General features: G+C 39.4%; 2 protein-coding genes across 2 annotated transcripts; one reads left to right on the plus strand and one right to left on the minus strand.

Moving 5' to 3' along the window:
• Nucleotides 1-17,452: 17,452 nt before the first annotated feature.
• NCK2 (NCK adaptor protein 2) lies at nucleotides 17,453-103,411 on the minus strand. Its single transcript, XM_039714319.1, has 5 exons — nucleotides 103,092-103,411; nucleotides 71,212-71,283; nucleotides 49,917-50,158; nucleotides 29,300-30,021; nucleotides 17,453-20,063 (listed from the first exon to the last, which is right to left on the minus strand). Exons 3-5 carry the CDS (start codon nucleotides 50,140-50,142, stop codon nucleotides 19,869-19,871), a joined length of 1,143 nt encoding a protein of 380 aa, XP_039570253.1. The 5' UTR covers nucleotides 50,143-50,158; nucleotides 71,212-71,283; nucleotides 103,092-103,411; the 3' UTR covers nucleotides 17,453-19,868.
• On the plus strand, nucleotides 101,786-106,083 carry LOC120504681 (basic proline-rich protein-like). The gene is made up of 3 exons (XM_039714420.1): nucleotides 101,786-101,804; nucleotides 102,499-103,747; nucleotides 105,460-106,083. The coding sequence occupies exons 1-3, from the start codon at nucleotides 101,786-101,788 to the stop codon at nucleotides 105,524-105,526; spliced, it is 1,335 nt and encodes a 444-aa protein (XP_039570354.1). The 3' UTR covers nucleotides 105,527-106,083.
• The last annotated feature ends 38,096 nt before the right edge of the window (nucleotides 106,084-144,179 follow it).

The raw sequence follows: 144,179 nt of genomic DNA on the forward strand, positions 1-144,179 counted from the left end.
TTCCCAGGTGGCTGGCTACTACAACAGCAACAAACAACCCTGCATTTGTGAGGTCAGACCCCAGCTGTGCATGGAGCAGCCCCACTCACAGCTACAAGAAAGCCCCACACTTTCAGCAAATACCCTCTCAGAGGGGATGATGCTCTGCCTTGCCTCCCCTTCCTGAAGCTGTTCCAAGGCTCTCCAGAGTCATCACATACCAGCCTGTTAAGAGACACCAAACTGATTATACTTGCTCATAAAATGTGTTTACAGAACATCTTAATTCCTGTTATTAGCACTTGACACGATGGATGGTTTTCTAGACACGTCTGCAGCTCTGCACAGCACTCAGACAATCCCCCAAGAGCAATCCTGAGACATTCCTGCAGCTCACCACACGTGGGCAAGCTGGGTCTCACCTCCAGGCAGGCTGATACCAGAGCCTGAGACACATGCAGTGCTCTTAGCTGTACGTGTAGCATCCTTGGCACTTGCCAGCTCCCAAAAGTGTTAAGTGTTTATCTGCTCACCTGTCACTTGCATCAGCTTTCTTACTGCTGACCAGTGGGATGATCCACTTCTAAAAGGCTTCACTGCTGCACTGTACATCTTAAATTATATATACAGCACTGTGCCATGGGAGAAAAGCAATCAAAGTGATTTATTTCTGGGTGAACAGAAAGTGTCCCCTTTGCCTCAAAACAGTAATTACTGTGGGCCACATTCCAATGCTAGCCTTAGCCATGGCAGGAGCTACTAGAACAGAGATTATCTGTGGAGTAAGGTATTTCTCAGCAGGTATCAGGATGCTGGTTTTCAGCCCTAAAGCCTCTACATTAAATACCACACCTTTAATTATTTCAATTTACCTTTAATCAAAGGATGTGAAACTAGAGTGCCTCCCTTTCTCTTTGCTGATAGCTGCTCCCACAGATATTCAGAAAAACAATTAATTACTGCAAATTTTAGAACAGAAATAGCTATGCAGGTATCTGTGAAGATGTTAAAAATGTCATGAGAAAAGTGAGATAAATGTCAATGTTATTAAAAAGAAATATCTACTTAATGCAACATTTACCTAAATGTTTGCCAGAAAACAGCAAATAAGGAATTTAAATCCTGATACAGCACAATAACATACTGAGGGTAAACTCCACCTCTGCATTGAAAGGCAGAGCGAGATGAAAATCTCATTCCAAGCCCTGATATCATCTGTCCTAGCCCTCTGGACAAAAGTGGATTTTATCCAACGTACAGTGGCTTTGTAAACAACCCACTTCCTTTTTACCAATACCGAGTTTAGTTTTCTAATGTTTCCTTCCACATCTACAATGGTGCCTTATCAAACCCCACAACCTGGCAGGGTGCTGGGATTTATACTCCCATTTCCATCCACCAGGGCCTCTTGGTCACTGCTCTGCTGGACCAAAGCCTCAGGCACCTTCAAGACCCGCTGTCTTGAGTTTAAATAGAAGACCCTGTACCAGACAGAAAATACATGAGTGTTTCTTATGTTCTCACAGTTTATCACATAATGTAGGAGGCTCTTACAGTGAGCTGACTTAGTTATTCCCTCAGTCATGTCTGGTCTGCAAGCACCTCTACAAACCGTAGCAGCAATCATTTCATGTTTTCTAGCAAGCTACTGACAAAGTGTAAAATAGTAAAAAGCCAGCAAACAACCCCTGAGGAACCCTATTATATACACCAACAGCTCAGAGATGATTCTCTCCATCCATCTCCACCTGGAGATCATCAGGATCAAAACCACTTTCTGTTGGACACTGCTCATTTTCTCTCTGGATCAAGATGTGAAGAAGGCCCACTCAGGCAAATACCACAACTTTTATCAGACAAGCTTGTACTCTTGATAAAGTAAAATACATCGGGCCGATTTGATAAGATCCATTTTCCTTAGGCTCAGGTAAAGAGATGCTAACAAAGTGCTGTTCCCTATATTTGTTAATAAAGGACTCCAATTTCAGTAGTTCCATTGTTTTGCTTTGGATCAATGGATAGACCTATACCTAGCACCAGCACTCAATTTTCATAGCCTGTTAGCTGTACACTTTTTTCCACTCGCTGACTAAAAATCAACATACAGAGATCAACTGAGCTCCTATCTCCAGGTCTTTAAAATTTCATGGATACAAACTTTTTGGATTTAAGAATTCTGAAATGTTCAGAGTCAGAAGCTCCTATCTCCAGGTCTTTAAAATTTCATGGATACAAACTTTTTGGATTAAGAATTCTAAAATGTCCAGAGTTAGCAGTTGTCCACAGTAATCTTCTCTAGCTCCTCTCTCAATGGATAATACTTCAATTTCATTATCTGTGATAAAGCTACATCTTCTATTTGTTAGGCCATGCAAAATGTCATATTAACACTGTACTGAGAACTAATCTTAATAGAAACAATCAAAACTGAGCCAGCTTCTTGGCTGGACAGTCAAAGCTTCCACTTGCAAAGCTCCTGAAAGCTTTCAGCTCTGCACAAGCTTATCTTCTCAGTTCAGTGACAATAAGCTCTTTTCTAGAACATCTTTAAGTATTTCTAGCCAAGCTATAACAATTTCTTTGATGCTTGTGTGCTGGACTAGAAGAGAGTATAGAAGGCTTCATGCCAAAGATTTAAACCTCTTCTAAACCAGAATAAAATACAAGCTTTGTTTTACTTAATTTGGGTTATGAGCAAGATATTGGATCACTTCCTAATTTGAGTGGCATGATTTATTTCCCCCAAAAAGCTGTGCTGGAAGCAATCACTGTAACACCAGGGTAACACTCAACTTCATATACATGCAAGAACAGTGACAGAAAACAGCAAATGTCCTCACATGCACTGGCAGCTCCGAAACCTGCGGGGGTTGTACTGCCTGACAGGGAGAAAGCTGGAACCTTGACACTGTTCAAACTAATAAGCACATGCTTGACTAAGATTTGAACAGTGGTTGTAATTGCCATCTGCATTATTTGCCTCTGCTGTGTAGAAACACTGGCAGCCCCACATTTTTTGAATATTAATGGAGGAAATTCAAGATGTCAAGATGTGCCTTCACAGACTGCCAGGTCAGGGCATGCAACTCACATTGTCCATTTATTTTCACACACTACCTCCCCTCCTTTGGATCACTTCTGACAATGTAATGCCACAATTCTGAGCAAGCTTTAAAAACTTATCATTCTCATGGAAGGCAGAAGGAGATATCTGCAGACCATAAAAGATTGCATTTGCATAGCTTAGATATTATCAGCTAACATGGAAACATAATATTCTTCCTTGTATCCCAGTAATATCTAACCCATCCTAATTTCCTGTTCTTCACATCAGAACATCTGTGGTAGCAAATACAACCGTCAACAAGTTGGAGATGCTTGCACAGAGAGCTCCTGCACTCCAGTCATGGGCGTTCCCATGAGATGCCTCCCATTCGATACCTGTTAGCAATCCTTCCCTTCCCATTGCTTCAGCCTACTCCCACTGCTTGATGCACAGGAAAACCAATGCCCAATAGCCAGACAGACTTGAGTGAACAGCACAGTTCTTAAGAAGTCTGCATTGTCAGAGATACAGCTCTTCATGCCTCTTGGAGAAAAAAAACACTCCCTCCACAATTACATTTTAAAAATCCATTGTAGATTTTACTGGCACTGCTGCCAATGACAGAAACCACATTGTCAGTAAGAAAGATGAAACTGCAACGTAACATAAGAATGAATGCCCACTTTTGTGCAAAAATGCAATCCTAGAAAGCTACAAAAACATTCAGAAACAACAGCTCTTTTATTTGGCCCTGATACTGCCCTCGTGTACAATCCAGTTCACCAGAACAAGACAACCTCCTATCATTAGAGATGATCTCATGGAAAAGCAGCTCCTAGCAAGTTTTCTTGCATGGGAGGCTTTAGCTGCCAGCCCTGATGCAGCCTGACTGGGAGCGGTGTTTGCTCAGCACATTCTGGTGGTTTCAGAGACAAAGCCAGCATTCCCAAGGCTGGAGATAATCAAGCAGATGAAGTCATGCTCTCTGAATGCTCCAGAAAGAGAAATGGATGGGGGGGGGTATGGAGGGTGGGTGTTGGAGGCAGGAATGGGGGACCACATTTAACATTACCACACAGAAGACAGGAAAAATGTTCCTCATTTAATGATTCACTACATTAATAACATGCTGGCATTACCAATACGATATTTGATGTAAGAATGAACCATTTAACCCCAAGAGGAGTCAGACTTACAGGCAGCACATCTAAATGCAGGCACTATAATGCAGCTCCTACGTGTTCTCCCCAAGGACAGACCTTTGGTGGCTGCAGACAGAGCCTAAAGCAAATGAGGTCCTCTCAGGGACCACACTTAAGCACCACCTTGTTATCATCCTCATCTCCTTTGAGGAAGGTACTGCTAATACCAGTCAACAGCATGTAGAAGTAAAAGGTGAAGCACATGCCAACAACAAACCCTTTCATTCAGAGCCTGCTCAGGGAGTAGGCCAGGGCAGAGAAGAGCACAGAGCAGTTCTCAGTGGTGATACTTCAAAGGCAGCCCCAGGTTGGGTAACAGGCTAGAATTAGATACTGATAACCACCAGCATCTTGGAAAGCAACTGGTGTTTCAGGAGCCTTTGAGTTCAACTACAACTGCTTAAGGGAAATAAGATTTCCAGCCCTTTCTAGAAACCCTATACTAGCTGCTTAAAAACTGAAATCATTGTATTGACCTATCCCTGAACTCCTGTGACTTTTTTATATTCATCTCTGCCTGCAAGCCCTCCAGGGATGGATCTGGCCTCACACTGCAGCATATTTCTGGGGCTTACACTGCAATTATTGTAATGGACATCTTTCTCTTCAGATTTGGGGAGAGTGTGGTGAAAATCCTTCCCATTCTCATGTGTTTTCAATCATTTTTTCCTCCTTTTTACACACACGCATCTCTTCCCAATTCAAAAATATATCATTTCCCTGCAGATAGCACAGCTGGATGGGTACAGCTCATTAGTTTCTATGAAGCTTTTTTTCTTCCAAATTCCCTATTTTTATTTGAATCCTAGCTTTATGCTTTCTTCTGCCTGGGAAGGGATTATGGCTATGGTCTCTACTGCTGGATGGAAGTGTAATATATTCCAGTTATCTGCTGCATATTAGATACAGCCACCTCTGGATAAACTGGAAATCTCCCAAGGGAGCATTGCTGAAGCAAAGCCCATGCCAGGTACCATGCCAGAATTTCTCTCCTTGAGAGACAGGCAGCTGCAGTCAGGCTCAATTTTCCTATTGCCACTGAAATGGCAGCAAGAAACTCTACCAGAGAAAGCAGTTTACACTTCAGCATTCCAGCCAGAGATAAAACACAGCTAGCATCTCTGCTGTCAAACATCCTGCTGTCTCTTGCCACACTGATTTCACTCCATGCTGAGTCTAGTGGCAAAATCCCAGCACTAATGATGTTTTCACCAGTGGGAGTTTCACCAGTGGATTCAAGAGGGCAGAAATTTCACACTGACTCTTAAGTCATAAAATTCCCTCTGCTCACCTCTGAGCTTAACAACTGTGCCTGTTACACCCAGGACAGAGGATCTGGGGTTGATCCAATATCATTTTAAGTTAATGGAAAGGCTCCCACTAACTTTAATGAGGACTGAGATAGATGAGTTAGTGGATGAGGAGAGCATTTTATTTGAGAAAGGGAAGATTATGTTTCACAACCACTTACATTGTCTTTTTAACCCTCATGTACTATTTCTATGCTTCTCTAATCCTGTGTTGATGTCACTTGTTGTCAATACTGGTTTTGCAACAGTGAAGGAACATTATAAGCATTCAGGTTTTTACTCTTCCCTCCTCCTACCACTTAACATGAGCAATAACAATTGAGAAAGTCAGACTATCAACAGAAGCATTCAGTAGAGAAAAATAGAGATGTAAAAATGCACTATAAAAAAAATTGTCTGCATAACCATGCTTGAGAATATGCCATGGCCTCAGTTATGCCTGCAGCTCACAGCACCCTCTCTGTATCAAGGTAATGTCTTTTGTTGGGAGCACACATCAGTAACCAAAAAGCTGTGACAGCAGAGTTGTGCTTAAGAGAAAAGCATTACTTTTGTATCAGTGCCAATCAACAGACCCGATTTAATGCTCTTTCCTTTCTGTGTGAATATCAGTGGAAACTCATTCCTCATCCTGATTTTTCTTGCTCATCCCCCACCCCATGCTTGCTGCATGAAGAACTCACACTTGTGTACCTCTGCTTTCTCTTGTTCTTCCCCATGATCAGTTTTTTTTCAAATACCATTCCACATGGCACCTTTTTAAAAAGGACTTACTTTTAATATTTATTCTAAATGCTGCCCATTTGTTTTAAATCTCAGCCTAGAACTTGAAGCAGTTTCTTTTATTCTGGATGAAGCAAGATGGGAGAAAACAGGTTGCACTCATAATCCAGGCAAATTAGGTCAGATTCAAGTCTCAGAGATTGTTGGAGGACTGTGGATGTCAGTGATGGCACACATCTCATATGAACATCTTACAAACCTTCACCATGGTTCCCCTCAATCAGTGGCATGAAATTGGCATTTACTAGTATTTCACACCTTTATTTTCACTGCTCTTTTTAAACCTTACCCTCAGTATTACGGCATGCTTGAAAACTGAGCAGAAATTCTCAAAGCCACATGAATGGTGGAAATGACAATCACAGTTACCTGAAGCATCAGTCTGTGGGTTTTAATGCTGTGGCACTGAAGGGAAACACATTTGAGCCCCAGAGTTCCCACCTCCAAGGCCCCATGTCTCTATTTTTTAATTCTTTGGATTCCAAGAATATTCTCAGACCAATGTATTCAAAATGGAAATGAATAATCACCAGCTTAACAACAGTCATTAATCCCCTGTAAGCACACTTCTGCATGAATCTATTAATTCTCATTTCTAAGTTTTCAGAATTAGAGTGTTTGATATAGTACATGCTACTTATTCCCTTTAATTAAACAACCTCCCACTGCTAAAGCAGATGAAATATTTCATCAGTCAAGAGCACGCACAGCCCTCATGGAAGAAAGTTTCTGGGCTTGCCTGACACACAATAAAGTATGGAGCATCAGCTGAAGTTTCTTGGCTCACCTTAAATCCCACTTGTGGCAGAAGCAGCAGGGGAATTAATTCCCTGCCTTCTTTACAACATGTACCTTAAGAGAGAATTGCACAGTTCAGATTTATATTGAATGTGTGTACCCTCTGTACCCTTCCTCACAGCCTGAAGTGTGGCTCTGATCAACAGCAAAAAGAAATGACGAATAACATCGCTGAGCACCTGAATGACAGCAAATCAGTGACCTACAGGAAACTGTTTTGCATCACCAAAGCAATTCCACATGAACAAACATCCATTCATGTGATGAATCCATGTGATTTGCCACTTGGCAACTCTGGCAATAAATTCGAGTAGCAGAGGGATACACTGTCTAAGCAGTGCTGAAAAAGGAAGAGACTAGCTGTGTTTATACTTCTCAGTGCTGCAAAGCATGTGGAAGAACAGGAGCTCTAACAAGCCAATGGCAGAAAATGCACAGTACCATTTAGTTTTTCTAATTCCTTATTTAATTCTATTTTGGGGGGCATATACAAAGCATGTATAGAGTGTACAGAAGTAATCTTATGATATTTGTGATTCATTATCGTTGTCATAAATAGAAAATGGAAACGCATTACTCTATCAAGAAAGTGGATGGACCTTCACACATTCAAGACAAGCTGAAGTTTGTAGAGGCTTTTAAAATGGTGTTTCATAATTAGGGCCCAAGGTCGAGCTTTCAACTCAGTATGTGATTGAGGAATCTCACATCCTGAGCACACAGATACAAGAGGAGGGCACGACAGTGAAAGCTGTGGGGTTGTAGGGGTCATTTGACATGGGTGCCTCACATCAGGACTGTGACCCTGCTGCTCAGAGGAGCTTAGGACTAGAGGAAAGCAAAAAGGAGTTTGGCATGGAGCAAGCATACTTGTCCAAAAGAGCACAGGCATTTGAGGAAGTCATGTTTTTGAGCCCAGAACTGAAAAATGGTGATTCCTTTGAGACTTTAAAGATTTTAGGTCACTTTGAACAAGCTTCCTTTAAGTGTGTGCAATGCAAGTCATTCCTGAAAATCCCAGAGGCCTAACACCATCCCCTTGATGGAATCAGATTACAAGGAAAACTTGGGTCATTCAAGAAACATCAACTAATAACAAAGTCATCTCTGGCAGTCCCAGTGGACTGCAGTGTAGGAGGCTGTGAATCACTGAAGACATGGGAAAATGGCAGCAAGAGAAACAAAAAAAAAAAGACCAGCTTGCAGCAGATAAAAAGGTGTAACCTCACTAAATCCTTGTCTATTAAAATCCTCATCAAACTAAAGCAGTTGTCAGGATCTGATCCCTGCCTGGAAACTTGCTGCTCTTTTAAGTATTTAACCCCCAATACTAAACATCTTATAATTACTGCAATATGAAGCTTCTCACAAGGGCATGTAGTGACAGCACAAGGGGGAAATGGCTATAAACTGAAAGATGGTAGATTTTGATTAGATATTAGGAAGAAATTATTTACTTGTGAGGGTGGTGGGGCACTGCAACAGGTTGCCCCAGAGAAGCTGTGGATGCCCCATCCCTGCAAGGGACCAGGCTGGATGGGGTTTTGAGCAAGGAAGGCACCCTGCCCATGGCAGGGGGGTTGGAACTAGATGATCTTTAAGGTCCCTTCCAACCAAAACCATTATGTGATTCTTTGTGACATCCAGATTTTATTTTTAATATTGGCTTATTATAGATGAAGAAAATTTGCAAAATCTCTGTGGGATAGGAATGGAAGGTCCAAGTGCATAGGCACAGCAATATCACAGTGCTCCTTGAAGAGCTGGAACATTATTTGAAAGGTGAAATATGCTGAGAAAACAAATAACATTCTTTTTTTCTCCAATTTGAGGTTTATAAGTCCCAAAGCATAATATTCTTTAAATTCTTACTATTAAGGTTTTATCCATTAAAAATATCTAACACTTAAAACATATTCCCCATGGTAGGATCAAATAACATTAGACAAGGGAGCTCTGAAGTTGGAGGGCTGAATTTTAATAACCAGAAAATCTGAGAAAAGCCACAGTAATTCTACAGCAGAAAACTTAGGAAGTCAGATTTAAAGAACAGTGCAATAGTTCATACTGAAGTAAGCATGAAATCCCCTTTCATATAACATTCTCTTTGCAGATTTGGCATTATCTTCACTCTATATACTTTTTGCAAGATTGGTAAACTAAATATGCCTTGCCTAAGATATTTTAGAAAACATAGATATATAATTTAGTCAGCTGCTCTGGAATACAAGTTAACATTTGTGATCCCCTATATCTTCTAAAATTAGGCCTCTTAAAATCATAAGTGTAAGTGCCTTAATACCTTCTAATATCAAACAGAAGTCGGGGAGAAATGAATTGTATTAGAGTTTGAGCCAAAGCCAAGTCCAGTCATTTTGATCTTTCCATTAAATTTCAGCCTGCCTTGGTATAAGCCCTTAGAGAACATGTAAAATAATGTTGATGCTCTTTGTGGTTATTGCATAATGTTACGAGGTTCTTTGCAAATAATTTCCTTTTTCTCTATCTCAGTTTGTGGCCACTGTCCATTAAAAACAAAAGTATTCTCAAAATAACATTCAGGGTGCCAGATAATGTGTGCTTCTCAGTGTAGGCAGCATCACTGAGGAGCAGTGATTTTTGTCTCTGCTCACATAATGACAGACAAATCTTGCTGAAACATGCCTGTATGTTATGCTTGCTTAACAAATATATATATTCAAAACATGTGGTGAGTGTAAATTGTAATAATTTACCAGAAGACAGTACCAAGACTAGCCAGTTTCCTGAGTTCTAGAGGAAGAAATTCAGAGGATGGTGGAAAGTACTGTCAAACTTCTCTATTAGCTGGAAAGGATAAGTATTACAGGAAGGGTGAATGACATGCAGAGAAAAATAATGTCTTCAATAACTTTTCTTTTTTTTTCAGTATCGATCTGTCTATCATCTTAGATGAGCATAAAAATCTATAGCTCTCTAGATCACAATTTACCATGACTTAATTTCAAGACTGTTCTTCCTAATGTCTGCTGACAGAGATAAAACCTTCTGGAATAATCTCTCCGCTTTCTTTTTCAGGCCAGTAAAAGACAGCTTTCATGGCTGAGAAGCACAGCAGCTGAAAGCCCAGGGGAGGATTAGTTCAGAGCATCCTGTTAAGAGTTCATTAACTCACTTGCACCCATCCTGACTGGGAAGAGATGGGTCCTATTCAAATGTACAAGGCCTCACAAGGACTGATGAGGACCCAGCAAAGAGACCAGGTCAGCCAGTATCACTAACAAGTAAGGCGTATTTTAGCTCAGATTCACATGCTCTCTTGCTTTGAAAACAAGAATCACAATCAGTCAGTGTTCTTAAGGCCTTGCATCAACCTCATGTATGTGTACTGGTAAGTCTACTCTTACAACTGTATAAATAGAAGGGTCAGCACAGACATTAAGACCTCTTCATTGAAAAAGAGATGATTCAGAATTGATACACACCATATTTTACCTCTCCTCATCAAGTTTTATGCATCACCAGCTCCCAATCCAACTCATATCCATGCTGATGTCAAATGACTTAGTATTGACAGATAGCCTCACACTGCTCTTCCACCAGGGTTGGGGCAGTCCTGTATTTTCTGTGTACTGATGGCAAGCAACACATTGTTCTCATTCTTCTTATGGCAGTGGGCAAGGAGGTTCCCTGGCATGGGTAGGGCTGCTTCAGTGCAGATGTTTTCCATATTCAGTGGGAAAGGCTGGTGTGAGAAGAAAGCTCAAGGTGGGTTTTTTCCAAGTATCAGACTTAAACCAACTTGCTCAAGTATCAGGGCTGCAAAACATAGCACAGAAGCCAAATGGGTATGTGTCCCCAAGTCATTGGTATGGTGGGGAAGAAGAGCAAAGGAGTTTTAATGCAATTATGTACCCTAATAAAATTGTTGAAATATTGGTTCTCCCTTCCTGAGGTATTGGGCTCACCAAGGACTAAGACAACCATGTACAGTCTGGGACAATGTGGATTACACTCATGCTCAAGGGTAATCAAACCTCTCCCTGGTGACTAGTCTGCTATGGAAAGGCTTGCACTGATTGTGAATGGAGAACTGAGTTAGTTCTGAAACAAATAAAATCTGAAGCAGTCTTTTTAATGGAGGGAAAGTAAACATACACACACACACATCTATCTGGGACAAAGGGGATTTCTTAGATGTCTTCATTTCCTGCTGCAGAGGCCGACTGCTTATTCAAGCCCACTGCTATTTATATCCTGCCTCTGTATCTTGAGAGAAAAAGCACAAACTTCTTCAGAGTGAAACTGAAGTTACTCTGGCCTGGGCCTGCTGAGCCCAGTCCCTTAGCAAATGCCTTGTGCAATCATTTTGAGCTCCACTCCAGCTCACTGGTGCAAACACATACATCACTCCACTCGTGTGGGTGAGCACACTCCCAATGGTGCTGTCCTGTCACCAGTCCTTTCATGCTGCTTCATTTCCACGGCTCCTTGGTGTATGCTCTTTGTCTGCTCTCCATCAGCACTGTACAGTGCATAACAATTACTTTGGCTCCTCTTTTCTGTTTAAGCTGTTCCTTCCTTTTGTATGTGGGCTGGAGGCTATTTTTTGCTTTTCAATTAAAGGGCTTTGTTTATGATATCAAGTTTTGAATGAAGATTTTATAGCACACACCATAATTGTAACAGTCCCAATAAACAGCACAAACTGGCATTTACTGCTACAACACAGTGTTATAGTTATATGCCAGTGTAACAATTCCACTATATCAGCCTAAATATGGATTGATGCATTCAAGCAAATCACATCTCCAAAGCTGCTACTGCTGAATTGCAACTCTCTTGGAGGAATCCTTGCTATTCTCTCTGTTCAGCACTGGAAAATACCAGCAAGTAGGTCAAGAAGAAGCTTCAGCAAGGACGAAAGAAGGGATGGGCCAACACTCCCAAATACCAACATAAGAATTTCACTGCCCCTGTTTTGATGAGCATGCTGTGTGGCATTTGTGGTAAATATGCAGAAATACTGGCCATGTATTTTCCCACTCCCCATTTCAGAATTGCAGATGCTTAACCTGTTTGAGCACCTTCCACAGTGAGAACACATGCACTGAAGCTCCAAAGTCAAGCTGCTGATTCCAGTGGGCATTGCACCATCCAACAACACCCTCTGTGAGCAAGAACAGGTTTGCTCAGGCCATATAGTTATTTGCTTGATTATCTGTTCCCTGATGCTCCCACAGCAAAATACAGCTCCATGCAGGGAAGTGGGCCTGCTCCTCTGCAATCTGAGGGTGTAAGGGAGAAGTATGGAGCAAAGCAGTCATTCCTCTTCATTAGGCTCTGAATATTAAAGGTTGTAAATGAAAGGAGAGCAGAAATACCTGCAAACAAGAAGAAGGAGATGAAAAACTGAAGAAGCTCTAGGGCACAAGAGAAAACAGGTGAGAAAAGCAAAAAAGCAGAGTAGGAGACCAAGCACAAATGAGGCAGGAAGACAATGCAGATGAATAAGGCACAGGACAAGCAGGATTCCTGGAAGCTCAACCAGCTTCAATGAAAATTATGCTGGACCACATGCAACTGCACTAGGGAAAAACACAAGAAAAATTATTCACCTGAGTCATCATAAAAGTAAAATCATTGCAGTTAACAGTAAAATAATAAAAATTCAAGCTAGGTGACTGTGTGGTGCCCTACCCTCAAAGATTCAGATCTGTAATATGCACAGCTTGATCTCAGATATATTCCTGAGGTGGTTGGGTTTGTTCTTCAGAAATATTAAGACTATTGCAGAATTAACATCCTGCTACTGCTGAACAAAGTAATTTCCTCCTTCTATAAGTAACCAAAGTAGGTCCTGACATTGCATTATATAATGAACTCTTCCATTATTACAGTTTTAGAATGATTTGCAAGCTTTTGCAGAGCATTTAAGTTAAACCGGAAGGGTAACTTGCTCCCTCTTTTTCTTTGTTTCTTTTCTAAAGAATGGCCAGAGTTCATTCTATTGGGACAAAGTGCTTCCCAGAACTATCATGAAGGAGGAAAGCACCTTTGGATCTTATTTCCCCAACACAGGATAATGCAATTCATCATGAAGAGTATTATTTCCCAAGAAGCCAACACTGGCTGGAAAGGCCATTGTTCCAAACGATCCACAAAGTTCCAGAATGGCAGCCAAGGACCAGAAGACTTTCCAGGAACTAAAAAGACTGTAAAGACAGATGCACATGTATTTCTAAGGAAAAATATTGGCGAGGAAAACAAAAAAAAGACAAATCTGATGTTAATTTAAGGAGATAAGTCTCCAAGACCACTGTTAAACAATATGTAATGTTGCCATGGAGGGGCCCATGGCTACTAATCTAATGCTCACCACATGGCAAAGGACTGAGTTGAGAATGGTAACTTTTGAAACATGCTGAGACTTCTAATTTTTACAGAAAAAATAATACTAAAGAGCATCAGAATGCTGACAACATAGGTATGATTATATACAGCACCAGAAATGCCAGCTGAAATGAAGACATAATTTCTCTTAAACTACTCTGAACTTCATGGCAGAATGATTACACAGAGACAAGCCAGAGAAGTGGCACATCTGATCTGTTAGCACAAGAAACAACCCTGAGACATATTAACACAAAACATCTGACACTGACAATGTCAGCATTCACAGCTGAATTAGTAAGGGCAGAGGACAAACACAACTAGGTTTAATGAGTTCTCTGTGGCACCCACACATTCCTGGTGGGTTCTTCAGCACCTCGTTCTTCACTCTGCACTCTGTGCTTAGCCCAAGCCAGTTACACAAGAGCCTTGACACTATGGAAATCTCTTCTAACACACTCACAGTTGCCCTGTCTTTGGTGGAGACAGCTTGTGGCAGCACAAAGTGAGGCCAAAGCCAGTGCAAAACCAAGGAACATGAATTAACACCCATTTTTCACTGGGACATAAATCTACAAGGATTTTCATTAGGAAAGCTGTCATAAACACCAGAACACTTAATTTTCCTGGGGCCTCAACATTCACATTCTCTCCTGCAGTGCTAATTCCTGCGAATTTACTTATGCATAAACACACTGTATACCTAAAAAAGGGTTAAGTTTAACTTCTACAAATTAGCTATGTATATAAATGAAAATAAACATCCTAATTCTACAAAGAGAAACCATCAAGACACTTGGTTAATGATGCTAGAGCCTGTTCTCTCTAACTGTCTGCTGGTGCCCTTACCTGCAATTCTTTATGGCTGTATTATCATCACCATCATCTCTGGACTTAGTATTCCAAACATACCAGCTGCCCACAACTGAAGGGCTTCTTTGCATTACCAATTATAACTGCACTGAATGCACTACTGGTTCTGTGACATAAAAAGGAATTAAAAAAAAAAAACCTCATCAAGCTTATTTCAACTTGAGAGTTGAACCCCGGTGAAAAACTAAGTCAGTAACCCACAGAACCCACTAATTAATTTCCATATAGATGTATGTATCCAATCTAATGGAGATCAAAATTGAAAAAAAAAGAAAGTAGCCCATTATTCATCACCAGTTTCAATTACAGGTGGGAGAATAATTCCACTTAACACATTCCCTGTGGCCTGGCCCACACTCAAGAGATGCTTTTTGGGAAGGAATTTAGAAGCAAAATCTGGCTTAAAAACTGGAGCAAGGCACCTCTTTTGAAGTCTTCACTCAAAACACACCACCACCACCAAAGCAGTCCCCAAAATCCCAGTTCTCCCCTTCTTAAGATGACTATTTTCTATAAGACATGGAGATCAACAACTTTATCCATCAATTCCTTCAATAAAATGGACTAAATCAGCATTAATTTGTTAATCTTTGTATTTTTTCATGCACTCATGCCATATGATGTCAAGCTAAATTTCAAACAAAATCCATTTAAGAAAACAGAAAAGAATATTTCTTACCTTTACTCTTTCCTCAAAACTGTGGACTCCCACTGCTGAAGATAATCTGTCAAGTTAAGAGTCTTCTTTCTTCTTTCTTTTTGTCTAACCTCCCACTCTTAAACCATTTAATATTACCACATGGGAAAGAAAATGCAAGGAAAAACTTGTCTAATGTGTCAATGGCTACATGCCACTTCTATTAGTCAGCTTCTGTATCAGCCTGGGTGGTTAGTTCAAGTAACAACAGGAGAAACATTCTATTTTCTAACAAGAAAAGACACTCTAAGAATATACCAGAAAAATAAATACTTTTTAAAATAAAAAAGAGCATAGGGTTCCAGCAGCATGCAAAAGACCAGAAAATACTACAGTTTTAAGTATATATAAAGTATTTTTCACATTATGTCCATTTAGGTCAAAAAACATTATGTGTTGATTTCTCCAACAAATTATAACTATATCCAACAACACGAACACCCACCTAAAAAAAGAGAAAAAGACAGCAAGCTATTGCTTTTGCAAGACAATGGCACAAGAACATACATTAGGCCTTGTTATCACATACTAAGGCTGGTGCACATTTGGGTTGCAATTGCAGCATACTTTCTAGAAGAGTATTGCACAACTGATTTGCTTGTTAGCCAAAACAGTGAATGAATGGCAGCATTTACTTGCATCCTTTCATTCACGTGGTACAGGTAATGCTCTTCAGGACTGTGCATGCTGTACTCTTGCTGGCTTCCACTTTGCCAACTTCATAAAAAAGGCACTGAATTTTGAATGTACTGAAAATAAATTAAGTTCACTGTTCCTAGAGCTTTTTAAGAGATCAGTGTTACTTCAGCAATACAATTCTCACAGCTTATTATATGTTAACAAGTTTCCATTTAAAATTTAGTCACCCCATCCCACTGGAGTAAGAAAACAGAACCTGTCAGATTCAGATTGTAGCTGACCAAGTTTCATTTACCTCTGAAGCACTGAATCAAACTACCTTAAGACCAAGAAGAAATTAAAGCCCTTACAGTTATTTAGTAGCTTTTGCCAAGTAAATTGTCAGACCTAGTTCAAAGGACCTGTAATCCATTTCCTAGTTTTTTATTTATAATTTAAGCAAAAATCTGACTCATTTTTATAGGTCAAATTGTATGGTGGCATTTTGAAAGTACTTCAACTTTGTGACGCAACAGAAGTTACTGTTCTAAGTGTGGAAGATCTCTATTTCCCCATAGTGAAACCATTAAACTATACACCAAACTTTACAGTACAGAAAAGCTGCAATAAATATTTGGAGGAACAGCTGTAAACTTCAAGGATTTAATACACATTCATGAGACATGAAGATCTGAATGGAGAACACTAAGCAGAACCATTCAAGCGTGGGACTTCAAAGTTTGTTCACGCAAAGACATTAAATATCCAACTGCATGTCTTCACTGCCTCTTCTCTCCTCCAAAGCAAAGAGTAAGCAAAGGTTTTGCTTTTGTAACACAGTAGGTCCATGTGAGTTTACCTGGCATGTTCTCAGTGCACTTGTGTATTAATCCTTTACTAATTTGTCCCCACCTAATATGTGATATCACAAACAGTCAATATAACATCAAGTGGGAGCTTGTCATCAAGCTCCCAGAGGTGAAATTATAAACATGGATCTAAAATTTCTGTCACTGTGTGGAAAGTACAGCAACTGTTATGAATTCACAAGTCATTCACATTCCTCCAAAGACACCAGGAAGGCCAGAAAACATTAACAGCTGTACAGGAATAGTACTTAGAAGGACAACTTATGCACCTTTATGAATCAGGTAGGATGGCAAAAGCCAGACTAAACACCATAAAGAAAAATCACAAATTCTACTCCACCAGAAATTATTTGAGCCTTTAATGAATACTGTAAGCAAAGAAATTCAGGTCACCATGACTCCGCTCATATTTAAAAAAAAAAAAACCCAACCCCACAACAAGCTTTGACAAAGAGGCTCTAAGTAGTCAAAAAAAAAAGGTGAGATATTGTCAAATAATTGAAAGGTGAGTATAAAATAGGAAAATAATAATAAAATCCATGTCTACTGCCCCTTTATGAAGCATATCGTACTGAAGGTATTAATGCTTAAGCCATGTCCAACAAATGAGATCAAAAGGGCAGGAAAAGGTGGCAAAATTCATATGAACATATCTCAATAATGATGGGAACAACTGAAGAGCTATTAATGAGCTTTTTGAATGGAAAGCATACTGATAAAATACAGCATGGGAAAAACCAAGGTGAGACTTACTTGAAAAAAAAAGAAATTACTCGAGCTAGTAATTTACAGGTCATAAACTAACTAACTGCTTCCAAAACAAAGTACTTTACAATTTACACCTCAAGACACAGAAGCTGTTTACAGAAGATGAGGTAACAAAAAACAAGCAAAGAAAATTTGACAAATCCATTAAAATATAAAGCATATAGTAAAATCTTCATTCAGATGTCTATTTGATTTAGTTCGAAGCTACTAAGACTAGAAAGGAGTTAGGAACTAAGAGAGCTTGTAAAAATGCACTCTAGAAAAAAGGGAAAAAAGATTGCAAGAGGCATATGAAGGCTCCTGAAACAGGAAACATAGGGAATATTTCACGAAAAAATGAACACAGGGCATGAAACGGTAATTAATCTGTTTACTGAAAAGGTAAACCATTCCCATATATAATTTTTTTCAAATACTACCAAGAGACAATAAGACTGAAAAGCAATTCACTCAAACCTGAAAATGCTCATACAACATATAGCTGACTTTCTTAATATTATTGCCATACCCGGTACATGCTTCAATTCGCCTCAAGAAAAAACTAGGTATTAGAAGGCAAATCCCTACATTCTCTGCAGAATTCACTCATGAGGTTTAAGCAGCCCACTGTGGAGTCTTTCTGTAGGTAAGTTGTAAACAACTGGTATTTCTCACCAACTTCCTAAGGAAAACTTCTATCTTCTTAGAAGACAGTTGGGGGTAGATGCTCTTCAGGATAATGCATGATCATTTTGGATCGCTCTGTATCACTGCTTTCTTTCATTAAGCTTTACCAAGCACAAGTGTCACTGCCCAATTTTAAGTTAATGCACATGCAGAAAAATACATTTTTTAGTTCCAGGACAAGCTGTCAATTCACAAAATCTTACAGAAATAAGATTTCAAGAGTGGTGGAAAAATAGTACGTGCTTTGGGGTAAATCATGTGTACTTGCCTCTTGGAACTGAGCAAGACTGCAGTTCATTGGCAAAAGTGCCAGTGCAGTCTCCTGGCAGTGGCATGATTTACCCCAAAGCAAGTCAGACAGTGCTGGTATCTGCTTAACCTGCTCCAGAGTTATACACAGAGGTAGTTGCACTACTACTGGCTGAAATACATAATAGGCAAGAAATGTGTTTTAATAGCAAAGAGGTACCAGGAAATAGGTCCATCTTGCAGATTTCATTAAAGTTGTGAGTGGACTTAATTATCTCAGGAACAAGAAACACAGAGCTCATTAGACACTGCCTCATATCAAAACTGTCCTCTGCAGTCACAGATGATTTCTTTTTAGGCCACAAAAACTCCAAGACAAACAAATTCATTATTAATTCTATTTCACCTTGCTAAAATAACACCAGGACTACCACCCAAGGATAAATCCAGTACTCCATCATGACGTAATACCTTTTTTATTACAATATCCAAAAAAACTGAGTATGCAAGATTTTGAAATCTCATGATCCGTTCTCCAATCTCAGGAATGTGCCATCTAAAGACTGTATATTTAAACCATAAAGGAGTTTAAATGTAAAGAAAAGAGAAAAATGCATTTTCTTCATAAACATTCTGTGTGTCTCTTCCTACCAACCACACCATCCTCTGTAAAACCCGAAGATTTCTTTCTGTAAAGCAAATATATATATAGTGTTGGTAGCCCGCCCCACCCTGTCCCAAGATCAGTTTTTATTAATCTCCTGTATTAGTGTCAACAATCAGCTACAGATACATATAACTTTGAGAATTAAATACATAATCATTTAATTCAAACAAGCAGAAGGGCAAGAAGAAAAAGCATTATGTGGATGGCACATTTGGTTGTAGATTACCGAAACATTCAGCCTTTACAATTCAATTATTCTTTCTCTAGTAATCAACTTTCAAATAAAATTTCTCTTTGTTGCAATTACAGACCAAAATACACTAGTTTTCTTTTACTACAATCTTACCATAGTAGTTTAAGAAGTACTATTACAAAATGCTTTTAATTAGTGTACTCTTTACGAAGAGTCAGAGAGGCAATGTAACAGCAGAGTACAGTGTAAAGAGTGCTTCTAGGAACTAGGAGGTTTTGTATTATCCTACTCGGTAAGCGATATAGCTACAGAACTCACAGCCACACTGCTATGTCTACTCTCTCTCACTTAAGCAGCTGCAGCTTCAGTGCATTCAAACTGTGCCCGATGTCTCTGAACGGAGAGTTCTGCCTGCATGAGCAGTCTGAACAGATTAACACTGCTTTGAATTGAAAACGCCCCTCCTTGATCTGAGCTAACTATGTAAACGTACACAGGAGAGGGGCGTTTTGAACTCTGCTGGGAAGGTGAGTGCTCGCCATGGCCACCCAAGGGAAACTCTCAACCTGAAGAGAGGTGGTCAGAGGTTAACAAAACTGGAACACAAAGAGAGGCAAACAAATAAAGAAAGGACAAACAGCAACTGACAGAGCAAACACTTTAGAAAGAGCCTATTCCTTAAGCCTGCTTCAGATATTGCTCTGCTCTATAAAAGTGAATTTAGGACCTAAGGCTTGTAAGTTATAAGAGGCCCAGGTGGCCAAGTCCATCTTCAACGTCACTGAAGTGCTTTCACAAGATATAGCTTTTCCCCGTGTTCACTGGTGAAGATGGGAGCCTTTTTGTAGTGTTCCACCAACTCATCCATAGTATTAAATCGCCGCTGCCCAATACAATAGACATTGTCCACGAGCTGCACCTTGAAATGTTTGTTCTTCCCCGATGCCTTTAGAGATACTGAGAAGTCACTGGGCTGTTGAGAAGAATTGAGAAAGAAAGAAAAAATTACATAGAAGAGAACAAAATGACAGCATAATTTTGCAGTTTCAGGAACAAACTGTGTTATATAGTTGACAGTAATTTACATTAGCCACAGCTCGGTGCTTTAGCTACTTAAGAAACCCAACATCCTATTATTCAATAAATAATTACCATTGTTATTAACATGAGCAGTTAAGTCAGTTAAGTGAAAGCTCCCCAGATGCACAGTCTGAAGTTGCCAATTACATGACTAAATTGCAAATATTATCTTAGTTACTCAATCTAGAAGCACAAGAATGTCAAGGAGAAGGAGAAGAATTTTTATCATGCATGTCTTCCTCACTAGAGAGCCCTGGAGAAAACAATTACTGCAATATTGCTTGGGCAAGATGAAGAAAATTCCCCATTTCGCTTTTTTTAGAGCCGTGACCACTAGAGGGCCATTCTTGCTTTGCATTGCAAAAGACAAAAACACATGCACCTTTTATCTTCATTACCACATGTATGGGGAATAATTTCTCCCATTGAGTACACTTTCTTTGTAAAACAAGATAAAGCTACAGAAGAGAAACACCATACAAATCTCACCATCACACCACTACTCACAAAAGACAGAATTTATGCACTAATTAAGTTACTCAGGACATAACAATTTCTAATGATAAATCTCTTCATCCTAGCAATCAGTTGCTTTAACAAGGAGAGTGCTGTCATCCAAACAGCCAGAATGAGACCATTCCACATTCCACAAGCCACCATAGGAGGGTAGAAAGGACACAGTGTCCCTTGCTTCCAGCTGAACTCAAGTCTCCAGCCACCTACTGCTACTGGCTGGCCACAGAGATGGTGTAGAAGCCTGGGCAATAAGGACTTAATGTGCTGCTATCTATGCCTCAAACGACCATTCAAGCAGGCAAGTTAGAAAAGGATGTGGCTGGAAAGGGGGAGATGTGCAGAGGTAGGGCAGCAACCTTCTGCGGCCAATTTTTCTGTTCTGGTCCATGGAGACCATGCAACACAAAACAATGCAGGCATGGGAATGGGGTCAAGGAACAGGCAAGTCCAGTAGAGGGGGATCAAGACCACCGAAAGACCCTCAAAGCTCCCCCCATTTCCATAGAGGTCCAGAACAGTACCCGTGCTGATTAATTTATGTGAAAAGCAAGAAACCTAATCCCAGGGAGGGGAAAACTTACCTATGACCAGGTAGCCCCACAAAGCCTTGGTAATGTGCTGCCCATTGATCCTAGATCCAGGACTGCAGATCTCCTTTCCTCTGCAATCTGATCTCCCTTTCACTTTCTCCCCTCTTTTCTTTTATTATTGCTCTTACTATTAGAGAGTAGGGGCAAAACATGAATTTCTATGCAAACTGTGTAGTTTGCTAATAAAAAACTTCATGAGCTTCTTTTGAACCCTTGTGTTTTTTGCCATTCTTTGATGAATCTTGGGTGCTCCCTTCAATGTAGGACGGGGATATGACAGATGGAAGCACGTGTTTTCCCTGTGAGTGGTGTATGGAGCTAGGTGTCACCAGCCAGCAGGAAAATGAATAAAAAGAACACACTGGAGTTTGTAACAAGCACTTAATGGAGTTAAGTAATGCCTGGTGCTACTCTGGAGGTACTGCTGCAGTGTCTCTGCCCACTGAAGGCATGGCTTCAAGCACAAAGCACTGAAGGCATGTGCCAGGCTTTTGACACAACCTTACTGTGTCTCTTGGTCTCTCCCCACCATGCTGCTGCTTTGGCTGGGTCAGCACTGCAAACCTGTGCTTGCCCAGGTTAAACAAAACCCACCTGGTTCACAGCACTGACTTGGGAGCAATCCTGAGCGGAGCCGTGGCACAGCACAGGACCAAGTGGAGGGGTCAGGAGCCCTCACATGTTACTGCTGATACCAGACTTCACAAAATCACACCCTGAGTCCTCTACACTCATTTGTGAGGGGTCAAACACACACCGACCACATACCCAAATAAGCTGGAGGACTTTCTCAGATATGCTGTCTTTATTCCTGCAATAAAACAGGTCTCTGCCCACACGTCCCTCATGCTCTGCCTATCCCAAAATCTCATCTCTTGCATCTCCCCTCACCTGTCTTAGCACTAACGCTTTCTCTTTCTTCCCTGTGACTCCATGTGCCCTGCCCACAGCAAACAAAGCTCCTGCCATTGCCATGCCTGTAGATCTGGCTCTGGTCCAACTCAGGCTCGAGGCTCGGCTTTGGGCAGCAGCTCTTCTCCTTTTGTACTGCTAAAGGCAGAAGCAACACCCTTGGCCTAACCCTCTTCTACCTCAAGCCACTACATTCCAGGTCAACAGGCATCACTTCTTTAAAAATTATTTTAGGTAACACCCACAGGAGAATTACTTGTTCTATCTATAATCCAGGGTCACTGGGCCTTGACCGGGTCAGCACAGGCTCCATCAGGAAGGCTTCCTCTGGCATTGAGCAGCAACTGACTCAAAATACACGGAACACTCTCTGTGACTGCCAAGAGGGGACTGGGAAGGGTGGGAGAAAGTGATGGAAAGAAATGTGCATAAGAATGTATCTTTGGGATTTCCAGTGCTCCACCCAAGATACATTTTGTGCCCTGTCCTCCATCCCTAACTCCAAGTATGAAAACTGCTATTTTAAGCCAGCTATCTCTGACATTAAGCCCTTGCCTCAGCAGCATCATAAAGAAGGCTGCACAGAACTCACACCAAGACTGGCTTATTTTCAGCACCTACCCCACCGGGTTAAAGCTAACCTGGCTGTACAAACACTTTGCTATGGTTAAAGCCCTGAATGAAGTATGGACAAACTCTCCAGCAGCCATAGCCACACAGGCCTGGGACCTGGTTCCAGTGGAATCTCCACAGCTCCAAGCAGAAGCCATTAAAGAGTAACAAAGCACAGGCCTGCACAAAGCCCTCCAGAAGCTTTAGGACCCTGGGCTCATGGAGGAGAAATTCAGGGCATGGGCAGGGTGCTGATCGCTGTGCCCTGAACACAGGCAGATCTATAGGGTCTCACCAAGGACAGACTGAGGCAGCAAGTACAGATTACCCAGTTAGGATTCCAAAAACAATATCAAATCTTGCTAAGTTCTGCTGCTTCCATGATGTCTACACCAAACAAAAACCAGTAACCAAAAGGCCCTCAATTGAAATAGAAGAACTTACAAATGGGAAGTTCATAATCTGAACTAAACATTTTTCTTTGTTTGTTTTAGGAACAGGAAACAATGTTATGGCAAAAGTTTAAAAATAAGTTGAAATAATCACTTTGCTCTCAAAAAACTTTTAACATTTTCTGACAAAGCAGTTGTTTTTAACATGTCATAATTATGAGTTTCAAAGCTCCTTGTATCTGTTAAGTAACATTATTTCTAAGCCATAAAGGATGTGCTAATGACACACAGAGAGATGCTGGACCTCTGACCTACTGTCCTATGACCCAGGCACTGGCCAGACTTCTATCTTTGTGAGCTGTTCCACACAATATATTAAATACTCTTCCTGCCAGTTTAATTATAACCTTAGTGAATGACCGTTTCTCATGAACTATTGTCTATTCTCCACAGCCCTGGAGCCTGCTAGTTAGATTGATACATAAGTAGAAGACTTTATCATATTTTCTGCAGAATATGTTTTAAAGTTTATTTTTTCATTATCTGATTGAATTTAAAAAAATGTAAAAAGCGGAAAGGCTGATCTAACTCTTTTGAGAGTCATCATCCGGTGCAAAGAGATGGAAGAGCTCAAACAGCTGTTGCAAAAATCCTGAAACCCTTTATTGGTCTCAGAGCAGTAACTTCCATAGGACTCAACAATGAACAGCAAAAGCAACTGGAACCTGGTTTTGTTTTTATTTCGGTTCCTTCTTGCCCTAACAAATGCAAATTCATTAAAAATACTATTTTAAAAAAAATCTAAATAAACTATTGCTCTTAACACTTCCATTTCAAAGTATGCTGGTTCAATGCAGTTTGAATTGGTTCCCTGTTGTCCTCCTTGGATTTGCTCCAAGTCTGTTTATTTTATTTACTGTTTAAGCTATTCTGTTCTAACTGCTGGCCAATTTTTCTCTCTTCTGCCTCTTAAATTAATTGCTACATTTGGATGTTTACACACTAACTTTTCCAGGAATAAAAGACTCACGTACACCAAATAAAGGCACATCAGAAGTAAGCTTTAATCCCTTAAGTCTATAGAGCAGTTGATGATTCTGCAACAGAGTTACAGAGCATAGATTTGTGGCAGGGAAACTATGAATATTTCTGCACCACCATAACTGGAAAGACCTAAACTTGAAAAACCTAACCTGAAGTGAAATCAATTCCTAAACCAGAAAATTAAAGATTAGCTCGAATGCACCTACAGTCCAGGTGTCGTAGTACTTTGAATTGCTTTCAATTCCTTTAACACCTGCTTATATCTAGAGGTGAACATCAGCTAGCTGGTGCCTATGGCATGTGGAAAACAAATGGCAGGAAGTTGTTTCTTTATTTCTTTGGTGAGGAACTGAATGATCTTTAAAAAAAATTTTTGAAAACTATCACAAAAACTAGTGATAAAGCAATAAATGGAAAAACAAGTGAAACAGAAAAAACAGAGTTCCTTCTTCATATTGAGGAATTTGAGAATGAAATGATAATTTTATCCTTTATAAATGGCAAGGTTGTGAAAAATAGTTCACTCTGAAAATCTTTCACTGATCCTGTAACTTATTTCAAATTTTCCCTTTCAATCCAATTCTGTCTGCCAATGCCCTTTCCCCAAGAAAGATATTCTCACACACTCATTCTTCAAACTATTCTAGACCCTTTGAGCTCCCATCAGTGAGCCTGTCCAGGGGCTCCCCTACTCCTTCCACTTCCATATCCAAGTTTTCCCTCATTTCTCCTCTTACTCAATCACCCAGCCAAAAAAACTCAAAATCATGGCTCAAAGATCTAAGGTCAGGCTGGAAAGAGACATCTGGGAGAGTTAATTCCTTTTTCTACTCCTTCTGTTTCATTTGGATATAAGCAAATACCATTCTCCTCCCTATGTAATGGTCACGTTCCAAAATCAATATTCCACAGGTTGCAAATATGAATTGGTTTCATCGATCTTCAACTACAGCTGTAATAAGATTTCTGTTCTTTCATTTAAAATAAGCCACTAGGATATTTCCTTACACCTGTTTTCAAAGAAAAACTTTCTGCTCATGTCTGCTGTACTTACCAATCACTGCATGTCACAGAACATGACCAATGTTCACTTTTTAAACAGTTGCCACATTTCATTGCTTCTATCCAACAGCTGCAGGATTAAAACCCCAGGAAAGCATGGGACACTGAATGTTATAGAATTAGCACCTCAAACAACATACAAACTCTGAAGCCCTGCCTCCTCCTTCTGTTGTCATTATTGCTAGACAAAGAACGGAGACACTAAATATGATCTCAAAAACTGGCAAATCCAGTCGCACCTACAATCCTCAGTATCACTTTAATAGCCTAAAATCATAATCTTAAAACTCTACTCTGCAACTCTATTTATGATGGGCTACTGTAATTTGAATGCTGTGACACTACCAGCAGAAGGTAGCCATTACTTCCTAATGAATAACTGCTCCTGAAATCATCCAAAAACTTGCATAGCTCACTCATAGTCTGAGAAAAACAACACCTTCTCTGCTTCACGAGAAGACCTCATAGGACTACAAAGCACTGGTGTTTGCCTGATCACCACTTTCACACCCAGCTGCAGAGGACTGCAAGGGGCCCACAAGTTCTGACAGAACTCCCTTTGAAGTTTAAGGGAGTCTGCAGCAAAGGCTCTGCTCAAAAGCTGGAGGTGACACACTACTGCTTCCTCTTAGCTGCAGTACTAGTTAGCACACTTGTTTCCTAGTGTGAATCTGAAAAAAACAACCCTCTCCCATTTAAATTTGCTTCTCTACTCAGTGAAATCTGATATCTTCAAAGCATGACAATCACCCACCCAACCAAGACCACTAGTATCAGCCAAGACCTGTTTGTCTTGGGTTAGGAACTACACAAAGAGAACAAAAATCTGACTGCTGAAGAGCCTGCAATCCAAAAAGTGGCTCTATAGAGACTGCATAGGTTAAATCTGCTTTTTATTTTCATTGTTTTGTTACTTAAAGGAGACAAACCTGAGGTTTCATTAACCTAGCAGCCTGCAACAGGGAGAACAACTAATTAGCAGTATTTCTAACTAGGCATGTGCCCAGTTCTTTTAGATCTCCAAAACTAAGGTGACATTACCTAGGTATAACACAGTTGGCAAAAACATTATCAGTAGGGAACTGTGCCTGTTACATAAACTATGGGCTTAAATGGTTCAAACAAGTTTATGGTTCTAATAATAGTATTTCGTAATTAATGAAGATAATCAGCCTCCTAGCTACCTTAGAAAGTTCATCTCAGGTTATTCTCCTCTCTGGTAGTATCCTCTAGATCTAAGTGTTACTGAGGAAAATATTTTTTGGCTAAAGAAATCTAGCTGTGAGATAAACATCTGGCAAGTTAAACCTAGAGAAATATTGTAAAATCCTGCAACTACTAACACTTGAAACACGAAAACATGACAGTCTCATCAAGTAAATAGCAAATAATACAAACCTTCATCTATCCAAGGACAGCTTTTCATAGCTCAATAATGAGCATAACTGAAATCTAAGGAAAACTTTTATGCAGACCAATTTATGTAACTATGGTGATGGAAGGCTACAGAAAACTCTAAAAGAGGTCAAAAATCAGGCACAGGATTAGGAGCATGACTCACAGTTTTATCTATGGACCTTTCTAGAAAGGAATAACCCCTGCATTCCTAGTGTTAAAGGTGAGTTATCAACACAGTGCAGTGGGAAGTGCTGGTCTGGTGGTCAGATGAGCAAAATCAGAGAGCTGACAACTTGGCTCTGCTCAGTCTGTTCTCTCTAATCAAGACCATCTGCTCAGATTGTGAAGACACTCCTGGTGACTTTTAGCCACAGCATGAACAACCTCTGTAGTCACATGTGTGAAATACAGCAACTGTCAGAAATTCATGAGTCATTGCTAAACTCTCGCTTTATTCCATACATAATAAGTTTGAAATAGATTTTTATGATCCTTTTCTCAATGCTAGCAAGTATGCCCATTCACTTATTATATCACTTTGGGTACTCCAGGGAAAAAACTAGAATCCCCAGTGTTTTATAATTCACATACATAAACACACTTTATGATGGAATGATACATAAAGATTACGGCAGATGAAAGTTTGAGATGCAGTAACTTATTTATTTAAACCTAATAAAAACTAAAACCCACAAGCAGTACTAATGCACAGAGGGATTTATGTGCATAACTGCAGTTTTCTAATTGCTAAAAAAAGTCTCAAATACAGGGTTTGCAAGACCAGGTAAAGAGTACAAAAAGCAGGAAAAAAGCTAAGTTCCTCAATTCAGTGCTTTTTTCTTTTCCTGCAGGTGTGCAAAAAACTTGCTGTGATATGAACTGAATAAATTTTCTGTTATCTCACTAAGCGTTAGATGCTAGAAATAGTTTGAAGAGCACATTCTGAATGAATCTTTTTGTACTCCAAAGCAATGATTTCTCCAGCAACAATGCAGGCAAAAAATTTGAAACTGCTTTGAATGCAAGGATTTAGTGTTATGACATCACATTAAATACTGTGTTCTTTTAAGGTAGTTCATTTACTCCAGAGATAGAGGCAGAATCTTAAGAGCTAAAAAACCAAGCTGTAGCATATTGGTCACTGTAAGATATCATGTCCTGAGAAATGGGTAAACATTTTTGTATTCTAAGTAATGTAAAAATTTTCAAACTCTCCTTCTGGCACTTTCCCAAGAGATGAAAAGAAAATGATAGCTACAGTCTCAGGATAAATCACAATGCAGCCTCTAGAGAGCTTCTACCTGCTGCACTGACATGCCAAGAATCCACCACATTCAGTATGCCTCTATCTGACAGGACGTTGATAGAAAAATAATGTTGGAAAAAAAAGGAATTACTGTAATTTAATAATTACCATAATCCTCCAGTGGCTATCTACATTTTACAAGACTGTGTGTCCCAGGTCAGTTTTTTCTTCTGTTGACTAAACAAACTCTATTCCTCTCAGCCTCTGTAAATCAGTCATGATTTCTAAATTCCTATTTTTCTTCCTATCTTCCTCTAGTTTATTTTTATTTAATCTCTAACTTTTTTCCTGTTCTCCTGTGGTTTATTTGCATTTGTCTTTGTTTAGTGACTGCAATTAAGCAGAAATAGGAATTCAATAACACAGAGCTTCAAAGAAAGGATGGTTCGATAGCCATCATGTTTTTTGCAGAGCAAATTCATCAAGGAGAGGCGCCTGAAATTTAATCAGACAATATTGTCTTCAGATAAAAATATCTGGGACTGTTAAAAAGTTGTACTTCGTCAATTTTCTCAATGTTATGTATGATGTAAGATTAAAATCTGTCACCTTTTCTGAATCACAGTCAAAGGATAATTAAATTTTAGTGCTTTAACTGTGAATTCTCTGGCCTCAGCACACATGAAAGTCGTCTCAGCTGAATTCTAAATCTGAACTTTCAGAATGACATGAACCATAATCAGCATTACTCAGATCCCTCTGATGCCATCAAGGCTCAATTTACAAGGCATATGAGCTGCCAATTTGACCCTCTCTGTTGTATATAACAACTTTAAGGACTAGATATAATAATACATTTACCTTATTACAAACTACATTATCTAAGTAGATTAAAAATACATTAAAATGGAATTTTAACTAATAAAGAAACTATGTAATTATTAAATTAAAAGCAGAACAGAACTGACCAATGCAAAGATTCTATTTGAAAATAGCTTTAAGATCAAATCAACAACCAAGTTTTCAACCACCTAGAATTATTTTATCTTGTAGTGGTCTAAATTTGAGGATTGCATAAGAAACACATGAAAAGCTAAATGGAAGCCTGAAATATTTACTTGATTGTCCACAAACTTAAAAAACCCCTGGATAGTACAGACCACAGCTGTTAAATTTCAGTGTAAATGTCACTGCATTTCACTGACAGACCAATTCTCACAAGGAAGGAGGATATTGGTTGGTAATGCTGAAGCCCTGCTCGCTTCTTTAAGGGTGAAAAGACAGGGAAACTGCTAAGTGCCGTGCTTGCTAACCCGTGCATGGGGGGTGACAAACCTGCGGGCTGAGCACCACTTACCGAAGATTCACTGTCTCTAACAAGGAAATCTCCCTCCACTCCCCTTTCGTTCAGGGCACACTCTGCTTGGTGCCGGGTAACGTTCCCGTAATACCACTCTCTTCCAGCAAATCGTCCGGTGGAAGATGGTCCCGTGTAGCTTATCTGAGGCGGATGGGAAGTGTTCATGGAAGGACCATCACTAATGATTACTACATAGTTTTTAGGAACAAGACCGATTTGCCCTCTGGAATTTTTACATTTCCACCATTCTGGGTCGTTTTCTGGCTTTTCAATGACTTCCATCGTTTCCCCTTTTTCAAAATTGAGCTCTTCATCTGTGACTGAGCTGAATGGGTACAGTGTCTGAACGATGTGGAGTACTTTGGTGCCCTGGCCGTTACTCATGGAAGCGCCTTTCCTAAGGCTGAGAAAGCTGGGTGAATCTGCAGTCGCCTCCTCAACCTCCTCTACCACATAGTTCGATGGGAACCAGCCGATCTGTCCATTGTAGCTCCCTCTCCACCAGCCGTCGCTGCACTTCTCCATGACAATCACTCGGGACCCTTTAACGAGGGACAGCTCATCCTCCCTCTCGGCAACATAGGCAAATTTCACGTAGGCAGGAATGTTCAGGTCGTAAATCCGGTCGGCGCTGCTGCCGTTGGAAGGGTACTCTGCGTCTGTGCTGGGAGTGGGGGAGGCGTCTCTCGCACTCGTCTTTCTCTTGGTTTTTCCCAAGCCTGTTAAAGACAGAAATGTAAAGTGGTCACTTGGAATGCTTGTCCCCAGACTGCAAAAGCTGGATGTGGTGACATGCTGTACCAACACTGCTAAATGGAGATCTCTTCTCTAATACTACATAGTCAGGACATAGCATCACCTTTAAGAGATTCTTGTTAACATCCAGCTGATGCACCATTAGGTAAAGAGCAATTTGTGTTATAATGACTTCTATTTTCTTCTCAGAAGGAGTAGAATTCAAGCACACTTAAACACAGTGATTTCTTCACTGGGAGAACAGTGAATCACTGAAACTGATTCAGAGCTTGCTGTTATGTATCTTTAAATTCCAGCCAAATGACCATGCCTTTTAGTTCTGGAGATTACTTCAATTTGGCCCAAACAAAAAGTGAAAGAAAATTTACAGAAATTAACAAGCACAGAAATAAAAGCTTCTCTGCAGACAGAAATAAAGTTTCTCTGCAGACTGTATTGCTCTCTTTGCTCTGGCAGTACCCAGGCAGGCATCACTGCAATTCCTTCCAACTGCAACCTCTCTTCCAAAACCCACACCTCTTTCTCCTACATTTCATCACATACTGTAACAGCAGAAATCTGATGGTGAGGAGACCATTATCCATGTGTTTCCCTATAATCTGTAAATTCTGGTGTCCTGTCATGGCTTTAATTATAGTGTTAAATACAATACACAGAAGAAACAACAATAACATTGAACACTACTTGTTTTTAAGTTAGAGAAACCATACTAATGTCTGTTTAAATACAGAAAAACTGCACAACATACTTGGTGTACTTTTCAAAATTTTGCAGCAACCCCTGCTTAAGCTTATATATAAACAAAACAATAAATAAAGTGAACAAGTAGCCCTCTCTTGTGAAATTCACTTATAAAATTTCTGAAAAACAAAAGACTATGTCAGAGTATAGCACAACCAAGCAACACCCAAAATGTCATGCAAGGGACAGAAAGCAAAACCATCACAGAAATAGGAGCATTTGTACTTTTCTTCGTACTCATAGAGCCTGGGGGCAGGTGAGAGATGTAGTTAGACACAAGAGCACACATGTTGATTATAGAATACTTAATGGAGGGAAAATAAATAAGGTACTTGGTTTCTTCAAATAATCTGAATAAAGACATGCATGCTATTTCTTTTTTAACTATTCAGGCTCATTCAATCCAGACACTCCACTGCCAAGAAGTGTTTTAATATATTTAGATATATATGTACTTGCATATATAAAGGGCATCTTCAGCAAAGCTGTTTGTTCACCACAAAACTTCATGCTTAATTCACAGTTATCTGTACAGCACAGACTAACAGTGCACACACAGCCATGCAGGGATCGCTGTCTGGAAGGGTTAAAAATACATTAATGAATATGTGGTCTTATAGTCTCAGAAGGTGGCAGAAAATTCTGAGGATCCAAAAGTGTTTCCTGACCTTCCCCAGCAGGGCCTTGTTTCCTGCTGGAGCCTGCTACATCCTATTGTCATTCTGACTACATCACTCCAGCCAAGAGCCAGTGGCTGCACTTTGAGGCAAAATGAGGGAGGCAGCTTATTGTACTAGGGGAGACAATCACAGGAAAAGAGTGTACAAGTGAGTACTAATCAGAAGCTGGTCAGGCTCTGATCTCTGCCAAGAATGGAAATTTTCATTAGTTTAGAGATAATTTTTAACCAAAAAGACAAGGATGTTTCAGAACTAATGAGCATTAAATTACAGTGATATAAACAAACACAACTTAAAGGTCGTTCTCTTAAGAAAAGGGGGAAATTACTTTTATAAATTCATGGAAAACAAGCAACTGTATTTCAATAGATTCACTCTACATAAAGCCCTCCACTGAGACTAAACCTTCCAGATTAAAAACTTAGGCTTTTATTGGCTCACTAATGAAGATACACAGTCCACTTCTTGGAATTACAGCAAAAAAAACTAATGAAAAAAGCAGTAGATGGTGAGGCAGCTGGCCTAAATAGTTGAAACTCAGAGTACAGAGATAACTGTGAGAAATGGGATGCAGAGTGGCAAGAAAATGCCATAAACTTAAGTATCTAGAGAAAAAATTGTTGACAAATAGATAAAACCCCAACATTTCTCAAAAAATTCATCTGAAATCTGATAAAGGTATCTAAACATTTAGGAAAAAGTTATCATTCAAGCACTTTCATTTGGAGTTGCATAAATTCCCTCTGTTTTCACAGACCTTCCAATAGTATATCTGATATTTCAAATGTTGCTCCCTATCATGCCCATTGAACATAAATAAGTAAAAATTTGGGAAAATAAAAAGAAACATAGTACAGTTTCTAATTTTTGTCAATAAAGACAACTGGAGTTCTTCAGTTTAATCTTAACATTTCATGTGAACAAACTTTTTAAGGTTGACAGCATAGTAATGATTAACATTTTGCAATAGCAGCAATGTACACCAAAGGCTTTCCAGTTGGTTTGACCAAAGGAACAAACCATGCAGAGACCCATCTGCAGTCAGGCACAGCGAAGGGCATGCACATGATCTAAGAATGATTTTTAATGTGAGCTTGCAACATTCATAACTGTGTCCATGACTGAAGAGGAAACAAGTTGTTCCATGAGCAGAATGAAGAAAATCTGTTCCTGTTTTTCACTTTATACCTCCTGCTGAGCTATTCCTCTTTTTCCTCCCCCTTCTCCTGCAGGATTCACAGTAAGTACTCCTACTGTATGACTGCTTTCACATCCCCAGGTCCTTCTCATATCTCTAGGACCCCACTGCCACCTCCAAAATGCCCTCAAAGCATAATCCACCTCCCCTGGTGCTCCCTCCTCCCTACCTTTGTTGGGCTGGCCAGCCAGGCACAGCGCCTGGTGCCCCCCTGCCTCTCAGCCCTGCCTGGACTGAGCAAAGAGCTGGGGTTGCTCTGGCTTCTCCTCCAGTGAGGGACATCAGCAATGACTCTCCCAGGCACAGACTTGGAGAAAACTAGTTAGTTTGTCTCTGCCAGTCTGTCAAGTTTGCCTAAAATTGGCTGAGTTATCAAGGATGGACAGATGGACGGACTATGACAGCTGACTGTGACAGCATGACTCGTGTAAGCTTCATTTCCTTAGCAAAGTCTAAAAATACAGTTTAGTGGGATGGCTCGCCACAGCTAAGCAAGAATAAAGTTAGGTCAATTATAAACTTTGTATATGCATCTATAACAAAAAACTCAACTCCATTAAAAAAAGAAAAGTACAATCCACATGAGTCATCTCTAGAAGAGTAAACACTACCATTCGACTAACAGAAATGTTCACTTGCTACTATTCATAAGAGGATCCCTATTTTTATGTCCGAATGGAATGAAACACATATAAAGAATTTCATGGAAAACAAAACATTCAAGCACTTTGGGAGTCACGTGTAGAAAAGCTGAATATACTTGCAATTGCAGTCACAGTTTTGGTGTGTTTTATTGTCTTTGTTCAAATGAAAACCTATCTACTGATCTATCTACCTATATCTACTCTAACTGTGCTTTTCGTATTCTGACTCACTGGGTACAGTTCATCTGTAACCTGTAGAAGCCACAATCCTTTGTAACACAAATAGTTGTCGCAAGGAGTAATCTAAAGCAAGAGGTTGGCTTTCAAGGGAGAGGAAAAATGTGGAAGGAAAAGAAGCATTGCAAAGCAGCAGAAAGTCTGTTTTGCTACTGCAATTTGTAGGAAGTACAAATTTCACAATCTACAATAACCCACAGTAAATTACTTCATTTTCACTCTTATAAATACATTGCCAAGTGATGTGAACTGGTGTAATTCTTAGGATATATTACTGAGACAAAAAAAAAAAAAAAACCAAAACAAAAAAAAAGAATCAACTGGTTAGCAATATTTCCGGAGATGGACCCACTGCAAATCCTCCTCTCTGCAGTGAAAGAAATCCTCTGGCCCACAGTTAAGTCCTAGGGAAACTCAGAAACGTGCCTGTCGCATCACTATGTGCTGTCTTCCTAGCTCAGCTGTGGCTCTAAAGAATAGCTTGTTTTTTGAGCAGCAGGCTGAAGACCAGTTTCCTATGAAACTATTTGCTTCCTGTCACTTAAGTTTCCATTGTGCAAGCACCCCTTCATTACCAGCTTGTCCCTGAGACAGTCTTTCCATTGTACCTATAAGGTCCTTGAGCTCGCACCTCCAACTCCCTCTCCCCATAGCATTTCTAGTCTTCCCACCCCACCCTCCTTAGACTTCCCTAGGAAATGTCTTGAGCTCCTCCAAGCCCCAAGGCTCAAAGCGGTGGAATTTCCCTGTGGTTGATCCCCTCTGGCCCATGCTGGGCAGTGCCAGTTCCCCTACCCCTAAGTGTGTCTGCTGCCAGGCTGGCCACACTCCAGGGCCAAAGCTTGGCTGCCTGTCAGCACAGATAACCCAACTGCCCAGGTGCTCCTGCTAAAAACACAAGGATTTCTCTCTCTTTTCTGCCTTCAGTGATGGCACTGAAACAAGGCTGCAGAGCTATGGGAATTGGTTCAGAGGATAAACAATTTTAACTATATTTAAAACATGATCTTAAAACATACTTTATTAAACACATACATAACACTTGTATAGAAAGGGATTATTGCTACTTGTATAGATTTGTACTTCATTTGCTAATTATTTTTTAATATTCCATACTACCTTTACTAGGAAAAGCCTATTTACAAAACAGACAACTTCCCAATTTTACAAAGATTTATTTAACAAGCCTTTCCATATTCCTGCAAGCTGGTATCCTTGTCTGAAACTGATGAGCAACCACGTTTTGCATTTTAACTGCATTTGATCATCCCCAGAGATGAAAGAACATCTCCACAGGCTTATCCATACTCATGGTTATTAACTCCTGCTTAAGAATAACATGAACCAAACGTTAAAGGTATTTGCGGTCAAATTCTCTAGGATTCCCTTCCAAAGACTGCTCACTCAATTTGTAAAATCTTGTATGTAGCTTAACTCCAGACTAAATACAGTTGCATTTCTTTTTTGAAGGAATTTTAAGTTGATGTGATACCTGACTTTTTCTAAAGTTGATTTGCTACTGATGTCTTTTGATTTGATATTATTGCCTTTTATATTTCCCCCTCTTCTGTGTACAAAAAACATTATTCAGTACCAAGTGACAACTTCTGAGAAATTGTCTCTGATTTTGATACATAATTTTAATATACAAATGATGAGCAAAGATATTTTTTGCAGCTCACCTGCATATCAAATCAAAATCACAGGAAAAAAACCCCCAAAACCCTTTCAGAAAAACACTGCAATACAAGAAAACTACTGCTTTGAGTAATTGTGAGACACCAAATTTTCAAAACAGAATTCCTCAATCCAGAACTCAGTGAAAAAGACCAAATACTACTAAATACAACAGATACAACTCCTTAAGAATCCTCTAATAGCTTCTTATTCAAATATCAAGAACAATTAAGGAAGGACACTCTCCTCCAAAAGTGATCTTTAAACTACAGAATACACTGCAAAACCAACAAAAGTGTCTCAATACAGTTGAGTTTTGAAAACTACTTCCTCTTTAAGGGAGTAGAGTTCTATTAAATGGTGTTCTTCAAATATTCTCTATCAATGTTGGAGAAGCCAGTTTTAAGTCTAAATATGCTGGAAATATAAAAATGGAAGCTGCTGAGTAAAGCTGCTAGTTCTCCCCATGGCAATTACAAAGACAACTATTTGTGTATTTTAATCTATTGCCATATTTACATATCTTAATAGATTTTTTATCATAACAAGTCAAAACTAATTTTTCTATAATGTATTCAACCCTTTATGATTGAAATTAGTTTTTGATCAGTTAATATATATTACTATAAAGCTGTAAGCTGGCAAAAAAGTAACTTGAGCAAGAAAAGAGTCAAATAGACATCTGGAATTAATAGTGCATCAAATACCAACAGGTATTCTCTTTCATAGTCTATTTACAAACACAACAAGCTTTTTTCCCAATTAAAAACTAAAATATGCTGTATCACCTGACCAAAACACAGAAACTGATACTAGGGCTGAAGAGGATACATGTATGTGCACAAGTCTCACACATGCTGTTCAAAGCATGGGCTTTAAACTTCACATGAATATTTGAAAATTCATTTATGGGGAAAAAATAATTTAAAAAAATCTTACATGGGAAATATGAACTAACCAGTAACTCAAATTTTAAAAATATTACTGACCTTTACCATCTGAATTTTAAAAAAACCCAAAAAACCAAAACAAAACCAACAACAACGAAAAAGTAAATGCAACAAAATCCCCCCAAAACAACAAAGCAATTACTTGTAAAATTTTTCATACTGATTTGATTGCATTTTAATTTAGCCACCCTCACTCTAGAGTAAAATGCTTTTAACAGAACCACTTGCTTTATGGTTAGAAAACAACCCCAAAGAACCCCATAAAATGACAGAAGCCACACAAAGAACATGTGCACAGTACAATTTTAATGGAAATATTTTCATTTTAATAATTTTTATAGCAATGGGTTTTGCTCTTTAGAATTCAAACTGAAACAAAACACTCCAGAGTGCTGAAAATTTTAACCTTATTATAATATTTGAAAACAACGACTTCCATTAAAGAGATGAAAGATTCAAGATGAACAAGTTTGAGGCTGATAAATTTGAGGAAGTCAAAAAAATGAACTAGGAAAACTCCTAGTATAAATACCAAGAGCAAAAAAAAAATTAACATAATGGCTGCTAATTTTAGAGTTCTATAAAATGTTAAAAAATAAATTTCAGCTGAAATTGAGACATGTTTTAGTTCCCCTAAACATTAAATCAAATTTTACAGAACAGCTCTCCTGATTTTAAAGTCTTCAAAGGCAAGGCAAACAGAAATTTTCATTCAATTTACCAATCTAGTTTTTTTCTGTTAGATGCAACAGAAACAAGCAAATTTCTCAAAATTAATTTTTAATTTAAAAGTAATATTTCTTCAAAATTTTAGCCATTTTTAAGATACCTAAAATTATTTTTCTTGTGTATTCTAACAAAATTGAAATTCCATCTGACTTCATACAGATGCAGTTCAAAACAATGATCCTTTCTTGTTTAACAAATAAGTTATTCATCTCTGAATATTACAGCAATGAATTATATTGCATATTAATGCATACATTTAATAAGAGTGCAAAGTGTACAGTGTCTGTTTTGAAATAAACTAAAAATTGCATTAAGAAAGAAGCAATTAACTTTTCAGGAAAATTCTTCAGAAAAAACCCACAATGCAATGTAAATTAAGTAATTCATCCACTCAGTACAGAGCTAAACACAACTTCTTGTCAAGAGGAATATTCAAATCAGACATTCATGTAGTTTTTTTATTTATTATTACTTTTATAATTTCAAATTAACTTGTCTTTGCTTCTTTATTACTAAGGAATTCAGCAGACCAAAGTTTCTTCTGTTACACAGAAAGAAAAATGAAACATTTCTGCACATTTTCAGACTGCAACCTCCCACTTCTTCTCCCCCTCCACCTACATGTCCAGTTTCCAAGAAAACGTTCAAAGGCTAAGATCCATATGGGATAGTCAGTGTTTTTGAAGCAACATATCCATCAACAGCACTCTTTAAAGGACACTGCTATAAATTCCAGAAACCTTCAACTGCATTTGTAATACAGAAATAGGGCTTTACAGCTCAATTAATGACTTTCTGTAGCTTCTCCAAGAAGCTCAATATAAAAAAAAAAAGCCACACTAGAACAAATCAGAAAATGGAAACTCTTCTTTAAATGTCAAAGTGAAACTCTGACATTTCAACAACCAGGCTGCTTTATCACTGCTTTTCAAATACACAAAAAAGTTTTCCATGCATCAAACACTATTCAGTCAGTAGGCTTCTGCAAAGAAACAAACTCAACAACTACTGCATTAATTCTTGTAATGTACACTGTGCTACACATGCCTGTTTGTGATTAGGAAAGGTACACTCAAATTCCAGTATTCAGGTACTGAGTTTTCTGTACCTAAAGCATTTTAGAGCAAAAGGTTAAAATTATAAAGATGTAATACAGGGACATACATGAACAGAGACAAATGCATCATCTCCAGGCTTCATGTATGCTCCTGCCTCATGTATGTTCCTACCCCAGTAGCAAAGTAAAGTGGAAGACTGATTAGGCAAATGTAAATGGTCCTAGGGTTTTAAATCCTCTATATAACAAGAAAACAGCTGTCTTGGCCTCAAATAGAAGGCATATAAAATGAATGGGGTTTCTCAAGACCTACCATTCCAATTTCCCTCTACTTATTTAAATTTGGGCTTGCTTGCTTTAAATAGGCACTCTCTGCTTTCAAGCACAAATGAAAATATTTCCACCTAACTTTTAATCTTATAAATTATGCTAGATGTCTTGAAAGATGTCTAGATAAGGGAATATAACCAGAAATGCCTTAAATATAAGGCAGCCCTATAATTCTAAGAACATATCTATAAAGTGTTTAAAGAAGGCACAGTAGCCATGCAGGACTCCCCACTGCTTTCTGTTCCCTTAGGTAGAGAAGAAAAGCTACACTGTTTTGCCTCTCCTTCACAAACACTAACAGAGGATATTGACATAAGAAATCACTAATATGCATGAGATGCTCCAAACTGTCTACCTCAATGCATATTCCTGTCCCTCAGGAAGTATATAATAGCTTATGTTCCCTCTCCCAGCATTTGGTGGAAAGATGATTTATATTTAGCTATCTCACACTTATTTGAAGTGAAAGAGGTGCACATGATAGCTCAGGATACAAATTTGACTTCCTAACACTAACCCACTCAATTAAAAAGAAATTGGGGGGGGGGGAATAGAGCAACATACAAAGTAGATTATCCTGAACGCAAGATGACAACCCTCCAATTTAAAGACCCTTCCAAATAACCAAGATGGAATTATTCTATTTTAGATACACATAACTATAGTTCTAACCTAGTAATTTCACTTCTTGTATGCTCAAATTTACTCTCAATTCTGTATCTGAAAAGCAAAGATGTAACAGATATTACAGATAGAGACTGAAGTTTGGATCACCAAGCCTAAACCTGAACAGACAAACTACAAAGCAGCAATTATACAGCCCAACTCAAAGAAATACTTTAGAAGACAATGGTCCAAATACTGACTTATCTCAGCAACAAAAAGCTCAAGACAGTCCCTCCTTTCTGAAAGTACAACAGTCATCTACTCTTTGAGCTTACAGTGTCTTACTCCAGTCGGCCCATACCAACTCCAAGCAGGATGTAAAGCCTTACTAATTCTACCATAAGGCCAGAATGCCCACGTTATTCTATGCTAACATTTCCTAACATAAAAAAATTGTTACAAGAAAATACAAGATGTTTATTACATTTTCTCTTTAGAAACCTCAAAATTCCTCAGAAGCCTGTCATTGATACTGCAGTTTTCTTGAAAACTCGTTTTAGGAAGTGGAAAGCAAACTAAATATAATCTTTTCTGTACTAACCTCCTCTCTGAATTTCAATGTACATAGCGTCGTTAACCAAGGGCTCTCAGGTTGTTTGTAACTGCATAAACAAAATCAGGCCTCTCCAGCTCTGAAGGGGAATTAACAGGATGAAATGGCTCACTTAAGAAAACAGCCCACCTCCTCTGAGGTTTAGTCCTCACAGCCAAAACACAAACCCCCAGGACTCACACACAAGCCCAAATAATTTCTTCTGTACATTTAAACTCAGTAACTACAGAGTAATAAATAAGTAATACATTTATCTCCTGTTCTGGAGAACAATTTCCTGAATGAACAATTGAAAAAATATCTTACAGGAAACCAGTAGAGCCCATATATAAGAAGAATGACCTTTCCACCACATCAAAACACATTTTTCCTTTCTGTTTTCTTTCCCTTTCCATGTCCTTTAATTTACAAAATCCCAAAGACTGCAAACAGGCATTATGGCAATGACTGCATACAATTTAGACAGTCTACATCCTAATTCCCAAATCAATTTCTAGTGTAAAATACAGCTACAAATAGTCATCTTTTACAAAGAGCAACCTTAAATGTCCACCTGTCCAAGCAGACCATCCAGAGAGGTGTCTCTCCAAATGAACTCACTGAGACCACAAAGTCAGTAAACAATCACCACTGAAGCAACTCTCAAAAAAAGCCACCTGTGCCGGAACCTTTCCCCTTAAAACAACAGAGGTGGGCATTCTCTCCAGCACTGCAGCTTTGTGCTTCATGCCTACATACACTCCAAGTATATAAATTCCTGTTTTATGGACAGACTCTATAAAACAAAACACTTTTGAGACTCAGAAAATGGAAGGAAACATTTCCTTACATATTCTAAGAAAAAGCCAGTTTTCTTTTAGCATGAATACTAATTTACAAATTCTGTTTTTATGGACAGACTCTATAAAACAAAACACTTTTGAGACTCCGAAAATGGAAGGAAACCTTTCCTTACATATTCTAAGACAAAAGCCAGTTTTCTTTTAGCGTGAATACTAATTTACAAATTCTGTTTGCATGGTATGAGAACATGTCACTGAACCTATTGTTCAGGTCTTCAAAAAACCTGAGAAACAGAAAGCAATTGAACCCAAATGGAAACACGTAGAGAAAAAGAAACAAATTAATACTTAAAAATACCCTGAAATATTATACCTCAAGACAGCCCAAGGACACAAAAAAAAAAAAAAAAAAAGAGATCCACTAATACTGAAAGAATTACTTCAGGTTGCATATTGAAGGAAATAGCCACATCTGAAGGAAAAGAATTCCCCAATGATTCTAAGGTGGGAGAAAGAACAGCCACTGTCACCTATGTATTGAAAAATCTCTTCTCCTTTGAGTCACTGTAATTCCTTGGAAAATGGTGTCCCTCAGAGTACATGCAGAGGCTACTGATTTTTACCAGTTACCTTAGCCTGGTCTTTAGAACAGTGGCCCAGCTCCACACACCAGGCAAGGCACACTATACCTCTAATACCTCGGCTACTGTCATCTGTTTCTTCTCTCTGCTACCACCTTCATGTGCCAGGACGTGAAGCCAAAGGGGATGACAGTATGCAGAGGACACAAATACCCCTATAAACACGTGCTTGTGGAAAAACCCAGGCAGACAGGTACAGTGCAGTGACCCTCACTGCAGCCCCAGTTCTGCTGCCTCAGCCAACTTCAGTTCTCCCAGGAACCTGAAGGAAAGGAAGACAGAAGGGAACACTGTGCAATGAATTCAGTACAAAACAGTACTTGGGAAAAACCACACTCTATTTTCACTGGTTCAGAAGAAGAGACATAATTAGCAGAACGCTTTAAGTATTTTATTCTATATAAAATATGAAACATCAAAAGAGTTGAGGGTTCAGACACAAACTTTTAATGCTAAGTGAGTAAAGTAAAAGACTGCCCGCTGGAACAGGGCGTAGGAGGAGCTACTGGCAATGGAGTATCTCTCTTTAATAGTGAGCTGTGAAACTACCTTGGGAGCTAATTTTTGGGCTTGCTCTAAGGCCAGACATTACAGGTTTAAACATAACTGGCTCAGAGAGGGGCAAAACCAAGGGTCCTCCAAGGTGACAACTGAGAGAAATAATACCAAAGACATCAGTACACACAGCCACACTGAGTTAAGGGGATCCTTTTATCTTTTCACACATAATTATGAATAAAATAAAGGCTCATTCTTTGATCTGTAAACGCCAATGTACCTCCAAGCACATACAGACATTCTGCATGGGAAAGGGGGAAAAAGTATACCTATTAGATAAAACTTCTAATACAATGAACAAATTTATTTACTCAATATAGACTAAATAAGAGGACTTATTTATGCTTTCAGCCTTGCAACATTTTACTGCAACCGTCACAGTAGAAAAATCTGCTGAAAGGTACAACACATCATGGTTCCCATTATAATTTTCTTTTAAATTCCTGAAGCAGCACATCCTTTAAATTATCTACCCCAATAAAGGTAAAACTTCAACAGAATACAATATATACAATTGTAAACTGAAAAAAGCAAACTTCTGAACCATTACAAGCTAGCACTGCAACAAGCTTCAGGTTCTGCATTCACCGCTGCTTTTGGATTTTCACTTTGGAGCAGATAAAGGGCCTGGTGCATATATCCAGCAGAGAAACTCTTATCAAGCAATAAAAGAAGCATTACAATGTACCATAAGTTCTCCAGAATAGTCACCAAAATGCTTTGCTTTCAGCTCTTGAAAAGGCATTAAGTTTGTGTTTAATTTTCACTGGGGATTTTTGTTGTGGTTTTGTTTGTTTGTTTTGCATTAGTCTGCTCTGCAACTTCAGATTTTTTCCTTCTCAAGCAGATGTTTCTTTAGAAATTACAACACAGTATTTTTTAGAAAGTCTGATTTCAGTTCCACCAAACAGAGGCTTGGATTCCTTTAATGTTACTTGCAGTGGACATAGTTGATATGCATATCAAAATTATTTAAATATTTATGGGTGTACAACAGGTTCAAAACAATAAATTCCTGAGTCTGTTGCGCATTCTAAATAAATATTTAAATGTTTTATAAGTAACACTAATTCAAAATTAATGTAATTTTTGCGATTATGTATCTAATTTATAGTCAGAAGGCACACCCTACCTTGTCATCAGTGTTCTTACGTCATTTTCCATATGTAAAACTACTGCTATTGGGTAGGTCTCCATATCTTCAAAGTTAATCAATAAAGTGAAAATTACTACTTTAACCAAGTCTAGGTTTTAATGATGATTATGAGGCAGATATATTTCCAGAAAGCAGCAAAGTATTTAATTTACATATTATACAAATCACCTTCTACCACTCCAGTTACATCAGCTAACTCCACATGCTCTAGATGGGAATCTAGAAGAAATCTCTTCCCTGTGTTTGAAATCATTGTGAACATCTGACTGAAGTCCTTTCTCGGCAACCTATGTGGCAACCTATGTAACCATAATTATCTATTATTACTGTGAAGATGGAAGAAATGAAATTGTTCCAAATATTTTTCCCCCGAAACTAAGGACGCCACACCTAAAAGTAGTCCACATCACTTCTCTCACTACCACAAAACCTCCTCAATTTCATCATGGTGAAGAGTCACCACTGTTGCCACACTGTCTCACAAACAAACATGCTTCCTCTGAGCAACACAGCTACAAAGCAGGATGAAGCACAGCGGAGAAAGTGCTTCTGTTAAACAAAATCAACCATGAAATGAGCTATTCTAGGAAATTGAGCAAGAATTTGTGCTGTATATAAACACTTCCACTACTTCCTCTGAATTTGAACTTAAAAGTCCTGTGTGGCAACTCCTTTAAATGGAAATAGAGATGACTTACTCTCATCCCATCCTCCAAGAAGCAAAGCAGACATGCCACTACTGTCATGCCCACATCTTCTTGCAAGCTAGAAAGCTTCAAAGCAACAATAAGTGACACAGAAAAAGTTCTTTTACTGAATTGTTACAAGGAGATTGATTTTATCACTAATTTCAGCTAGAGATGTTTGGCTAAACAAAAACTTCATATAATTCCTTCTTAGGAATGTTTATACGTAATAAATAATTTGACAGGTAGCTATACACTTTAAGAAATTATTTATTTTTTAAAATCATCTTTATTAAATGCTGGTTTCTGAATGGAGAGACTAGCATTTCTTACAAGTCGGTGACAAGGAAGGCCAAAAACACTGGAAGCTTGGAGTTCTAGAGATTCAAGACTCTGTCTTGGAAGGTTGACCTTTTTTTATTAACATAGTTTGTATCTACAAGGCTTAAGAGGCTGTGCTATACAACAATACACTTCTTATACAGTGATACCATATTTATTTGTATTTCCACCATTCTTTCATTCTGTGGCAAATTTTATGCCCTTATGGTGTCCGGAGAAGACTATAATTGGAAATAACTAATTAAGAACTAAGAAATATTTTCAAACTGGTGCTTGGTTCTATTACAAATTTAATGTGTTTTCTGTGATCTTGTAGATGAGGCTCAGACAGGTCACTGACAAACAAATTTATCAAGCAAAGAGTACTGGAGACTCAATTTAGTGCTATGACTTTGCCAAAAATACTGTGCATACTCCTTATGATTACACACTTTTAAAAATTAGTGTGGAAGAACTGGAAAATATTCAGCTAAAACCTGCAATGTTAGAGTCATAAATAACTTTCACCAGTGAAAGACTTTGGTAATCAAATTTCAATACTTAAAACAAGATTTAGAAGCTATCTGATGAATGTCAAAATATTACCTTATACAGTTAAATCTGCCACACATATCACATCAGAGCTACCAAAATTGGATCACTAAGACATTTTTAAGAAGTCAAAATCAAACCAAACAAGAAAAAAAAAAATAAAATAAAGGCCAGTAACACACACACCAGAACTTAAAGGTTGGTAACTTAACTGGTGAATGAGATTTCATAACCATGTTATACATAACTATGATGGCCATTGTTTAAATCTGAGTTGAAATATTTATATGTAAAAAGGAAGTCCACCAAGCCTCTTAAGCAACAGTAATGAGGAACAGTTTTTCATTGCTAAAAAAAACCATTGCATTAAAGAGTGAGCAATTCCTCATTTCTGCTTCTTACTAGGCAGTGACTCTGCAAAGAAAAAAGGGTAACTTCCCTGTCAATTTCCAAATGAGCACCGAGAAAGCAGTACTAAGTAGCCCTCAAATGAGAAAATATGAAGTTATAAATTTGAAAAAACCCCAGCATTTCTATAAAAATAACTGGGGAGAGGAGAGAGATATAAAACTGCTGATTCCTGAAAGCACCAGTATATATGGCATTCAGGGACTCCTGCAGATCTACAGACTGATCCAGGTAGACACACACCACAGGGGTTGACAAACACAGGAAATACTCCTGGATGCTCGTAACACTTGTGAAATAACCTGCTAGGAACACTGATGCAAACAAGAACTGACTTCTCTACATTATATATCGCTTGGCAATCCTTACTTTCCAGATCTGGCATACTGAGTGAAAAGTTACTAAAAAGTTTTGCAGACTTCCAGAAGCTCAATAAAGAAGGCATTTAAAAAGCCTCCCATGCAACTCAAACATGTCTGTGAAATGCTATCAAGATTACTGTTATTTGCCATCACCACCAAAACTCATCTGTTTCTATTGTTCCTACAGATTTGCAAACACCTCTCCTGTATTCTTAGTGTCCAACATTCTATTAAACCATTTTCTTTTGCAGGGCACCTGTTCAAAAACCCATACCAAGAGCAGAGTAGAAGAGTCCTCAAGGTTTCTTATGTAGTTGCTCACTAAAGGGAACACAACCAGAAACTTGTAAGAAAAGCCTATATGCAGCGCTGGTTGTGAAGCAAAAGCAGCAAAAGCATTTAGAAAATCATGGATTCCCATGAAAATGGCACCCTGCTGTTGGATCACACGCTTCAGTCACTAATGGCACGCTGCTGCCTGGGGAGTTGTGCTGCTGCCAGGAAAATGACTTGCAAAGGGATGGAAAAAATGTAGAAGTTTTATTTTGAGTACACAAACAACTGACTTCTCAATTATTGTGGCTTCCTTCAGATAAGGTTTCTGTTTGGCATGACAGAGATGAGCCAGCAGGCATAGATCATCTTTGCTGCAGACGGGGAAACCCGTGGAGCTGCACTCAGAGGCAGCTCTGGGGGTGGTGCTGGCAAACACCCACTCCAACCAAATGGATTTGGGAATTCCTTTCCACCCCCCAGCACATGGGAAGAATTATGTTACAGAAAATTACAGTTTAAAAGATGCATGCTGGAGGTCTCTTGCTTAGTAAGACTTATTCAAAATGTATAGAAAATACCCTCCCCGCAAAAGAAATACTGTAAAAGGAAACTATTTTAAGCTTCATTATAATGAATAAAGATGAAATTTTAATCACAGGCATGGAAGCTGGCTTTTGCCTTAAGAATAGTAATAATTACCAGATTTCATTTAATATGAGCAAACAGAAGACAGCAATTTGAAATGGCCAAACTGTCATTAACATTTTACTTGCAGTATCACTCAGTTAAGACAAAAAAAGGAATGAGAAGATGAATCATTTAAAATACTCAATAGGTGGCCTACACTACATTTCCATAATTAAAAGTAGAACATTGTAGCTGGGTATTCATTAGATTCATTAGACCTCACTCAAGAAAGAGATTTAAGACACAAGTAGAAAAATGACAAAACCAAGACATTAATCAATCAAAGAATTACAAGACTCAAAGTTTCTCCAAGTAATTTAAGAAAAGTTAAAAGTTATGGAAAATTCCCTGGTGTCAGGACTAAAAGAAAATACAATGGAATAGAGAAGCCCTTAGAAAGGCAAGGACAAAATGAACAGTGTAGAAAAGGCTACTGTTTTGTGAAAAGGTATAGGATGATTCTAAAGTATCTCTTCAGAAAGTACTGGGGGTCATTTGAGATTTTGGGTGAGCTGTTTTTCAGTCCACAAGAAACTGATTTAATGAACATATGCCAAACAAGTGTTAATCAGCGTTTTAATAAGCACCCAACACATTTAGGAGAGCTGTCTCTGAACACATTTTGTTTAATTTTTTTTTTTTTTTCAAAAAATGCCAAAATAAAATTGAAGTTCAAGAAAGCCTTAAGATATTGCTAAAAATGGGCTGATATTTTAAAACATCAAGCTGCCTATTCTAGGTAGCCATATGTCCATCAACCTTCTACCAACCCTGAGCCAAAAAAACTGTAAAGCTGATAGGACTCTATTAATAAAATATTCAAGGGTTTAGATATAATTAATGACATTCAACAGTTCATGGAAAATTATTTTTTAGCATCAAAGAGGCATTAATTAATTCTCTGATGAGATTATACATTTTCCCAATAAAAACAATTTGGAAAAGATAGAAAAATTTCTTCGTGTACTTTGGTTTTTGTGTACAAGACACCAACATAACTGGTGGCATAAAGTTTCATTAGAACACAGATTGCCAGAGATGAACAACTATTCAGATGATGCATCTTCAACAGCAAATGAGGGGAACTATTAATTAAATAGTTATAGCTCCTATGGGGTCTGCCACAATTTGAGCTATGGCTGGCACTTTTCATATGTATTGAATATAGAAATATAAATCAAGCACCAGTAATTATGTGGATAAGCATAAGAGTGGCAGATATCTACAGGTAATCACATAGACAACACATGACATCATTAGCATGACAACGATGCTTTCAGATGAATTATTTTTTAACACAAGGAAATGTAATCTATTAAGAAAGAGGCAGGGAAAAGTGCATCTCCATGGGAACAACCATTCGCTTGAGTGACACAAGTATGAAAGGGGGGTGCAGGTACGTCACTGGAAGCAGCTATGAGTCTGCTGTTGCTCTCCTGAGATTTGACAGGATTCATGATTAATTACTGACTATTAAGTGACACTGTTTTGGGGTGGTTTTTTTGGTTGTTTTTTTTTTTTTTTTTTTTTTTTTTTTAAAGTTCAGTACCTGATATTTTGGTAATACCTTCAAGATCAAAGTTGTAAACAGATTTGGTTTAACAACTAACACTCATGACCACCATTCCCAACTGTGCTGGGTTAGGACGTATTTTAATGAGAATTTTCTTGTGATCTTTAGAGAGGCAGGTGTGATGATACATTAGACATATTTGTATAAAAAGAACTTAAGAACTTGCTTCACTGGGCAAAGCAAAACTTTCAAAAGCTGTTTCACTAGATGAAGCATCAGTCTTGCAATTTGCAAGCCTTTGTTTAAAAAGGAGTACATTTTTGATGGCCTCTCAAAACAATGGATCCTCTAAGGAAGGACACATGCTCTGCTTGTTCTGAATGGGAAATTATTGTACAGCAAGACAGGAAAGGCTTAAATACTACAGTTTAGTTGAGGACACTGATTCAGGAAAGGTAAAAAAGTTGTACAGATACATAGATCACAGCACATACATGTTTCATTATGGTAAGGAGTTCACAGCACTTTAACTTTTAAAAAAGAAATCTCTTAAGCACCAGCTCGTTTGGGTGGATAGTAAGAATATTCTGAATGCTTTTGTGAGTAAGGTATGCCTTAGGCAGTTTCTCACTGTCACAGGGTACGTGAGCATAAAAGCATGAGAGGTGCTTTACAGTCTGGATGCTCACCAGATAAGTGTGGCCACAGCACACAAAGTCCAGACTCCATCACAAGGCACTTTCTGCCTCAGCTGAACAAACACACAGACAAAACCATTAGAAAGGGAACAAGGAATGCATAACTTGTTGTAACTGTGCTTCAGAACTTAAAAACCCATGCAGGTGTGCACAAAGGGCTGAGGCTTAGGAGATGTGACACCTAGGGATGGCTCAGCCATGAAACCACCAAGCTTTTTTCTCACAGCTTTTCATCACTCACCACCAGAGTGAAGTACCCTGCACCATGCAGTTTTGCTAAGACTGAAAATAAACACACACATAGGCTAGGACACACCTCTATTCCTTCACTTAAATAGATTTCTCTTGGACATAAATAAAAATGTGTTTGCATCAAGCAAATATTGCCCACACTTTACATGAACACTTGATATATTATTACAACAGGACTACAATCCTTTCCTAAGGTACCTTTCAGACAAAAGACATACATTGTATTTATGTTTTAAACAATATAAATCTGTATAAAAGGAGCTTAATGTCACAACTGGGAGTTTAATCTTTGAAAAGGCATAATCACACTTCCTGGCACTATAATCAGTATGTTCCAAAAGTATCTGTAGAAAGGACTGTGGTACTAAATATTACCATGGTAAATTTTATTATGACCTTGTTTGCCTGCCACCCATCCTCTAGTCCCCAATTTCCATGTACTTTATGGCAACTCAGCAGTGGAAGACATGGTAATGAAGGAGTGACTAAGAAACAAAGCCTGTTAGAAACAACATTGGCACAGGATAATCCTGCATAAGCTACTGCCATGTTTTAAGTGAACCTTTTAACTTTCTAGGAAGTCCAATCCCTGAATCCTAATTTTTCTATTGAAGAGTCATTTTGTACAGCAGTCAGCAACAGAAAAAATTTTCTCTATGTAAGACTTCATAAAACACAGGCAAAAAAACCAAAACAAAAGCAAAACAAAACCCCTCAAAACACTTTTAATGTGCCTGTTCCTGTTTTATTCACAACATCCTAAAATACCACTAGTAGGCTTTCCTGGCATAAAACAACAACTTATCACAATGTTTATAACCTTTTCTAGCCGTATGCAAAACCCTTTTTAATCAGTCTTTAAAAATCAAAGAGGAAAAAAAAAAAAACATTTCACTTGACTTTCAAATAGATTTCTTTAAAATACACAAAAAATTTTTCAAAGCTAGATTATTTTATGTGTATGAGATACTGTTGTGAAGACTTTATGTGCAAGTTGAAAATAGAATACATATTGAAGGACTTGGAAGTCGACAGAACATCTCAGACCACAGAAACTTAACTGTATATAGCCACACTGTAAAATCCCATTCATAAAGTGATTTAGCTTTGGCTATGATACCTGTGCTGAACAATCCAGTTAACATCCTTCATCTTTCAAGTGAGAGGAGTTAGTATGAAAGGAGGGGATTCAGCAGTTGATATGTGTATGAAACTCAGTTTTTCAGCCACTGAAAACACAGAACCTTTGAAAACTGGAACAAAAGTAACATCTTTTTCTCCTGGATGCAATGCAAGGAAACATATTACAGATTTTTACACGTGATTCTCCACCCACACCCACTCTCTCTGTCTCTCCCTCAATCATCTACCCATCATGTCACCTCAAACTAAGCATAAAGACAATCCAAACACGCATGCTAAAGAATACTTATATTCACCTTACATTCCCAACCTGAAACTCATCAAGTCTACTATATTTATTCCAAAATACAAAAGGACTTACCCAATGTGTCTTTTAGATTTTTAACCAGAGAACCTTTCTTCAAGCTGTTTTTTCGCTCCACATAATTTGATGGCACATATCCCGTTTTGTTGGCCGCGTTTCTTACCCTCCACCATGTCTTAGAATCATCTAATAGCCAAAGACGCTCATTTTTCTTGATGTCAAGTTCTTGGTCCTGCTGTGCAGTGTAATCCCACTTTGCAATAACAATAACTTCTTCTGTCATCTTTCATGGAGTCCTTCTGCAACAAAATAATAAAACATCCTCAGTAAATGTTGTCATATAATTCTTACTCATTTTTTCCTTTGAATTCTTCCAAAATAAGTAGGAAAAAGGCTAGGGGAAAATGAGAATGTCATATAGGGAAAACCCTCTTAAAAATAAGGGAAGTCATAATGACTTTTCTTGGTTTTTCAGCCACTAAAATAAGGCAACATCTTGATAGTAAATTCTAGTCATTATGTATTATATTCACTTCCTCCAAATGTATATAAAATGTTATAAGGATATATACTAACAGAAGCTTATTTATAAAATCCATTTAATTTTTGCATATAGCATTATAAAAGTATTGCACATGTGGCATTCCAAGTTCTGATCTGAGAAAAAAAAAAAAAACAGCAGCATTGCAAAAATGTATTTTCCCTCTGCACTAGTTCTGCATCCTCATACTAATTTCACACGTATAAGTTTTCTGCATTTAAACAAAGTTGTTCACCTTTATTCAGTAGAAAGTTAAGAAATAATTGAAGAAGCAATGCAACCCAGCAGGGAAATCTGCCATCAATAAGAGGGTACTGTCTTCAGCAAGCCTTTGTTCACCGTTTAGTGCAGGCAGCACAAAACTGCCTTTAAGAGTCGTCACCCCTCCCTTTGTTCCCAGGAAGATCCCAGCTAATGTCCTGCACCGGGAATTAGTCAGCAGGGTGGAAAAGAGCACCCACTGGATTTCACTTCTTCCCTACTTGAAACATATCCAGAATTCCATTAAGACTGAATGAGCTGTCTTTCTCTCACTTACCTGTAAGAACAATGATATTTTTCAAAGCTATTTGTCAGTTGCACAAAGACAGCTGCATGCCTCCACGTTTTCCTACGCATCCCAGCAATTACCAGGAACAATGTGAGGCAGCACAATAGCATGCAAGAAAAAGTCCAATGCTCGTACCAGTGACATTCAAATATGTTATAATGCCAACAGAGACACGTTGATTTTACCTTCTAAATTCTGAGAAGTCACCTAAAATGTTCTAATTGCTGCTGTGGAGGCTGGGAGAGAGGGAAGTGGAGGAGGACAGAGAGAGTAGGAGGTGAGAACATATTTGAAAATCAATGTATCCGATTTTGGGTTTTTTTTAAATGAAATCTACACCTTTTATTTAACTACAGATTAGTAGAAAAAGGTGCAAAAGTACTTCAAACTATTAATGTCCAAAGATTTCTGTAATATTTGACTTTGTTGCTTAGGTCTCGGAAGTCCACAATCGTATATTCTCCAATACCTAGTAGTTTATGTGACAGAAAGGTAATTAAAAACCAAGCTTCATTCAGAAATTCTCTTTAGTATATAAATTATATCACCTATATGCCAAAAGGATTCCTTCTGCAGTCTGTACATACACACACAAGCACACACACACTTCCCCCTTTAGCTACAGTACAAACTGTGAAAACTGCATGCCAGACAACCCAGCTTATCTACTCTAGGAAAAATAAGTGCTTTACTTATTTACTCTATCATCAGAAAACATAATAGTGGACCCTATCACAAATTAATAGCCTCTTCTTATAATGAATTTTGTTTCCAGGAGAACATAATATAGGCCTGAGCTACAATTGCTAAACCATTTGACAGCAAAAAGCTATGCTTGCCATTTGCTGACAAACACCAGCAAAATAACCCTTCATAGCCAAGGCAGGACATGATTTTTGAAAATCTGAAGCTGAGTCGAACAGGCTTAAGTTCTAATTTTCCAATCAAAAACCAGAAAGAACATACAACAATTAAAACATTATTCAAATATTCATTTGCATGGCTGAGGTCCCCAAGACGAATTTAAAAAGGACTATGATGCTTTGAAGAGCTGAGAAGCACAGTCCTTACAGCTCAAATAGGCTGTGACTTATGCAGTGGAACTGATAGTTTTACAAGAAATAAGTCAGCAACCATTCAACCATTTTTCCCCCTAAAATAATAATCCATTCTGACAATGATAGAGAAGAGTCTGAACTTTGGACCTCAGTCTCCAATAAACTGCCCTGCTTTCTGACTGACATAAAATGGACAGAGAGCCTACAGGTCGATAAGCTGATGTAGCCACAGGGGACTGCAATCAAACATGTTCTGGAGGCTGATGTTGTCAATATAATCTATCTCTCCAATTTAGGTTGGTTTATTTTATCTCAGCAATTGTAAAATGGTCAATTCTTACTATTCCTGGGGACATGGAGAACATGAAGAAATGGGACATCATCAGTGCAGCTGGTTCATGATGTTGCCACTACATGGACTCCCCTTCTAAAAAAAGTTATTTTCACAATACAGGCAAGTCAAAATTATCAATATTACAGCATCTTATAACAAAAAACCCCACATTAAGAATAATATTTGAGTGACTAGTGGAAAACTATTATACTCTTCCTATACCTCTAAAGAAAAAAACAATTTGAATTGACCCCTATGGTAAGACTCATCAAGTATTTCCCCATGGTGTTGGGCAAGGACAGAAGCACAAGAAGAAACTATTTACCAGGGCTGACAATGTCAACTGTAGTCCTCTGAAACTACCCAGGACAGGGTGCTCAAACCTACTAAATTTCTTAAATTCCCATTAGTGTAGACGCGTAAAACTGTCACAATGCCTGAGAAATGCTGTCATTTCACAAGCAGACCCCTTGCATGATGCAATTTTGGCAGAAGCATTCTGGTATAGAGAAGTCAAGTTTCCTGAGCACCATGCTCACACATAACCCCTTTCAGTGATGTAGTCCAGGTTTTAGTAAATGTTTAGTGGCACAAACTTTCCTTCCCAAGTGGAGACAGGATTTAGAGTCAAAATGCATAATGTAATTGCAGCTAAATATTTGTCCATTTAAAGCTGTGTACATGTGTGTGCAATTCAGTTGTGTTGTGTTATTTTTTTAGTTTTAAGTTTGTTCTTTCTGGGGGAGCAAATTTTGTTTTGCATTTTGGGTTTATTTGCTTGTTTTGTTTTCTTTTGTTTTTGTTTTTTTTTAATGTGGGAAAATACATTAAAGTTCTTCAAATTATTTTCTTATGATTACATCATTAGACTGCCTCCATCAAGGCCAATGTGGCTCTTCCTGTGACATCAGCAGAGCTAAGATTTCCTAGTATACAAATAAGGACATATTTGTTTCCCAGAAGGAATGCTGTAGAGGTAATAGCTTTGAAACACTCCTGCAACACAGCCCTGTGCCAAATAAAAGATTATAAGCAGACAACATAACGAGATTTGGGAGAAAATGAAAAGAAAACACAATAACACACTCTCCCAAAGCATCTGAGAGTACCATAAAAACTTGACACTGACTGAATGCATGAAATTTCTTCAGTGTACTGCTTATGTACTGCAAAATAAAACATACTACAGTACCCAAAGATTTTAATAGCAACATAAGATTCCTTCACATCAAGAAAATGAAAATCCATTACTGCTAAAAGTGTACAACATTTTGGAAAGTTCCTTCTCAAAAAAGCTCAGAAGTCCTAGTGCTGAAATACTAAGTTGTCTTCTCCTACCTGACAGAACAACATTCCACACTAAAAGCACTAATGAAAAGCTTTGAAATATAGATATAATACAGTCCTGCAAGGAACTGTAACAGTCTTTCCTCCATACAATATTGTTTCACATGACGCTGGCTTTTACCTTACCACATCAAGTGGTCATTTGTTTTACTTCTATGGCAATCCAACTTCCAACCTCAAAAACCAAAAACAATCCAAAATGAAGACACCACACTAAATTAGAGCAAACACAACTCCACAACCCAGACCTTCAAAAATTAATTCTTGTAATAATAATGCACAACTCTAATTCCTTTTAATGCAGCAATTCCTTCACTGCTATCAGTCTCACAGAACTAATTTATTTTACCAACATTGTATTTTTGCTGAAATGTTAAAACTAATGTAACTTAGATTGAGCTGATGTATTTTCAGCCACTTAGTTACTTCCCTTCAGCCTAGGTTTTGTTAGGAAAGGAATCCTGTCTTCAATGGAAGCTGCCCTACTGCAGAAGCACACATGAAAATTTTTCTACAGAAAATTATCCTTGGGAGAGAGTGCAAAAACTGAAAAATTGCCCAGCCATGAAGGTAATGAACAAAAACTCAGCCAAAGTCAAGACAGTTATGGCTGTATTGAAAGTCTGCTCAGACAGGTGAGGAACATTAACTAAGCATATGGCAGAATAAATGCAGACATTGGTGGAGTACCTAGTACTGTAGCTTCTGTATGACTTTATGAGAAGGAAGTCCAGAAAGGAAAAGGTTATGTTCAATAAACTATCAACAATCCAATAACTTAGCAATGACAGGAAAAACAAGCTAAACAAAGAAATACCTATACCATTTTGAAGCCATCCTTAAAACTGAACCATACAAGTAATATTTGAGATTATGGAAATTTAAAGGTAGAGGAACTTAAGTGAACTTGCTCCAACAACCTCGTAAATCTACTAGTGATTCTTCATGTGAAAGATTTATTCAGTTGGTGTCATTTTAAATACCAAAATGCAAACAATTGTTATGCAGAACCCTTCTCTTTTTACCAGGCTGGGATTCCAATCCTCACTCTCTCCCCCTCCCCATATAAGACTAACATATTTCTCCCACAATGACCAAAAGGAAAGGACTCTTATCAGCATGCCAACCAAACTGCAATCTTCTCCTACAGACTGACACAAGTTAACACTACAACTAGTTTAATGCCTTAGTCCAGTGGGTACAAAAGCAGCATCTTTTCTTGGCCTCAAGAGGAAGGCTCATAGTTATGTCAGGGTTAGTTAGGACAGTATAAACAGAAGGCAAAGATGCAGTGAGAAAGGAAGCAGTTGCTCTCCTTGTTCACAATTTGTTTTGCATAAAGGAACATCACTGAAAAATGACTGACAGTAATGCTTGAAATGTAATCCCTCACCAAGGGAACAAGCAAAAATTCTAATAATAGATTGATATAACAGACTGTTCTGGAATTAGATGCCTTCTTAAGACACATAGGAAGAAAGGGACAGAATCGATACAGAGGTTTTTACATGTATAGCATCTAATTGCTATACAACATTAAGTAAAACATAAGTACTATATGATATTTAGTTAATTACATGGGAAGAATGGAAAATTAACTAATGATGTATCATGGTTTTCTATAAGATTTGAAGGCTGAACAACCTGTCCTCCTGTCCCCAAACTCTGAAAAATCAAAATGTGCTTTGAACATGCAGCATTTGTTGCTGACAGGCTGGCTACCTAGTGCCCAACTGTTTAATCTTTCATAAGCCATGGCAAATAGGCAATATTCAGTCCTCTAAGGTAATACAATTGCAGAAAACAGATTTTCAAAAGTCTGTGTTTATGCAGACTTGTTTCATAGTACCTGGATGTGCTTACTGTGTTCTGCAATTAATAACTTCTGTTAGATCACTTCATCTGAAGTACACTCCAAATCTGAAGCTTTCTTGTTTACGATGATGCAATCTCTGGTAAGCCTGCCTACATTTTCAGGAAATCTGAAGTTTTGTTTTCACCAACAATTTTTTCTTTGTTGCATGAGTGGGTGTGTGGTTAATTTTCTTAAATCAGCCTAGATGAAGTTTTGACATATAGAAAGATTTCAAAAAAGACATCTTTACATTTGAAATTGTTTTGTTCAGTTCTCAAGGACCAGTAAAACACTAACACAAATACAGAACTCAGAAGGCATTAAAAAGAACCAGTAATGTGAATTCAAATAAACACTTGTGAAAAGGAATACACCTTTTGGATATACTTTTAGCTATCTCCAGTAGAAACAGGAAAATATCACCTCCTTCATGAAAGGTCAAAGTTAACCCAAACCAAGGAAGACATATCTCTAATGATTTCTACAAGAAAATCTCAAAATGCAGTGGTTTAAAAAGAGTAAATAAACTGACCCAAATTATTACCAGTTGTTATAATTATAACCTTTGTTTTAACTAGTAAAACCCTTTCCATGCTTTGTTACTTGAGCTATTTGCTGGTACTTGGACAAATAGAGATGGAACACATAAAGGCCACTTTATCTAACTGCTTTTGCAGTTTAACACTTTAATACTTCATATAATGTGTGTCAACTCACCCCAAGAGACACATTTCTTTGGAAAGAGGTCACTGCATCAGACTACTCTCTCTCTTTTAAAGGAAGTTAACGAAATAATTGTAGTGAACAGGCATTCATCACCCAGCTATGTGGTTCTGAGGTGTCAAACCCATACCTGAGCAAAAACACACCCCACACCAAGGCAGCCTAAAATAGTTGACCATTTTAGCACAAGCTTTACAATTAATTTGGGGGATTCACTATTAGGTCTCATTAGGATGCATTGATTACAGAACTAAAAGTGATAGCTGAGTAAGTGCAAGTAATTATTATCTAATTTACTTTGATGTGCAAACTGAAGACACAGTCACAATCAATAGATGATGCTGTCTGTATTTTAGGGGGTCAGTTTTCCAACACTGAAAGCAAAGATGAGTGGAAGGCTGTGAAACAATAAATGTGAACAAAGATATAAATAAATTCATCCACTGCAAAGGAGGAACGTTTTATTACAATTTGCAACCTACTCTCACAATTTAGCACTTACAAAAGAATTGGTTAAAAAGTAATCTGTTAAAAAATGAAATAAAAACCTCTAGAGGTTTTCTGTGTTCCCTCTCCCTGGTCCTTTCCATGAAAAGGAACAACTGACAGCAATAAGCTCAAGTCCAGAAATGCAAACTGAAAGTACTGAAAATAAAATTCATCTCATCAAGAACTATAAAAAAGGTATTAAAACTGCCTTGGAATAATTTAAATATTAGCAAAAGTATAAGTACAGAATTAGATAGAATATTAAGTTGACTGCATATGATGCAGGAAAAAAAGGTTTAATACTTATTTCTACATATGGGATTATTTTTCAGAGACAACCATTTTCTTCTTTGTCATTAACTAGCATATAAAAGTAATAAGAAAAATTAAAACACTTTTAATGTTCAAATGCACCCCAAGATATCAGAAACATCCACAAAGCTATTACAGTTTTAGCTATTCCCTGAATTTGTTTTTTCCACTTCTTTTGAGATCCTGGTTTACATCTACCTATCCACCCAAGCTGGATAGATTTATCAATCAGCTGAGGGATAGCCCCAGCCATAATGCAGGAATAACTCAAAGGCAGGCTCAGTAGATGCCATAAGCTTTTCTGGCAGCACTGAGACATTTGTTCTGAAGCACAAAAAACACTTGGTTTCCTTTCAAGTCACTTAGGGAGAAAAAAATTAAAAAACAATCAGAAAGGCATAAATGAAAGGGTGAAGGTGATCAGGCTGGTGTAACACTTAATGGCACCAGAGGTGCTCCAGCCTGTGCACCAGGCAGGACAGCCCGGCCACAGTCTCATTCTACAGGCACAGAAAGCATGGGGCTTTTAGACGATAGTCTTTGTTAACATAATTGGGCGGTATATCTCCAAAAAAGGTGAAGGATCACTCATAATTAACCAGTAGTTTAGAGCAGTACTAACTTGACCTTGCTACCTACACACCTCCGACCCTGTCCCCTTGGTGTGGCCAGCCACCATTTACAGGCACAGTGATACGAGGGCTGGAGCTTGTTTCTGCAGCCAAATGCCTTTGACAGCTGCCAGGCAAGGTTGGCCTGTCCCAGCCCCACAAGAGATCTGATAACCCAATCTCTAATACAGCTGCAGCTACATGCCGGCACCTTGTATCTCTCCTTGCAGAACAACTGAAAACAGGAAACCTCAAGAATAGTTTAGTGGTAACGAATTTCTGCATAGCTCCAATAGAGCACAGAACTTAAGCACTTTTTTTTTGTCTTGTAAGTGGCTTAAAAGTCTTTTTAAAAGGCAAAAGAAGAAATAAAGGTGAATATATGTTAGAAACACCCAGAAATACATCTTTCCTGCTAAGCAGTCAGTGTAGCATTTCACATTCAACAAAAACAAAATCTTTGTGTGTTTATCTAAAAATGTATAAAAAGATGTTAGTAAGAGAATTTCTTATCCAATGTTTTCATGATGTCAATCACACAAATGAGTCTGCTCAGGTGAAATAAGCAAGCACGGACTGCTTCAAATGTAAACTCAACATTTAAGGAAAAGGAATAGTATTAAACAAAAAAGGCTGCATCTCCTAAGCAAGACCCACTTATGTTTTGCTTGCAGTCCAGATTCCTAGTGCTGTCAATATCTGATGGCTGTAGGTTTTTCCAGCTCTCTAAGCTCCACTTCAGCAGGTAGGTGTAGCACAAGTGCCTGTTGTACAAGACCGGGGGAGGATGCCCTAAAAGAAGAGGCTGCCAAGCACAATGAATGCAGCAAGGGCAATTTTCCAGCTCACATTTTCCTTCCTTTCTTGAAAGCCAAAGTCACCTCGCAGTCATAGCTGCCCATTTTTCAGGCTAATACAGAGTCATAATTTGAGGCATACAATGTCAAAAGCTGCAAGAAGAAGCACAACATAAGACTTGGAGAATACCAAATAGGAATAAAATTGCTAATGGTTTTGTGAGAAAGTGGCTTCAACAAATGCAAGCCCTACCTGACCAACTTAGTGGCCTTCTATGATGGAGTGACTACAACTGTGGATAAGGGAAAGGATACAGATGTTGTCTGTCTGGACTCCAGTAAGGCCTTTGACACAGTCCCCCACAACACCCTTCTCTCTGCATTGGAGAGATATGGATTTGATGCATAGATTACTCAGTGGATGAGGAATTGGCTGGACAGTCACATCCAGAGGGTATTTGGACATTGATCAATGGCTCAGTGTCTGGATAGAGATAAGAAGCAAGTGGAGTCCTTACCGTGATCAGCACTGTTCAATGTCTTCATCAGTGACACAGATGGGGGAATTGAGCACATCCTCAGCAAGTCCACATATAACACCAAACTACAGCTGACAAAACTGAAGGATGGGATTCCATCCAGAGGGACAAGGACAAGCTCAAGAACTGGGCCCATGCTCACCTGAGGAGGTTCAAAAGGGCCAAGTACAAGGTACTATGCCTGGGTCAGGGCAACTCCACACCAGTACAAGCTGGGGGATGCAGGGATTGACAGCAACTCTATAGAGAAGGACTGTGGAGCATTGGTAGATGAAAGCCTGGACATGACCCAACAAGGTCTACTTGCAGCCCAGAAATCCAACTGCATCTTGGGCTGTATCAAAAGCAGCAGGACCAGCAGGTCAAAGGTGACTCTGCCCCTTTACTCTGCTCTGGTGAGACTCCACCCAGAATACTACATCCAGATCTGGGGCCCTCGGCACAGAAAGACACAGACCTGTTGGAGCAGGTCCAAAGGAGGGCCACCGAGATCATCGGTGGGTACAAGCACCTTTTCCATGAAGACAGGCTCAGAGAGTTGGGGTTGCACAGCCTGGAGAAAAGATGACCTTATAGAATGTTCCAGTGCATAAAGGGGGCCTATAAGAAAGATGGGGACAGATTTTTAGCAGGGCCTATTGGGATAGGACAAGGGGAAATGGTTTTAAACTAAAAGACAGTAGATTTAGACCAGATATAAGAAAGAATTTTTTTTTTAATTTTTTTTTTACTATGAGAGTGGTGAAACACTGGAACAGATTGCCCAGAGGCGTGGAAGAGGCTCCATCCCTGGAAATATTCAAGATTAGAAAGGGCTCTGAGCAACCTGATCTACTTGAAGATGTCCCTCCTCACTGCAGGAGGGGTTGGACTCAATGACCTTTAGAGATCCCTTCCAATCCTAAATATTCTGTGATTCTAGGAAAAGTAGCAGATACTTTGGGCTGCTAACTTCCCTGGTGGTACAAAGAGAAAGCCATCCAGGCTGTTATAACATAGGCTGCTGCAACATCAGAACGCAAATCTGAGTTCTGGCCTACTAATCATGCAATACCACTCTAATTTTATGCGCTCCTGTTTTATGTCATTACTTTCACACAAGCTAACTCTCCCAGTTCAAAATTTTTTTAACATTTTTATTAGTAATACTGCTATACCATAAAATTTCCTCATCTGGTGCAGTTCAAGATACAAATGCTTAATCAACGTGGCAGACTTTAAAACACATAATACTAAGTACAATCTTTTCTATTTACGTGATTAGGGCTCTGCTGTCTCAGGATGCGGATTTTTTAAAAAGTCTTTTGATGTTTTACTTGAAAAGAATATTTCTGTAGCCTTTTTTGGAACAGTGTGACTGTTATAAAGTAGGCAGTGTTCGTTTTCAGCTTCTGAGAGATGATTTAAATTTAAAGTTCTATTTCAAAGTACAAAAAGCTGGTATTCTACAAGAACAAGTTGGTATTATAGCAGCTCATGTTACAGTTACACAATACTAGCTACAAGCCTTGTAACCTACCTATGCTTAGAAGATAAATAGGACTAGTAATAGAAATTACAGAGCAAACCCTTCATCAAGTCTTTAACTAAGTTTAGTATAGTCACCAACAGACATGTAAAGGGCTTGTGAGAAAAACCTAGCTCAAATTCTTTCCATAAACATGGGATGACAACCTTAAGGGATTAAGAAAACCAAACAAACATGTTTCAGTTTGTTTGGGAGGTGTGATGTTTTTAAGAAATGTGTATCTGTATGTCATTCAGAAAACAGGACAAAAATCAACAGACAGTACCAGCAATATTCTAGATATCAAGCAAAAAAAAAACCCAAAAAACAACAACAAGAGGATTTTGGCAGTTAGATTATTTTTACTGTTTCATCGCAGACTGTATTTTTGGAAGAAGGTATTTCCCTTCCCTTTGGAAGAAGCTATCTTGAAGACTTTCCATGCCCTTTTATTAGATACTTACCAGAAAACACAGGGAATGTGAACTGTCATCTTTGCTGATTTTAATTTGTTGACAGATGAGAAGAAAAAAAAAAAGTCTGAATATAAAGCAACTCCAACAAAGTTGGCTAAAATCCCTCTTCTTGGCCAGCCCTTCCTCCAGCCTTTGCCCTCGCTGTGCTTGTGCCATCTGCCCTCAAGCTCCTTTCCCGCACCTGCTGCTGCAATCCCCAGCAGCAGGCAGGGCTCAGGCAAGTACAGGCAGCAGATGCAAGGGTTTTTTCTGCCTCCATCAGCAGCTTAATGCAAATGCAGTGACTGTGAATAACCCAACCTGTGGTGATTTTTTCCACTACTAGTGCAAAAAGTCTTCTTGCTTTATTTTGAAGGCAACCAAGAGCAACGCTACATTCTAGACAGCACTGGGAATACCCAGACTGTGCAGAGAGAGTGTCTTCAGACCTTTTGACTACAAACAATATGAGACAAACAGAAAGGCGGCAGCTTTTTTGGCCCATTTTTCTTGGCTGCAGAGTAAACACAACAGAATCTCAAACTGCCTCATATTTAGATATAGCAAGAGGGCCAGGAAAGAGCATTGGCTCACCTTTTCCTGAACTCTTTAAAAGCAGTTCCAGAAAAAATGATGCAGTTAATAAACTCTGCAGCCCTAAAGAAAACTTTAGGAAAGGTGACCTCATCTCACCTCTAAAACAGCAGCAATGATTAATGACCATATCTCTGCATTGGTTTATGGGTGTTTCAGTGTTTCTACAAAGTCAGAGACACAGATAAGCTTAATGTTTGTTGCTGTTGCTCTGGATGGCTCTCTCCACTTCTCCCAGCAGACAGCATTTAAGTTTACCTCTCTATTCATAAACACATGAATCAAAAAACAAACAAGATAAAAGAGAAGGGAAAGTCCAGGAAGAATAAAACATACCTTAGGTGTCTACATAAGGCAAAATTACAAACCATTTCACACCTAACAACCTCTCCACAGCTCTTTACAAAAACAGAGTAGGAGGGAGCCAAGTACACAAGGTCAGAAAAAAACCCCAGATGCTCTACTGAGAGGACATTTAGGTAACCTTAGCTGTATGACAGACTGGTGATCCATGCTCTGAGAAAGAAAAAATTAAGTATACTCCTGTTCACAGACTTTCATCCTTACTATCAGTAAACGTTCCTTCTCAAAATTAAACCAGCCAGCCATTCAGGACATGGTGAACACCATGAGATTTTATAAAGGAGACATCCTTGAATTTCTTTAAGAATTCAAAAAAAAAAAAAAAAAAAAAAAAAAACACCACAAACCAAAAAACTGTTTGAAAGATTTTCTTCCACTGCTGCTTCTTTTCCCATAGCTCAAACATTCAATGGTCTGCAGGAGTTATACTTCACTGGCAGTATTAGTACATTTCTGTATTGTATAAACAAAGAACAGTCCTCAGACATAAGAAGTTTAACCTTGATCTCGCACAGAAGGACAAAGCTCAGAATCACTGTGGATTGCTATGTTTTACTGCTAATCCCTTGAAACACCGCTACCTACTTTTCAAGGGATTTCACTTTAAACTGTCTATAAAATGCTGAAAATAAAACTGAACTGCTGACCTTCTGTTCCCCAATGGAAAAATCATATATTCACTTTTTAACTAGAAAGAGGAAGAGATGTTTGCTCAGTTCAAAAACCCATTTATTTCCAAAGTTGTTAAATGGGAAAAAAAAGGAATATATTGGCCATTTCTAGACAACATTCACTCTATAGTCTGAAGCAATTTATCATTTGGTTTTCCAAAAATTGCCCCATCAATCTACCTCAGAAGGAAAGTGAGAAAACAATTTTAATTGTAATAATTTTAAACTTTCTAGTCCACGAAGTACTAATTAATTTAAAGGTCTTGTTCAGACTCTGCTCCTGCAAACTTCCCAGCTTACTGTCATTTTGAATGCCAAATAAATTCCTAGATTTCTGGATTTTCTTTACAAGTCACCTGGACCAGAATTTTTATCCAATATGAAAGGGTGCAGGTAGCAGTGGGGGGAGAAAAAAAGATACTCCCCAATTTAAATCTCAAAGCAAAATTCCAAAGCTGAATTGCAGTTAATGAACACCTATTTCTCATATCTAGGAGAGTTTCTCAGGCAAAAAGCTACTTTCTAGAAGCAGGGTCTTTGAACAATACAGGTAAAAATAATCACTGGACATAAGATACTGTTCTTGATTCTGTGCTTATGCATGTAACAACCAAAGAGGCAGCTTGAAAGATGCAGTGTTACATTTCATTAAGAGACAGCTAATAGTATTAAATTTATTCCTGTATAAATCTGTACATCTTCCTGAAAACGACTGGAACACGAGATAGTTAATCAGAAAGCTATGCTTTTAATTTCCTGACAGGACATGCACCCAGTGAAAGCACAATTTAAATAAAGAAACACTCTTGGATCTTTTATGAGATGCTGCAGCTTCACAAGTCTTTAGTCAGCCACACTGACTGCTGTGCTAACCAAGAAAGTATAAGCCTAGGCAAGAAATGGCAATCCCAGTCTCCCCTTAAAATTACTTATTCTTCCATCTAACGGCACTTCAGAGTCAATACAGGAATCCTTTCTTACTGCTCCCAAAACACAAATGTAGAGGAAACACTATCCCTCAAACTTTCCTAAACAAAACAGGTTTCAAACTGACTTGTCCTATAACTCTAAAAGAATGCTTTAAATTTAAAACCAAGACCACATTTTTGGTCTGGATTGTTGGTAGCATTCATTTATTTCAATCAAATTATTTCTTGCAGATCTTCCTCCAGTTTAAATGAGGACCTCTTCAAAAAAATTGTACTTGTGAGCGCTCTACTACACAATTACAGCAGCTAGTTATTGCTAATTCCTCAGTTGATGGAGAGGGACACAAAGCCAAGAGAGAAACACCTTTCAGAGAAGAGGGAAGGGGATGAAAGGGGATTTTCTAAAACCCTTCTTCTAAAACCCCAGGAGTGCTCCAGAGAACACATGCTTCTGTAAGTACGTTAGGAAGACGCTCCTTATTCTGAGCTCTTATGTTGCAGTTCAGGTGGCAGCTGCTCTAAGACGGCTTACACAGACAATCTCAAAAGTTCTTCCACTGCTATTAGTCCAACACAATTTTCCACTGCACCAGATCTGCTGCTCCAAAGGATAAGCTTTTGAAAGCAAATTTTCACTGTAGGAATATCTGACTTCTTCCATAGAAACAGTTACCCAAAACCAAAATTAAGCAATTAGAAAAGTCTACATTTCTAAGAGCAAAATATACATTCAGGAGAGACCAACACTGCCTTGTGATGCTGGACTCTCATCCTCCTTCATTCCTACTCTCACCTTCAGTGTTTGAACCAAATGCCTTTAAATCTCCTCCTATTATTTTTATCTTCTGTCAAATTTCTCCAAAGCTTGCTTTTCCTGAATAAAACCTCCCTGCAATAACTTGGTTCAAAATTAAGTATTTGGTTTTGGCTGCTACATCACATTCCCTTTCATCCAGAAATGTTATGTACTCTTGCACTGATGAGACATTCTACCCTCACACACTCATAGACACATTTTCTTCCTTACTCCTGCCAGATAACAATAAAATGCATCAACAAAAATGAAAGGGAAATAATAGCAGCCAAGTGATTTCCAAACATGGACCGAGATTGTGAGGATTAACATCTGTTCAAGAAAAAAGATTAAATAAAAGAAAAAACAGGTTCAAAACCAGAGGCCTGAAATATGGACCTTTAACCACAGAGTTCTTGTTCCTTCTAGATTAGTAAAATTAAAAAATTTATACTGCTACTGATTTTCAATAAAAATTACTATGCCATTGCTCTCAAACACCAGCTGGAAGCCATACAAAATACTACAGTACTACAAGATGCTGTCAAGTACTAAGCATTACTTGTAGTCAATATCCAAAAGCAACATACCACAACTCTGTTAAAAGTAACATTACAACATAAGTAGACAATTTCTTCATTATCTAACTCAGACTTTACTCAAAGGAGACAACATTGTTACCAAACCTGGATCAAGCCTCAAAGAAAGGCATTCTGATGGAAACCAACACACACATACTGGAAGCTGTAGTGCAGTGTATTAACGGAGAAGCAAGTTACAATCCCATGACTAAACAGAAACAGAAGCCAGTATGAAAAAATTCACAAATTACCTTGAGGTAACAGAGAATAAAATTGAATGTAGAGAAAATAGAGAAAAAAGAGAATAGGGACAAGTAGGAAGATATACTTATCCCCTTCTTCTCTGGACTCCAGGGAGAACTTACAGAAGAGACATCCCTTTTCCTTTCCTCTACCACAGAATCCCTGACTGTTTCAAGTGAATAATACCAAGCATTTTTACTTTATTTGTTCTTTAGTTTCTTGCAAAATAAACTCTGAGGAACAGGTCTTGGTCTGAATTGTTATTTGACTTCAATAAACTCCACCTTGAAACCAACAGTCTGCTATCATCTGTAAAGCTAAGCGGCACTATGTAATTTCATCAAATATTGCCCTCAGCTTTGTTTCTCTTATTTTCAAGAATTTTTCAGCATTAGTTAGGGTACAGACTCAGGATGTGGAAATGCCAAAATGCCCAGCCACCCACCTACAGGCCAGAATCTTTAGCTGACCAGTGATCTAGTTTGTGCTGTCATTTTTCTCCCCTTCTCCTAAACCGCAGACAGGAAGCAAGTCACAACAACCAGCAGGCTTAAGATCTCTCTGCCACCACTTTTTTTCCTGAAGAATACAAAGCAGCAGCTGCTCTTCACACAATGGACATAAGCCCAGCACACAAATGGGACACCCCCATTTTAGCCACATAATGATGTGTGAGCAGTCACATGGAAGAAGACTTACAGCTCACAGCTCAAGACTTCCTGAAGTTTCAGTAATTCACTGCAGTCAGAAAGAATGTTACAGCAGCCATGCATCCAAAGAGTGCCTGAAGTGCAAGTCAGCAGCTGAGAACGCTAGTTTCCATCATCCCTTCGACAGTAAATTCAAATTCTATGGAGCATAATTGTCAAAGTCTTGTTTATGAGGTAGTTTCAAAATCAATTTTATAAACATAAATACACAAGTTTTGTAGTTCTAGTCCAAACAGTCAAGTAACTCACTGATGTCAACACCCTTTCATTTTGAGATAAATATTTCACATCACCACGCATCCCAATCTTCACCATTATAAACCAGCCCTTTCTCCAGCAATAATGGAACAGATCTTTCCAGATCCCATGCAAATCTAAGGCTGGCAGAAAATACCATTCAGTAATCTTCAGGGAGAACTAAGCAAGGAAAACTAATACTCTGCTTAATCTTGAAAAACAAATTCAGAGATCAAATATAAAGAGAACTCTAACCCTCATTCAACAGCATTTTTGGGGCTGGTATGTGATAACCTGAGAACTAATGGTATGAGACAACTGAGCTTATCAGGGAATGTGCTAAGAGCTATGGATTGTGGTGCAAGATAGAGAATTCAAAATCAGCCTCTTGGGAAAATTTGGAACCCCCAACAACCAGCTGCTTCAGGGAAATAATCTCTCTGACATCACCTGCTGTAGCTGCTTGCATAAGACAGATTTCTAGCTTATATATATGAGCATGCCTGTTGGTATGAACATTAAAAAAAAAATCAGGCTACTGGTAAATTTTAAATATTAATAGGAAAAAGTGGAACAAGGAAAAAGTGTGCTACAAAAATTCAAGGACCCAAAGCAGTGAGGAAAAAAGTCTGAGTGGCAACAACAGTACCTGGAAGGATTACACATAAAGCTGCTGAATCAAAAATCAGGAGAAGGATCATGTAAAAGAAAGGTGGGGGGATAAAAGAGAGGATAGAGCAAGTAGAAAATAAGCTACACCAAGGCTCTACTGCCAGGAACAACTAAGAGCAGCTGAAACAAACGACAGCCTCCAAAATAAGTAGGGATGAGAGCTGCAGGCAACCCCTGAAAAAAAAGGGTCTGAAAAGACAGTACAAAGGAAAGTGGGGCTTCAATCCACAAGATGGCAAAGAACCTGTGATATCTTAAAATAAGGCTCTCAAACTTAAAATCAGGAAAAGGGAGAAAAAAGTGTAAAAGGTTTGCATCTGCATGCACGGTACTCTGTGCTTTGCACTGCTACTGGCTTAAAAAATAAACAACAGGACAAGCTCATTTTCTCAGTTCTCTCTGCTTAGTACAATTGAAGCTTTGTTACTACATTGCAAACAGTAATTGTAATCCAAGATTAATTAGCCAAATTATTAGAAACAGAATTCCACAAGAAATATACCACGCTAACTTTTAAATATTCCTCCCTTCTGTGAAATTCACCAACTTCAACATCCAGATGACACACCAAACCATTTGGCTCAGAAAAACTGACAAGCTGGATGACAAGACAGAGTCCACACTGGCTGTCATATGCCAAAACTACTTCCATCATGAAAGAAATGTACTCATTGTTATATTTTTACTGAAATTAATTTTCCTGCATTGATGAAAGCTTTACAGTGTTCTCTGATGAGGAATCCATAGGGACTGCAGTTAAAGCACACTGCAAAGGACATTTGTGGGCTGTAACAGGCACTGATGATACCTACAAACATGAGCTGCACATGAAACTATCAAAACTGAAAAAAATTAGACAACTGATTCTTACCTTTCATATTATTATTAATATTGTATTATTAAAACATGCCTATAGTTGAAGCAAAGAGCTACAATTACTAAAAAGAGAAACAGAAAAAAAATGTAGGAAAGAAAAATCTAAAAAAAAATACTAAAATAATGTAATTTAGGGAAGATCAATTTATTTGAGGTGCGTACCTGTGGTAATGAAAGTGTAAGAGTGGGCTGAAAGTGTTCTTCCCCACCATCCTCAATTATAGGTTAGAAAGTATTATGCCACTCGCATAATGTAACAGTATTCTTTAAATTCATTTATTGTACTAAATGTCTGTAAACATATTTAAGTAACACTGAAGTTGCATTTAAAGTCTTACAATCACTTTGGGCACCTGAGATAATTGGCATAATCACAGGAATATTTTTTTAAGAGAAAGGAATCCAGACATCCACTCAGCACATACCTTTCATTCCCTTCATAACTGTCAGAATCAAAGTTTCCCACAACTAACTCATAGGAAACACTGAGAATAGGTATCATTTTCCTTGGGTTAAAAAATCAACAACTACAAACATGCAGAATCCCAAAAAAATACTCATAGGAAACACTGAGAATAGGTATCATTTTCCTTGGGTTAAAAAATACCCAAAATCAACAACTACAAACATGCTGAATCCCAAAAAAATACCAAGAAATATTCTGATACAGTATCACAAACAGTTCCAACAAGTTGAAATGTCTATGGTGCTTTTTGCTCTTGCACAGAGGAGGAGGATCAATTGGTCAGAAGCTGTGTGCAGGTCTCAAAATGTGAGGAGCTCATCTCCTCATGGTTGCTCTGAGAATGTTTACAGACAAGGATTTCTGTTCTATGATGTGGTACTGTAGCCTTTGACAAATCTGCTGAGTATGAAGACATCGATAACTATGCTCATACTGGTTTGCTTCTGATCTCATCTAACAATCTCCCTCCCATGTACAGAGGCAACCCTAAAGAACCAATCATTCATACAAGTGCATCAAGTATCAAAAAAATCTCAGACCATTTCCCAAAAGATTTTAATCTAAAATACAAAATCCTCAATACACATATCAATACTGCAATCACTTTTCAAAATAGTTTGTTCTGAAAATACAATATGAGATCTTCGTTTTGATTCTATTACTGCAAGTGAATGAGGGATGAGTTCAAAAGCACAGAATACCGCTACATAAAATATGATGTTAGAGGAGAGGGAGAGGAAAGCAAACAACTGAAAAAAGCCAGCTTGCCCAGCTACATAAAAGAAGACCTGGCAGACCTTGATAACCACAACAAAATCCTGAAAGGATACATGATTGCCTGCAGTTTGGTGAAGTTTAAGGACGTGGAGTGTAATTTCTGAAAATTTACTTTGTTGCCAATTTAATTTCCTTTTCAAAGGGCAAAAGGTTTACTATGTCCTGGTTCAACAAAGCGTTACAAAAGTAGGCTTTACTGAACTTACACCTACACATTCATTTCGCTTTGGGAACAGGATTAGAATGCTCCAGGTTTTGCAGATTCACAAATTTACCAAGCTGAATACAGTCCATCAGAAACAAGCACACAAATGATGGAAAAAGGCACAAAATATTAATATGATTAGATTTAATTTTGTTACTGAAATTGAGTGTGGTCCAATCATACACATATCCTGGATACTCATTCTTCAATAAAATAAGGAGGATACAAAAAGAGATACACTCCTTACACACCCCACCAAATGACATGTCCAGGTAGTTCCTCAACTCCTTTCAGTGAGCTGTTAGCTACTCACTGCCTCTTGACAAAATACACAAAACCTTCACCTGATAGAAAGAACTCCACTTTGAGCATGTATGGTTACCCTTCACATTTACTGGATTAAAGAGTAAAAGAAAAATTGCTCAATATGCCATATATCGCAGCAATTAGCTCAAGAAATAAAGATGACTAAGTACATAACAAAGATTTCAGGCACCTATTTCCTTTAAGTGAGCAGTGGACTATTTTTAAAATTATTTTCATTGGATATTTAACTTAAAACTATTATAAGAGATTCCAAAGACAAAACTCTAATGTGTTTTATATTACACATTTGAAATACGTAATTTAGTCCATAGCCAATAAAATACTGGCTTAACTTTGAGAATAAATTATTGCAGAAAAATAATTTTACAGTTAGTAAGTCAACAGCTTGATGAATCATTTGCTTTAGGATTGTGTATTTGTTTTCACATTTACAGCTCTTTCAAGAATATTTTGATTTTGCTACTTATACATCATAGAAAAATTATTAAAGAAAACAAAAGGTTTCTCACTATCAGTCTTTAAACACCCAAGTGTTCAAGGTTATACTAATTTACTGATTAGAAAGGCCAGGGTTACAAATTTTTTTCACTACATTTAAATACATATGTCAGATAATTTGAAAATATAGTGCAAAAGCCCACTATCTCAGCATTACTTCAGAATTTCCTTTTCAGTTTAAAGGAAAATCAATCATTTGCAAAAGCATATGGAGACATTATAGTTAAAACTGGATTGAATTTTTAATTCTAAGTGGTTCACCTTCATTTTATTGAATAAATAAATCTAAATTCTACATCTCATAACAATTAATTAAGTATTTAATAGAACTCACAGCAAATATTAAGGCACATAATTTACTGCTTTCCATTTGAAGGTTCCAAAATGCCAATAATTGGACTTCATAATTTCCCCCTGAATAAGGCAACATTATTTTTAAACAGAGAATTTGAGTAAGAAATAACAAATCCACATGGTAAAGTACTGAATAAAGCCAAGATTCTACGCTGCGTTACTACAGTGCTGAATGCTTATGCAGTGTTCTGCCATTTTGCTTCTATCTTTTTGGTACAGCAGTAATGTTAATAAATTCTTACCAAGCCACAGAGACCAACTACAGCTACTAGAAACTGACAATAGGGTACACAAATTAAAAAAAAAAAAAAAGCTAGCCAAACTCTACCACAACAAGATGTTCTACAGGAACATCAGCTTCATTAGATTATTTCAGGTCTTCAGAGTCAGCCTAGGAAGATGCTCTCTATACACTGAATGCAATTCTCTTCTGCTCTCACAGAAAACACAAAAACCGTCTTTACACCCAATACTTTGAAAGCTATTACTTTGAAAGCTATTACTTAGTTTTTAGAATTCAACCAAACAATAATACAAAGCCTGCCCCACCATGGTTTATGGATGACTGCTTCTCCTCCATACTTCCCACACCATCATGTTGTGCTTTCAGGCAGCACCTTCAGGGGAAAACATCCCAAATCAAAACAGCAGGTAACAGGAGACAGCAGTCATAAAACAGTGGAAGCAATATCTAGTTCTCAATTAATAGTCTGAGCCTATCACTTTTTCTTGGAATTTTTTTTTCTGAATGTAAGAACTAGAACTAACTTGCCCACGACCACTGACAGAAAAAGGCTATTTAATCATTCATCCATCAGTTAAAAAATTTTAAAAATCACAACTACACTGATATTACATAAAAGCCAAAATCAAGCAATACATCCAGTTCACTTGTTATCTTAAGTTACAAAAATAACCACTGAACTTGAACCACTCACCTTTGACACACTGTTAAAAGGATCCCAACAGTGAAAGGCAGGACTCTCCAACAAAGTTATATTCACCACCGCCTGAAACAACAAACATATATTTTAGTTCTAGCACTAAACTTAGAACACTTCCAAATAGGTAATTTAGCTTTCAGACTGTCAAAACCTCCTATGAGATGCTGAAGTGAAAGCAGAATGGCTATGGCTTGAACTTGATCTACCTGTTTAGCATAAACAAAACTCATCATCATATTTCACTTCTCTGAATGAATACAAGGTCATTTCAACCCCAAACAATCCAAACTACATACAAGTTAAGCCTTCATAATACAGAGAAAAATCAATCAAGAAACGGAATTAAAAATTCAGCCTAGTTTTAGAAAGATTATATTTTACAAAGCACAAGTATTTACTGTTTCCTTTACTCTTGTATTGGTCAGTTTAACTTGACTGTACTTTCTAAGAAAAAGAAATTGTCTCTACATGTGTTAAAGAAGTATAGCAACAAAAGCACAGCCAGGAGTTTTGTGGGGCAGTGAAGTACTTCCATCCAGAAAGCCCTCACACACATAGAGATGTGTAATTCAGATGGATTACTACCACATGTGGCTTGAAGCCTTCTGGCACAAGAGATGGTGACCCAGCATCATGGAGAGAGCTCTGACAGCAGTGGTGAAGCTTGTCAAATTGTCATAGAACCACATTCAGTGAAGTTCTGGCTGGATGCAAAGAAGGCAAAAGGGTGGCCAAGCGCATCCACATACACCCTGTGAAGTGATGGGCCTTCTTCCTGGGAGAGTCTCAAATTCTACTGAACGTTGCCCCACGTGCAGTCTCAGCCTTGGCAGAATGTGCATGGCTTGTTCAGAGGTCCCTCCTGGCCTCCACTGTTCTGCTACATATTTCTAGCCACAATAGTAACTGTTCAGAAGAGAGGTCAAAGTATTTAAACACTTGTTTCTGTTTTTTAATGACCCTTCTAACTCCACTGGATGTCTGACAAATTCAGGCCGTGTCAACCCATTAAGATCCAATTCAAAAAGAAAAAAAAGTTCTCAGCAACTCCTTGTGCTGCAGACTCTATCTCATAAGGACAACGTGTTAAAACTCTTACTCAACCCCAGGCCACTCATGCACAAATGTTTCTGTTCCAAGTCTTTTCTGAAAAGATTCCAAGCAGTTGTGACTCTACAAAAGCCTCCTATGAAGAAATTAACTTCAAAAGAGCAAGTCACCCAGTGATCCCATGCACGATAACAAAGTGAGGGGAGAAGAAAAAATATTGACAAAGGTATTACAAATACCTTACACAAATGTTTCAAAGTGAGATTTACTCTCCCATTCATTAATAGGTGTAATAACAGAACTACTAAATTCACAGTTTGACAAACATTTAAACCTAAACCTATTGTTAGGGGGTAAAGAACATGAGACTCCCTGACCCTCAGCTCCTGGAAGCTCACCCTTTGGTCCCCAGCAACTGCAAGGGGAGACAAACTGTTGTCAGCCCTACTGAAAAACACACAAGATTAAAAAAATAAATGAATAATGGAGGATGGCAAATTATGAGAAAATGTTGTTCCAACAGAAGAGGCTTCTGATCCAGTTCACCACCTGAATGAAGATTTGCCTGTGACAGCAGAAAGCAGACAGGACTGGAGGGTGATAAATCCCTTTTCCTCTCCCAGATGGTGGCTGGAATAGCTGCTGCCCCACCTGGGTTTTCAGTGTTCTGCAGACTCAGACCACAGGCAACAACACTTGGCTGTATCAATTTTTCGAACCGATTACAGACCTTAACTGTGTTTCCACTGAAAACTGCTCTAGTGAAATTGCAGGATAGATACCAAGTAAATGGGACAGATGCTTTAATAAATGAAGCAACATTATAACCCTGAGGCACAGCAGATCTATTTTCCTGCTGGCTGAATGTTTTGTAGTACATGTTTTTCTCCTGTCAATAATACAAGGACATTTTTAACATTAAGAGGTAAAAAAGAGAAAATAAAAATATCCTCATTTTTTTGGTACAAGATCTTCTGAATAGTACTATCTTTCCTTGTCCTACCTCACAAATCATCTACTGCTCATTACCATCTATCACTGAAGTGCTGTACCAAGCCTCTGATTTTGTTATGGTATTTCTGTTTTCCTTAAAGAAGAACACAATACCTCCCTCAATTATTGTTTACACCTTCACAAATGCACACTTGCAAACAGAACATGTGTTTGAAAGTGAGCTGGAAAACAGCACTATTCATCATCAATACCTGAAAAACGAGCCCTGTATCTATTAGTCAAACAGAGAAGTACAGTTGGAAAAAGAAAGAGTCCAAATTCCATCTAAATGCATAAGAAAAGAATGAGTCATGTGTTTATCTCAACATAACAATGCTAACTTCCTTCTGTACAGGGAGAATGGTTTTATTTTGTCAGCTCAATTAAAACACATTGAAAGTAGTTTGGAATGTTAATGGTGATAGTGCAAATAGTCAAAGGAAGAAGATGCACAAAAACCATCATTCCTAACAACACTTAGATTGAACTAAAACTCTGTTAACATAACAGATACACAAGCAGAAGATGCAGACTGGTCTCTGTCCTCCTTGGGTTCAATCCCGTTGCATTGTGACCCCATTTTCTATTTTTTTCATGATAAAAATCTTCACTTGGCTTTGGAAGAGCCAGAGGAAGTTTTCTGCTACGAGTCACACTAACAGTCACTTCCCCAGAGGAGTAGCCAATTTCCATCACATACCCCCACAGTCCAAAGCTTTGCCCAAAACACTGATTTGCCAAGTGACAGAAACTCGGGATGGAAACCCAGACCTCAACTATTTCAATTATATTTAAAATATTCCTTGAAATGTTCCTTTAGAATATGTTCCTTGAAACAATCCTCAGTTTCAGAAGTTCAGGGCCTTTCTTCTCAAGGGTCAAAAATTTATAACAGCAGTTAGGGCTTGGGACCACCTGCCCCCAGGCAGAGTTTGCACCACACAAGGAGTTTTCTGGTTCTCCTATGTCTTACTAGCCAGGACTATAAAGAAATATTTGATAGCACAGCCATTCTTGGGAATGAATTGTTAAATTTTGAGAATACGAAATTATTTTCAATTCCCTTCCAGAGCCTTGCAGCACACAGGACTTAACCCAAAAGACAAACTGGCGCAACACTGGAAAACTCGGGAAATCAAGTCAACAACTTTTTTTGGAAGTCAGCAAAGCAAATGGAGACACAGAGGTGGGCAGTCTTCTCCCAATGCCCATCACTTCTGTACCATTTAACACCACATCCATTTGCCATACCTCAATCAATGCATCTACTACTGGAAAAATGTCAGCCCCACACACGTAAAATGCCACGGCTCCTTAGCACTCATGAGCCTCTTCACACTCCACACTTCCCTTGAGCCCAGAGCAGAGGACCAGAAGACTGTGGAAGAAATAGGAATGGCAGAGTATAGGAATTGGATGAACATGGGATTACAAACACACAAAGCAAAAAGACAAATTTATCTAGTCTTCAACAATAACTTTAGTCACTCATTTGCTTTCTAAATCAAGATCTTCAAAATACAAGGACTACAAAAGTTCCACACTAAAAAGCCTCTGTCAATAGTCAGAAATAGAAGTTTGAACTTGATGCTTACAAACGAGTACCAGAAGGTAAATATCAATAACATCTAATATAAGAACATTATTATAAGGGTTACTACCTCACAGAATAAATTAGTGGTCTTATAATGATTACATTATAAGAAACATCCACAGTTATTAACCACCTCTTCTTTCACTAATAGCTCTAATGTGCCCCATTTTCTTTATCTCCATGGCTAAAATCCAGATTCAGCCTTACAGTAACAATTTCCATGACAATTCTCTTAGGTTCTCTTCCCAATACTCAGCCACCTCTTATTTAAATTCTGACATGAAATAGCTAAAATAATCTCTTTGATACTTAATATGCTAATACACAAGAATGATCTGACCATAAACCTGTACTGCACAGAGTGGGAATTTTAACTCCAATTGACATATTACTGGTGACCTTCTGGAGAACAAATGAAAAGCATCACATTAATACAAATTCTCCTGTGGAGAAGATCAAGTTGGCAATCTGCCAGTTCATTACAACATCTAGCTTCACTCCAACATTAAATATTGCCTTCCTTTGTAATTGACTGAAATACACTGGAGCAATTGCAGGTAACCACTTTGGGCTATTAAAGTATTCCATTAAGACTTCTCCATTAGGCAGATATTTCAAAAGAAGCTACATTAAAATAGGCTATGTTCAAAATATTTTAACTACGCAGACAGTTGGGCAAGCACAATCCAGTTCCATGGAGCAGCAGACAGATCAGCCTAAGCACTCAAAAGCCCAATGCCTGCATTTGCTTAAAGGGAAAAGAAACCCAACAAGCTTTTTAATACTCTAGTATATGCTTCGTATTTTAAACCTCCTAGTCAAATACAATGTCTCAAAAGTCACTTAATATTACCTTCTTCTACAGCTAAGAAAATGGCTATGTTAAAATAGTAATACACTTTCAGAGTCAGTATGAAACACAAGGAGAAAATAAAAAGGAAAAGTTCATTTACATCGTATTTCAGGTTTCAAAAGGGTGGCAAATTAAAACACTGTATTACAATGTGTAGAACATTTTAGAAACAAACAAAAGAGTTTAAATCCTTTTATACTATATAGTCAATACAACTAAGCTTTTCTTCTCTTAAGATTGTTGTTCCCTAACAGTGAGGAAGCAAGTGAAATGAGGCACAAGAATAGGTTCACTGCCTTGCTTGCAAAAAAGACTGTGAGATACTTAAAACACTGGGAAAAATTTGAGCTTGTATGCCAGCTATGAAAATGAGACTAGCCGTTGAAGCACAGACAACTTTCTGTGTTTAAACGGCCTTTTTTAAGCAGTCCAGGTTTGGAGCCATCACCAAAGGTTGCACAGGTTACCCTAAGAAAGTCATGTCTCTGCTGAACAGCACAGAGGCAGGAGGTTGTGCATCATCTCTGTGCTCCTGTCATGCACCTCTGGCCATGCTGTCTGTATCGAAGAGAAAGCAGTTAGACACGTATCATTGGTCCTTCAAACAACTCTTTATTCTTTAAATAAACAAATACTTGGGGGAGAATAGGAAGAGAAATGCAGCTAGAGAAAACATGCATGGCTCACACTTTAATCACACACAATTAAAGAATTTATGCTGACTTGTATTCTCATTTAACTCCTGTACTAAAATGCATATTCTCCAGAGTACACATATGTTTCAAAAAACAAGAATATTTTTACATATATTTGCACAACCACCTGATATACTCATGACACACAAGTAGTTGGTATTTTAAATAATATCAGTATTTTAAATAAATACTGTCTTTCAAAACCTAACTGCCATTGCAAGCTTCCTATTTATTGTATGTATATTCTCCAATCACTTGCATGACTAGCATCCTTTTAAACTGGAAGAAATGAGGAAAGATACATCTGTTAGACATCTGCTGAGATTTCTATAACGTATATTGTACAAATTGACATTATTTTAAGAGAAATCACATGCTTTTTACATTCTCTAGCTCTCCCACAAAAGTCTGACCTATTAAAAAATCTAAACACTGATAACAAATTACTACCTAAACTCATTGTAATATGCAATTTTTAAAATTCCAGGATTAAGCAGGATTTTCTATCTTGATACCTGCTGATAATGATCTAATTCATATTTGATTATGCCGAGCTGCAAACTTCTGTGGCAGCCCCTACATGAGAAAAAGAAAAAAAAACCCAAACAAACAAAATCATAAAGCACGGTTGAAAAATCATGAATGGGTGGCCAGAAAGCTTCCCTGACAGGAAGGTTATGAACTCTTTGAGAAGACATACAATATTGCATATTGCAGTCTCAAAAGCAAATACCACCATGACCAAAACCCCACATATCTGTTGTTCAGACCAGAAATCATGCACCAAAATAAGTGCAAGCTGTGACCAGTCACTCTGCAAGCTGAAGGAAGCTCACAACAAAGGTGCTGTGCCACCACCACAGCTCCAGGTTTTTTTAGCATTCCTATTCAAGAACTATTAGCGACAAGTAAAGTATTCAAACCCCATTTTATATCAATCCCCTATTTTTTCTTCTTTATCTGCAGTAAGAAAACAGAGCTTGCAACCTTTCTTATTTTCTTTTTTTAAGAGTTTACAAGCTGGCTCTGTTAGGATATGGATAAGTATCCCTAAAACCCACATAGGAGACTAGTGGGTTTTAGGGATACTTAGGAGAAGTACACAGGAGAAGCAACAAAGGTCTTGATTCATGCTTAGGACAGCTCTAACCACTTCAAGAACCCATACAAATATACATGGAAAGACCTACATTGCCAATTATAACTACCAATAGATAAACAGAAACTGAATGTATGTACCAAGGCTGTTCTTAAACTTTGTCTCACAGTGTCTCTAGGGAAAGGAAAGGATTAGACTTCAGCCTTAGGTAATACTTCACTAAGTGAGCTACCTGGGCCATGATTTCAGCATATGAATTATTTTGTTTTCCTTAATAGGATGCTCTATTCAAATTACAGATACCATTTTTAGAAACAGCATCTATCATTAGTAAGAATTTTACAAAGTAGTGCTTTAAACAAACAATTTAATAATGGGTTCGATTTGAGCTTCAGCCTTTTTCTTATCAATAATTTAATGTTTTGTTCGTAAAAACGGTAAGACAACAGTCTTTTCCATTAAATATAAAATCAGCTCAGAATTTTTGAGGATGACCCCAGTGGTTAGCAACTTACAAGCCCCAAGCAGCTCCTTCACAAATCTGTTTTTCCTATTGCATCTTCATGTAAAACAACTTAAAGGCAAAGATGTATAGAACCCACTGAATTATATCAGCTCTTCCAAACCTCTCTACTAGAGTCAGAGCTTTTAACTCAATACCTGTGGATTTCAGGACTGTGGAAGATGACTACAAACAGCATGTTAATATACTCTTTAGAGTAATCTAGTAATCTGCACATGTAGATTACTGAAAATCAACACCTCCACTGGAAAAAGATTCACAGATGTATTTTAGAGAACTGAAAAACCACATATTCCAATGAATTAGCTACCAGAGGAGAATGTAACATTAACTCAGTATCAGAGAAACATTAGGCAAACACAACTGGTCACCACTCATGGCTAAGATGACTAACACTTAAAATAAGCACATAGATCTCACAGTTACATGGTTTGAGATGTAACAGAAAATGGACTGTACCAGGGGTCACAGAGAGCCAAGGCAGACTTAGCTTTCTGGAAATTCAAAGTTAAAGGCTGACTGAAATCCTTATTAGAGCTTCTATTCTGGTAAATTATTAATTCTTTCTTAGTCTGAAGAAAATTTTCCCTATGTGTACATTCAACACAGCACCGTCTGAATTTAAAAGAATACTGCCACTACTGTTTTGGTGCTAAAATATATGACAATAGTGATTTTAAAAGGGATAGGTCAAGGTCAGTGTTTGTCTTTGAAGCCACCAGGCAGACACAGAGAACTAGAGGAAAGGCACAGAGCAGATTAGATTGTGACTGATGCCTTCAAGGAAACTACTGTCAGAAACTTCTTGATAACTCAAACTGCCATTTGCAAGTGGTTAATTTACAGAACAAGGCATGGTTTGGGCACTCCTCAGCAAAAGCTGCCATCACCAACAGCCACTGTTCCCCACACCTGAGCCTGTTTGCTGAAGGTGTCTGGGTTTTATCCTTCCTCCAGATACTCAGCCACCAAGAATAAGGATGCTCTAGGCATTACTGTCCAAGCAGAGTATCTGACACTGAAGATTTTGCAAGCTCTGCCCTATTCTGTTACGGCAAACTGCATCTGAAGTGCTGTCAGCATGAACAAGCCACTTGACTTGGACAGGACAGCAGAAAGAAGTCCAGGCTTCCCAGCCCTCAGGTGCAGAAATCTATGACAACTTCAGCTGAGGGAGCAAGTTGAAGAAATCTCTCTAAACCACCACCATCAAAAAGAGCAGAGATCTACTGCTTACTGGAACTTAGTATTTCATTTACAATGCCAAAAAGCACAGGGCTGAAGAACTCACATAATCAGACACTAAATGAGAATGAACGCAATAGTAAAATTGAGTCCGGGGGAGAACACTCAACAAAAACACCCTTACTGACACCAGAATAGGCTCAAATAATATCTGGTTTTAGTACTCAGTGATGCTCAGATGAAATTATCTTCTTTGGCAGGAATAAGATATTTTTGTCACAGTCTATCTGTATATCAAAGGCTGTGAAAAACTGGTATTTCAGATATAAAGTTTTTCTGAGTGTCCTCTGATGATGTAACTGATGAAAAACAACAAGGTTCAAGACGCAATAACCTCCATGAGTTTCAAGTACAAAACTGCCAAACTAGAGGTTCACATCTAAGAGCCAAAGGGAACTGGAAGACAAACAATGGAACTTTGAAGTGGTTCTGCCACTTACACAGCTTGGTAGATGGTACAGTGACCATTCTCTTTGAACATGGCAGAACAGCAGCCCCCAAAATCTCCATTTTCACCATGCAGGACAAAGATCCTTAGAGCCATGTTGCCTTTTGGAAATAATGGCAAAGTTGCTAGGATCTCCACTTCCTAAGAACACAGTCAACCCAAAAACCTGGTTTTTCTTCCAAGTTAACCATCAGAAAAGGAGCTGAAGCAGTTTTTGCCTGAACCACACAGAAATTTTGCTTTAGGTTGGCAACTAGAGAAGCGTTCATGCAGCTTTGGTTCCTCACAGCACACAGTAGCTCTAGCCACAGGCTGTGCTGTTACTGTGTTTGGAAGATAACTAGGTATTCCAGAATTTCATCACACCAAAATAAAATTTGGCAACAGCCTACCTTATGAAGTTTTTAGCACTGATTTTTTCCCCTTTCATGTCCTGTACACATTTGATGGTGTCTTATTCTACTCATTTTAATCACAGCAGTTCAGTGGCAGACTACAAATGAAAATGCAATAGAAACATTGCAGGCCCTGTAACAATAGTCAAAACAAAGATTTCCTATGGCAGCTGTCAAATTAATGACATCTCCAAAGCTATCTAAATACAGTATCTGGGCAGAAATCCAATTATGTCAATTCTGTCTGAATACCCCAAAAGAGAGTCCTACTGGGGTTAGAAGTGGAAATAATTTTAAGCGCAGATTAGCTACACAAACAGCTCCACTCTTGAAACCAGAACAAGGGAACAAAAACCTAAAGGCATGACATTTATCTGGATGCAAGGGAGAGGGGAAAAGGAACTGTTAGACATCTGGCAAAAGGTCAAAGCCAATTACCTTGTCCAAATTTGCCCCCAAGATAATAGCTTCCAGGTCCACTTCTTTGAAAAAAGACATATTGACTCAAGTAATTACAAAGATTTCTGCTTACCTCTCGATCCTCAACTACCATTTTGGTTTTTCCAAAACTTCTTTTTCCAACAAAAGAGTAAGAGCAGTAGTGTAACATACCAACTTCCCAGAAGCACAAAATCAATTTACGTGAAGTCTACACAGAAGAAAATAATATTCTCCCTCATTCTGACAAATGGTATTCATTGACAAATGGTATTTTAATTTAAGAGTATGACTTCTTGCTGCTTTACTTAAATAATTTTAACTGCTGATTTCCCTTTTTCTTTGGAACTATGCATTACTGCCTAATTATGTGGCAAATTCTATTTACTAACCCTGCAACAGGATTCTGTTTATTTGTTGTTTTAAAACAGATAAGGATCAAGAAGAAAGGGAAATAGCATTTTAATTCAACGAAGAAATAATAAGGATATTTTTTCTTTCTTTGCAAGCATATGAAAACGCAAGTTTACCTGTTTTTTAAATGAAACTGCTATTCAAGAGACTGCTATGAAACAAAAGAAAAAAACTGTGTGTGCCAAATAACTGAAGCAATATATGTTGGTTAGTAAATGCATTCTAGCTAGAAATCCTTATCTGTATTATGAATAAACCTTTAAATACAAGTATGATGATCAAAAATAGGAGACTGGTTTAGACAAAGTTTCTAAACATGATCTGTCCAGAACACTTTCAGTGGTAAGGATATAACTCACCATATATATATATATATATATATATATATATATATATAGCAAGTGCTTGCTTCTGGTATCAAGACAGCACAAAATTCAGGAGAGAGCAAAGCATTCATTATTAATGTGACTGTATTTAGGACTGTATATTCCAAGCCTGTGCTTCTTACACCAGGACTCACACAATTAGAGGTGGGTATTTTTTGCTTCTGTCTGTTTTTTTTTTCCTGACTACAGTCATTAGCAATACTCAAAAAAGTCTGAAAACAAGAAACTTATCTTGGTCAAAATCTGGTACATTCTAGAGTATAGAGCTAATTCAAAAAGAAATTCAAAGAAACACCTAATACGTAAATGCAGGTTGCACTCCAGAATTCAAGATAGCTTTAACTCAAAAGCAGTGCCAATGAAGAGCAGCTACCATTTTCTTAAGGCACTTAGTCTCAAAACCCCTTTTCAAAGGTATTCACAGACATATCTTTGAAGGCAGCAATTTTGTATATTACCAGTTTGAACCAAGTTCCAATCAGTAACACATGTTTTCTGTTGTAAAAGCATAACACAATAATTTTAACTAAACTTCTAAACTAATAATAACTCTATTGTGCTTACATACATCATACAGTTAATATAGTGGAAATATACAGTTAATATATATATGAAAATATACAGTTAATTGAAAATATCTCCCGACCGAATCATGCAGTTAATAGCCTGTCAGAAGCATTCTGACAAACCATAGAACTAGGCTTTGAGATGATTGAGCTACAATTTTCCTCAACTTCCCCTTTTTTTTTTTTTTAAGGATATATTCAATCAATTTGTTTCCAGTTTTGTATGAGATTTAATTTTTGCATTTGCTCTCTATAACAGACTGAGCACAGTACCATGAATCCTCCTTCATGTCACACAGGCACTGCAAATCCAATCAAATCCAATTACTACTCCATTAGGTCTCATTTAAATCCCATACGGTATGACAATAAACTGAATGAAATGAGAATCAGCACATTTTTCTACTATCTTTATAGTATGACATAGATGGCAATCACAGCTTAATAAAATTTCATTTACAGGAAAGAAAATTCAGAGCTACCTTTCTCTGCCAGGTTTTTCAAAAAGACTTGGGAAATGCCTCTTCTTCCCACCATCTCTTGAAGAAGCCAGTTGCTACTTCATAGTTCTCAAACAACTGTTCCTTCTGCTTGCGGCAGAGAAATTTGTCCTGGTCCCAATACTCAAAATGTATGTAAACAATAACAACAACAACCAGGTGAATTCAACGTTTACTCCAATGGTGTCCCAGTTCACATTTTCTTGTTTGTTAGGGGCTGTTATATTTTTTCTGTCTGTTGTTTTTTAAAGATTTCCTGAGTAAGGAACCCTTTAACACAGGGTTACTTCATGTTGGAAAACAGGGAGGGAAGATCAATACAAAACCTCACTACTCTGAAGGGTACTGAAAAGATTATGAAAATTTTAAAAATTAGCTCTTATCCTATCTGGATTTTCAAAATTTTCATTGAATATTTCACCACTTTAGTGCCGTTTATTTATGGATATATAATAATAATTTCCCTCTCTCCATACAGTATTTCCCAAGCTCATCCAACTACTCATTTACAGATGGCCAGGTCTGTCCTTTCTTTTGGGAACAAAAAACCAAAAGAAAACAAATAAAAAATCTCTCATTTGTAGTAGGCAGTCACAATAGTCAAAGCTGTCTCTGAAGAGTATACAAGAGCCTTGTTGAATAGCTCTTTCTCAACAGCTAACCTGACTAAATCATCTTCTTCATGCAGGCTAGAAATCAAAATGTCATGCTGCCATTTAAACACATGATCTGTTGCTAAAAAACCTAAAGCCAGGAAAACATATGTCCACTCTCAAACACACATGCCAAACACTTTGTTTCTAGTACAGAAAGGCCCAAAGAACAGACTTCCAAATATTTCAGTCATTTCATTAAACAATCCTAGTTACAGTTTTATTAAATTTTGTCCTTTACATGCCTACTTACACCCTGAGAAACAGATAAATTCCAGACTGAGAGAGAGAGGATCCTGATGGGGGGAGGGAGAGTAATTAAGTAATTTCAAGGTTGGTACTCTGATCCACAATTAAAATGGGAAGATCCAGGTCAGAGTCTTCTTGGTACAGGGGAGATTAAAAGACAATAAAATGAGGCTGGAGTTTGTATTTTTTTTTTCTTTCTGTGACAAAAGGAAACAAAAGGTGGATGCATTTTTCCATGCATATTACTCAATCACATAGGCTCTTCTGGTGTATTTCCATGGGGTTTTCTGCACACACTTTAAAATGGCTTTATCGACCTGCAGGAACAGAAGCTTCACTAACAGAAATATGAAGACACTGGTTTCATGATCCAAACATCTTTTGCCTACAAAGAATATAATCTCTGAGTTTTTTTAAAACCAATAAAGATCTGAAAACATTAAATTGCACTCGTATACTTAAATAATTTGGAAATTCTGGTTAACTTTAAAGGAGACAGAACAATTACCTCTCCTTTCTGCACGATTTTAATCATATTGGTTTTTTGCAATTTACCATTCCTTTCAGTAGACTATGATGGCAAATATGGATCCTATAACAAGAACAGATCCTTTAGGCAAGTAACACATCTCAAACTGTAAAAGAGCACATGCATCCCACATGCTTCAGAATACAAAGTCTATGACATGAACCCTAAAAGCAACAGTCTCAAAAACTCACTGTTAATTGCTAAAGCATACGCACGATTTTTCTCCAAAAAATCAGTTATAGCAACCTTTCATTAATACGAGTAATATCACAAATGCCACAAGTGTTTTTTTTCTTGACAAATATAAAGTAACAGTTCCCAGTAAAAATTAAGTCTTTTAAAAGCTAGAACCTACCTACAGACTATGAACATATCAAGTGCTCAAATTATAGCTACTGAATTTTTAGAAGCACTAGGTACCTTAAGAAAGCAATACAAGCTTCACGTTCTTAGCACATTTGACATATGGTGGCAAACAAGAAAACAAATCAGCCCAGGAACAGACATGCTGTGTGAACAGGACTCAAAATTTTGGTGATGCTCCAGGAATCAGAAATAAACCCACCATGACAATATAATATCAAGGATAAAAAGCATGATGCATTATCTAGTACTGATTCTGACACCATAAACGGGGTGACACCATTCATTCATTTGCAAAAAAGAATTATTCTCACCTTGCATTTTACCAGCTTGTAGTAACTTTACATGTGCAAACTTCTTTCTATCAGAATTCATATATTTCCTGCTGATGACAGGCATTAATGGGCTCAAGAAGAGTCAATCAATATTCAACATTTCAAAAAATATTGAAACAAAGCAACTCAGGGCAATTTATTTTTATTAAAGACACATTACTATCTTACTTTTTGAGATACAAAGGAAACAGAAGACAGAAAAAAGAGCAACTCTACAGAGGAGATACCAACCAAAATTTCTAGCATGTGTTTCTACACCTATGTAACAAATTTTTGAAGTAGATAGTGACGCAATTATAAACTGTAAGGATAAATGTTACACCCTTTGCTTAGCTTGTGTTTCAGAAGTCAGTTTTAGCTTTGCCACCTAAAAAAGCTGGCTGGCTTCACCACAGAAACATGGCTCCTCTTTTCTGCAGAATACAACCTAATGGGAGCTTCAAAATGAGCACTTTAGGTCTGAGAACCAAACTCAAAACTGTCACATGGCAAAAATGCCTCCTGTTTGAATAAAGCATGAAGGAAGAATCACCTCAAAGAAGGATGTACTGCTTCTTTGTCCAGCCTTTCAATGTTCTCTTTCCTATCAGCACTCTCCCTGGAGCAGAGGCAGGACTGAGTGGACCTGCTACTTGAAGACAGCTTACACTGGTGAGCAGAAGAGTAGATAATCCTGACTTAAGCACCAGCTTTGGAAAGTTATTAGCACATATTAATCAGTCAAATTTATAATGTCAAATTAAAGAATAAGCCACTAGACTAATAAACACACATCCACAAACTTAGAATGGCATCTTGTGTACCTATACAAAAGCTTTACCAAAAAATGGAATGAGATCATGGGGTCCTCAAAAATCAGCATCACAAGATTTCTGTGATTCTTAGCAGGGCAGGATTTCCCCCCCTCCCGCCCATCTCAAATGACTGACTCAGGCTAATTACCACCAAATGTTATGAAACAATTCTTCACTAAAAAACCCAACCTAAAACAAAACAAGTCAACCACACACATCCATCATTTCCAAGAAAATTTGCACAACCAGAAGCATGTGTAAATTGATGGCCTAAGGGCAGCAAGAATTCTGCTTCAGGTCTACAGAGCTTCTCCAAACAGTACCAACACGTGAACGAGATTACAAATCTACCAGGGCTACATTTTGATTGCTAACACATGCTATCATATCTTCCTTAGTGCCATTTCCTGCAATACCTACCAAGCAATAAAGCTTGGATGGGCATGCAATCACAATTTTATTTCAGAATTGCTCTTTGCTTGTGTTTTCAAAACAAGAACATGGATAGTAGATATAGTCTTTTAGTAAGTGGCTAGTAAAGATAACTCACATAAGAAGGTCAAGCAGTGAAAAAGAAGATGAAGAAACAAGACAAGAACAGCCAAAATGTTAGAGGAACACTGAAAGAGATGCAGAAAGGTTTAAGCAATTAGCAATTCCCTTCACGGACACAGAAGGAAAAATACTCAAAGAAGACCTATGCAGAGCTTAGTTTCAACTTCACCTGATGACAAACAACCTCCAGAGATGCAGAAAGGTTTAAGCAATTAGCAATTCCCTTCACGGACACAGAAGACCTATGCAGAGCTTAGTTTTAACTTCACCTGATGACAAACAACCTCGATATATCACAGTATTCAGAACAATTTCACAGAAAATAAGGGTTGGCCAGCAATAGCCATAGAACAAACACCGGTTTTGATACACTGAAATTTCAGAGATAATACATTTAAGAACATTTATACATAATAAAGAAAACACATATCAACTGCAATGACCATTACACCAAAAGAGCTCAGGTTTTAGCTAGGGTTTTGTATTTGACAGCTTAAAGTCTAATCCTGTAAGATAAAACAAAATCCTAACAAATTCAAGTCAGTCTTTCAGAAAGGGAAGAACTGAGGAGATGTTTGTTGCTAATTCTGATCCAAGTCAGATACACATGATGAAAAGTTCATCATACAGGCAGGGATTCTTCAGATGGCTGACTACATGTTCTTTTTTTAATTTTTTCCAAGAGTTTCTTACCTAGTTTTTTTTTAAAGATATGAATATATACAGAATGTCTAGAAAAGTTGGAAGAAGAATTTTGAAACAAATGTATGAAGAGGACTAACTAACCAATTCACAGTGTACTAATACCGCTCTTAAACCATTCCAAAATCAGTTTCTATATGGATGGCAATTTGAGAAGTGTATTGCCATCCTGACAAAAAACTTTATGTTTCAAAATTGCTTGTTCATAAAGCAGGTAAAGTTAAAAACTCTAAAATGTCCTTTATTTTATTCCTACCAAAATGCACAGAAATTGCATTTCAAAAATTCCTAATTCTTGATTTCAAATAAAAAAAACCAAAATCACTGAATATATACTGGGTGCTACATATGGTTTCACAGAATTTCAAAAGCAAAGAACAATGACTTATTACTATTGTGGGGATCTCTGTACTCCAGAAGTGGAATACAGATATGAACTAAGATTTTGTATTTTAAAAAAAGTTTGCTTAAATTATTTTAAAAAAACCCATTGTGTCAAAAAGAGGAATATCATCTGAAAACATATCACACACCAGGGGAAAAAAACCAAAAAACATTCCAAAATAAAGAAGGTATATAGTTTTCTCCTCCTTGAAAAGTCCGTGAATTTTCCAATAGTTGCCCACTGTCACCTAAGAGGACATGCTCCCAGCATTAGGACTCCCACCCCCCACTCTGTCTGTTCAGGCTCCTGGCTGTGACCTCCTACCAGGGAGGGCTGTCCCAAGGGTGGGAGGAGGACTGCACACACACAGATCCCAAGGGCAGCTCCTGGCCCTCCTGCTGCCACTGGCAAGAACCCCAGCTTCCTGCTTCTCAACTCATCAGAACAGCCAACCTCAGCAAACTGATTTATTAAATAACACAGACCCAACGATCAGTATTTTCTAGGAAGAAGGATAACATTTTTCCACCATGTGTGTGAGAACACCAGAAACACTGGTAATTATAAACACCTGCAAAACTGCTGCTTTACATCCCTGCAAGATCATTCCTTTGCATCATCTTCTTGAAACAACTGGAACACACAACACATTCTCTCATTCAATGTCAGAAACAGCAATGAACTGACACACAGCAAGTTAAACTGAATCATGGGGATGACCTAACATGGAAGAAACTCAGAATTTTATGAAAAGCCTTAGGGTTTCACACAAATCAAAGAGCATGAGGCTGTGTGTTGGAAGTGGTCATGAACAATTATTGTATCAAGGTACATTTTTAAAAAGAAAAATTTGGGGGAAATTATTTAGTAGCATAACAAGACTTACCCTGTGAACATTCAGTTATTGTTAGAACAAGAAAAAATTAATTTTATCAAATTCTACCAGCTAAGCAATTATTGTGGCAAAATATTAATCATTCCAATTAGCTAACTCACAAGTATATTTCTTCCCCCTTTCTACATTTAAAAAACTTCAAAATTAATTGTCTTTGATTCTGAAGAAAATTCACAGAACTGTGTAATCTGGTCACACAACTGATCACAAGGAACTACCTTAATAGCTTGCCCTCTGCAAAGAGGAGATGCTTTTTATAACCAAAACCTCACACATCTTCCCCAAACATCTTTTCTGCATTTAACAAGTTCAAGTAAAGTCTCCAGAATGAAAAACAACCCTGGTACAAATACCTTTAGTAATGCTTCCTCAGCTTTTACTAACCAACAAAAGCTTAAGAAATCTACTCAAAGTATAATCAATACAGAACCTTTCAAGGAAGCAGAGCATACACAGAAATAACAGTTCAACAATACTTAAGAATTAAGTTCAAGCATTAAAGTCTGAAAAAGAGTTCTAGGCATAAAAAAGGGTTGGAAACGAAGAATTGAAAATGGTAACAGTTGCCAGTAGCAAAAAGATGCTCAGTATTTCTTGCCATCTCCCAGAATAGCACAGCAGCACATAAACTGACAGCCCTGCTGAAATTAGTGCATATTTTGAAACATAAATTACATCTACACCTTGCTGCATTAGGATGGTGGCTCAGAAATAAGCACACAATCCCTCCAGCAGAATTTACTTCAAAGCCTTCCCATTCCTCTGCCTACAGAGCTCAGCAATAGATAAAATTGAGAATGTGGTTTTCATTCATTTCTTCCAGGCACTCTAAAATTCACACATGCACCTCAGAGTGGCTTGAAATCTGGTATGCCATATGGCAATACACTTGTCATTTCCAGAAATATGTTGAATATGTGTTCCAGAGATATAAAGTCCCAATAAAAAAAAAAAAGAAAATAAAACCAAAACTCCTGAAGCCAAAAAATTCTGCTCAAATGCCACCAGCTTTATACTATGCACAACTGGAGAGCCTGGGCTTTGATCAGGCTTCAAAGAATCTCCTCATTTGCCCCAGAAAATAAATCTTATGCCTCAGCTTGTGGAGGCTTATTTCCCTACTGTTTTGCAACTCTGTAAAGTTATTTACACTTGCCTTAAGTGAGACTGAAGTAGAAATGATACATCAACATCAATAGTAGATTTATATAAACACATTGCACTTGGAGTACAAAGTAAATGAATTACAAGCTGCGGAACAGTGGAGAATCAGAATCAAGGGTTTTATGGCTATTCCAGTGAGAACCAACTGAAGAAGAAATAATTACTTCTCATTCCTACATAAAACGTTTAATGGTGCACATGATGAAGTAACATTAAAAAAAAAAAACCCTCCCAAACAAAACCCTAAAGAATTAGGAAATACATTAAAAAAAAACCTGACAAAAGAAATAAGGCTCTCCTGCTGGCTGAAATAATCACACGGTCTTCAAACTCAGCAAATTAGAGTGAGATTGCAAAAAAAAAAATTGGCGGAGCTGAACTAAACATCTTGCTGTTGCCAAAATGAGCGAATCCTGTGCTGTAGGTAGAAATCAACTAATTCATCCTTCTACTATTATTTCTACTTTCCAGGGGTGTCTAATTTTTACTATTTGCGATCTCAGATTAAATGATTTTCTTTTCTGAGAAAGAAAATTCAGACTAGCAAACTGAAATTAAGTAACATTACATGACCACAAAAACTTTCCTCCTTGCTTTTTTCTTCCAAGGATGCAATCACAGATACAGAGAAACAGAGAATCATTCCCCTTTCTGCAGGCACACACAGTTCCTTGCTTTAAACCTCAAATTGCATCTTGAAACTAAGTTATCCTAACACACATCTTTTTACCCCTAAGATGAAAATTAATAGCAAGTAGTAACTGTTGACAAGAAATGCTTTAGGGTGATACTAAGTTTTCAAACACACGCAGAAATCAAGAAAATAATCATACTCCGGAGGGGTGGATGCTATAATCTGTAACAAACTTCCAGAGTGCGTACTCCATAGAAATACCTGTTTTGGAGACAGCATATGTATGCTATATATCCAAGTATGCAGAGGTGACTTGGAAAAAAAAAGCAAAGAAATACTGATGATTCTATTATCAGTGTCCAATCCAGACCTACCGCAACATTTCTATGAATAAAAAAGAAAATCAAGAGCATTTCAACCATACCTGGGAAGAGTATATTTGCAAGCACCTAAAATGACTCATGGCAGCATTGACTGGGATATGTAACATAGCATAGACACTCTTCAACTACACCAATCCACCAAGTTCATCCCAGACCAGGATCCATTCAGCTGCTGCAGCTGAGGAGTGTTTCAGCCATGCAGAGACAAGACTACCATACACCTGCCTCTCACATTTCCTAATGATGAGTGTATCAGCTCATAGAGGCACAGGGCTTTGAGGAAGCCAGGGCTTTTTCCCCAGGCATAACAAGCACAGAGCTGCCAGTCACTGGTGTTACCAGCTAGGGAGGCTATTCCAAGAAAAGCAAGAAAAATGCGTGGGCTGAGCTGAAAAGACAATGCAGAAACTAAAGCAAGCAGAAGAGTCCTCTGTAGTACAAGAGGTGAAGAAAATCCCCATGTCTGCTAAGATTTAGGCTGAAGAGCAGATCTCTCCCCAACACATTCCACAGCCAATAACTGGGTTTTTCAGGTACACTGCACTTGTGGTGGGATGAAAAGTGGCTTCCACATGCTACAGCAAAATTTTACTGAGTCCAGCAGACAAAGTATGTGAAATTTCCTGAAAATTTTAATATTCACTGCAAAGCATACTTAAACCAAACAAAACCCTAGAAAATCCACGCTTTACAGAACTTTCCATATATTTTGCAGATGGCATTGAAACCATCTGCTGATGCTGCCAGAACAATTCAAGAACCACTAAAATCTGTGTTTGACAGGTCCAGGCCTACTGTAAAGAAAGGAAAATCTGAATTGCTTTAGCACGATACATAGAGGTGTTCCTGGATAAACCAGATTACATTTCTTCTTTCATCATTCTTCCAATAAAAGCAGTGTGAAATTCAACTTCTATAGTATTTTTAATTGTAGTTGTAAGGAAGCAAAAAAGCTGTCAGCTACTGAAGCCTCACACACACCACCATCCTCCCACAGTTATTACTACACTGACAGAAGAAGTAGAGAAACCGTTCTCACACCGGCACACCTAAAAAGCTGAAGAGTCAGAACCAATTCTCAACTGTGCATACACTTCTCTTAATCATCTTCTTCTTCCTATATGTGCTTTTCTTTACAAAGTCACAAATCCAAACCTCAGAAAAGTTAACTAAACACATTCATAAGTGGCTTGAGTATCATAACTCAGTTGATTAAACATTTGGAAGAGTTCACCTGGTGGCTTTGAAGTGCAGCAGAGGACCAATTCAGGGCTCTGCAAGTGGCAATATACTTCTTGAGGATCTATCAGTAAAGTGGAAACAATCCTTTAGGTAAAGCAAAGCCAAAAGATTCAAGATGGGAAATGAAGCTATAAACAGTAAGAATACAGAAGTTTATTTCCTGTATGCAAGGTTAGCAAACTGCTACAACTCCAAGATATACGCCAGTCTTTTCCTTTCTTACTTACAAATTTAGCCTTTAAGGTGTTCAGTGCACTTTTTCAAGCTCTTGCTACCTATTGCAATTCTATACTTAAAGATCTTCCTGCATTCTGAGACAATTATTATTTTGCTTTGATGCTTTTTTCCCTTGGATGTTTTCCAGATGAAGTTCTAAATTGAAGCTCAGCAGAAAAACGATCAGAGCACTACATTTCAATAACAGAAGCATTGAAAGTGTGGCCTTCAGTGTATTAAAGTCATTGCTGGAAGCTACATATGAAAATATATTACCCACCTCAGAAAACCCTCCATTGTTATAATTTGGTCATTTCACACACCAGTGATCAATCTCAGCTGAGCACATTCTGTAAGTCCATACATAATGATAAAAAATTAGACATACTGGAGAAAAATTTAAGTCTTTCCTTTGTGAACAAGTATATTCACCTAGTGATTTTATATAAAAATGACATTTCTACTGCTTCTTGGTATGAAGCTAAACAAGGTGAAGATATACAAATTGTTGGTTACAAGGGTCAATGACTCAGCAACCTGCATTATGTCCACTTTGCAGCAAAAGCTGATAAGCACAAAACAATTACTTTAAAAAGCAATCTTAGAAGTATGCCCACATGAAACTTTTTTAAATGTGTATATACATTTAAGGCTACTAACTGTGAATCATATATCCTTTATCTAACCCTGCCTGAACTCAAGATTTCTATTTTCCAACTCTCTCTTTTACCTGCCCTTAAAATTTGTATGTTTCAGATCATTGTTGCATATAAAGTCCTCAGAATCAGCAACTGTCAGTAAGTATATTACAGCACAACTACAAGCTGAAAACCCCAGGCTACGTTTCATTTCAATATAGAACAACACAGACTTTTCAGAACAGCAATGTTCTGAAAAAATATTACAAAAAAGAGAATATCCAGGTATTGGAAAACAGAAAAAAAATGAAATAATATTGCTTCCACCATTCCCCCAACACCAAATGACACTGGGATCCAGTGCTGAACCTCATCACACAATTTTCTCTACAGCAGCTCTCCCACACGCCAAAGAATGGACAAGCAGAAGGAGGAGGATTTATAGCGAAGGAAAGTACAACGTTATTTTCATACAATTCATCTTAGCCCAAAGACAGTTCATACTGGTAAATCCTACCCCAACTTGGATCACATTAAGTTCAGATTTAATCATTCCCAAATACCAAGCTGCAAGCATATACATATGAAGGTAGAAAATATGATATCCTGCAGAATAGCCTGTGAAGCACCCTACACTTTCTCCTACCCTGAGCAGATATAAGCAATCATTTCTGCGACTGTGTGCAACTACATATTTAGTTAGAATAGAGAGCCAACAAAACACTAACAAGAATATCTTCATCCAAATCCTATTCACAGCTGTTAATTGAATGGCAAGACTCTTCCGGCACAAAGAATACATGAGTAATAGCCTCCACGGGAACTTTAACAGCAGATCGTTAGACAAAGGGCTTCGTAAGGCAGCAGCTGGACGCCATTCAGCTACCTGACAGCCCCTGTGCTGCTGGAAAGAGTGCATTAACCACAGGATGTGGCTTTCTGAGGCAGAGACTGCTGCTGCCCAGTGCTGCAAAGGGAGAAGGGAGATGGGGTAAGGAGGCAGGTTTGGATGCTTTGAAAAAGGTATTAGAGCAAAGGGCTGTGTGACGCAAAACAAGGTATCACACACAGCAGCTGCAAGAAAACAGATTTCTCTGTTGCACACAGTCATTATAGTCTTCCATAAATTTACAGTGCTTCATATCAATGCCACTGAAAATTCTAGAAAAACAATGCAGAACATTTATTTATTACATTTCTCAATGTAAAAATGTTTCTTCTTATTTAAGGAAATGTACGTATTAACCAACCCATGTGGGAGCTCACCCCAATGTCCTAACACAACTCCAGAATATATTTATAGAAGAATGTTAAAAACAATTATACAGAAATACTGTAAGCAAGGGTTCAAGTGTATCCTCATTTCACAAAGTTCATCAACTCTTCTTCTGCACATCATGTAACTGCAATGTTCCAGACAAATCTTACTCATTCCCAACTGTGTGCAATCATGCTAGACAGATTACTTTTATTTTCTACTTTTATCTAACATATTATTTTCTTTGCTTCAATATTTCTACCATATGAACGGATTACAGACAACCCAAAAAACACGTCCGCCCAAAATCAAGGCTATTCCTAATCCTAATTATCTAAAAAATACTGTGCAATGGAAAAGGAGGAGGGAAAATATTAACAAAGCAAAGGCACAGATGATCACCACCAGTTTGGACAGCACAATAATCAAGGTGTGTACCAACTAAATCAAAGATTTTCTTGAACTAAGTATTTACAGATTCATAAAATAAAATGGTACTTCCTTAAGAAAATCTAAAGGTTCATGTACACAACTGCCAAAACTATTAATTATACTGATACCAGGTGCAAGTATTAATATTGAGGTTTGGAGTTTTGATTGTTGTTGGGTTTTGTGGGGGTCTTCCTAATATCTAGTAGGTGCCAAAATTTTAGAACAACAGTATCAACAATTTAAAAATCCTCTGAAATCCAGCTGCTTAACATCAGGCATGACATCCTGCAAACTAGGCACAACCCTCACATTCAAAAAAGCATGTGGCAGGAAAATGGCACAGGAACAAGAGCCAATGGCTGCTACCAGTCAGGTGGGCAACAGGCAGGCAGAGCTGACCAGGGAGCGGCATTGGAAAAATGACCTCCTTTCTAGCACAACTCCACCTTGACTCACCTGCATTCGTGACTCACTGACATCAGATTCTTGCTACTTTTGAAGAATGAAGCATTTAAAATTTTACTACCTGCTTAGCAAGCACAGTATAATCTACTAAATACCAAACTGCTTCAAATGCTATGTACACTCAGTAATGGTATGTACGCCATTGCTGCAGAAGAGTAAGTCAATGGCCATTAATTCAGATTGCAGTTATGTATGGTATCTTCTTTTAACCACATGTATATCACTTATATTAACTCAAAGGAATCCAAATGACCAGCTACTTAACCACTAAAATTATCTATCTGGAAAGAAGGAAAAAAAAGTCAAAGAACAGAATAGACAAATCACAAGGGCAAGCTAAAAGGACTTTTATAACAGAACACTGAATTCAGGTCTAGCTGCACCATTAAACAATCTAATACAGTTAAAACATGGCAGGGCAAAGCATTTTAAAAGTTATGAATTTCCATGATCTGCATTAATACAATTATTTTCAAACCTGGGTTCCTCCAAAACAGGAATTACAAGCCTCAATGCATTCAAGAGCTTGTCATGCATTCCATTTTAGTTTTCCCTTTTTTTTTTCCTGCTTTCATTCACTTTGGTTTTCTGTTTTAAATTCTAGGTTTCCACGTTTTTAAATAAAACACAAAACTAATTAATTCCTTGTTTCCTCCATGAAGGAGTAACTTCCTTTTCCATCAACTTAAGCAGGCATTGTAGCAAGCACTGCCTGACCCACAGCTCAGTATTACCGTTCATTAAACAATTCTAAACTACTAGGAGTCACACTGACTTAATAGGACTGCTGGAAAAGTAATGTCATACACAATGTATAGGCATAAAGTCTGTCTCTAAAAATAGGCTGGCTGTGTGACACTACAGCAGAAGTTCCATAATTCAATATACATGTTGTGACAAGTAAAGAATGTGTAACTAAGAAAGAATTGACCTGCAATGTAACAGTGGTTCTTGTCTTGGAAGAGATGTGCATATGGCTCAGCTTTGTGTTTTGTAAATAAGAGACACTTACCCCAATAGGACCACTAGTGGTACTGAGCACATGCTTACATTTTCATAGGGCCACAAAAATGGAGACAGAAGTTGGGATACAAAACAAAGAATGAAACTTTGGCAGAGCTTTGACACTGTGTCTTCCAGAGTGGTGAAAGAAATACCTGAATAAAATAAACATCCAGAATCTCCTGTCAGCAAAACCAGAAAAAATCCTAAAGGAATACAGCCACGAGTATTATAAGGCAAAACTAACGGAGGAAGACAAACATTGTCACAGTAATGACATTACCCAGACTTTAACAGTTTTCTGCCATAGAAAGTCTATAACATTTCAGTTCATTATGATTCCCCATGCATCCCTTAAGAGCCTCAAAGCTCATAAAAATGATGTGTCATATTTTGATACTCGTACTAAACACAAGCTTTGTGATTACCAGTGTTTAAACTCAACACAATCCACACAGCCCTTCCTGAGGTATCTGATTAAATTTCTAATATTCATGAACTAGAATTTTAATATTGAATGCTCAAAATGATTTAGGTCTTTTGATGTAACGGAACATAAGTCCTTTAGTGTCAAGTGGAAGGCAGATCCTTTATTATGGCATTAATTATTTGGGATATTAGCATTATTTCTTTCTCTATTTGAATTAAATGGAATTCAAAACAGTGTGAATTTATGAATAGTCCACAATATAATTATTTCTACATTATCCCTGCAGCACCAGCAGAAAGACTGCCAACAGACCTGAAAATGTAAAGGAAGGAGATTGATCATCAATTTTTCTTTTCATCTTTCTTCTGAAAGATGGGAAAGGTAAAGCTCAGGATGTTTATACTCTAAATGGCTTCACTCCTTTTTTGATGCAAAAAAACCTGTCTTTATGCCTATAAACGCCACCTACATATTTTGCATTCAACATGCAATGATTAAAGGAAAGCACAATTAAACAAGATATACCATAACCAACTTCTTTTATGACTGAAACAAAAATATTCTTAATTAAAACCACAAAACTGAAAAAATAGCAGGGATTTTTACAAAATTTCAATACTCACTGGGACAAATGCTATGTCTTCACTTACATTTCTAGAGTTGCTACATACACAGAATTCCAAGTTCTGGTAGGAAGGACTAATTAAAGATACAAACATGGTACCTTCTTCCCAGCACTTAAACAGTACCAGTTGTCATTTCACTTGTGTTACAGGTATAGCCAGACAGTACTGCTAACAAAAGTAATTCATAACTATAAATAAATAAATACACCACCACACATGAAAAACTGCTGTTTGCAGGTCATTTGAGTCAGTTACCAGAGAACTAGATACTGACAGACCATAATCCAGCTTAACATTCCAATACAAAACACACAAAAAATAGCATTTATATGGGTTTACCCAAATTACAGGACTTCTTCGGTCCAGTTAAACCAGAAACACCTGGCCAACTGAGACTGCAACCTTACAAATAAACAGCCAAACCTATAAATAAACCAAATAAGCCATCTGTGCCACTGACTGGCCCTGCTTGTAGCCCATCTACACAGGTGTCAGCTCCTGGCCCTGCACTCTCAGCTGAACTACCATGGAGTGTTTGTACCATCACTGACTGACAGCACTAACACAAAATGAAAAAAATCCGTGAACAGAGTGCTTGTTTCCAACCTAAATAATACACAAAATCTATCATTCCAGTTTTGCTGAAATTTTTACTAAAAATACTGAAGGCATTTAAAACACATGCATCTTTAAAGTGACTGGATGAACTCCAACCACCTTTTTTCCTCTTCTACTATTTAGCAAACAAATTTTCAATCTAAAATTACCAACAAAATTTTCAACCAATATTAAATCTATTTAAAATGAAAACTCAAAGGATACTTGTAAAAACAAGCTAAAAAAAACCTGAACTCAAACCTGGAAAAAGCCTAAAGTTTTGCTAAGCCAGGTGGCAGTGTGCATTTGCAGCAGCCCAAGTCTCCTGCGGTGGAATCCAGAATCCTTGACGCGCCATCATTCAAGCCCTGTCAAATTTGATAATACTCAGTGTGTGTCTGGAAGGACACCATCCATTCAGGGAAATGAACGTGTCATTTGTTGTCATGACAGCTATCAAAATTCAGCCCAAGAGCATATCATAGAGCCACGTATCTCCTTCTGCACTAAGAGGTTGAAAAATACTTTCCTTGTCGTCATCCTAAACATCATTAGGATGTCAACTAAGAAGTCAGCTCCCCTGAAACAGCAGTGGCCCAGGATGGCACTGGGAGCCAAGTCCGACACACAATGGATGTGGGAGAAAACAAGTGTGATGGACACACTGCTGTTGTAATAACAGGAAGGAAAAACCTTGCAGCCATGGTATGCTGGGGGTATTCTTACTACATTAAAACCAAGAGCTCAGTATGATCAGTGCTTGGGATCTGCTTTGGTATCAGTGACAGGTTTTGCTAAACAGGAGGCTTCACTTATTACTGTTCCCTGAAACGCTTATTAGTCCAGAATGCTCTGAAAAATTTAGAGCAGTTTAGCTCTCCATATACAGATTAGGTTTTAACAGGACACAGTGTTCCTCTTCTCTCCCAAACTTATGAAAGACTGAAGGAATTAAGTGTTTTATTTTACTATATAGTTAACTAATACTTAATTGGTATACAAATAGCATTATTTCAGCCAACTTAAATTTGACAAGGATGAGTTACAAAATCCTACTATAGTTCATTTATAGTTTATTTGCTTAATGAATACCATTATTCCTTTCTAAACCTTCCCACCCTTGCAAGGATCTAATCTTATATTGAAGGAAAGGTTTAATGACCATTTGAAAATAACATAAATAACAACAATATAGTTAAAAACAAAGCGACAAAATCCTACTATAGTTCATTTATAGTTTATTTGCTTAATGAATACCATTATTCCTTTCTAAACCTTCCCACCCTTGCAAGGATCTAATCTTATATTGAAGGAAAGGTTTAATGACCATTTGAAAATAACAAATAACAACAATATAGTTAAAACCAAAGCAAAATTGACAATTTTCTTCCAAGAGCTTGCTTCCATTTTCTTAAAAACAGAACACATACTTTTTAAATTATGCACTGCTAGCAGAACCAATAATCCCACCCCAACATGAGCAAAAAGCACCTGCTTTTGTTCTCTTGCAGCCTCTGATGGCTCCTCTGTATTTGCACAGAGCTGACCCAGTGTAACCCATAGGGAAAGACAGGCAGGAGACAGCACTCAGCTAAAAGCAGCTTCTCACACTGTAAGAGGACGTGACCCAGACTCGGAGGACAGCATCAGGAAGAGCATCCACAGCCTCCAGCTTCCCCATAAACTTCAGTACCTGCTTTCACACTTGTGTCACTTCTCTTTACTAAGGCACTCATAAATACTCTGATCATTTCGGGAATGTAGAAACTTCAAACATCTCAGAAGGCCAAAATCTGCCTTTCTATCAAAAAAGTAATAAACTGAAGGCCTGCTCATTTATTTTTGGCTATTAATGCCCCACCTATACAAACAGTACAACTGCTGAAACACAACAGGCTTTCTAACTATATCTTTCTGATAAAACATTATTTGAAACAAAGTTCATATTTAATTTAATTAATTTAAAAAATATTTTTAAAAGGAGGTTGCCTAAGACAAGTTGCTACCTGATTCTGTAAAACACGACTTTTTTTTTGTCTAATAAAATTTCTGCTACATTCTATCTGTGGTTTATCTCACTGCCTGTTTTCATGTCTGTTTCTATGGTTGCTCCTGTGGTTGTGTGTACCCTGCATACAGTAACTGATAAGAGTTGAGGAAAACTGGATAAGTAAAAAGACACCCACATAGCATTTAAATTTGCACCTGTATTTTGTCACAATTGTAAGAGCGAATCATCACTTTTGAGAATTCAAGGATCTGCCAAGTGTCCCTTGTTCACCACATGGTCTGCTCCACCAAATAATCAACAGTAGTTACATGTCACCATATTAATACCGGCTAAGGAGATCAGGACCAAAACCAGCCTAGCAAACCTACAAAAAAGTGCAATAAAAAACCTCTAAGCCACAAAGTACGTTTCTACAATTGTGAACAAATACAGGCTATACCAGCATGCGTGACTTTCCACTCTAACAAATGTTTTTCATAGCATAAGTATTTCTAAAACTTTACTTGACACCAGGGTTTTGTGTATAGCTGCAGTAATTTAAAATGCAATGGGTTGCTATTCTCTAATCAAGATTTATTCCTCTGCACCTCAATTCTTAAAATTCTCAATGCTTTATGAAAGCTTTAAAATGTACACTGTCAGGCCACCTCATTGCACACAAAGTTATTATTTATGCTGGGTCTAAACTATAAACTCCATTAATAGCGAGAAACAAACTGATTTGTTGTGTCACATATACTTAACTGAATATAAAAATATATACTTCATATTGCAATGCACTTTCAACTTACTCATGTCATTAGCATTTATGAAACAATTCTGAATTCTTATGATGGGGAAAAAAGAGAACTTTAAGGAAAAAATAAACCAAAACAACATAAAGTTACCATTTTGAAGAATTACTTTATACACTACCGAACAGAGCAACAGTTTAATTGGGCAGAACACTGTTGACTACATTATTATGAGAAAACTAATGGGCCTAATTAATTTGAAGGAAAATTTTAAACTGGAACCACCTAAAACAGAAATAAGCTTTGGATTCCTAGGCCAACATGCAGAAATCTGCAAAGCAAAACAAACAGAAAAGTAATTTCTCAAAAGGTGTAGTGGGATCTCATGTAGTAAAGACTGGACAACGGTGCACAGGTGAAATGATTAGTGCAGGCCTCAATTCTTCACCTCAGGATGACAAAACAATGCTATTCCCCCACTGCAAACACCATCTCAGCTCTCTAAACATTGTTCACTTCAGGAACTAGTAAGAATTCCTGACTTTCACTCCCTGGAAGCTATCATTCTACAACATTTCTGTATACCTAGTAAATACAAGGACAAAGCGTACTACCTTTAAGTTCATTATTTGATGAGAAGCAGATAGCAGCTCTCCTGCAGAGCGCCTCAACTCTCCATCTCTTTGCCATTCCAGATGACCTACTTTGGAGGAGCAGGGTGTCCAGCGACCAGCACCTCACCCTGGGCTCACTAAACTAACCAAAACACAGCAGCGCCTGGTTTCAGTTTTCAAACTCCCTCAAACACCTCTAATAAATCCACATCGGCAATCCCCCCTCCTCAAAACACAATGGGAGTGGGGTTAGGTAACACCCACAGCTTAGAAACCATCATACAAAGAGAAACCTCAATACAAAGAGAAAATATTTTTCTAGAACCTATGCTTTACATTCAAAGATGCCTTGGTTTTGATTTCAAACCTGCTGCAAGTAAATTGATACAGCACCTGTCTCCATGAGTCTGGAAGCAGCTTTTATGCTCAAGGAGCATGAAAAATGCAGATACTCTGGGTAGTTTTGCTGCTGCTCAAGACCAGGACCAGCAAACAGAGCTATCTGAGTATCACTTTTCGAGTCGTCACTGTTATAGTTTCCACCGAGGAAAGCCATGAGCACTACACAGGATTAACATACCAACAGCAACACAAGGCACAAAACAAAAAAACAAAGGCTGGAAAAGCAGCAGACACTGCTGACCTTGTACCTCTTCTTTAGCTAACAGAAGATGTGAGGTGACACGGAAGAGAGCAAACACCTTTCCTTAAGCTTTCAGACAGCTAGCCAGGAAAATAGAGAGGAAAAGAGGAAGGGGAGATAAGTTCCCTTCCTGTAATGCAACAAGGCAAAGGCTGAAAATATGAATTTATCATACGTTCAGTAGCCAAGACGTAGTAAAAAGGATCATCCAGGGTATCAAGGGCTAACTGCTATTAGTTTTGGGAAAACACAGCAAAAAAGATTTTGTGTATATATTTTTTTTCACAAAAGCAATTGGAAATGTAATCTGGTAGAAGTAGGAGGCAAATGCAACAGCTAATATTGCAATGACAGAACAACAGCAATAAAAGCTAACGTTATAATGAATCTGTATCTGTTTCATGGCCTATATAAAAATATTTGCTAATTACAGACTTCATCTTCATGGTACAGGTGCCTTCTATTGCTACATTTATTCACTGTTCCCGAAAGTGACATCTTCTGTCAAAGTCACAAGAAGAAAGTCAGTTACAAAGACAAAGGGATCTGCTTAACTTCTTAAATGCACTTGGTGAGACAGAAGCTTTCGATTTCCAGAGTTGTGAAATCAATATTTCAGAGAAGCAACAACATTACATCAGAAATTATAATCCTAAAAATGAAAACACAGTACCATTAACATCATCTGTGTGGTGCTGACTGCTTCAGATTCCTAAAAAGCAATGGCAAACAAGTACTTTCAAACAGAAATTCTCCATAATCTCCTACCCAGTGAGTCCTTTCAAATTCCTCCATATTAAGTTACCAGTCCAAACTCCCGATGATACAAACCACGCATGGTTAGGCCATGAAAATTTGTTTTTACAAAGGCCACTACCAAATTTCATGAAAGAGAAGTCTAATTCTCCCACGTTAAGCTGCTAGAACAGCAGCAGTATGTTCCTCAGAAACAAAAATGCTTCATGGGAAGAAACACCGCTCAAGCTGAAGAATGCTTTAAATTCTTGCCGACTTTCAGTCACCATACAACTTTTAAAACAACAAAAGGTTTCTCTTTGTTTTACAAAAACATGATAGTTCCGAGTGAAATACTCCACAGAATTCAAGGAATAACCCTGATGCACACAGAGAACCACATTTACTGTTAAAACACAGTGGAAGATATTAACATAGAAACTAGAGCCGAGAGCCCTCATGATCAGCCAGCTGCAGGTCAAACCTGAACTACAAACCTGAATCCCGATCTAGCAACCTGATCTTAGACAGGCCAAAGTGCCTAGCCTGCCAGCAAGGGGTAGCTGTTAGCCTGGGCACATTTTTAATTAAAAACAGGGCGAGAAGACTTACAAACTTCAGTAATTTTCTTCCCAAAACACGCAGGGATGCGCTTGACCGAACACTCATTAAGCGAGATGTAATTTTACCTTTATGTCCTTTACCTACACTGGCATCGACCGAGGCCACAGCGCACGGCGCTCCTTGAGCAAATCCCCGGCCTCAGCCCTACTGAAGTCCAAAGTCGGTGACGGAAAGAAAAACGAACTGAGCGGACCGAGGGCGATGTCCCCGCCGCAGCCCGGTGTGCCCGCCCGCCGGTTCCCGTGCGGGGCGGCGGCGCTCCCGCTCCCGCCCGGGAAACTTTCGGCTTGCGCCGCTCTCCGGCCGGGAGGCGCTGCCCGCCTTCCCCCGGCGCTGCCCCGCGGCCGCCGGATACGCCGCCTCCATTCACCGGAGCCCCGCGAGGGGTGCGGGGGGGTGGCGTCCCGGCCCGGCGCTGCCCCCCGGCCGGGCGGCACAAAGCAGCGGCTGTCACACGCACGCACACACACACACGAGCAGCAACTCGGGAGGATGAGGAGGAGCCGCCCCCGAGCCCCCCCCGCAACTGGACGTGGCACAACGAACACCGCTCCGCTCCGGGCCCCCCGCGCCGCCCCCGGCAGGTACCGGCCCCCTCCTGCGCGGGGCGGCCGCGGAGCCTCGGCCGCACAGGTGACACCCGCCTTTCCCCCGCTCCCGGCTCCCCTTCCCCGCGTCGTCCCCCGCGGCCGCCACAAGTTTGCGGCGGGCCCCGGCCCCCGCCCCGGCCCCAGCCCCATCCCCGTCCCGCCCGCGGTCGCGCTCACCTCCGGCCGGCCAGCGGGGAGCGGAGCGGGGCGGGCGGCGGGGAGGCTCCCAGCCCAGGCGGGCTCCGCTTCTTTGTCTCCTCGGCGGCGGCGCCCGCTCGCTCCCCCTCCGCTTCCCTCTGCCCTTCCCTGGGCGGATGCGGGCCGCGTCCTCCGAGAGGGGCCGGCTGGCTCCCCCCGCTTCCCGTTCCTTCTCCTCCTGCGCTCTTCGCCGGACGCGTCCAAGGCCCCGGCCCTCGGCGGCAGCAACGGCGGCGGCAGCTCCGCTCCCTGCCTTCCCTCTGCCTGCTGCGCCCGGCGGCGGCGGCGGCGGCGGCCCCTCCTCCGCGAACCGCCCCCCCCGGCACAGGCACAGCCCCCGCCCCCGCCCTGCCCTTCCTGCCGCTGCCGCTGCCGGGATCGCGCGGGAGGAGCTCTCCGGGCTCCCCCTTGCCCGCCGGGAGGGCCGCTGCTCCCCCGCCCCAGCGCAGGAAGGACGGGCAGGGACAGCCCGGGTGGCTCCCTCCCCTCTGCGGGAGGACCTCTCCGGGACCGCGGGGCGGGGCAAAGGGGGCCCTGCCCGGCAGGAGCCTTGACGCCTCCTTCCCGATCCATCCCCGTGAGACCCGGTGCTCCCGGAGAAGCTGCCCCGCTGGGAGCCAAAGCGCCCGGGAAAAGTACTGGCGAATGCTGAAAGAGCCGGGGATGGGGGGGACGTGCGCGCTTCGGGGCTGGGCCGGGGGAAGTGCCCCGGGGCGGGGAGGGGTGCGCCGGGGTTCGCCCTGGGGCTGCCACGGGCCGGGACTGCGGGGCCGCTGCCGCCGGGAATTTCCAGCCGCGGTATCGGGGCGCTTCCGCCGCCGCCCATTAGCCGCGGGGCGGCCGCAGCCGTAGCTCTTCCCGGCCCTTCTTTTCCCTGCCGGCCCGGGGCGAAGTTTCAGCCTCAGCGCTCCGTGTATCAGCCCGGTCAGGCGGTGTTGTGCCCTCGGCAGAGGATGGTGGGCATGGCAGCCACCCAAGCCACAGCATCAGAGAATATCCTGTATTGGAAGGGACCCACAAGGTTCATCGAGTCCAACTCTTTGCCAAGCACAGAACACTCCAAGAATTCCACCATGTGCTGAGAGCATAGTCCAAATGCTTCTTGAACTCTGTCAGGCTTGGTGCTGTCACCACTTCCCTGGGGTGCCTGCTCCAGTGCCCAACCACCCTCTGAGAACCTTCTTCTAATACCCAACCTAAATCTCCCATGGCACATTTCAGGCCGGTCCCTGGGGTAAGCCAATTGGTGTATGTCCAGCCCATGCCAGCTGCTGTGCCCCTCCACTCACAGGAAAGACCTCCACGAGTGGTTAAAGGCAGAGGACAGAAGCCCCTTGTGGTGGCCCTGGTCTCTAGTGGGAATAGCCAACCTGCCAGTCCCAGTGTTCCCCTTGGCACACTCCCCCAGTAGTGTCCCCGGGCTATGGGGAAAGATCATCCCTCGAGGTGGGCAGGGAGGAAGGGGGAAGCCACTCAAAAATATTGTAAATCCTTTACAACACGGCAGCTTCGAGGGAGAGGAGGATGGAGTGTTAGCTGTACTGGTTCACTGGTTCTCCTCAGGAGACATTTGCTGGCTTGGGAGGCAAGGCTAGGCAACACCACTTTTTCTGAATCCAAATTCAAGTCAGCAGCCCTGCTGTCTTGTTTTGTATGACCAAGCTTAATATAGTAGTGAGATCTTGGGACAAAGATTTTAGAAGCTTGAAATATGATGATTTAAAAATGTGTGCTCGGCAATCTTTCCATGCTCTTGCTTAAAATGGTTTAGAAATCCTCAAATAACTCCCTCTTCCCCTTGTTAACTTTTACAAATTCTCACAACACTTAACTGATGGTTTGGGAAGTTCCAAGTGCCTTTCACTTGCCTGTGAGATAAACCTGAAAGGAAAATGTGGCCACTTCTTTTTTCCAAGAAAGACTTTGCATGCACCTCAGGGAGGAACAGAAATCCCCTTTCCTGGGTTTTTGTGCATGCATTTGATTTCAGTTCAGAGAGGTGTTAATCTTCCTTTTGAAACAATAATCTGACCATGCTTTTTCAGAGCTGGAAAATATTTGGGGTCCCTGCTGGCTCCACCTCACAGCATGTCAGGCCTCACTCCAGCCTGCAGAGGCTTAGGCTGAATTTAAATGGGATCGGTCATCCAAGGACTTTCAGATAAAAGTCTCTGTTGTTTCTAGAACAAAATGCACTGTGGAAGTGATAAAAGAGAGGTGAATTATCCCTTCTCTCCTTTGCATTTATAGTACACAGTTAGGTTTCAGTCTAGGTTTTGTCCCTTCTTACCACACCTTGCTAATGCCGTCCTACAATAAATCCTCCACTTTGTTCTTTTCCCTATAGCATTGTTGGCTTGAGGATGTCCAAGGCAAGGTGGAATGAACCCTTCAAAGTTTCCAGGCTAAGTTAGACCTCCAGAAGGAATCATAAGCTGCTGAATGAGCAGTAGCTCTCAAAGCTTTACAGGTATCTGAAAAAAAAAATTATAAAACACACCTAACTTTAGCAGATTAATGCTAATAGGATTTACAGAATAAGAATGTTTTAAGGAGGGATTTGGATGAATACATTGTCTTGAGGCAAAGGACTAATTTAAGGACTCTGAAGCATACTGTTGTTAAATATACTTAATTACATTAAGAAACGATCCATTAAAGCTGGGTTTTTTTCCAAAGTGTGGCTTATGACGAACAGAAGACACTGTAGAAAGGTTTTGCATGTTGAAGGATGTTTTAACTGCCTATTTGCTGAATGAATCCTTAGGTTTCCCTGCAAAAACAACCAAGATGTTGCCCTGAGTAGTATTTCAAAACATTGAGCCTACTGAAATATTAATGTATGCCTTTTAAAATGTCATAATTAGCTGTTATCTCTGAAATAACTGTTATTAAGAAGAGCTGGCTGCTTGTGATTTGAGTGAGAATTACATTCTAAATATGAGAAGATGATAAATTTGGGGAATATGCACAGAAGTGAAAGCAGTACATGATGTGGCAGGCACACTTTTGTATAAAGAAAGTAAATATGTAAAGCATGCACTTTTGCATATGCATAAGAGTGGTGCTGTCCTTAGAAAATATATACACCGGAGAGAAGAGCATAAATATTTTTCCTAGCTTAAGGGCATAAATATATAGTAAAAATAAAGAAAAAAAAAAGGGTAAGTAATAGAAATACATATCTATGTCTTTGGCAAAGAAACAGCATGCCTCATACTGCTGCTTCAAGCAGGGCTACATTCAAACCCCAGACCCAGAGGTTGTGTGATAGACCTATTTTGCAGTTACACGATGATAGGCAGTTCATCTTGATGTTCATGTTTTGCACAGGAGGCTAAAAAAAAAAAACAATAGCATGTCTTTTGGCTTATAGTTCTTTATTTTTTTTTCCACCTTTCATTTTTCATGACTACCCATTTTCTGTGTCCTGTGTGCTGCTGTTTGGGCTTTTCCACTGGCCTGGCAGAGCGGTGGCTTCCACAGGATGGGCATGTGAACGTATGGATCCCAGCCACGCAGATCCAAACCACACTTAATATATTTACACACATAATGGCCAGAGAAAACAACCATCTCCCAGATGTGGCTCCTTCTGCACAAATACCTGATCTTTTCTCCAGATGCATCAGGTTTTCTCACCAGCTGCTGTACCTAGAGTATGAGCTAATACCTACTCCCACAGGGAGACATTTTAGCAGGGGTGTCAGACAGAGGGACTGGTAAGTTGGAAATCTGGAAAACAACATTGTCCAGTTCAGAGGTAGACAGCAGAGGTGTTTGGTCGCTCTGTGTTAGTCCATTGGGGTGAAAATATACCTAATCTAAGTTAATATAGGTTGGACTCCATGATCTGAGAAGTCTTTCCAAAACATAATTTATTCTATGACTCTGTGATTAACCTCTTTCAAAAGCCCCTACTCCTGATTTTCAAAACTGCCTTTTAAAGATATCAGTAGTGTAATAAACTCTGTTTATACACATGGGGTTGTTAATACTGTGTCAGTAACAAGTGGAAAGGTAAAAAAACCTTGGGCATTCTGGGGGGAAAAAAGGGGGATTTTTAATTCTCCCTATCTTGTAAAAGAAACGCTCATTTTAATAACACAAACAACAATAACAACAGAAGATAACAGAAAACTTTTGTCAGTGTATTTTGTCTCAAAAAAAAAATCTTGAAGGGTTTACATCACTACATATTTAGTTTCTGCTTAAAACATGTGTTCAAGCCCATGTGGATGAAGGGGAATTACATGACCACTACCAGGGGAGAGTAGATCCCAAATACTCACTTAGTTACTGCTGAGTCACTTAAGTATATTTGCACTATGATTCTAATTCAGCCTGACGGTAAGGCAGCTGCTTTTCTCACTTACTGCATGGCTGCTGCATCTTCAATGACATTTATGAAAAACGTTGAGGGGAAGAACGTGTCCTTAGAGCTCACAATACATCCAAATTCTTCTATTCAATGGACCAAAGCTCCCCAAAGGTGCTGTAAAACTGCAAGCTAAATCTATCAGCAGATCACATTTAACTATGACAAATTCTATCGTTATCTTTTGTAGACAGTTGCTGAGATTCGAAGTATTTATGTAAGGAAAACAAACCGGTGTTTTGGGCTTTGGAAATGTCAGGGCCCTTGATTCTCCTGTTTATTTAAAAGTGGATGTGTGCTGAGGGACATCTTTTGAACTCTATTGAAAGGTTAAAACTGATCTTTCATACAGTTTTGAAATTCAAAATACTGCTGTTAAATGTTTTGACTCTGCTGTGTAATCTCTGTTTTGCACTTAAATACCAAATTCTATCTAGAGCTGGCTCTTCTGCACAGTGCAGAGACACAGGCATTGCATCTTCCAGCCATGAGGTGCAGCCATTTCAAGGGAGGAGCACAACCCCCTGACGTGTGCCACAGCTGTGCAACAGTTCAGAGCCAATGGTGCAGATACAGCATTCCACTGCTGTGGTAGATTATGTCAGCAAAATGGGATTGCCCACATTGGACTTTGCTCAGGACTGCAAGCTGATAATCCCCTCTCATGAGTAAAAAATGTGTAGAAAAAGGCAACAGAAAAGAAGCAGAGGAAGTTATCTTACCTGGAGATCCAGTAGGCTGCATTACCAATTTATGAGTTGTATAAAGCCAAGGACCAGTGCTTTCTTTGCTTGGGAGGAACATTTTCCAAGGGTATGTAGTTGTTTACTGATGCAGGGAAGCTCATCCCATGGGCCTTCAAACTCCATGGGCCAAGTTCCATGGCAGCCTCCTTGAGGACCCACAGCCACAACCTTGCAGCTTTTATGTGCCTGGACAGGACTTCTTCTCTGCCCATCCCAGCTAGGTACAGCAACCATGGTCTGAAAAAGTGGCAAAGTGATGTGCTGCAGATCCACAGATACATTATCTGTGGATACATTATTGTACATTATCATGTCACCCCAGGATCCTGGGCAAATGGAGCAGAGGGATGGTGGGACTGAGTTGGGCCAAGAGGTTGAAAAAGCAGCTGCAGGTTGCGAGTGAAGGCAGCACAACAATCCTGTGACATCACACTGACTCAGGTTAAACTTCCTACTTGGCTCTCTACTGTGTCTGCAGCCTTAATTATCAACTTCATATCAAAGGGCTGACTTCACCCTTTAGAGGTCTGACTAGTGTCAGTTTCAGAAAAGGAAACAAATAGTCCTCATTAGCCTTCCCAATTATTTTCTAATAACTGGTGACTAATCATAGGCCCTGCCTGTGAAAACTGTTTTGCCAATTATTTTAATTGTTATAGAAAATTATTGTATCTCTCAGAGCACTGATCCCAAGAAGCTGGAGACTATGCAAGAAGTGCAACCTTCAAAACAATGTTTCCATCCTTCATGACTGCCAGGGAAAGTCTGGAAGCCTGCTCTCTGTGAACTTAGAAACCTGTAGATAAAAGAAAAATCAATGTGCTTTTAAATCAGGATTTTACATTAGTTCCATGATTGGTGTCATGATTGAATTTTTGAATGTTTGAGGTTGGCAATTCTGAATTAGGTCAGACGGTGTAAGTCATTTTCTGCTATTATGTGCTGGCATGAATTTTACCTTCATGCAACATTTCCTGTTTGAATGGGTAATGCAGATTCTTACCGATCAGTGCACGAGATTTTAGTCTACAGTCTAGACAGATGTACAGTCCATACAGATTAAACATCATCTACAATGGTCATAGTCTAATCTGGTTTTTTCTGGTTCAGAAAATAAAGAAGTGTAATCTGTTTTTTCTGTTATTTTTCAATCCAGAATTGAAAGACAAGACCATCACATAAGCAGTGTGATCACTATATAATTTTCCCTGTATATATGTGATTTACAATAACGGGAGGAAAAACACAGTGGGCATACAACAATAAACCAAGACTCTGTTGAAAAATTTAAATTAGAGATATTTTGTGTAGTCAGTTTTTAAAGTTCCTTCTTAATGTTGCAGAGCTTATGATCTCTACACTTAACAAGTGAAGTCATCCTCATTTTCTAATGGGAAATAGGTTAAAAATACCTAAATAGGTGTGACTTTAAAATCAGAATTTGGGTATACAAGATAATGGACTGCTGTTTCTAATAGAACTGGTACATAACTATTGTGAAATTTGATGTATTCTGGTATTTTGCTGTCACTCAGCAAATAACCTCAGTCATCGCTGTGGAATTAATTGAATTGTACATCAGTACAATCAATTGCTGCTCAATCTAATTAAAATTACAATTAGCTGGGAGAAAAATAGTGTGAAGAACCTAATATGGTTGAAAGTGAAATTTTCCTGACTCCATCAGTCATAATTGAAATTGCTGAATGATTATACATAACAGCAAAACTGAATACCAGAGAGCATTATAAAAATAAGTGGTCAAATACAAATATTACATAAAAAAATCTGGGAACACTGAATTCTTAAATCAGAAATTAAGAAAAATTTTAACTATACAAAATCATAACTATGGGTTGTTAACTGAAATAAAGTAAAATTTATTTTAAATATTGATTGTATCACAATTAGTTCTTTTAAGGAACAAATTTTTTGGTAATGACAAGCTATGAAAAAATAGGTTTCAACATACAATTAGGGGTGTCTTGGTTTTGGGTGGGGCTTTTTAAAGCAATCCCTTTTTTAAGATGCTATTGCAAAGACAGCAACATGGCAATAACTGGCTGAGTATATGTAAACTCGGATCTTCCACACTACCATTATTTTACCTCATTTCTATTACATACAAGAATTGTTTAGAGACAGGAAAAATAATTCAGAAGTCAGTGTTCCTAGTCTTTGTTTTTCTACTGTCATTGTCACCCAACTGCCTGCTTTGGCTTAGTCAGGAAAACTTTGATAGTTTAGTATTCCCTGGTTTAACACGATTATAGTAATAGTTCACTGGGATGATAACTTGTAGATGTAAAGCACAGAGGGCATCCTATACTAGTGGTATATTTTAGCATTACAGCTTGCAGCAGCAAAGTCAGTCCTGATTTAGCTGACAAATCCAGTTCCCAACTGAAATATACCAGGTGCTATTTTTCCTTCAACAAATTTTTGGAGGATCAGTTGTGTTCGTAGTTTTGAGATTCATTTGCCAAACGCCTTTTTCATGCTAACCTAGGTGACTGCATGTTTATCTGTAGTCTGTGAACATAGATGGACATGTGCATCAGAGCACTCTGGATAAACACTTGAGTCATTGACATCAGACATATATAGGACCAGTTTCTACTCAGCAACCAAAGGTCTGCATGGTTCCTCAAATCCCAATTTTAAATATGGCAGCTCTTTCAATGCCAAACCTCTCCTGAGTGGAGATTGCTTGCCATAGCTGTGAGTGCGTGCCAGACAGGAGGCACAGCACTGTTCAGCTGCCATATGAAAAAGTAGCAGTCCAATCAATTTGGCCCAACACTAACAATCATGTCTTTTCTGGTTTGAAATCACCTACACTTTGGCTTTCTGTAGAGCTCAACACTGAAGTAACCTCCTCTCATGAGATTTAAAATTTGATGGGTGAGGTTCCTAGCTGACAGGGCAAATTATGTAGGCAAACTTAATCACAGCTAATTTACTTTGTATTGATACTGGTAGGTCATGATAGTCCTTTTGCAGATCGCTCAGGAGAACACCATTTCCTCTGCCCTCACCCTGAAGAACAGTTTAGTTGACCTTAGGAGTTTCCCAGCAGAGCACAGGGAACCCTGCAGAGGGTCAGAGCTTGAGGTCGGTTGCCTTTGCAGCCCCCCTTAAGGGCCCCCACCAGCAGAGCTGTAGCTGGCATGCCTCCCCTTGCCAGCTGCTTTAGAGCTCCTGTGAAAGCCTTGGGAGGGAGAAAAGCTCCTCACTGTGGGAGGGTGGGTGGGAAAAATGATAACGGGGAGTGGTTGCATTCTCCTCATTCCTGTCCCAAACCTCCTAGTCATTGGGTCCTCTCCACTGAAATACCCCCGGGAGGGGAATTCCTGGGAAGCATCCAATCCAGAGGGAATGAAATGTGCCTTTATGTTGACATGCTGTTGTTCATGTTGATCTAAAGATGTTACAAATGCTGTTTTGTGCTGGTCCCCTGTTTGCCTGTTTGCCTGTTCAACACATCACCTTACAATGGCATGTATTTTAATTGTATATTCCCCTAACAGGTGCCCAACACTGCCTCGTGCTTTGGTGTCAGTAACTTTGAAATTGTTTACGGAAAAGCTCATGGCTCCCACTGATTTCATCTGCTCTTGCAATTTCACTATGAGTCATCCAATATGGTGTGTACTTTGTTTTACTTGCAGACCAAACTGCCTGAATTGCATCTTTAGTTAAGTTGTCTCAGCTCCCTTCAGGCAAAAAAGTACAAGCAAATAAAAAGTTTCTTGCTCTCACAGCTGTGGAGGTACACTTGAAAATGTCTTACTTCTCTTTCTTTACTAGGAGGTAAATAAAAGCCACCCACCATTGCATTTTTAATAGTGCTTATTTTGGGTCACAAGTTATGGTGGTTGTGGGTGTTTTCAACCCTTGGGAAAGCAGCAATGTTTTAACCCCTTACAGGGGTTATACATAAGCTCGATGAATGTTCATAAAGTGCTTTGAGAACCACAAAGGTAAAGCATTGAAAGAGTAGGCCACTTGCTAGGAAATTGCCTTAAGATTATGAGGATTCAAGGGACTTGCTGGAGTCTGGAGCTTGATGCTCAGGGGAGTTTGCAGTGCTTGACTCTCTGAGCTGTGAGGATGGGGAGGGAGTAGTGTGGTGAGAGAGCCTACAATACCTGAGGCACTGTGAGATGAAGAGGAAGGGACTTAATGTCTCAGGCACATGGTGGGATTCTTGTGGTGTCCTGCAGAGGGCCAGGAGTTGGACTCGGGTCCTGATGGGTCCCTTCCAACTCAGCCTATTCTATGATTTTATGATTTTATAATTCTATGATGTGCAGCATCTACCCATTTATATTTCAGCCTTAGATGGGACTTGACATTTTAAGAGTGGTTGGGAAGAAGCAGCAGTCCACAGTGGAGCCTGGAAGGACTGCAAAGGGACTCAGCTGAGCTGGATACAACTGCCCTGTCCCCTTCTTGCCCAGAGGTTCACTTGCTGCCTCTAGAAGTCAATCTCACACTTTTTCCAAAGCTGAGCCTATTGAGAGCACCAATTGCTGTGAAAATCCTTAAGCTACACTTGCAAGGAGAGTGTTTTTACCATGATTTGTTGAAGCCAGGAGGTCACTGAGTATGCACAGCCCTCTCTGAGCAGGGATGCTGTTAACAAGCAACATCAGTGTTGATTTTAAGAATAATACATTCAGGTGCAATGGCCAGGCTAAGGGAACATAACGTTATTTTTCCTACAATTTGGCTAAAAGTGTCATAATTATGTCCATTACTTTATCAGAGTTGTTACCTTTGCAGTTGTAAACAAGAAAGGCTCGCCAATTTTCCACTCAATGGAAAAGTCCTGTATGCTTTGATAGCAATACACCAGAGACAGCATATAATGGAAATGTTGTCATGGAGTGCCAGCTCAAAAACAGAGGAAAATGGCTGAAGAATTAACTCTCAAAAGACATTTTTCTTTCCTGCTTTTCCTTTTCTTATTTTCCTATTTTCTTTTTAATTTCTTTTTTCTCTCTTTTTATTTCTCTTTAATAATATGCATATTAAAAGCAGGTTTCAATCTCAAATAGACCTGTATGTCTTTTTTGCTATAATGTACAATTAAGACATATAGCAAATCCGCTTTTCAGTTGTCATTTCTCAGGTACTTCCTGCTTATGTCTTCAATCAATATAACATTCTATGTAAGCAGAATAAAGCAGCTTGAGAAACATATCTACTAATTATTTTCTCTCAGTTAGATGAATGTTGTATTGGATTTATGTATCTCTAGCTCAAATTGTGGTCTACATATCTGGCAGTTCCTTGCCTTTTAAAGGGCAGAGTGGGCAGAAGGGTCTTGGTAATCTTGATCTCTGCTGCCTACATACATCAGCTGAGCTAGTGCCAAGGATGAAGCAACCTGTCGCATTTAGAACTGTGTTTGGTCACAGTTCTTTGCCTGCAGCCTGCCGCAGTGCAGAAGTGTGTGGGTTTGACCAGTGTCACCTAAGATCTCCTTAAATCAGGTTCATTATTTGCTGACCAACAACAATTGATTATCTGAGACAAAGGTTAACATTACCCTAGACATTTGTGGTGTCTCTAAGGCTAATTCCTAGATTAAATAATAAATGTTTATGCTCTGAGAGAAAACATTTATTCAAAGTTAGGAGAGCATGTATCTAATACAAACATGTCCCCAGGAACCACCATTTGAGCTGTATGTGACTGTACAGGTGTCTATTCTTATATTACTTAATCTTTTTCTAATTAATGTTTAGTGGTCTTCTTTCTCACATCTTTGCTAATATTTTCACCAGCAGTAGTGGTCACTATGAGCAAGCAGGGCTCAGATCCAGAGGTCAGCAGTGTGTTTCTTGTAGAGCACACATGGAGCCTGTGGATGCAGGCACCAAAGTGTTCAGCTAAGGACAAAGAAGAGAGGCAACATGTGCCTCTCCTCCTTTCCTAGTTCTGCATCCTGCTTATACCAGCTCTGGCCCTAACTGGACCCTCCCTTTGACTCACTAGTGTGGCATAAAGCTATGTAGGATTTGCTGTTGTTTGTTTTCTTCCAGGTTGTTGAACTGAGGTGACTCAAGTACAAAGCCAACATGTGAGTGCTGGTGTCACCATAAAATACAGAGAGAAACTCTGTGGTGGCAGGGGTGTGATAGATGGGTGAGACCTCCTTTTTGAGGTCACAAAGTGCTTATTTGACTCCCTGAGATTTGTGATACAAAATCCTTGGGGCAAAGGATTCTCTGCCAGCACCTTCTGCAGGAAGCAACCTGGCACCAAGAAACATGGTGCATGAGCATCTCTTACAAATCCCACCCCTGTTCCTCTTGCCAGGATGAAGGAATCCTGAACTTGCTTTGCTGACTAGGAGATAGAGATCTCTGGATGTTACTGACTCCCTGCTTTCCATGTAAGTACCTGACATATTACGCAGTGGCACTACACACCCTTTTCCCTGCCCCATGAATTTGCCTTTACCTTCAAAAACAAAGGTGAAGCATATTCATAGCCAAAGCTGCTCCGTAACCATTGCTGTCTCCCGTGATGGATCTCTCCAATGGTTGTGTGCCAAGCCAACTATGACAGGCCCTTAAGGCAAATAAGTGATGTATTTTTGGGTTGCAATCACAGCCAGACATGACAAGAGCATCAGGGATGGTCCCAGACACGTGCAGGTGCAGAGCTGGCAGCATTTAGAGGCTTATGAAATCAGACAGGAAGGTATGGATTTGCAGTGTTGAGTACAGGAATCTTAATAATACATAAGCCTTTTTTTAGTCACTAAACCTTTCATTGGGTCAAGCCCTAAGCAGCTCATTAAGTTGCAGTCATACAATCAGGAAGCTGAAGCAATGTCATGTACAGCCTCTGCCCCCACATTGTTTCTCCTGAACAACTGCAGGAGTGCAGTGAGCCATCTTTAGCCACCTAAAAACTACTCCTGCAAGCTATTTCAGGGCTACTCAAAAGTATATGTTCATGATTTGTAAGTGATTGAAGAATCGGCCTTCTAATTCTCCCTAATGTTCATTAACATTCATTTACTGTTAGAGCAGGTGTCTAATTTCTTCAGATTAAATTGATAGATGTATTTAGAGAAGAAAAATATCTACTACAAGTGCTTTAGTTTACAGATTTTTATGTATTAGGAACAAATCCTTTATGTACATTAGGTGGAAATTGATTTGATGAAGAAATAAAAATCTCCAAGTTTTAGGAAATAGCATTTTGTTATTAAGGATTACAAATAACAAACAGCTGCAGAGAGGAAGACAGAGTCTATATTGGGAAATTAGTGGAAGACTGTAGTCAGGGAAGAGAGAGTCTGGGTGTAGGATTAAATTAGTAAATTAATTCCTCTAACTCCTCTCCCACAAATAAATTGGTGGAACGTGGTTGACCCTCATTTTGGCTGGGAGAGACATCCTATCCCCTCCACCCAGTTTCTTTTGCTCCCAGTTACACCCCTGACCCCAGAGAGCAGAAGCCCTGGCTCACCCTGCCCTGTGGCTGCTGCCAGCCCAGGCAGAGCCAGACATGGGAGTATCACCTCCACTTTCAGCTCCCAGATTGAACTGTATCTTCTACATTTACGTGTTTACTGTTATTCCTACGTGCTCTTCCCAACTTTCATTTTTCAAGGAAGTATTCTGATCCAAATTAATTGGTGTATTTAATAGCACTTCCATTCATTTTCTGCTTGCTAAATGAACAGTGTAATCAGTATGTCCAATACAGGAAAGTATTCAAGGGGGATGTTCACACTAGAATGACATAAAAGAAATAGAATGTATGCAAGAAGTAATTTACATGGGCATATTTTTAGGTTATTTCATCTCCTGTTACAAATGATGAAGTGATGCTATTTAGACTAATTGAGTATGATCACTTATTTTTTTCATTTTCGTGAAGTCTGAGGCAATAAAATATACCTTCTGTAAAATAAAACCATGAACTGCTGACACACCTCATGCATCCCAGGCAGAAAAAGAGAAGGCATTTCTACACTGAGTAGGTATACTGGAGTCCTGCATCTCTTATTCATACACAAGAAAATTCTGCCTCAGGTTTAAGTGCTCACTAATTCATACTTTAGGCTGATGAACCAGGTCTAAAATGTTAAACCTATCAATTAGAATAAACATGGTCATGTTGAAAACCTAGGTCAGAACAGCACCTGGACTAGAACTGGCATTGATTGTACCATTTGCAACACTATAGAGGTGAGAATACAAGCATAGGTCATGTTCTCTGAATAACTTTAAATTACAGCCTTTCTCAAAGCAATAGTCTTTTCTTCATGATTTCCTGTAAAATATTATCTATGTCCATACCTTCATGGGAGCCATAACAATACAATCACCATTGCAGCAAAATTAATTTCTGAACAACTGTCTCATAAGAAAGTCCTCTTGGAGAGGAAAAAATAGTTCAATAGGCAAAGTCCACTGCATTTGCACAAGGCCAGAATGCTCAGGCTACACATGCAGCTGGAAAGTCGCAATCCAAATCCTTTCTGCACGTGACTTGAGCGTGCCCAGGGCTGCTTTGCCAGTCTTTTAAGTGCAGTCTTTCCCAGAGAAGGAGCGAGCAATAGGCTGCCGGACTCGGTGCAGCCAGAGAGCGAACAGGTTTCTTCAGGCGCCCAGCCCAGCTGTCTGTGGGCGAGCAGGCGTACTGGCATGGGACTGCAGGGGACAGGCTGCCCGAGCACACGGCCTGGAGGTGGAGGCCAAGCCACTGGGGAGCTGCGAGGGCCCAGGCATATTGACTGTCCCTCAGAACAGTTTTATCAAAGCTGATTCTGGTGAAACGTAGGTGTCCCTTTGTCCAGCAGAACAGCGGCACAGCCAGGCAGTGCAGCTGAAAAGGTGTTCTCAAGGAACAGAGTGCACCGCAGCCAAGCTGAAGGGGCAGTGAGTGGCTTCAGCCACTCTGCGCCGTGCTTAGGCCAGGGTGACTGCAAGGACAGCCCTGGTTGACCTTGACTGCAGTCTGTCCTCTGGCTCAGTCCGAGTGCTGTGATTAATGCAAGTCACAGCGTGGTCAACCCTGCCTTGCCTACAGCTGAATTGCACAGTGCTTGTGAGGGACCTGGTACTAAGCCCCTGTGAAATCTGCCTTTCCCCCAGCATGCCAGGCTTTCTGTGCAGAGGTCCCTGGCCTTGCTCCCATCTCCAAATTCCCCTCTACAACAGAGTGTAGCATTTGGGAAAAACCCTTCTCTGTGTCTGTGTGTGTAGGAATGGTGATCAGGGCTCCTGCACACTGCCTGCCACAGCACCGCTCCCACACAGAGCCCGATACTCACAGTGCAGATGGAGTTTGAAAACACACAGGTAAAACGACCAAAATAAACCATCCTCTCTAGTACTGATATATCTCTTCAGTTTAGTCTAAACCACTCAGCCAAACCACAATATTTTGAGAAAGAGAGCAAATGTAAGTACTCGTGTCCTTATAGCCAGTAAAACAAAATAAGTGCAGCAGACAGCCAGTTATAATGGACAAACAGTCCTTTGGGGAAGACTTCCCAAGCCAACCATTAAATTCAACACATTTTTCCCCACTCACTCAGGGCTTCTAAAGAAAGAGTTGAGCTCGGGGGATGACAGAGGAACTGTGGATATGAGATAAAAAAGCTACTGATATTGAATTTCCTTGCAGAGTAATTCTTCCATAAACTACATAAACTTTTCTTACCTAAATAAATACTCTGGGGAGCACATTTTTTTACATTTCCAGTGTGATTCTGGTGGTAACCTTTGTCTACATTGTGACTTCCCAAGAAGTCACAATGTAGACAAAGAAAATAGATGGTACATTTACATATTATGTATCATCATGAGCTAGGCAACACTTGGGAACCAGGAAACCGTTCCAAATGTTTACAGATACCAGCGTATTAAAAAAACCCAAACAGAACCCCAAACTCCAAATTCCATCCTCCTCATTCCCCCTCCAATTGTGACTGCAAATATTTCAAATATATAAAGAAACTCTGGACTTTTTGGTGACTTGACTATGAACATCTTTCCTTATGGGTTCTACCTGAACAGGCCACATATAAACAGTAAAGAAATTAATAAGGTAATGAGAAAAGTGTTTAGGGCACCCAGGCTGTAGAGCATCAACCTAAATATCAGCTATAGTGGCATTATGTAGTACTTTCAACATATACAGTTCTATTCATTGCTGAAATCTCCCAAAAGGCAGATATACTTTATATACAGCTACATTTAGGACAAAGAAATTATAGTATGCAGCTGTTGGGAGACTTGCCTTTGATCAAAAATGAATTCATTATCAGAGATGAAATTCAATACAAAGCTCCTGATTCCACTGCTCCCACCCACTGTCTCAACAAGAAAATACAAATACTTTCATATTCATAAAATAAGAATCAAAAATTATTTTGCTTCAAGTGCTTTTGATATCTCAAAAGTATTGAAAAAAATAAATCCAGCCCTCAATTTCTTACTTTAGCCATAATCTAAATGAATGAAAATATCCATCCTTTAACTGTTAACCTTACACATTTGTTATGCAGCCGTCTAGGGATTAATAGCATCAGCTCTTGACAGGTTGAGATGGGTAAATTCTTGCCTTCTTGGTCTGTCAGAGCTAGCCTTTGGAGAGTTAATTTTCAACCTCACTTTCCTCTGTTAAATGAACAACTCAAATCAGATGGATTCTCTTCAAAGAAATTAATTTATTTTTTCTCTGTGAGACTCATATATTTACTTTCCATTCTTGAAGGAAAAAAACCTCTCTAAATAAAAGGAAAAATCAAAATAACAGAACACAAGCTGTGATTTATTTAGTCCAGCATCAGAGAATCAGTTCTCCAGTCAGAAGTGAAGATGGAGAATTTAGAAACGAATTTGTCCCTTTCATTCAAAGACAAGACCATGAATCAGTACTTGTTTACGTACAATCTGTCTTGCTATACTCTGTGTAGAGGAAGTGCTTTCACCCACAGATTGCTTCCCCTGACCTGTTCTTGTTCAGGTTTCATGTCGAAATGCCCTTGACAACAGCAATAAGCAGAACTAAACATAGCTTTGTAGTATTTAAATTGTTTCATTAAGAATGTCAATTAAAGAAAGATACTTTAACCTGCTAAAAAGAAAGAGGATTAAATACATCACCCATATAGATTTGTTTGGGGTTTTTTTCACTCTTTAGAGCAACCTTCAGCCCTGCATCTGTGGAGTTAATTACCTTTAACAGAATTTTTGCTATCTTCTCACTTTTGTTGTTAAACATAAAGTCTTCCATCATAAATTAAGACCGCCACAAACTGCATCACAGGCCTCAGCTTATGATTATTGCTACCACCAGTAATGAAAAAATTCTCTGCTGTACTGCAACAAATCCCACAGCCTTTTAAGTTGATGGTATGAATAATCTGTGAAGTCCCCTATTTTAAATTTTTACTAATATTGCCTCTACGTTTTGAGAGCCTTGAGAATTTGATCGGGAATTTTCAATTCATTGCAGCCTAACCATGTTTGCAAGACAGGAGTAAGAGTCCTTGTACAAACAGCAGGGAAGACTCCAGGCTGTCTACCTGATGCATTCAGAAACCTTGCAGCACCTGTTGGTGCATACAGGGGCTGAAGTCCCTTCCACACTGCTTTTCTTCCTCTCCTCACTCATCACCTCTGCTGGGTGATTAAAGACAATACTCTCAATAAAGTATTGTCATTGAAAATGCAGGAAATACAGTGGAACTAAGGGTCCAAGTACATTTTTGGTCCACTGACCTAAAAATTCCAACCAAGTCAAACGGATTTGTTTAGAGTATGGAGAGATTTACATTGCTAGTGCTGGCTGTGAGCACACTTCTTTAGCCCTGCTGGGTGGCTCCTGAGTCACCCCTGAGCAATGGTCACAAGAAAATGGCATCATCTTTATAGCTTAAAGTGAATTTTAGAATTAGAACAGATATATTTAACAGCATCTGCAGGTATAAAAACAGTTATACTCAGAGAGGGAGAGAGATGCTTTTTGTTATTATTTTAAAGGAAGTTATTTTCTTTGTTGCACATATTGAAGAATGTACTAGAAAAGGTGCCACCACCCTAAATTCCTCCTACATCTTGCAATAAGGGATAAAACCAGTTGGAAAACATTTTTAGGGAAATCTAAATAATAATGGTATATTGAGTGAATAAAGGTAATACTTAAATAATTCAGTTCTCTGGAATAATTTCTGAAGTATTTTTCATATCTTAGTGAAAACAGTAACAACCACTTTTTGCCTAGAGATGAGAACTGTGACATTTAAATCAAGATGTGACTAACAATTTCCAACTTCTACTTTGAGGCCACACTTTTGGCATGGACTGAGATTATAGGAATTGTAATAAATATATATATTTAAAACATATGATTTGTAGACTATTTGGCATCTATAGTAAAAGAAGGTCTTTGAAAAAAAAATCAAAACCACAGATGAAAACACAGATCTTCTGCAAGTTATTTATCTCTGCAGGATCTGGGGTAAATACAAAAAGTTTTTATCAACTACTCTGAGATGCAGATGTAAAGGAACAGAGTGGAGCAGAAGCATGTTTTAAAATAGGCTTTTTTTCAGAGAGACACCGTTCTTTGTATCACAATAATCTGGCATTGATGCCTGGAGACATGGGTCAGCAAACCTCCAGAGCTCTATTGGATGGCATCTGTAAAACAAATAAAGTATAATACACCCACATTTGGGGCAGGGAGCTGAGCAACAGATGCCTGTATGGTAAAATCTCCTTTTGCAGGTTGACAAATGGCCACATGCAAGACCTGCAGTACTATAAGGGCAGAGGAGGGGACAGCTTTATTTCTTCCCCCACAGCTCCATCCCTGAACATAAATATGAAAAAATAAAGACTGTGTCCTCAAAAGTAGTCTAATACAAGAACTCATTTTTTAACTGTGTGTACAAGAGAATCTTATTAGAATTTCATTTCCCAAAGTAAAAGAGTAACAATATTACAAAAATAAAGACAGAAAGATGAATTGGAATAAAACAATTGGGTGGAAACACTGAGCTGTTGCCATGACTAACGGGAACTAATTTATTTACTTATACATCCTTTGTAATCTCATTTTCTCCCATGTGACAGCCAATGACTCATTGTTTGTTTACTGATGAAGAAAACATACTTTCTGAAATCTGTACCGGGAGGGATCTTCTCCGGACAGTCTGCATTTGTCCCACACCCAGAAGTGGGCTCAGCCTTCTCTGCAGTGCCCATTCAGTAGTTCCTCCAGACCCATGGGCACAAACGGTCAGTATTTCAGGGAAGGGAAGGGGGAGCAAGGGCACACACATAGGTGCTGTCCATAGGGACTGCTGTGGGCAAATAAGGTCACTTGGGTTTTCTTTACTTTTCCCACAGGTTTTCCCAGTCTTGGTTGTTCAGGAACATTCCGGGCAGAGCAATGTCATGTTGGCAATGTTGCTGGAAAAGTGGTAAAGGTGATAGTTTGTAGGCAGTTCTGGTATGCTCTGTCTTCTGTATTTCTGGACTTGACATGTACCAGTTCAGGCGACACTACCAAGAAATACATGTGGGGAGTTTTTTGCATTTTCTTTTCTTTCCTTTCCCCTCACTTGCATCCCCATCCTGATGAGCAGAAACTGAAATGGAAATATATTTCTGAGGTGCTTTTTCAAGTCAGCAGACAAAATAAAAAGATCTCCATTGAAGAAAAGAAGAGAAAATACTAATTTTTGACAGATCAGTCAGCTGCAACTGTGGTAATCTGCCAGCCTCTTGGGAATGAGCACTGCTCACTTGTAGGTGTGTCACGTAAAAGGCTGCTATGTTATTGTTGTTGACTTTCTTTTTCCCCTTCCATTGCCTGTCCTTCAAAGAGACTTGCTGGACCTCTCACAGTGGTTGTTAGCTGATGGTGTACACTAAACACCACATAGAAGAATGTGGCCCTGAATAGCAGGGTTTTCTCCAAACCACAGACCTCTCTACCATTTGAGGTGACAATCAGCCACCATCATTTGATGCAGTGGGTTTGTGTCATTCTAGTGTTCTAGTTATTAAAAAGTAACAAAACTGCTAACAGATAAACATATGAGATCATCAACTCGCCCATTAATTAAAAGGGAGTGTTTCAATACAAGTAATAATTAACTTAAGTGAATATGGGATATGAGCCTTGTAGTAGGAATGAGTACAGCAGGGAAGCCTTTGGTGTCAGGAGGTAACCTTAGTCACCTGGGAAATCCTGGGAGCACCCTTGAACAGCAAGACTAAACTGCTGGAATACAAACAATGTCCCTTGGTCTAAGCCGGTGCCTGTTTCCAAATCCATTTCTGAATTCTGCTCCTGACTTAGCCGTAGGCTTGCCTTTGACAGACCACTTCATGGGCCAGTAGCTAGATTCTGTAATTGCAACATGAAACATAAAAGAAGGTCCTGGATTCAGAAAAGAAAATGGTTTGGTAGGATGACTTCAGGAGGGTAAGGCTCATCACTCTTCTTACTGGAGCTGAGCCCTCATCAAGGAGGAGGTGAAGCATTGAGAGGGGACAAAGTCCAGCCATGCAGGGATGTAGATGACACCATGGAGCAGACGTTGCTGCCTGCTCCCAGGAGGTTTGAGATACAAAGGCAAGGCCTAAGACTGCCCACCCACGGGAAGCCCCACATCACTAGGCTCCAGGCATTGCATGGAAACATGTGGGCTGAACTGAAGTAATGCTGTGGAGAATCAAACTCCCCTCAAACTCCTGAACCAGTCAGTGAGCCTTCCCCACTGTGGCTGGGTGTTAGCACTGGGCATCCCCTCTCTCAGCCACTCCATTGGTTCACTTTTTTGAGTGATTTCATCACTGTTAACATCTGCTATACTGCAGCAATGAAATAGATTACTGGAAATATTTTTCTTAACCTGAATTCTGGCAGCCTTATTGCTACTTCTGTGTCACATAACTGAATCACATAAGCATGGAGCTCTCCCCAGCACAGTCACACAGGACTGTTCTGAAGGAAGGACACCCATAATGCCTGAACACCCGATAATTGAAAGATTTCATGCATATTCATCTTTGAATCTTTGCTTAGATGTAAATTTCAATGGACATCTCATTTATCTATCTCTAACCTAAAATACTCCAGGGTAATTGTTCAGCTTGTAAAATATTTAGATGCACACACCCACGCATGGCCCAATTTTTCAAACTAGGTTTGTATAGCTGTATGCCTAATTTGTTTGTGCAACTTCTGTGATTGAATGTTCAGCTGGCAAATGGACAGGCAAATTCTTAGATCTATACATACCAGTCTTGCTCTTTCCTCAATTTTAGGTGTAAACAAGAAAAATGTTAAATACCATCTCTTGTCAGACCCCAAGCAGACAGCAGTCTGTGCTGCTTTCTTTGAGGAAAGTGAGCCCAGGAACAAATTCCAGTGATCCCACCACTAAATGCATTAAGCATAAAATAAGTTGTTCTATAAATACACATACTAAAGATGTAAGTGGGAACTATTCATAGTGGATGGTCACATTCTTAACCCTACTCTGTGTCACTTGCCAGATAACTCCCAAGTTTCATTTACAAGTACTGCATTATAGTCCAAAACCATTTGAAGATAAACTTGTGCTTACTGTCAAGGGAAACTTCTGAAGTTTATTTACTTCCTAATAAAAAAAAAAAAAAAAGCAAATTCCTTAACCACTGGTCAAATTAAATTTAATAAGGGTTTTGTACATATTGTACATAACTCTTATGGACTAGCTCAGGGAAGTTTTAAACTTGTGTTATAGGGGCAGATAAAAATAATGTCATAGACATGGTGCATATATAGCCTATATAAAATAATATGGTATTTATGCATCAGTCAGCATTGTGATTCATGTTAAACTATAGCATGAACACTACATCACTGTAATACAGCTATTAACTATGAGAGATCCCGTGCCTTACAATGCACTCTTGTTCCCCTTAGTGCTTAAGAAGCACAGTTTCCCAAATTGCTCTCTGTAATTTCATAGATGTCATCCTTATGGAATTTCTGCTCTAATGTTCACCTTAATCTCTGCAAATTGAATCTCTTCCAGTTACATGAGATATATATGCATATATGTTGTAGGAATCCCCTCCCTTCCCTTGGCATTTCACTTGCCCTCTTCAGCAGTTGCAGTTGTAGAGACGTGATGCCGTATTTCACCAGGGCACAAAACTATCAGAAGGAAGTATTCTCAACACCCCCTCTGAAAAATTGCTCCCCATTTTTCCAGCTCATCACTCAATCCAACTGTGTTGTTGTAGGCACACTTCCTGCAACTCTCACCCAGAAGAATCTGGGATTCATTTCACTCCGAGAAGGCAGCAAATGCAGGAAGCCATGGGTGAGGGCTGCTGTGCCATGATGTTAAGTTAGTATGCATTTACAGGCTGAGGAGGGTTTGTTTTTAAATAAAACTACCTGTACCTAATGAGGCCCTGACAGGGGTGAGTGAAGGTGAGTGATTGACTCATTTCCTGGGTCAGGCCCATCAGTGTGACTCACACTTCACTCTGGGTGTCCCATCCTCATCAGGGACCCTTGCAGAACCCTAAGGATGTGGCTGCCTCTGCCCGTGGGACCCTGAGTGCCAGAACAAGCTAGACCTGGGGCAGAGATCCAGCTCCATAGGAGATCCAGCTCTGCAGGGAAGGGAGTCAAGGCCTCTGCTCACTTTGCAGCATTGTGGTTGTGGTTGCCAACACACCACAGATGAAAATTAGGTATGTTGCAGTTCTTTTTTGATTTTGCCATATATAATGAGCCCTCCTAGGATCTTCAAGACAAATCACTTCCAAATCCCAGAGTGAGGAAAAAGAGCTTTTCCTTTTGCATGCACCATCAGGAATCTGGCTTTGTTGCTTTAAATGTTAAGAAAAATCACTCTCTCAGGAACAACAAACACTTAAGAAAGGGAATCCCTTTTATTTTAGAGGTCTGCTTTGGGCCAAGAGGGATTGCACCTCTGTGCATCTCTATCTTCATATGCTGGGAAGGGGAAGCTTGCTCCATCATAAACCACTCTAAAGTACAGGTCCGAAGTGATATCAGGATAGTGAAGTATCACACAACCCAGCTGCTGGGCTGATGTTTTCTGCTGCATCTTCCACTCAAGGGCCTTAGGTCCCCATACCTTAGATCAGCTGACATAAACTTGAGGTAGGATGCTGAGATGCCAATATATATACTGAAATATTTTTCTCTAGGGGAATGTAGTAGGACATCTGACATCTAGCTAAATTGTTGAGACAGGCATTTGGAGCTTTAAGTTGGACCTGTCTCCTGCTCCCAGCTCCTGATTTGGCTGTGAACCAGAGGCGCCTGGTTCATTTTGAGATGCTCAATGCCTGCCCTCTCCTGCCTGGCCTCCAGTCCTATGCTCCAGAGAGACGTGGGTTTCCTGTAGTTCCTGTCATACAACTGTTAGTCCCCAGTGCATGTCTGCTGTCCCCTGGGGCCATACATGTGTGTAAGCAACTGAACAAAGCCCTAAGTTGCTAGCAATAGGATCTTTGATGCCTCCATCATTTGTAGGTACCTCCCTGCTTATGGGTGTCTTAAATCAACTAGCTGAATCTTTCCTTATATTGTTTCCCCATCTTAATGTATTTTTCCATTTTTCTGACATGAGAAAAAATATGCAATTCAATATTAATCCCTTCAATATTATGGATTAATTTAGTCAGGGCAGCTAATTTACCAAATGTTGTCTCACATGCTTTTTTATCAAGAGATAAAGTTTTGTTGATGCTTCCTAATTGCCAGTACTCCATCTTCATTTTAGTTTACATAAAACAAAGTGTAAATATAGTTCTGCATCATTCCCATTTCACAACAATTTATTTCAGTTCTCTCTTTAAAATGGGGTCTGCTTCCTCTTAAGCACAGAACTCATCTTATCTGATGCCCCTTTGGCTGCCCTTCACTTCTTCTGTTTTCTTGCTAGTTTTATCTCTTCCCAGGGACTTGAGCAGAGCCTGACAAGCAGGATTTCCAAAGGCAAACTGCCTACTTCTTCCTCTGTTCTGTTTTCTATTTCAGGGATGAAGAGTAGTGGGAAATGTAGACAGACATGCTGCAATTGTGGTTTCTTTTCGAGTTCCCCAGCTTTCTCAGAAACTCACATTGGTTGGCTTGTTTGTTGATGTATTCCACTGCATCATAGTGATTAGTTTTCTTCATACCTTCCAAATGTTCTTCTGTGCCTCTTACCTCCTGTACTAAAGATTTAATCCAAAACCTCTGGTTATTAGTGGGAGTCTCCTCTACAATGCCTTTTTGGGTTTGCTTGCTTGAACTTGAATCATTGTGAATACCAGCATCAAACTTTCCTATTCTTCTCGCATACCTAATACATCCCCTTGCTGAACAGAAATAAGTTCAGGCTAGTATCTTCCATGACAGAAATACAGCTGTACTAAACCCTCAAAAAACCAGAAAACTGCAGATCAATTTTCCTGCCTACAACTGTGTGATACTGCTAAAAAAGTTTTTTTAAAAAAGAAACATGTGAGTTCAAGAAAACATGGAAAGAAGTTAGGATTTTTTTTTTCAGCATGTGAGACAGGCGAAGGAAGGAAGGAAGGAAGGAAGGAAGGAAGGAAGGAAGGAAGGAAGGAAGGAAGGAAGGAAGGAAGGAAGGAAGGAAGGAAGGAAGACAACACTGAGGCACTCTATCTCTTTCTTATCTGAAACATGATGCAGCTGTGTCTGCAGCTTAGAAATGCCTTGATATTTGCAGTAATTGTCATACCACAGGTATGAGGGTGGGGTGCTCCCTGGTCCCTGTATTCCCAAGATGTGGGGCTCTCATTCCTGGGATTTCTCAGATTCTCTTGTTGGGCTCTCATCCCTGGTACTTATTCTTAATTTTCCCCAAACAATAAAATATAATAACCTAACTCCCATGCTATTATATAAAATATAATAATCCTGCTCCCCTTTTCCCTCATTTGATTGCACCAAACTACATCAGTGCTCTTTATCCCACCTGTGTCTCCTGGGATGCAGCCTGGATCTGCACAGCCCACCTACAAGAGCAGCCATAGGGGCTCTCTCCTGTGCTGGCACCGTTTGGCACCACTGGGGGCTGCAAGGGAGGCTGGGGTGCTGTAGTGGGAAAAGTGCCCTCCAGATGGGTCACCTCCTCCAGCAGCCCTCAGGAGGGCACCAGCACAGCCGAGAGCTGTGCTTCAGGTGGCTTAATACAAGTGCCTCCCATGCTGGAAAATAAGAAAATTAGGAAGCAGAGAGCTATCAAAACTATAAAAAGTTTCATTCTGGAAGTGCTGGAGAGAAGAGGTATGAAGACAAAAATATAAGAGAGCAAGATCTTCCCACATTAGATCAATATTGTTGATATAATGGAGATCTTTGCAAAAGGCAAGGCCACACATTGCCTACACCAGCCACTGTAGTAGCAAGTGGTCCCCACTGTTCACATTTAAAAGTTGACCTTTTCGTCTTTCATTACTACCATGGAGATCAATAATCTCATGCATGAGGAGAGACACCAGTAACTGGAATGTCCAGGGGACAGAAAAATAAGGTTATGGTACTCCACTGTCTGCTGAAACGCCTCTTTGTCCCTGCTTAAATTTCTTCTCCAATGCAGACATGGAAGGTAAGGCTAGAACTCATCTTGATTCATTCTACATAATTAATCAGCAATGATAAGAGCTTGATGAAGCAACATTTGCAGTAATGTAGACTTTAAAAATAGATTATATAATTTCCTCCATGTTTTCAGTTTCAGTCTACATTCACGCAGGATGTTATGCAAATCCATAATCATATCCTTTCCTCCCACACACATGCACTCATAGGAAGGCTGGCTAATACATACAGAAACAAAGCACATGTACCCATACAGAAACATACTAGAGTGGAGATGTAGGCATTAATTTCAAGTATGCTAACAAATATTTATATTATTTTCATCATTCTTTTCAAGTGTATGTTTCTATATGTGCTTACATACCACACTGCTATAACATAGCATGTAAGCATAGTGGTATCTTTATATGAAGCTGTAAACATTGCTCATGAGAGACACAGACTGTATATTCAAATGCATCTTCATTACATCCAATTATTCAGAAGATTTTTTTCCTCCCTAAGTAAACCTCACAAAACTATTGCTGCAAAGCCAATTTTAGACTCTGTTTATCATCCAATACAGTTAAACAGAAAGGGGAAAAGAAGGAACAAAATACAAAAAATAAGACAAAATATATATTAAAGAGGAGAAAAGAAGATGTAAAATACATGTTCAGTCATTTTCTCTGTAATAAAGATGTGTTCAATAAGTTTCACCAAGAGTCTAGAAAATTATAGATACACAGCCCCTCATCTGAAACCTCTGTCTTGTATATATAAAAATGTACACACAGAAGCATATATATCTATATCTATCTATATCTGGATACACATACATATATGCATATATCTGTATTTTCACACATGCTTATATCAATGCAAATATATAAATGTATATATGTGGGGTATATAAATGCCACCTCGACCCCAAAACTTTTGCCAGGAGAGGAGACCAGTGAAACAGATTCCTGACTGTCTGACAGAACTGGGGAGCCAGCTTATGTAATTTCTGCCTCTAGTTTGCTCAAAATACAAAGGAAAAATTTCTGCTTTACATGCTGCTTTTGCAGGCAGTGCCTTACAGGCAGATTTACAGCACCACCAACATCAACAACGACAGAGTGGGGATAAACTCACAGAAATCGCTGACACAACTCTGTAGATAAAAATGCCTTGCGGTGGTCCAAAAAAATAGTCCACCAAACCACCCCAGACAATTTCTTGCAATTTCTTTCCTAATCATGTACTAATATGCACCACTGTCATGTCTTGAAAGAAATTCAGGGCATTCTACAGCAAAAAGAAGGATAAATTGGATAAATTGCTTTATCTCTGCCAGAAGTGGAGCATGCCTTCTGTCATATCCCCAAAGCTGCTCCAGGGAGAGGATTTCCTCACATGGATTCAGGCAATTATTTTACATTGAATGAGAAGCAGGAACATTTCTGTTTTTGTGACTGAGCCTCCCTGGGGGTCCTCTGCTTCCAACAACCAAGATGTGCAGTTCCTGGGAGATGGGTCTTGAGGGCTGAAATGGTTTTGACAGACAGAGTCTGGGGTGCTGTCTGTCCTAGGTTCACTCTGGGGACTTCTCCCCATGGGTAGAAAGGTGGGAAGTCACGCTTCATCCACATCTCACATGCAGGACAGCAGAAAATGGGGCACCACTGGCTTTAGTTCAGATCTTGAGCCCAGCCTGGCTATCTTCTCCATCCAACGGGATTCAGTGATTGGTCTTTTGGGCATCCCGGAGTAGAGAATGCAATCACATTCCACAGAGCTCCTGATTGTGGACTGCAGTGCTACTGTACTTTCCTTTTCCAACCCCAAACAACTAACCACAACCAAAAAAACCCCAAAAAACACCATCCAAAAAACCTCCAGAGGTTTTCTTAAAAGCAGTCCTCAGCAGAGGTACAGCAGAACTTCTCATGCTGGGCAGTCTGCTGTGCCCTAGGGGTGGGAAGAATCCCTCTGGCAGCACCCCAGGTGCAGAGTGAGTGGGAGCCAAGTTCTCCCTTGTGCTGAAGCCACCTGGCAGGTGCTGCTCCCTTCCAGGTATTGCTGAAGGAATCCCACTGCTGGAGCATGGCCATGCTGTGCTGGGCAGGAGGTAAAAACACATCAAAAAATGCTACCCTGGCTGCAAGGTGATTTATTGCAACTGTTACAAGTTAAAGGCCTGATTGCAGTGAAGCATTCTGCATTTTGCTTAATTTATTGGCATCACTTTCTATAAATGCAATGGGAAGATGAGCAGTGATTCCCTCCACAGAGTGGCCATTGCATTTCTCAGCTCCACCCAGACTCCTTGTAAACTCAATATTTGTAATTAGTGGCTGAGCATGTCCCTCAGTATCTGTGATGGCATCATTAAGTGAAAGACAACTGAACTTTTATCACCAATCTAGTTTTAATTTAGGACATAGAAAATCACTTTTCCAAATTATTTGGTAGCATTCATGGACATCAGAGCTTCAAATTTTTTGGAGCACATCCACTGTGAATACTATTTTCTGCAACTTTTATTAGTCTGGAGAATGAATTGATGCAGAACATGAGGAAAATAAATCTAGATATGAAAACCTTACAGCCTGAATCCACCTATCTGTAATGGAAATAAATGCTTGGGTGATTCAGTTTTACTTAAATTGAAACTCAAACTGATTGCAATAGTGGGAAATATGATTTATCAATCTTTAACCTCTCTAAATAGGCATGAACTTCATCTGAGTTTTTGCATTAATTTATAGCTTTGAAAAATTGGGAACATTTTAAATTTTGCTATGTTCTTATGCAGTGGCTGAATCTCAGCAGGGATTTTTGCCTGAAGTACAGTATCTGATGTCTGCTGCCTTATTTCTAAGTGTAATAATTAGTGTAGTTGTGCACTGAGAGCATTTGGGCCATAGCAAAGGCAGGAAGAGAGAGTTACTCTACTTTCATGCAGTAGAAGCAAAACAGATTTGGCAAGCTCTGCAAAGTGATGACAGGGTTGAAAATATTACAAGTATTTGTGCATCAGGAAGTCCTGCTCAGCACTTGGCTTTTTCTGAGCACATTCTGCACACACCTGCACAAGTTAATCCGATGAAGAAAGCAAGGTTTTGGTACTCAGTGAAGAGATGGAGAAACTTTTAGGGAGTTTTACTCATAAAATAGGTGAAGGATGTTTGCTCATGTTTCAAGCCAGGAGGCTTTGCTGAGCAGGGATTGTGAGCAGCATTGCTAGCAGCAACCATTAGAAATGTCAGGGCAAACAATTTCTAATGCTGAAGGAGATGGAAACAGCTTCCCGAGGAGTAGGACAGTGACAGGGATGTGTCTGTGACAACCACACCAGGCTTTTCTGATATAGAGGTGTCCTGGGACATCTGGAAGACCTGGGATTCTGGGGGAAAAAAAATGGCAGTGTACAGTGAAAGCTTAAAACTCATATCAGGAGGGGAGGATGGCAGGGAATGGCTCAGTGAGATGCCCCTGTGTGACACAGCTGTAGGTAAACATGTGTTCCCCTTGCACTCTGTGTATGGTCATTTTTGACCATTCATTAATGAGAAGAGAGAGTTCGACTCACTGAGCTGTCTGTCTGTGCCCAATTCCATCTCAGTGCACCTCCCCAACCACATGTGCTGCTGCTTGTTCAAGGCATGGCACCCAGGGAGGAGCAAGAGCTACCAAAGCTTGAGATGAACACTACAGGTCACGAAATGCATGTTAATTAAAAAAATCAACAGAAAGGGGAAAGACTGAGGCTTCAGAAAAAAATTATACCACTTAAAAGCTGCATGAAACTCTTGGGGGTAGAAAAAGGGAATAAAAAAGAGATTTTACAGTCCTCAGCAGAGGATCAGAGGGAGGTTTGTGCTGCTATTTTGCACAGTGGTGGTCCACAGACACATCGCAGATGCAAGCTCACCTTCAGTTCAGGTCAGCTTTCCAGTGCTTGAAGTTGCTAATGCTGCTGAATAGTCAGGCCCCAAATGAACCGTCTCCCAAAGGGAGATGTCAAGCAATACTTGCCCATTTAATTGACTAAGACCTGTTCCTAGTTTTTTTGCTGGCAGTTGATGGATCTAGTAGTTGTCTCTCCCCTACAAGATAGATCAATTGATGAGAAAACTATTTAATGACAAAGCTTCTAAATGCTTGTCTAAGTTCTCTCTGCATTTTAATAGTGGAGACAAGTTGTTCAATCAAGCATGGCACTGAGGGCTGCAGCACTGAGTTGAAATGCATCAGCCACTGAAGAAAATGCTTCAGGTCATACGTTGTGGACAGAACATCCAGAGACACATTTAATGTGACAGGCTTTAGTATCCAATATCTATGAGTATGGGTTGGAAGCAAGCTTGCAGGGCTGCTCTAAAATGCCAACTGAGCTCACAAGCACATAGACATATCTGTTGGTTTAACCCCCAAGGCACTGTAGTGATTCAAAAAGTGGCATGAAGGTGCAGATGGGCAGTCCGTGCCTTGCAATAGCACTGTATTTATCCTCCACTCATTTTTTGCCTCCAGGCACTCTGCATTATTTCACATCTATACAAGGATTTCACTGGTTCTGTTAGGCAATCCTTTCTCACAAGGTTTCCATGTTTTCTCTCCCTTCACTAGTTGGAAGCACAGTAGCTTGCCATCTTTGCTGAATAGACGTTTTATTTCTAAATCACTGTTTTTATACATTTAAGATTTTGACAAGGAGAAGATATTACATTAGTCTGGAAAGTCTTCAGCCATAGTCTGGCTAAATTAGTAAAACCATTCATTATGAAACTTGACTGATTTTATACTTTCCATACCTTTTGGGAATGTACCTAACTTGCCAGCACTTGAAGAGACAGTGTAAACTTTTCAGTTTTTACTTAGACTGTCTTCTCTTTGATTCAAAGAGAGCCCATCTGGCCCCTTGCAGTAATAGCTTACTAAGAGAAGAGGGTTGCACCAGTCTACCTTTGAGTGTTCAGAAACAATGGTGGGAAGGTGGGAGTCCCTTTCATCTGGATTAGGTCCTGCTTCTCTCATTCAAGCCACATTCTAATTTCAAAACCAAAGTTTCCAATCTAAGATTGATGTTCATCCAGTTCAGACACTGTGAGAACCCTCTTTTGTGCACCACATTATGTGTCCCAGTGTCGTGTTATGTGAACTCAGTTAGGAGTTCAGCAACAGCAGAATTGAACCACAGTACCCTGCCCTTGTTTCAGAGAAATGACAGAGTAAAAACTACCCAGGAGTAAAAGCAGCACAGGAACAAAAATCATACCTCGCCCATGGGATTTTCATAGTTCTCTTTGCACCTTCTGTATAAAGCAGGATGTGTTTTTCAGTCCTCCATGTTATTGGATAGTCTGAACTAAAGACCTCAAAATATAGCTCACTCCAGAACTGTAAGCTATTAGAAAGCAGAATCTATTGCACAGGTCTGAAGCGTGGCACTCTCCTACATTTATTCATCTTTCCCTCTCTATCCTGTCTCTCACTGGGGATTGTTAATAGAACCTGCCCCACCTTTTAACATGAGGTTTCCTTGCCTGAAAGATAGGATAAGTCTAGTCATCATATGATACTGCACTCTTCATACCTATCTAACTGAAAATGAGCATAATTTCTCTCCAAGTTTATCTGACCAAGGAAACCAAATAGTCACTTTCAGATTCCCCATCCATGTTGATCATGCAGTACAGGGCAATAGCCTGTCCAGAAAGGGCTGCTCTGTCACCACTGATGGGAGGCTCATGCTCCAAGCTGAGCCTGCTGCTGTGCTTCTGCCACTGTCAAGATTAGAAACACTGTGAATATCACTTAATCAGCTTTCTTGCACCAATGTTTTGTCAGCCACGGATTTCCCACAGTTCACCAGCTGTCTCATTATTTACTGTGTCTTACAGTAAAAATTTAAGGCTGCCAGAAGTATTGCCAGACAACTTCCCATTTTTGCATGCGTAACAAACACCTGCGGTTCTATTCCCTTAAAGGCCTGAAAATTTATCTGAAAATTTATTTTTGTTTTGGGGATGGTTTAAGAAAAAAATGTAAACCCACTGCTGTTTTTGGGGTAAAAGGGGTGAAATAGTAAATAAACTGAGCAAACCACTTACCTAGCATTGACTGAGTGATTTGGTCAGCCTTCTTTGGAGAGGAAAAGAGAAAGGAGATGGTTTGAACACATCTAAGAATAAGTAGCCCAGCTGTGTGCAGGCAGATGTGCTGCTCTTGCACCTGCCTTTGAGAATATGCAAAGCACACGCATTCATCCACACCTGTTTATGTAGACACATCCTGACTTTTGAAGCTTCAAATTTGGTATCAAAATAATCCCTTCTGTGCAAAGCAGGTGTTTGCAAAGTTGCATACAGTTCATTTGTGAAAGAGTCATTCTGAAAGTTTGGCAGTGTGCACCAGCCCCACAGAACAGGCTGCAGAGTTGTGACCACTGGTTGACTCTGAGCGCATACAGAAGCTTCCTGTGTGTGGCTGATCAGCCTTGTTACACATCCTACAGCCATCATTGTGCAAGTCATCTTCTCATATTTCAGGAGAAGTCAAAATGGTAGTAATGCTGACAGTAATGCATTCATTAACTGCAGTCTACTGGGGCTGCCTGTGAACTTCTGAAGTGTGAGATTTCGTTAGAATGATTGCTGTGGATGCTCAGGTGATTCACCGAGGAAGTGCAAACACCCTTGTTCAGCTCAGGGTCATGTGCCCTTCCTGCCCCTGTTGACTGTCATTTTGTGCAAGGACTTCATCTGATGGCTTGAGGCCTCAGTGATTTCGGGTTTCTATCAAGAGTGCTATGTATAAAGTCAGAACCAAGTAGTCACATTTACTAACCCAAGAGGTCTTTATAATGACACACCTACATTATGATGAGGCAAATGAACATCTACACTCCTAAGAAATTGCATTCTTTTAGGCTGAGTTTGTTCAACCACACTGTCCCAAATCTTTTACTGGCAACACTGAATGCATTCCCTGTGGAGAACCTTTTCCATTCACAAGTGCTTAAACAGGTTGGCAGAGGCATCACTGGAAAAAGACATGCACACCAATGACTGGCTGGCAAAGGGTGACATCCAAAAGTAATTGGAGCCAAGAACTCTGGTCTCTTTACTGATCCTCATTTCCACTGGTTTTCAATATTGGATCAATAGATGTCCTTGCTTTGACATCCTTCATCATCTGTACTGCAAATATCAATAACGAACCTGTGCACAACACTGCTCAGAGAGGTTTACTAATGTGGCATTTAGAAGTAAGCTTATTTTCTTCCTTAACATCACTGTAAGTTGTAATTTCATGTAAACATATTTTTTCTGCTCTTCTATATTATCTAGGCTTACTTAGAATATCTTCCCCCCTCATGCCTCACAAGAATGTCTTGCTTTTCTAGTTGAGCTGATCCTCCCCATCCTTTTGCATTTAGAACAGATGAGTAAGAAATCCTAAAGGCTTTGTCTGCAGTCACTTGCAAGTTGCTGAAACACTTGGTGCCTTTAATTATCCCAAAGTGAATGTTGCAACATGACTGCACCACCTGCATGGTTTGGGATCCAGGGCTGTGTTGGCTGCACATATGGTACTCACAAGGTTTGCTCCACAGCATCATCTGCTATGCATACATACATATGCATTTCTGCAAGACAGGGATTGCTCTATCCAATGCATGCCATGCCTTGCTGGAGCTCTCCTGGCTATGAGCTGATTTGTCTCAGTGGTGCAATGCAGCTTTGATCCCAGAATCACTGTAATTACATTACACTATTGCTCCCTCTGAACTGCTTAGCTAAGCTGAGGAGCCATCTACAAGGTGGTTTGCGTTGGGTGACATCTTGCTCCCACATCACTGCCATGCATCAGGTGGTAGTGCAGGTTTGCTCCCAGACAACCCTAGACCTGTCAACCTCACTCAGCTGGTCCCACTTCCAAGCTTCCCAGCTGTGGCTGCTTGCCTCTTTCATTTGCACCACAGCACGGGCACTGCTTGGCTTGTCAACCAGAACTGGATGCCTTTGCCCTGCTGTCGGCTGCTCATCCGTGCATGGGCTGTGGCTCACAGAGCACAGAGGCTGCAGGGATGAACAGAGCTGGAAATACCCCTCCTGTGCTGGATGGTGCATTTCCCCCACCACCCAGTGTACCGGCTGCTTTTTGCTGTCACCTGGCCCAGTGATGGACATTTACATTGGAATTTAGAAATCATGCAGGCTGCCAAAAGCAGCACTCTCTGTGGTGGGGAATTGCATGCTGCATAAAGGGAGACTATCCTGTTCCTACTCACATCTGCAATGATAATATTTATTTACTAGTTTAGGCAGAGATACTGAGCCAAATAAATTGTCCTTTCATCCCTGCTTTGAAAAGCTCACTGTCATGATTATTATCATCAGGACAGCGCCTGAAAATAAACCTTTTGAACACAATCAGACACGTGAGGGTGTGCCCAGATAAAAGAGGGGGTTGCTTGGCTTCAAAATCCCAGACTGGCAAACAGTAGAAGGAATCTGAGAAACTGTAGATGTTCAGCTAAAACATTTTCTGCCTTAAAAAGAGAGGAAGAGAAATATGTACAGACTGGGAAGGACTACCTTGTGGCTGAGGGTCTCGGGAGCTCTGGCCTCATTTCCTGGCTCTGCTCAGGATTCTCACATAACCTTGGCCAAAGTCAATTCATCTCTCTGTGCCACTGCTCCTCCATCATTACATGGATTTTCCTGTTACAGCACTACTCTCTCTCTCTTTCTCTCCTATCTGCCTCACCTGCTGAGAGTATAAATTCTGCAAGGTACAGACAGGTTCTGATTCCTGATTTCTCATTTCTCTCTGTCTGGATTTGATTGTCTCTGATTTGATTTGTTTCTGTTTGTATTGTGTCCGGAAACCTCAAGCAGAGCCTATGGATGATACCATAACAAAACCAAAATACACAGCTGAGTTTTTGAAAGCTTGTGTGTTAAGAAAAAAAAATAAGCAATACTGAAGTGCTTTGCTTCAGACAAGCCAATCACAAATTTTAAGAAAATCTGGCTCATTGTAGCAGTGTAATTGGCTGGCTGTAGAGCAAACACTAACTGGCAGTTTCCTATGGTGCTACTATATGGATTTTTACATGTTTTTAAAGTTGCAGTCTCTGTCTGCTGTATTTAAATATCTGAATAAAGTCCTATGCACAGGGACTGAAAACTCGACTTTGCTAGCAGTCAGCAGAGCTGTCTGCAGGTAAAATTCTTGTGTTAGCAATAATCCCAGACATGTGGCTCTCTCCATGAGCTGGATACCAATTGGCTCACAGGTGATAGCCCTTTTCCTGGCAAGGTCCAAGTTTCCAGGAAGCCACAAGCTATCAGTCAGAAGTTTCATGTATTTTCTGAATTATCTATGTAATTTTCTACATGATTGATGTAATTTAGAATAGCTGGCTTTGACCTTAGAAAAGAATAAAAGTTTACTCAGAACCTAATGTGAATTGGTAAACAAGGAAGAAAAAAAAGAGCAAAACATACTCTCTTCATTTTCATCCAGAGTGTTTGTTTTCTATTATCAACAAGCTTCCTAGCCATAAAACTTGATTAAGGAAAGAGAAGATATAAATCAGAGAGTATGGGTACATACAGCTGCTGTTGATGTTTTATGTGATATTGTTCTGACATATCAGGAACATTTTCCAGGCAGTAGCAGCTTTACTTAAGGTGAATTTTATAATTATTTCTGCACTCAGGAGAGCTGTCACATCACCCAGAGATGTATGAAGGGCTCTCACTGTAGCCTGTACTCCCCCAGCCAGACCCCTCCAATGTCTGTCCTAGCTCTGGGCTTCCCCTAGGTGCCAGAACCCCTGCTGAGTGTTTGGATCCCACAGGATGGATGAGGCAGACCTGACCCCCCCACCTCACATTTCAAGCTGTTTCCCAGCTGACAGGTAGCAGCTACTTTCAGGCTTAACTCCATCAGGATTAGAAGGAGTTTCTTGATATTTTTATCTCCAAGGGATTTGCCTGGAGCCTTTTTTCTCATAGTTTATTTAGCCCTGTTTAAGTCTCTTCCTACTCTCCTCAGGTCTACAAGCAGATAAACAGCTGAGTATAAAGCCTTGTATTTATGTTCACTCTCCATTCTTAGCTGGGGAAATAATTTCTCAGTGGAAAAACAACCAAATCCACAACACAGTCAGATAGAGTGGGCTTGAAACACCGGGCAGAAATATCGGCACCTTGATGGAAACTCCAGAGCCTCTGCTATTCAGCTTTTCTCCAGCTGATAAGAAGCTTGGATCTATGGTTAACAGTGGTTCATTACTTCTGTCAGGTGGGAAAGAGAACTAGGGACTGCCAAGGCTTTCCAGTTCTGGAGAGATAACAACACTATGCACAGACCTCCTGAGCCAGTGGCAAAGGCATCTTCACCAAAGCCACTTTATAGAGCTTGTTAGGAAAAATCCTTGCATGAATAACTTAAAGAATGACACAAGATAAACCAGTCCCTTTTATGTGCTTTATTTTTCTATCTATCTATAGATCCAAGGGAATCATTAGGCCAAACCAAGATCTCACATGGCATGGCCCAAGTTCAGTGTCTGAAAGCAAGAACGGGTGAGAATCTGCCAATCGCCAGTGCTGGAGCCTCCTTGCCAGGATTGTTATTAAGTACAGGCACAGAATAGATGAAAGCATGTTACAGTGCTGAGGCAGTTGGCTACCACGCCACTGAGACAGGAGAAGCAGCTAGTGCAAAGCCAGCCTAAGGAGCCAGTGAGGCTCATTTGCAAGGCAAATGCAAATACAGAGCTGATTGCCTTCCCTTAAATGGGAAAGTGTGTTAAATCTGATAAGCGTGCTCTGAGTGTCTCCTAAGCGTGGGCTTGTCTCAGCATTTAGTTTCTGTTCTACAGAGGGTGAGGGAATGAATGCTGTTCTGAAACCCTGAACAGGTGAGATACAACAATTATTTCCCTCCACTTCTTCCAATATCTGCATAAATTAACATGTAGATAGCCTTTGTATCTCCAAAGCAGTCCACATATATTAACTAATTAATGCTCACTGTACTCATATATATTAAAGAAAGAATTATCCTCATTTTGCTAATATTGAAATTCAAGTGGGAAGATTAAATGCCTAGGAGTGAATCCATCTAAGCAGTTTAGTTGGTGAAGTCAAAGGGACTAAAAAATAATCCTATGTTTAAGATCTTTGGTGGACTGGGACCTGGGTCTTACACAATGCTGAGCACCCCGTAGGATCAGGCATGCCCAAAGCCACAGAGGTACCAGGTATGAGAATCTGACATGAAATTGCTCTCCAGGAGTTCAGATCTCAGGCCAGTGCCTGAACCCATCAGACACTTTCCAAAACTAAAAATTATCTGTTTTCTGTTTTATCTGATCAATATATGGTCAGATAAGGCAGAAGTCAGAAGACAGACTTCAAACAAAAAGATGTTTCTTGAATATAAGTGGTGTATGTTTTCTTCTTCACCACATTTCCAATAGTGTAATACATGAGTCTGGCACTTTCCAAAATCCCACTTCTCTCTGTTATTACTTGCAGTGCCTATGGCAGAAAACATGAACTACTACCTGCTTGTTACACACAGCTCTTGACAAAAATTATCACATCTCCCTACACTCATAAAAACACAGTCTGTTCTTCCGGAGTCTTGAAATCAGTTTTCCTGGCTTCACAGCTGCAACATTGCCAGACAACAGATCTGACAGTCGTCTCAGGAAGAAATTAATTGTAAAAACTACTTAGAGGAGCCATGCAGAGAGTGGGGGTTGATTACCTTCATTTGCATATTAGTTCTTAGAGGCATAAGAATGGTTTTTGGGGAAAATTGAGGAGACCCTTTACCTGAACCTTTAGCAAGTTTTATCAGGCTCAAGTTCAGGAGTAGGCCCAGATCAGACACCAGCAAAATATATCTGAAATGTTTCTCAGGGCTGCTTGAATAAGTCTCCCTTACAGATTTGCTGCAATTTACTTGTATTGTACAAGATTGCAAGGTACGCTCATAAGCAGCCCTCAAATGCTCATATTATATGTTATTTTAATAAGGAAGGGCCTTATTTGGGCACAGTTATTCATCAGGACCTGAATATGTTGAGTGGGGCATTGGGGTATTTTTTGTCTAAAGAAATGGCTCCTTTGTTGACATGGAAAATAAATGGTAGGCTGCTGAACAGGCTGGTCTATTGTAGAGCTCCCAAAATTAAGCTAAACAGCTGGTGACTCATTGTTGGGATATTAATCAGAGCAAGATAAAAGTGTGTGCAAAAGAAGGGACATGGCTTATTTGATGGGGTTATTGACTGATTTTGGATTAATTTATGAAAGAGACAGGTGTTGATAGGGGTGAGACCGCAGCTATAGAAAGAGTAAGGGCTCAGATCAACCAGCCCCTCCTGGTGTTGATAAGCTAAAAAGAAGAAAATGTCTGCAAAGACAGAGGAGGGATAAAAGAGAACAGCAGGGTAGGGCAGCTTGTGCAAGCCTGGTGCTCACAGAAGGCAGCCTTTGTGAGAGAGGCAATAAATCGGCATGTGGGTGAGGGGTGCAAGGGTCAGAGATAAGGAAACCTGGGACTAGGCAAGCCTTGTGTAAGGAGAAGAGCTTTTTTCCTCCTGTGCCTACTCTGTGCCAGATATACTGCAGTTACTGCTGGCAAAATAAGAAGGTTTAAGTAGTAAACAACCAAACCCCATAGATTTGGATATGGTGGATCAGGCTTCACCCGCCTCTCCTTTTCACGTGCTGCAAAACTGCAAAGCACAACGGCTCAGAGTAAAATGGAGCAAAGGCAGGGCAAAGCAGTGGGGTGTGGAAAGAGGAAGCCACTGCTGATCTCAGGGGAAGGAAACAAGACACAGAGGGAAGGTCTGGCCCCTGTGGAGGCAGACACTTCAGTGCTGCACTGCTCAGACTGAGCCAGGCCACTGACTACTGTGATGAGTGCTGTAGAAAATACCAAAGTGGAGTGAGCAACTTTTCACAGCACTTGATAAAGTTTAGAAGAAAATTATCAGGAAAGCTTAAATACCTGTCTTTCAGAAAGCTGTTTAACTTAAATATTTTGGGGGACTGCAGAATTTCTCTGCACAATATAGATGCACTCAATAGGCATGACATGAAGTTGATCTTTGTTATTTAGCACACGTTTCCACAGTACAGCTATTGACGTGTTTTCCCCCTCTAAACTATGTAGCACTAATTTTTCACATGGGTAAACTAGCTTGAATATTGGCATAGAATGTAGAGAAATACTGAGCATATAGATTTCTCTCTGTCCCCGTAATACTGCATGCATCTTTGACCTGGATCTCTGGCTTTTCACACTGGTAGCCCTTCTCTAATATTGATTTGGAACACAGATACATAATAGACATATTATGGATTTATTTCCATCTTTGTTGAATCTCTGTTGGTTTGAAAAGTAGATAATCTGAAAGGATGAATTTTTCCCACAACACTGCTTTCTGTGCATACAGAGTCAGGAAATACTGTAACAAATATCTTCTAGCATGGCAAGTAACTTCCCTTTCACTGACTGCAACTCCTCCTCCTCAGCATCTGATGTCTGTCTCGGTGAAATGGCTGTGTGCTGTCATAGCAGGGCCCTTTCACAGTGAGACATCCCATCTGTCTTCCTTTCCCACTGCATTGCAAATGTCCCTTTGCTTTAATACCAGTTGTTGAGCCTGCCTTTCGTCTACTGCTGCATGCTTTTAAGTGAGGATGTTGTAAAAAGGTCAGGCTGCTGGGGTTTGGGTTTGCTTCTTTTTTTCTGATGAGTTGGAGGTGGCATTTGTTTTTTACGTAGTAGTAGGACATAGTTTGTGGCAGATGGTGTCTGTAAAGCATGAGAGTGTGGTATCACTCAGAACACCAGTGTGTACTCACCATACCACAAAGCCCTGGAAGGTGGCACATGTTCAGGTCTTCAGCTCAGGACAGCCAGCTGCTCCTCAGTGAAAATACCTCCAGCAACGTGAACTACAATGGTCACAGTGATGCCCTGGAGTGCCACACCAAACTTCAGCTATATGCTCACAGCCTGAGCTGGATCAAAGTAGGTTCAGAGGACACTTCTACAGATCTGCTTACCTAGCGTAGCCAGCTTTTGAGATCCAGGAGCCCAAAAAACACAGGCCTTAAACTCAACATTTTGTGAGAAGCCCTTTTTTAACATAAAGGTTCAGTACTCCAGCATTTACAGTCATGTTAGATGTGGTGTTTGCCAGTGTAAGAGGGCACCAAGTTGTGAAGCATACAGGTAGCTCTAGGTGGGACTCCTCTGCCCACCTTAGCAGACTCCAGAGAGGAACAGGCCTCTTTCTTTCCACCCTGAGAGGAATAGCTAAAACAAATGAGGGAACTTGTATCCTTGACATGTCAGTTTATGTCAGGGTGACCAGATCACACACAGTTGTTTGCAGCATGGGCATTTGATGAGGCTTACATTTGGTGATTAATGGGCAGGGTCCTGCCATCACAAAGCAAATAAAAGCATATACAAGGACTGGTTGCTTTGTATGCCATGTCATTTCTCCTGTACCATCATGTGCAGCACCAGCCATCACAATAACTGAACTGAACTGTTAATAAGCCATGACACTCATCCTGTGTTAAGAACTTGTTCTGTGTTCTCTTGTTTTTAGCCTACAGAACATTTTCCACATGCCCATTTCATTATCAACCATGCTGTTTGTAATCCACCTCCTTACTTTAATAGGATTTAGTTGTCAAATAGGATTCCCTTTAATTTATAATCAGCATTAGCTCCCTTAACATCTTGCTGTTCTTTATTAGCTTCATCAGAATTAAGTGTTGTAGTAAGTTTGGGCTATTCCTAAGGACCACTGCATTGTGGGGTCTCCATGTAGGTGACTGGTTACACACAGGTACCATTGCAGCCAGTGACACTCCAGGCCTCTCTAGAATCTACTTCAAATTCAAGTGTCTAATACTGTTGGAATCATTCATATGGATAGAAAATGTGGGGCTGGGAGAGATCAGACAGGGCTTTGCGGCAGCAGCTGGAGCTGCTGGGGGTCTCAGGGCTTCTCAGATGGCAAAAAATCCCTGGTGTATATGCCAGGGCATCGATTCCTCAGTAGCCAGTGGTCATGCCCAGGGTGTGGTCTCAGCCACATGGGCAGCAGAAAATACCACCTTTGGTAGCGACACGCTTCTAGGTAGTACCATGTCCTTTTCAACCAGGCCTTTATTTCCTGTTTGTTTGGGGGTGTTTTTCTACTTTCCCACTGCATTTAGGGGATGTTATCCAAAGCCTTTACTTCTCAGTGAGGTCAAAAGCATAATCACATCACTTCTTTCTTTTGAAATAACTCCACTTATGTAAATAGTTGTCAGGGGTTACTGGTCTCATATAAATGTGTATTTCTTATTTTTGTATATAAGGTTCACTCTTTATCCAGGTTACCTCACCTCATCAGTCTAGTCATAACTTCAGCCTAATGTCATCAAACCCTCAGTTCCCATCTATAGCTGCGCTTATGCTGAAGTTTAATAGGGGCTTTTATGAAATTTTTGAGCACAATGGAGATAAAAATAGGCAAAGCACAGGATGTTCATCAGGGCTTCTTTGTAGAAGAGCCTAAAGCTGCTACCTCTCTTTGGAACCCCATTGTTTCCTAACCTCACCCCTTGAGGGGGAGATGTATCCTCAGCCAATTGAGGAGAGGCAAAGCCTGCTGCTAGAGGAAGTTTCTTACTGTGATTTCTCTGCAGGAAAAATATGTTTAGTTCACTGTGATCCTTAGTGGAGTAAGGATAGGATTATAAAATCCACCTGTCTTCAGTTCTTTTTGCTAGAGGGATGGCATACAGGAAAACTATCTGCTATCTATATATGAATGCCAAAAATATCTAGGTCATAATAAGCTCCTGATTATATCTTTATCCATTCCTTGAGAGTTAAAATTTATCTCACTTTACCTCATCTCCAAAATTTGTATCTGGGATAGTTTAAGAGAATTTATTTAAGGGGATTTAGGCAAAATTCCCTTAAATAAAACTGGAGTTGCACTCATTTTGCTTAATTAGCACTTTTTTAACATTGGGGAATAAGAGCAAAATGAAATGAGACTGGTTTAATAGATTGAAAATTATGAGTGTTTTATACTGTGTAATAGGACTTTGAGTAACTTCAACTAGCAGGCTTAACAACTCAAACTCTCCCAGCTTTGAAAACTGAAAATGCTGTTAAATTATTAAGCTTAGTCTCCACTGGCAAGGACATTCAGTGTCTGAAACCTTACCAAAACCTCTAGGCAGTTGACAGCAGATAGTATAATGA

This window comes from Passer montanus, unplaced genomic scaffold (genome assembly GCF_014805655.1).
Source record: "Passer montanus isolate IOZ18808 unplaced genomic scaffold, ASM1480565v1 scaffold3, whole genome shotgun sequence".
Lineage (NCBI taxonomy): Eukaryota > Metazoa > Chordata > Aves > Passeriformes > Passeridae > Passer > Passer montanus.

Coding starts and splice junctions, on each gene's coding strand:
- NCK2 (XM_039714319.1), bottom strand. CDS start 50,142: ATGACAGAAGAAGTTATTGTTATTGCAAAGTGGGATTACACTGCACAG. Junction 30,022..49,916: donor AAATCTAAAAGACACATTGG/GTAAGTCCTTTT, acceptor TGTCTTTAACAG/GCTTGGGAAAAACCAAGAGA. Junction 20,064..29,299: donor TTAGAGACAGTGAATCTTCG/GTAAGTGGTGCT, acceptor TCTTCTCAACAG/CCCAGTGACTTCTCAGTATC.
- LOC120504681 (XM_039714420.1), top strand. Junction 103,748..105,459: donor AGCCAAAGCGCCCGGGAAAA/GTACTGGCGAAT, acceptor TTTTCCCTATAG/CATTGTTGGCTTGAGGATGT.